Genomic DNA, 144,179 nt, shown 5'->3' with positions numbered 1-144,179 from the left:
CTGGCTCCTTCCCAACTGGCGCAGCTCCTCGCTGCCGCTGGGCCTTTTATAGGCCTCGCGCTGCTCCCCGACTGCCTGTTCTGCCATTGACTTCTTTGCATGTTCCTGAAAAACCAGAACACACAGAGTGACTCTGCCTTAATTCAATGAGAAACCACTGTGGTGGGAGCACTGATTTGTACTGAATATTAATTCAATTTAAGAACATATGAACATAAGAACAAAAGAAATAGGAGCAGGATCAGGCCATTTGGCCCCTTGAGCCTGCTCCGCCATTTAATAAGATCATGGCTGAACTGATCATGGACTCAGCTCCACTTCCTTGCCCGCTCCCCATAACCCTTTACTCCCTTATCGCTCAAACATCGGTCTATCTCCGCCTTAAATATATTCAATGACCCAGCCTCCACAGCTCTCTGGGGCAGAGAATTCCATAGATTTGCAACCCTCTGGGAGAAGAAATGGGCGGCCCCTTATTCTGAGACTATATCTCCTAGTTTTAGTTTCCCCTATGAGTGGAAATATCTTCTCTGCATCCACCTTGTCGAGCACCTCATTATCTTATATGTTTCGATAAGATCACCTCTCATTCTTCTGAACTCCAATGTGTATAGGCCCAACCTACTCAACCTATCTTCGTAAGTCAAGCCACTCATCTCCGGAATCAACCTAGTGAGCCTTCTCTGAACAGCCTCCAATGCAATTATATCCTTCCTTAAATACGGAGACAAAACTGTGCGCAGTACTCTAGGTGTGGCCTCGCCAATACCCTATACAGTTGTAGCAGGACTTCTCTGCTTTTATACTCTATCCCCCTTGTAATAAAGGCCAAAATTCCATTTGCCTTCCTGATTACTTGCTGTACCTGCATACTAACTTGTTGTGTTTCATGCACAAGAACCCCTAGATCTTTGTACTGCAGCATTTTGCAATTTTTCTCCATGCACAAGGATCCCCAGACCTTCTGTACTGCAGCACTTTGCAATTTTTCTCCATTTAAGTTATCATTTGCTTTTCTATTTTTTCTGCCATAGTAGATAACCTCACATTTTCCCACATCATACTGCATCTGCCAAATGTTTGCCCATTCACTTAGCCTGTCTATATCCCTTTACAGATTTTTTGTGTCCTCCTCACAATTTACTTTCCCACCCATCTTTGTATCATCAGCAAACTTAGCTACCTTACACTTGGTCCCTTCATTAATATAGATTATAAATTTGAGGACCCAGCACCCATCCCTGCAGCACCCCACTAGTTACTGTTTGCCAACCGGAAAATGACCCATTTATCCCGACTCTCTGTTTTCTGTTAGTTCACCAATCCTCTATCCATGCTAATATATTACCTCCAACCCTGTGAACTTTTATCTTTTGCCGCAACCTTTTATGTGGCACCTTATTAAATGCCTTCTGGAAATCCAAATACATTACACCCACTGGTTCCCCCTTATCCACCCTACTCGTTACATCCTCAAAGAGCCCCAGCAAATTTGTTAAACACGATTTCCCTTTCATAAAACCATGCTGACTCTGCTTGCTTGAATTATGCTTTTCCAAATATCCTGCTACTGCTTTCTTGATAATGGACTCCAGCATTTTCCCAATGACATATGTTAGGCTAACTGGTCTACAGTTTCCTGCTTTTTGTCTGCCTCCTTTTTTAAATAAGGGTGTTACATTTGCGGTCTTCCAATCCGCTTGGATCGCCCCAGAATCGAGGGAATTTTGGTAGGTTACAACCAATGCATCCACTATCTCTGCAGCCACTTCTTTTAAGACCCTAGGATGTAAGCCATCAGGTCCAGAGGACTTGCCGCCTTTAGTCCCATTATTTTACCGAGTACTATTTCATTAGTGATAGTGATTGTATTAAGTTCCTCCCTCCCTTTAGCCCCTTGATTATCCACTAAAGGGATGTTTTAATGTCTTCTACCATGAAGACCGATACAAAATATTTGTTCAATGTCTCTTACAGTTCCCTATTCTCCATTATTAATTCCCAGTCTCATCCTCTGGGGCCCCAACATTTACTTTAGCCACTCTTTTCCTTTTTATGTACCTGTAGAAACTCTTACTATGTGTTTTTATATTTCGTGCTAGTTTACTTTCATAATCTATCTTACCTCTCTTTACCATTTTTTTAGTCGTTCTTTGCTGGCTTTTAAAAGTTTCCCAATCCTCTGACCTCCCACTATTCTTGGCCACACTCTATGACCTTGTTTTCAATTTGATCCCTTATTTCCTTAGTTAGCCATGGATGGTTATCCTTTCTCATACAGTCTTTCCTTCTCATTGGGATATATTTTTGTTGAGAGTTATGAAATATCTCCTTAAATATCTGCCACTGCTCATCAACCGTTCCTTACTTTAATCTATTTTCCCAGTCTACTTTAGCCAATTCTGCCCTCATACCTTTGTAGTGTCCTTTATTTAAGCTTAGGACACTGGTTTGTGAACCAACTTTCTCATTCTCCAACTGAATTTGAAATTCAACCATGTTGTGGCCACTCATTCCTAGAGGATCCTTTGCAACGAGATCATTTATTAATCCTGTCTCATTACACAGCATCAGATCTAAGATAGCCTGCTCCCTGGTTGCTTCTGCAATGTTCTTTTCAAGGGAACTATCCCAGATACACTCTATGAACGCTTCCTTAAGGCTACCCAGGCCAATTTGCTTTGTCCAATCAATATGAAGGTTAAAATCGCCCATGATTATTGCCGTTCCTTTATTACAAGCCTCCATTATTTCTTGATTTTATACTCTGTCCAACAGTGTAGCAGGAGCTCTTACTTGTCTTGTTGTGAAAATTGAATTTTGCAATTTTGTCGATTTTCTCACGAAAGCCTCAGCCACAACTGGTGTTGGAGTGAGGTCTCTCCAAATTTTGCAATTCAGAGCCCATCCCACGATTGGCCTAAGCTCCCTGGGCATGAAAAACATACACAGGCTATCAGCTGATGCTGTACAGGACACAGGGCATCAGCACCCGACCACATTGCTGCCCGGGACACCAGAGATGGCCTCACCATGGCCAGATATACTTCACTTGACGCTGTACACCCTGGCTGCCACATGATATTGCCAGGTTGGCACCACCCCACACCAACACTATAAAGCATCCCTAAAATGCCCAAACCATTCCTTTCATACTCATCACCATTTGTGATGTACCCTTACATCTCACCATTCACTGCAACTCACTAAGCCACTTCTAAAGGTGCACACAAATCTGTCCAAGAACACAAAGTATTGAAAATAAAGATTTCAATGTTTGATAACAAATTAACAAAAACTCTACATGAACATTGGCTAAAACACCCAAATGCCTACCCTTGTGTGTTGTTAGTTAGTATGATTGGACTAGGGTGAGGGGAAGTGTGAGGGGTGGCTAGTGAGATGGGGAAGTGATAATGTAGAGAGGGATGGGTGGAGGTGCAAGGTAAGTTGATGCGAGTAAGGATGTGCAGGAGTAGGGTAGGGAAGGCAGAGTGATGGGAAAGTGATGAGAGGCACAGCAGTAACGTTTCGTGATCCATTAAAAGGTTTGCGCCACTGCAACCTGGTCTACCTGACGACATCACTGTTTGTGCCCTCCTGTGCAATGTGCAACTAGGCTGCGTTGGTCTCCTGGGGAGCTCTCTTCCACCCATTGGAAGCAAAGAGACCCTCCCTGCGTGCTGTGACTCCCTCCATAAGCATATGGAGAGAGTCATGGGAGAGCCTGGGTGCAGCCATGCACCTGTGTTCAGTGATTGTCAGTGTTTGCAGCACTTCAATGCTGTAGAACACTGATAGCACAACTGTAAATTTGCACATGGTCCCTTTAAGGAAATCAGCTGGTGATGTGCCATCAAATTACATCGTCAGATCTGCTTCCTTTAATTGGCGAGGAAATGCGCTGGGCGGGCTTAACAAGCCCAATCATGGGAAAGTCATGTCAGAGGCCAGGATGGAACCAGCAGCGAAACCGTGACCCACCACTGACCCCAGCCACACTGGACCCGCCGAGGTAGGGGAAATTGCGGCTTTGTTTTCAGACCGAACCACCATTTGGTATCTGGAAGAATTGCTGCAAACAGCAACATTGGTAAAACTGCCCATTTTGTGATGGAGGCCTGAAGATGAAGCAAAAGAGCAAGGCTCTTTTGAGGATGGAGTTGGGGGGAGCGCGCCCTCCTGTAAAGCAGGCAGCTCAAGCAGCATCAAAGGAGGCGGTGGAACAGCTGAACATGGTGTCTCAGACACAATGGAACTTGAGTAATGCATAAGAAGTGTTCAGCCAGCTGCTCAAGGTAAGTGGATACTCCTTTGCATATCTGTTGCCTCTTTCTCCACAAATGCTGACTAGAGTCCCTCTAATGTTCTTCAATGTGTTCTGCTTCCAGGCTAAGGCTGGAAAGAACCAGTTTTAATGGGGGTGGGGGCACACGGGGTGGCTCTATGATTGCAGCTTCGAACCTGCCATTCTGAAGCAGTTTACTCATTATGATAAGGCTGCCATCACTCTGCTCTTGATGGAAACTGTTGAAAGTATGGGCAAACCAAAATTTGGATTTGTGCTGCCACTACCCAGCAAACAACCTCCATTTTTTTCACTGTTTCCTTCAGTTCCTCGCTTCTCCCCTGGAGCTACTCATCATCATCATCATCTTAGGCAATCCCTCGGAATCGAGGAAGACTTGCTTCCACTCTAAGAATGAGTTCTGAGGTGGCTGAACATTGCAATACGAGAACCACAGTCTATGTCAAAGGTGGGACAGATAGTTGTTGAGGGAAGGGGTGGGTAGGACTGGTTTGCCGCATGCTCTTTCCGCAGCCTGCGCTTGATTTCTGCATGCTCTCGGTGACAAGACTCGAGGTGCTCAGCGTCCTCCCGGATGCACTTCCTCTACTTAGGGCAGTCTTTGGCCAGGGACCCTCAGGTGTCAATGGGGAAGTTGCACTTTATCAGGGAGGCTTTGAGGGTGTCCTTGTAATATTTCCACTGCCCACCTTTGGCTCGTTTGCCATGAAGGAGTTCCGAATAGAATGCTTACTTTGGGAATCTCGTGTCTGGCATGCGAACTATGTGGCTTGCCCAGCGGAGCTGATCAAGTGTGATCAGGAGTGTTCTCGGGAGTCTCCTATCAGCTGCAGTTACTAAGCAGCTGTATCACACACAAAATATCTTATACCTGTATTCTTATTTTGCGTTGAAGGCACTTTGTTTTGGGATGCACTGCAATTAGTTGTTCTTTTCTCTTTCTATAGGTTGGCTTTCAGTGGCTCCATGGTCTCTCTCACACATCACATCAAGTACTCCCCTTGCCGCCAACAGCAACTAGAGCAGACAATTGATGTATTTGAGGAAGAAGAACTGGGTAAAGGACTATTCACAAATGAGGACAAGCAAGTGAAGAAAGTGGTGAGGAAGATGACAGATCTGTGAGCCCATGCCCTGTCTCCAGTGCACAAGCAAAGGACGACTGGGCTTGCCTTCAGCTATGAGTTGATGCATGAACCCAAGTCATTTCCTTCATCCTTAACTCTCCCAAGAGCAACTTGTCGCAGAGCAAATGGCAAATGGCATATTTAAAGCCAACTGGAAGCAGGTGCAAGGATTTAGAAATTGACATATTTTGCTGGCTACTTTATCATTATGCCTTACTCAGTCAAATAGACCTAGATTAAAATTAAAAACAACTGCCAATGCATTAAGCGAGAAGACTAATGGAACTTGCAATATCATATCAAGGGGTCATCATCAGAAAGGAAATGCTCGTATCTGTGATTACCTGAAACAATAGGAAAAGCAGAACGGGTAAACAGATGACCTCTGATCACGTTAAACGTCTGGGTTGTGAGTGAGACATCTCATGTTCTTCTGATATGCCAAAAGGAAAGAAAGGTTAACTTGATCAAGTAGGCAAATCAGAAAGCAAACAGTATAAACACTGCCTGGTAAGGGAAGACAAAGCTAACCACAACAGTTTTGATAGTTCGGGGGTTGTGTGACTGAGAAAGATATAAGGATAAAGATGAAGCAGATTCTAGTTGTAGAGGTTGCCTCTGGAGAGAAGACCTCCTCCTGAGGTTCCCAATATCACAGTCTTCAGCCAATTCGATTCACTCCACGTGATATCAAGAAGCGGCTGAACGCGCTGGATAAAGCAAAGGCAACAACATCTCGGCAGTTGTGCTGAAGACTTGTGCTCTAGAACTATCTGCGCCCCCATCCAAGCTGTTCCTGTAAACCTACAATACTGGCATCTATTCGACAATGTGGAAAATTGCCGAGCTATGTCCTGTCCACAAAAATCAGACCAAGTCCAATCCGGCCAATTATTGCCCCATCAGTCTACTCTTAATCAACAGCTAACGAACAGTAAACAGAGAGTCGGGATAAATGGTTCATTCTTGAGTTGACAATCAGTAACTAGTGGAGTGCCGCAGGGATCGGTGCTGGGACCCCAACTATTTACAATCTATATTAACGACTTGGAAGAAGGGACCGTGTGTAACGTAGCCAAGTTTGCTGACGATAAAAAGGTGGGAGGAAAAGCAATGTGTGAGGAGGACACAAAAAATCTGCAAAAGGACATAGACAGGCTAAGTGAGTGGGCAAAAATTTGGCAGATAGAGTATAATGTTGGAAAGTGTGAGGTCATGCACTTTGGTAGAAAAAATCAAGGAGCAAGTTATTATTTAAATGGAGAAAGATTGCAAAGTGCTGCAGTATAGCGGGACCTGGGGGTACTTGTGCATGAAGCTCAGGGGGATGGTATGCAGGTACAGCAACAGATCAGGAAGGCCAATGGAATCTTGGCCTTTATTGCAAAGGGGATGGAGTATAAAAGCAGGGAAGTCTTGCTACAGTTATACAGGATATTGGTGAGGCCACACCTGGAATACTGCGTGCAGTTTTGGTTTCCATATTTAAGAAAAGATATACTTGCTTTGGAGGCAGTTCAGAGAAGGTTCACTAAGTTGATTCCGGAGATGAGGGGGTTGACTTATGAGGAAAGGTTGAGTAGGTTGGGCCTCTACTCATTGGAATGCAGAAGAATGAGAGATGATCTTATCGAAACGTATAAGATTATGAGGATGCTTGACAAGGTGGACCTGAGTCCATGATCGGATCGGCCATGATCATATTAAACGGCGGAGCAGGCTCGAGGGGCCTACTCCTGCTCCTATTTCTTATGTACATCAGAGGCTGGGTATTCTGCGGTGCACCCCTTTCACCACTTAAACGTTCATCTGTCCACTGTGGCTGCGGTGTGTACCATCTACAAGATGTACTGCAGCAACTCACCAAGGCTTCTTCGACAGCACCTTCCAAACCCACAGCCTCTACCACCTAAGGATAAGGGGTAAGCCATTTAGGACCGAGATGCGGAGGAACTTCTTCACCCAGAGAGTGGTGAACCTGTGGAATTCTCTACCACAGAAAGTTGTTGAGGCCAATTCACTAAATATATTCAAAAAGGAGTTAGATGAGGTCCTTACTACTAGGGGGATCAAGGGGTATGGCGAGAAAGCAGGAATGGGGTACTGAAGTTGAATGTTCAGCCATGAACTCATTGAATGGCGGTGCAGGCTAGAAGGGCCGAATGGCCTACTCCTGCACCTATTTTCTATGTTTCTATGTTTCTAGAAGGACAAGGGCAGCAGGTGCGTGGGAACACCATCACCCCCACGTTCCCTTCCAAGACACACACCATCCTGACTTGGAAACATATCACCGTTCCTTCATCGTCGCTGGGTCAAAATCCTGGAACTCCCTCCCTAACTGCACTGTGGGAGTCTCTCTCTCTCTCTCTTAGGCAGTCCCTTGGAATCGAGGATGACTTGCTTCCACGCTAAACTGAGTTTTCATGTGACTAATGAGTCCTATGCAGGACCTACATTCTCTGTCACAGGTGGGGCAGATGGTGGTAGAAGGAACGGGTGTGTGGGCTGCTTGAGTTACTGTGTGCTCCTTCCACTGTTGACGTTTCGTTTCAGCTTGCTCTCGGCATAGAGACTTGGGGTGTTCGGTGCCTTCCCAGATGTTTTTCTTGCACTTTGTGCGGTCTTGGTCCAGGGACTCCCAGGTGTCGGTGAGGATGTTCCACTTTTTCAAGGAGGCTTTGAGGGTGTCCTTGAAGCATTTCCTCTGCCCACCTCGGATTCGCTTGCGATGTCGGAGCTCTGAGTAAAGTGCTTGTTTTGGGAGTCTCGTATCAGGCATGTGGACGACGTGAGCTGATCGAGTGTGGTCAGTGCTTCGATGCTGGGGATGTTGGCCTGAGTGAGAATGCTGACATTGGTGCGCCTATCCTGCCAATGGATTTGCAAGATCTTGCAGAGGCAGCGTTGGTGGTATTTCTCCAGTGCTTTGAGGTGCCTGCTGTATATAGTCCATGTCTCTAAGGCTTATAGGAGGGTGGGTATCACTACTGCCCTGTAGACCGTAAGTTTGGTGTCGGGTTTGAGGTCCTGGTCTTCAAACACTCTCTTCCTCAACAACCGAAGGCTGCACTGGCACACTGAAGGCGGTGTTGGACCTCGTCGTCGATGTCTGCCCTTGTTAACATTAGGCTCCCGAGGTATGGAAAATGGTCCACTTTGTCCAAGGCTTTTGATAATCAGGGAGCAGTGCTGTGTGGCGAGGGCAGATTGGTAGAGCACCTTTGTCTTACAGATGTTTAGTGTAAGGCCCATGCACCCATATGCTTCGGTGAAGGTGTTGACGATGGCTTGGAGTTCGGCCTCTGAGTGTGCGCAGATGCAAGCATCGTCTGCATACTGTAATTAAATGACAGAGGATGGGACGAACTTGGATCTGGCCTGGAGGCAGCGGAGGTTGAATAGTTTTCCGTTTGTTCTGTAGATTAGCCCCACTCCAGCGGGGAGCTTATTGAGGGTGAGATTGCAGATCAAGAAGAGCGTTGGTCTTTGGGAGTACATTTATTGTACAAACTTCAGCGGTTCAAGAAGGCAGCTCACCACTGCTTTGTTCAGAAAAACTCCACAAGACTGTATGCTGTAAGCTCAAACTGGTGTGACCTTAGTCTCTTTAATCAAACTCAAGAGTGCAGAACTAGCATGGCAGACAACCTTTTAAACCTGCTTGCACGAGGTGTGCAGGTGACCCTTGGGTCTCCAACAGGTGCGCCCCCTGGTGGCAAGTCTTACACTATTATAAAGTTTACATACATAACAACCACCACCTTATCGAGGGAAATTCAGGATGGGCAATAAATGCTGACCCTGCCAGTGAAGCCCACATCCCATGAAAAGTAAAAAAAGGTTGAGCTGCCGCACTGGAATGGGCAGCTAGACTACACATCTATCCAGAGGAGGAACGGGGTAACATTGCTTTACTTCGCTGTAAACTACTGCTTAAATACTGAAATGTATGAATACTTGCTTGTGCTTGAAATAAAGACTGTTGTTGTACCAATTTGGTGTGACTTATGAATCCATTACTCAGCTCCTGAAGCACTGAGGGACTAACTGCAGTGCAACGTGGGGGCCAGCAATATGGAGGCTTTAAGCACTCTGTTCCATAAGTGAATCAGCATCAATTGGGAAAACTGAGAGATTGTTTGGAAAGAGCAGAGACAGCAGGCTTCTCTCACACTGGAGACAGCTAGCAGACAGTGCTCATGTTGTCTGTTAGGCCTCCAGCTCCAGTGTCCAGCATCAATGAGATGACTGCAGAAGTATTGGATGAAATGGCTGTAGCTCCAGGTGACCACACATTCGGACTCTGGGTAGGCCCCTCCAAGGATTGAACAAGAACCCGTGCTGGACAGATGCTGGCACCCACTGCCTTATTGCATGTGCCTCGAGTTGTTGCAAGGATCATGGCTGTGACAATCCCGGGCGACTCACAGCACCCACCTCCGCCCGCCAGCACAGTTACTCCATTCAATCGGCAAGTGCTTCAAGATTACGATTTAAATCAAGCACACCTTGTACCGTTAGCAACGGGAAGAACAGGTGTAGGAAAGAGGTAACCTGCTGTTCTATTGACATTGTGAAAAATCATGAAACTCTAGTTTCACCTTTTAGTGTGTTATACTTGTTTTATGGTGGAGTTGTGTAAAACTATCAGTATGAGTATGTTGAGCAAGGCGACAACTTGAGAACAAGAGAATATGCTGATTGTGGAGCCAACAATGCGTGAGATATCATAGGCTGATGGAAGATTGTAGGTGGTGTGATGTATTTGCTTCATGGGTTCTTTGCTTAAGAATTCATAGCAACACATATTAGCAACATGCTATTAAGAACTAGTTGGTTTATTAGCAAAAGATTTAACATTAACACTACACATTATCAGTGCATCCACCAGGCTCACAAACACCTGCTATATCATGGATTCCCCAAACCCGATTGGTTTGAAGGTTGTTGAGTCTTGTGAACATCACGTGACTGGCTAAGCCACTCCCACTCAACAGCTCTACAACTATTTTAATTAAATACTCAAGCCGAGTGTCTCTTTATTAAAAGGAGCACTAGAACTGACAAACTAACAAATCGAACTTTGTGAACCATAAACTGTCAAATTAAAATTTGGTTGCCGGGGGTGATGATGCACTCCAGTCCCTCTGGTGCCCACGTCTCGCGGAAGGTCGCGAGCATACTGGTGGACACCGCGTGCTCCATCTCCAGGGACATCCTCGCGCGAATATAGCCACGGAAGAGAGGCAGACAGTCCGGCTGAACAACCCCCTCGACCGCCCGCTGCCTGGACGGGTTGATGGCCACCTTGGCCAGGCCCAGGAGCAATACTATGAGGAGGCCTTCCAACCTGCCCGCACCCCTCCACACCATGTGCTCAAAGATCAGGAGCGTGGGACTGAAGTACAGCCAAAATTGAGGAGCAGCCCCTTCAAATAATGGAACACACTGTATGCACACATGAAACACCGACTCCACCAGACCGCAGAAATTGCAGGAGGCCTGGGAGTCCGTGCACTGACTTATAAACTTATTGCACAGGACTGCTCTGTGCAACACTCTCCAGGCCAACTCCCCAATAAATAACGGGAGGACTCTTGTATAGAGAGCCCTCCATTGGGGATCCCCGCCTCCTCCGGACGGCAAGATGGTGTGCCATGACGTGTCTGGATGGCAGACAAGGATGGCAAAATGGAGGGTGTGCAAGAGCAGCCCGCACAGGAATCCCCTCCGCACAGAACTGAATCAACAGCTCTACAACTATTTTGTTAAAACAATAAGCAAGTGCCCCTTGACTAAAGGGGTACTAACACAAGGGGATTAAACAAATTAAACTTTTAACAGTAAATGGATCAAATTAAAATTTGGTTGCCGGGGTGATGATGCACTCCAGTCCCTCTGGCGCCCATCTCTCATGGAAGGCCTCGAGCGTACAGGTGGCCACCACGTGCTCCATAGAAAAATAGAAACATAGAAAATAGGTGCAGGAGTGGGCCATTCGGCCCTTCAAGCCTGCACCACCATTCAATAAGATCATGGCTGACCATTCACCTCAGCACCCCTTTCCTGCTTTCTCTCCATACCCCTTGACCCCTTTAGCCGTAAGGGCCATATCTAACTCCCTCTTGAATATATCCAATGAACTGGCATCAACGACTCTCTGCAACAGGGAATTCCACAGGTTAACAACTCTCTGAGTGAAGAAGTTTCTCCTCATCTCAGTCCTAAATGACCTGCCCTTTATCCTAAGACTGTGTCCCCTGGTTCTGGACTTCCCCAACATCGGGAACATTCTTCCCGCATCTAACCTGTCTGAATCTTATACGTTTCTATGAGATCCCCTCTCATCCTTCTAAACTCCAGTGTATAAAGACCCAGTTGATCCAGTCTCTCCTCATATGTCAGTCCAGCAAGAACGTCCTTCCTCAGATTAGGAGACCAAAACTGTATTCCAAACACAATATTCCAGGTGAGGCCTCACCAAGGCCCTGTACAACTGCAGTAAGACCTCCCTGCTCCTATAGTCAAATCCCCTAGCTATGAAGGCCAACATACCATTTGCCTTCTTCACCGCCTGCAATACCTGCATGCCAACTTTTAATGACGGATGAACCATAACACCCAAGTCTCGTTGCACCTCCCCTTTTCCTAATCTACCACCATTCAGATAATATTCTGCCTTCATGTTTTTGCCACCAAAGTGGATAACCTCACATTTATCCACATTATACTGCATCTGCCATGCATTTGCCCACTCACCTAACCTGTCCCAATCACCCTGCAGCCTCCTAGCATCCTCCTCACAGCTCATACCGCCACCCAGTTTAGTGTCATCTGCAAACTTGGAGATATTACACTCAATTCCTTCCATCCAAATCATTAATGTATACTGTAAATAGCTGGGGTCCCAGCACTGAACCCTGCGGCACCCCACTAGTCACTACCTGCCATTCTGAAAAGGACCCATTTATCCTGACTCTCTGCTTCCTGCCTGCCAACCAATTCTCTATCCACGCCAGTACATTACCCCCAATGCCACGTGCCTTGATCTAGCACACCAATCTCTTATGTGGGACCTTGTCAAAGGCCTTTGAAAATCCAAATACTCCACATCCACTGGTTCTCCCTTGTCCACTCTACGAGTTACATCCTCAAAAAATTCCAGAGGATTGGTCAAGCATGACCTCCCTTTCATAAATCCTTGCTGACTTGGACCGATCCTGTCACTGCTTTCCAAATGCACTGCTATTTCATCCTTAATAATTGATTCCAACATTTTCCCCACTACTGGTGTCAGGCAAACCGGTCTATAATTACCGGTTTTCTCTCGTTAAAAAGTGGTGTTACATTAGCTACCCTCCAGTCCATAGGAACTGATCCAGAGTCGATAGACTGTTGGAAAATGATCACCAATGCATCCACTATTTCTAGGGCCACCTCCTTAAGTACTCTGGGATGCAGACAATCAGGTCCCGGGGATTTATCGGCCTTCAATTCCATCAATTTTCCCAACACAATTTCCCGCCTAATAAGGATATCCTTCAGTTCCTCCTTCTCACTAGATCCTCTGTTCCCTAATACATCCAGAAGGTCATTTGTGTCTTCCATCATGAAGACAGAACCAAAGTATTTGCTCAATTGGTCTGCCATTTCTTTGTTCCCCATTATTAATTCACCTGAGTCCGACTGCAAGGGACCTACGTTTGTCTTCACTAATCTTTTTCTCTTCACATATCTATAGAAGCTTTTGCAGTCAGTTTTTTTGTTCCCGGCAAGCTTCCTCTCGTACTCTATTTTCCCCCTCCTAATTAAACCCTTTGTCCTCCTCTGCTGAATTCTAAATTTCTCCCAGTCCTCAAGTTTGCTGCTTTTTCTGGCCAGTTTATATGCCTCTTCCTTGGATCTAACACTCTCCTTAATTTCCCTTGTTAGCCACTGTTGAGCCACCTTCTCTGTTTTATTGTTACTCCAGACAGGGATGTACAACTGTTGAAGTTCATCCATGTGATCTATAAATGTTTGCCATTGCCTATCCACCATCAACCCTTTAAGTATCATTTGCCAGTCTATTCTAGCCAATTCACGCCTCATGCCGTCGAAGTTAGCTTTCCTTAAGTTTAGGACCCTAGTTTCTGAATTAACTGTGTCACTCTCAATCTTAATAAAGAATTCTACCATATTATGGCCACTCTTCCCCAAGGGGCCTCACACAACAAGATTGCTAATTAGTCCCTTCTCATTACAATTCACCCAGTGTAGGATGGCCAGATCTCTAGTTGGTTCCTCAACATATTGGTCAAGAAAACCATCCCAAATATACTCCAGGAAATCCCATGATAACTGCTGTACCTTTATTGCACACATCCCTTCTTTCTTGTTTGATGCTGTCTCCAACCTCACAACTACTGTTTGGTGGCCTGTACACAACTCCCACCAGCGTTTTCTGCCCTTTGGTATTCCGCAGCTCCACCCATACATATTCCACATCATCCAAGCCAAGGTCCTTCCTTACTATTGCATTAATTTCCTCTTTAACCAGCAACGCCACCCCACCTCTTTTCCTCTCTGTCTATCCTTCCGAAATGTTGAATACCCCTGGATGTTGAGTTCCCAGCCTTGGTCACCCTGGAGCCATGTCTCTGTGATGCCAATTACATTGTATCCATTAACTGCTAAATGCGCAGTTAATTTGTCCACCTTATTCCGAATACTCCTCGCATTGAGGCACAGAGCCTTCAGGCTTGTCTTCTTAACACACCTTGCCCCTTTAGAATCTTGCTGTAATGTGGCCCTTTTTGTTTTTGGCCTTGGGATTCTCTGCCCTTCACTTTTACTATTCTCCTTTCTATCCTTTGCCTCTGTCTCCCTTTTATTTCAATCTGCCTCCCTGCATAGGTTCCCATCCCCCTGCCATATTAGTTTAACCCCTCCCCAACAGCACTAGCAAACACTCCCCCGACGACATTGGTTCCGGTCCTGCCCAGGTGCAGACCGTCCGGTTTGTATTGGTCCCACCTCCTCCAGAACTGGTTCCAATGTCCCAGGAATTTGAATCGCTGGCTTCTGCACCACTCCTCAAGCCACATATTCATCTGAGCTATCCTGCGACTCCTACTCTGACTAGCACGTGGCACTGGTAGCAATCCTGAGATTACTACTTTTGCGGTCCTACTTTTTAATTTAGCTCCTAACTCCCTAAATACGTCTCGTAGGACCTCATCCTGTTTTTTTACCTATATTGTTTGTACCTAAGTGCACCACGATAACTGGCTGTTCACCCTCCCTGCTCTGAGAAATCCTTGACCCTTGCACCAGGGAGGCAACATTCCATCCTGGAGTCTCAGTTGCGGCCGCAGAAACACCTATCTATTCCCCTTACAATCGAATCACCTATCACGATAGCTCTCCATTCTTTTTCCTGTCCTCCTGTGCAGCAGAGCCACCCACGGTGCCATGAACTTGGCTGCTGCTGCCCTATCCTGATGAGCCATCCCCCTCAACATTACCCAAAGCGGTGTATCTGTTTTGCAGGGGGATGACCGCAGGGGACCCCTGCACTACCTTCCTTGCACTGCTCTTCCTGTTGGTCACCCATTTACTATCTGGCTGTGTACCCTTTACCTGCGGTGAGACCAACTCACTAAAAGTGCTATTCACATCATTCTCAGCATCGTGCATGCTCCAGAGTGAATCCATCCGCAGCTCCAGGGCCGCAATGCGGTCTGTCAGGATCTGCAGGCGGATACACTTCCCGCACACGTAGTCGTCAGGGACACCGGAAGAGTCCCTGACTTCCCACCTAGTGCAGGAGGAACATAACATGTGTCCGAGCTCTCCTGCCATGATTTAACCTCTAGATAAACTTAATTTGGCAACAACAATGCTAAAGGTTACTTGCTGATAAAGAAAAGAAAAAGAAAAGCTACTTACCAATCACCAGCCAATCACTTACCCCCTTGGCTGTCACCTTTCGCTTTCTTTCTACTTCTTTATTGCCTTCGCCCTGCAGCTGCACAAGCATGCCTCCTCACCGAAGCTGCCCGACTCCTGATCTCGCGGCCTTTTTATTGGCCTCCAATCCAGGACTCTCGCCTCCTCACCGACGCTGCCCGACTCCTGATCTCGCGGCCTTTTTATTGGCCTCCGACCCCAGACTCTCGCCTCCTCACCAACGCTGCCCGACTCCTGATTTCGCGGCCTTTTTATAGGCCTCCGACCCCGGACTCTCTCCTCCTCACTGACGCTGCCCGACTCCTGGTTGCCGGGGGTGATGATGCCCTCGAGTCCCTCTGGCGCCCATCTCTCGCGGAAGGCCGCAAGTGTACTGGTGGATACCACGTGCTCCACCTCCAGGGACACCATGGCTCAGATGTAAGCGCGGAAAAGAGGCAGGCAGTCGGGCTGAATGACCCCAGGGACACCCTGGCTCGGAAGAGAGGCAAACAGTTGGGCTGAATGACCTCCTCGACCGCCCGCTGCCTGGACTGGTTGATGGCCACCTTGGTCATACCCAGGAGCAGTCCGACAAAGAGGCCCTCCGACCTGCCACTCCCCTCTGCCAAGGGTGCCCAAAGATCAGGAGCATGAGACTGAAGTGCAACCAGAATTTGAGGACCAGCCCATTGAAATAATGGAATAGGGGCTGCAACCTCACACACTGTACATATATGTGGAACACTGACTCCTCCAGACCGCAGAAATTGCAGGCGGCCTGGGAGTCCGTGACCCTACTTAAAAATCGATTGCACGGGATTGCCCCGTGCAACTCAACAGCTCTACAACTATTTAAGTTGTAATCAATTAAACAATTAAATCCAGTGCCCCCTGATTAAAGGTGGGGGGACACACCAAACATTTTCAAACCAAGTGCCCCCTTTTTTTCTTTTTTTTTGAGGGCACTGAAACACAAATTATACAAATGCCCCTGACTGAAAGGCGGGGGGGCGGGGGGGGGGGCACTAAAACCGGCAAATTAAAAAATTAAACTTTAAAACATATAAAATCAAATTAAAATTTGGTTGCCAGGGGTGATGATGCACTCCAGTCCCTCCGGCGCCCACCTCTCGCGGAAGGCCGCGAGCGTACCGGTGGACACACCGTGCTCCATCTCCAGGGACACCCTGGCCCGGATGTACGTACGGAAGAGAGGCAGGCAGTCAGGCTGAACAACCCCCTCGACCGCCCGCTGCCTGGACCAGCTGATGGCTCCATTGGCCGTGCCCAGGAGCAGTCCTACAAGGAGGCCCTCAGACCTACCCGCTCCCCTCCGCACAGGGTGCCCAAAGATCAGGAGTTTGGGACTAAAGTGCAACCAGAATTTGAGGAGCAGCCCCCTTAAATAATGGATGAGGGCTGCAACCTCGCACATTCCATAAAAACGTGGAACACGGACTCTTCCAGACCGCAGAAATTGCAGGCGGCCTGGAAGCCGGTGAACCGGCTTAAAAATTTGTTGCATGGGACTGCTCCGTGCACCACCCTCCAGGCCAAGTCCCCGATAAATAATGGGAGGACTCCCGCGTAGAGTGCACTCCATCGGGGACCCCCGCCTCCTCCGGATGGCAAGATGGTACGCCATGGCGTGTCCGGACGGCCGGCGAGGATGGCAAAGTTGAGGGTGTGCAGGAGCAGCCCGTACAGGAAACCCCTCCACGCAGAACTGAAAGGCACGGAGGGGATTTCCCCGAGGCGGCTCAAGTTGTGAGGTGCTGGCTCCCGAGGAAGGTTCCGGGGTTTGGCGCTGATGAGGAATTCCGTCCGGACGGGGGTCAGTTCGGACGGGATCTCCCCACGTGCTTGAGCCTCCTCGACACATCTAACGAGTCAGGGCCCAGAGCTGCTTTTAGCGACTCAATGGCATCGGCTGCGCAGCGGACGTCGGCCGAATTTAGGTGCCATGCCAGCATGTCTGGCGCCATCCAGCCTGCTCCTCCACCCTCGAGCAGGTCCCTGACCCTAGTCACCTCGCCAGCCGCAGCCCTCTCGTCCAATCGCCACCTAAAACCTCGGTCGTGGAGGTACGGATTCCTGAGCAGCAACTCCTGCAGGACAGCCGCCACTCCAGCCGGTGGAGAGCTGCGCTTGGTGGAGACTTTGTTCCGGACCCTGGTGAGTTCCTGGTAAAAGACAGGGAGCCCTGGACGGCGGTCCACCAACAACTCTACAACTCTTTTGGGGGGGACGACAAAATAAACATTAGATCGAGTGCCCCCCGATCTGGAGGACACTCCAGACACTTTTAACTGCCCTCTTTTTTTTATTTTTTTGTTTTTTGGGGGGTTTATTTGTGTTTTTTTGTGATTTTTTCGGGGGCATTAAAATCATATAATTTACAAGTGCCCCCTATAAAAGGGGAGGGGGACACTAAAACCCGGCAATTAAAACAAATTAAAATTTACAACAGCTCTACAACTCTTTTGGGGGGGAACAAAATAAACATTAACTCAAGTGCCCCCCCCCCCCGATCTGGGGGACACTCCAGACACTTTTAACTGCCCTCTTATTCTTAAATATTTTTTTTTTGTTTGTTTCTTTTTGTGATTTTTTTTGGGGACATTAACATTATATATTTTACAAGTGCCCCCTATAAAAGGGGAGAGGGTCACTAAAACCCGGCAATTAAAACAAATTCAACTTTACAACAGCTCTACAACTCTTTTGGAGTGAACAATATTAACATTAAATCTTAAACATTAAATCATGCCCCCCTGATCTGGGGGACACTCCAAACATTCCCAAGGCCCTTTTTTTGTAGTTTTCTTTTTGTGTTTTTTTTTTGGGCTTTAAAACCATAATTTACAAGTGCCTCCTATAAAAGGGGAGGGGGACACTAAAAACCCGGCAATTAAAACAAATAAAACTTTAAAACATATAAAATCAAATTAACATTTGGTTGCTGGGGGTGGCAATGCACTCCAGTCCCTCCAGCGCCCACCTCTCGCGGAAGGCCGCGAGCGTACCGGTGGACACCGCGTGCTCCATCTCTAAGGACACCCTGGCCTGGATGTAGGCGCGGAAGAGAGGCAGGCAGTCAGACTGAACAACCCCCTCGACCGCCTGCTGCCTGGACCGGCTGATGGCACCCTCGGACCTACCCGCTCCCCTCCGCACAGGGTGCCCAAAGATCAGGAGTGTGGGACTGAAGTGCAACCAGAAATTGAGGAGCAGCCCCTTTAAATAATGGAACAGGGGCTGCAACCTCGTACATTCAACAAAAACGTTGAACACGGACTCTTCCAGACCGCAGAAATTGCAGGCGGCCTGGGAGCCCATGAACCGACTTAAAAATTTATTGCACGGGACTGCTCCGTGCACCACCCTCCAGGCCAAATCCCCGATAAATAGTGGGAGGACTCCCGCGTAGAGTGCCCTCCATCGGAGACCCCCGCCTCCTCCGGACGGCAAGATGGTGCGCCATGGCGTGTCCGGACGGCAGACGAGGATGGCAAAGTTGAGGGTGTGCAGGAGCAGCCCGTACAGGAAACCCCTCCGCGCAGAACTGAAAGGCACGGAGGGGATTTCCCCGAGGCGGCTCAAGTTATGAGGCTCCGGCTCCCGAGGGAGGTTCCGGGGTTTTGCGCCGATGAGGAATTCCGTCCGGACGGGGGTCAGTTCGGACGGGATCTCCCCACGTGCTTGAGCCTCCTCAACACACCTAACAGAGTCAGGGCCCAGCACTGTTTTTAGCGACTCGATGGCATCGGCCGCGCGGCGGACGTCGGACGAATTTAGGCGCTGTGCCAGCATGTCTTGCGCCATCCAGCCCGCTCCTCCGCCATCGAGCAGGTCCCTGACTCTGGTCACCTCGCCAGCCACAGCCCTCTCGTCCGACCGCCACCTAAAACCTCGGTCGTGGAGGTACGGATTCCTGAGCAGCGGCTCCTGCAGGACAGCCGCCACTCCAGCCGGTGGAGAGCTGCGCTTGGTGGAGATTTTGTTCCGGACCCTGATGAGTTCCTGGTAAAAGACAGGGAGCCCTGGACGGCGGTCCACCAACAGCTCTACAACTCTTTTGGGGGGGACGACAAAATAAACATTAGATCGAGTGCTCCCCGATCTGCGGGACACTCCAGACACTTTTAACTGCCCTCTTTTTTTTGTATTTTTGTAGATTTTTTTTGTGTTTTTTTGGGGCATTAAAATCATATAATTTACAAGTGCCCCCTATAAAAGGGGAGGGGGACACTAAAACCCAGCAATTAAAACAAATTAAAATTTACAACAGCTCTACAAACCTGTGAACCTCCTCACAGGTGCATACATTAGAGGTGGGATCAGGTATCACTTATTGGTAGTCATTCTCTATGACAGAGATTCAGACTACTCTTTGTGCCTGAATATCATGGCCCTCCCTCCTCCTCATCCTCCCCTTCCTCGTATTGGTGTGCCGCCCTTTTGCATTCCTCAATCTTCAGTTCATTCAGCTTTGAATGACAAATATGGTCAACATACAGCAGTCATTGATGATTTTGCAGCCTTGCACAGGCTGTACATCAGTAACTTGCCTGAGGAGTCCAAGGGGCTGAAATTGCCCTCTTGTATAAGAGCCACGGGTCAAAAGAACATAGAACATAAGAACATAAGAATTAGGAACAGGAGTAGGCCATCTAGCCCCTCGAGCCTGCTCCGCCACTCAACAAGATCATGGTCGATCTGGCCGTGGACTCAGCTCCACTTACCCGCCCGCTCCCCATAACCCTTAATTCCCTTATTGGTTAAAAATCTATCTATCTGTGATTTGAATACATTCAATGAGCTAGCCTCAACTGTTTCCTTGGGCAGAGAATTCCACAGATTCACAACCCTCTGGGAGAAGAAATTCCTTCTCAACTCGGTTTTAAATTGGCTCCCCCGTATTTTGAGGCTGTGCCCCCTAGTTCTAGTCTCCCCGACCAGTGGAAACAACCTCTCCGCCTCTATCTTGTCTATCCCTTTCATTATTTTAAATGTTTCTATAAGATCACCCTCATCCTTCTGAACCCCAACGAGTAAAGACCTAGTGAATCGTCTCTGTACCCCCTCCAAGGCTAGTATATCCTTCCTTAAGTAAGGTGACCAAAACTGCACGCAGTACTCCAGGTGCGGCCTCACCAATACCCTGTACAGTTGCAGCAGGACCTCCCTGCTTTTGTACTCCATCCCTCTCGCAATGAAGGCGGGAGTCGACAGAGGCAGCGGCCTATAAAAGGCTCAGCAGTCTGGGTACCGGTGCAGCTCCAGCTGAGAGAGAAGGCAAAAAAGAAGTAGAAAGAAATCAAAAGGTGACGTCACAGCCAACGTGGTAAGTGATTGGCTGCTGATTGGTGAGTAGTTTTTCTTTTTCTTTATTAGTCAGTAACTTTTAACATTTTTGTCGCCAATTTAAGTGTATCTAAGGGTTAAGTCATGGCAGGACAGCTCGGTCACGTGATATACTCCTCCTGTACCATGTGGGAACACGGGGACAACACCAGTGTCCCTGACGACTACATGTGCGGGAAGTGTGTCCACCTCCGGCTCCTGACGGTCCGCGTTGCAGAGTTGGAGCTGAGGGTGGATTCACTCTGGAGCATCCACGATGCTGAGAATGACGTGAGTATCACGTGTAGCGAGTTGGTCTTACCGCAGGAGAAGGGTCCACAGCCAGCGAGGGAATGGAAGACCAGCAGGAAGAGTAGTGCAAGGAAGGTAGTGCAGGGGTCCCCTGTGGTCATCCCACTGCAAAACAGATAAACTGCTTTTAGTGCTGTTGAGGGGGATGACTCATCAGGAGAGGGCAGCAGCAGCCAAGTTCATAGCACCGTGGCTGGCTCTGTTGCACAGGAGGGCAGGAAAAAGAGTGGGCAAGCGATAGTGATAGGGGATTCAATTGTAAGGGGAATAGATAGGCGCTTCTGCGGCCGCAACCGAGACTCCAGGATGGTATGTTGCCTCCCTGGTGCAAGGGTCAAGGATGTCTCGGAGCGGGTGCAGGACATTCTAAAAAGGGAGGGAGAACAGCCAGTTGTCGTGGTGCACGTTGGTACCAACGACATAGGTAAAAAAAAGGGATGAGGTCCTACGAAATGAATTTAAGGAGCTAGGAGCTAAATTAAAAAGTAGGACCTCAAAAATAGTAATCTCGGGATTGCTACCAGTGCCACGTGCTAGTCAGAGTAGGAATCGCAGGATAGCGCAGATGAATACGTGGCTTGAGCAATGGTGCAGCAGGGAGGGATTCAAATTCCTGGGGCATTGGAACCGGTTCTGGGATGGTGGGACCAGTACAATCCGGACGGTCTGCACCTGGGCAGAATCGGAACCAATGTCCTCGGGGGAGTGTTTGCTAGTGCTGTTGGGGAGGAGTTAAACTAATATGGCAGGGGGATGGGAACCAATGCAGGGAGATAGAGGGAAACAAAAAGGAGGCAAAAGCAAAAGACAGAAAGGGGATGAGGAAAAGTGGAGGGCAGAGAAACCCAAGGCAAAGAACAAAAAGGGCCATTGTACAGCAAAATTCTAAAAGGACAGAGGGTGTTAAAAAAACAAGCCTGAAGGCGTTGTGCCTTAATGCAAGGAGTATCCGCAATAAGGTGGATGAATTAACTGTGCAAATAGATGTTAACAAATATGATGTGATTGGGATTACGGAGACGTGGCTCCAGGATGATCAGGGCTGGGAACTCAACATCCAGGGGTATTCAACATTCAGGAAGGATAGAATAAAAGGAAAAGGAGGTGGGGTAGCATTGCTGGTTAAGGAGGAGATTAAGGCAATAGTTAGGAAGGACATTAGCTTGGATGATGTGGAATCTATATGGGTAGAGCTGCAGAACACCAAAGGGCAAAAAACGTTAGTGGGAGTTGTGTACAGACCTCCAAACAGTGATGTTGGGGAGGGCATCAAACATGAAATTAGGGGTGCGTGCAATAAAGGTGCAGCAGTTATAATGGGTGACTTTAATATGCACATAGATTGGGCTAACCAAACTGGAAGCAATACGGTGGAGGAGGATTTCCTGGAGTGCATAAGGGATGGTTTTTTAGACCAATATGTCGAGGAACCAACTAGGGGGGAGGCCATCTTAGACTGGGTGTTATGTAATGAGAGAGGATTAATTAGCAATCTCGTTGTGCGAGGCCCCTTGGGGAAGAGTGACCATAATATGGTGGAATTCTGCATTGGGATGGAGAATGAAACAGTTAATTCAGAGACCATGGTCCAGAACTTAAAGAAGGGTAACTTTGAAGGTATGAGGCGTGAATTAGCTGGGATGGATTGGCGAATGATACTTAAGGGGTTGACTGTGGATGGGCAATGGCAGACATTTAGAGACCGCATGGATGAACTACAACAATTGTACATTCCTGTCTGGCATAAAAATAAAAAAGGGAAGGTGGCTCAACCGTGGCTATCAAGGGAAATCAGAGAAAAGTATTAAAGCCAAGGAAGTGGCATACAAATTGGCCAGAAATAGCAGTGAACCTGGGGACTGGGAGAAATTTAGAACTCAGCAGAGGAGGACAAAGGGTTTGATTAGGGCAGGGAAAATGGAGTATGAGAAGAAGCTTGCAGGGAACATTAAGACGGATTGCAAAAGTTTCTATAGATATGTAAAGAGAAAAAGGTTAGTAAAGACAAACGTAGGTCCCCTGCAGTCAGAATCAGGGGAAGTCATAACGGGGAACAAAGAAATGGCGGACCAATTGAACAAGTACTTTGGTTCGGTATTCACGAAGGAGGACACGAACAACCTTCCGGTTATAAAAGGGGTCGGGGGGTCTAGTAAGGAGGAGGAACTGAGGGAAATCCTTATTAGCCGGGAAATTGTGTTGAGGAAATTGATGGGATTGAAGGCCGATAAATCCCCAGGGCCTGATGGACTGCATCCCAGAGTACTTAAGGAGGTGGCCTTGGAAATAGTGGATGCGTTGACAGTCATTTTCCAACATTCCATTGACTCTGGATCAGTTCCTATAGAGTGGAGGGTAGCCAATGTAACCCCACTTTTTAAAAAAGGAGGGAGAGAGAAAACAGGGAATTATAGACCGGTCAGCCTGACATCGGTAGTGGGTAAAATGATGGAATCAATTATTAAGGATGTCATAGCAGTGCTTTTGGAAAGAGGTGACATGATAGGTCCAAGTCAGCATGGATTTGTGAAAGGGAAATCATGCTTGACAAATCTTCTGGAATTTTTTGAGGATGTTTCCAGTAGACTGGACAAGGGAGAACCAGTTGATGTGGTATATTTGGACTTTCAGAAGGCGTTCGACAAGGTCCCACACAAGAGATTGATGTGCAAAGTTAGAGCACATGGGATTGGGGGTAGTGTACTGACATGGATTGAGAACTGGTTGTCAGACAGGAAGTAAAGAGTAGGAGTAAATGGGTACTTTTCAGAATGGCAGGCAGTGACTAGTGGGGTACCGCAAGGTTCTGTGCTGGGGCTCCAGCTGTTTACACTGTACATTAATGATTTAGATGAGGGGATTAAATGTAGTATCTCCAAATTTGCGGATGACACTAAGTTGGGTGGCAGTGTGAGCTGCGAGGAGGATGCTGTGAGGCTGCAGAGCGACTTGGATAGGTTAGGTGAGTGGGCAAATGCATGGCAGATGAAGTATAATGTGGATAAATGTGAGGTTATCCACTTTGGTGGTAAAAACAGAGAGACAGACTATTATCTGAATGGTGACAGATTAGGAAAAGGGGAGGTGCAAAGAGACCTGGGTGTCATGGTACATCAGTCATTGAAGGTTGGCATGCAGGTGCAGCAGGCGGTTAAGAAAGCAAATGGCATGTTGGCCTTCATAGCAAGGGGATTTGAGTACAGGGGCAGGGAGGTGTTGCTACAGTTGTACAGGGCATTGGTGAGGCCACACCTGGAGTATTGTGTACAGTTTTGGTCTCCTAACCTGAGGAAGGACATTCTTGCTATTGAGGGAGTGCAGCGAAGGTTCACCAGACTGATTCCCGGGATGGCGGGACTGACCTATCAAGAAAGACTGGATCAACTGGGCTTGTATTCACTGGAGTTCAGAAGAATGAGAGGAGACCTCATAGAAACATTTAAAATTCTGACGGGGTTAGACAGGTTAGATGCAGGAAGAATGTTCCCAATGTTGGGGAAGTCCAGAACCAGAGGTCACAGTGTAAGGATAAGGGGTATGCCATTTAGGACCGAGATGCGGAGGAACTTCTTCACCCAGAGAATGGTGAACCTGTGGAATTCTCTACCACAGAAAGTTGTTGAGGCCAATTCACTAAATATATTCAAAAAGGAGTTAGATGAGGTCCTTACTACTAGGGGGATCAAGGGGTATGGCGAGAAAGCAGGAATGGGGTACTGAAGTTGAATGTTCAGCCATGAACTCATTGAATGGCGGTGCAGGCTAGAAGGGCCGAATGGCCTACTCCTGCACCTATTTTCTATGTTTCTATGTTTCTATGTTTCTATTCCATTTGCCTTCCTGATTACCTGCTGCATCTGCAAACCTCTGCATCGCAGCATGTTATAATTTCTCCCCATTCAAATAATATTCCCTTTTACTGTTTTTTTTTCCAAGGTGAATGACCTCACATTTTCTGACATTGTATTCCAACTGCCAAACCTTAGCCCATTCGCTTAACCTATCTAAATCTCTTTTCAGCCTCTCTGTGTCCGCTACACAATACGCTTTCCCACTAATCTTTGTGTCGTCTGCAAATTTTGTTACACTACACTCTGTCCCCTCTTCCAGGTCATCTATGTATATTGTAAACAGTTGTGGTCCCAGCACCGATCCCTGTGGCACACCACTAACCACCGATTTCCAACCCGAAAACGACCCATTTATCCCGACTTTCTGCTTTCTGTTAGCCAGCCAATTCTCTATCCATTTCCTCTGACTCCGCGTACCTTTATCTTCTGCAGTAACCTTTTGTGTGGCACCTTATCGAATGCCTTTTAGAAATCTAAATACACCACATCCATTGGTACACCTCTATCCACCATGCTCGTTATATCCTCAAAGAATTCCAGTAAATTAGTTAAACATGGTTTCCCCTTCATGAATCCATGTTGCGTCTGCTTGATTGCACTATTCCTATCTAGATGTCCCGCTATGTCTTCTTTAATGATAGCTTCAAGCATTTTCCCCACTACAGATGTTAAACTAACCGGCCTATAGTTACCTGCCTTTTGTCTGCCCCCTTTTTTAAACAGAGGCGTTACATTAGCTGCTTTCCAATCCACTGGTACCGCCGCAGAGACCAGAGAATTTTGGTAGATTATAACGAATGCATCTGCTATAACTTCCGCCATCTCTTTTAATACCCTGGGATGCATTTCATCAGGACCAGGGGACTTGGCTACCTTGAGGTCCATTAGCCTGTCCAGCACTACCCCCCTCGTGATAGTGATTGTCTCAAGGTCCTCCCTTCCCACATTCCCGTGATCAGCAATTTTAGCATGGTTTTTGTGTCTTCCACTGTGAAGACCGAAGCAAAATAATTGTTTAAGGTCTCAGCCATTTCCATATTTCCCATTATTAAATCCCCCTTCTCATCTTCTAAGGGACCAACATTTACTTTAGTCACTCTTTTCCGTTTTATGTTTCGGTAAAAGCTTTTACTATCTGTTTTTATGTTTTGCGCAAGTTTACTTTTGTAATCTATCTTTTCTTTCTTTTTTGCTTTCTTAGTCATTCTTTGCTGTCGTTTAAAATGTTCCCAATCTTCTAGTTTCCCACTAACCTTGGCCACCTTATACGCATTGGTTTTTAATTTGATACTCTCCTTTATTTCCTTGGTTATCCACGGCTGGTTATCCCTTCTCTTACCGCCCTTCTTTTTCACTGGAATATATTTTTGTTGAGCACTATGAAAGAGCTCCTTAAAAGTCCTCCACTGTTCATCAATTGTGCCACCATTTAGTCTGTGTTCCCAGTCTACTTTAGCCAACTCTGCCAGTAGTCCCCTTTTTTTAAGCATAGTACGCTCATTTGAGACACTACTTCCTCACCCTCAATCTGTATTACAAATTCAACCATACTATGATCACTCATTCTGAGAGGATCTTTTAGTCGGAGATCGTTTATTATTCCTGTCTCATTACACAGGACCAGTTCTAAGATAGCTTGCTCCCTTGTAGGTTCTGTAACATACTGTTCTAAGTACCAATCCCCTATGCATTCTATGAATTCCTCCTCAAGGCTACCCCATGCGATTTGATTTGACCAATCGATATATTGGTTAAAATCCCCCATGATTACTGCTGTTCCTTTTTCACATGCCTCCATTATTCCCTTGATTATTGTCCGCCCCACCGTGAAGTTATTATTTGGGGGCCTATAAACTCCGCCCATCAGTGATTTTTTCCCCTTACTATCTCTAAACTCCACCCACAATGATTTAACATTTTGTTCATTAGAGCCAATATCGTCTCTCATAACTGCTCTGATATCATCCTTTATTAACCGAGCTACCCCACCTCCTTTCCCTTCTTGTCTATCTTTCCGAATTGTCAGATACCCCTGTATGTTTAATTCCCAGTCTTGGCCACCCTGCAACCACGTTTCTGTAATGGCCACCAAATCATACCCATTTGTAATGATTTGTGCCGTCAACTCATTTACTTTGTTTCGAATGCTACGTGCGTTTAGGTGAAGTGTTTTAATACTAGTTTTTAAACCATGATTTTTAGTTTTGACCCCTCCTGCAGCCCCTTTATATTCATACATATTGTCCCTTCCTATCACCTTGTGGTTTACACTTACCCCAGTGTTACTCTGCTCTGTTGCCTCCTGCCTTTTGTTTCCTTTCTTGGGGTTCTGTTCATCTGAGCTCTCACCCACTCTAACTAGCTCAGAGCCCTCTCCTGGGTTCCCATCCCCCTGCCAAGCTAGTTTAAAGCCCTCCCAACCGCACTATCAAAACCACCCGCGAGAACATTGGTCTCGTCTCTGTTGAGGTGCAAACTGTCCGACTTGTACAGGTCCCACCTACCCCAGAAGCGGTCTCAATTGTTCAGGAAACTAAAGCCCTCCCTCCTACACCAATGCCCCAGCCACGTATTTATCTGACTAGCCTTCCTATTTCTACCCTCACTGGTACATGGCACTGGCAGTCATCCCGAGATTACCACCTTTGAGGTCCTGGCTTTCAATCTTACTCCTAGCTCCCTAAACTCAGCTTTCAGGACCTCACCCCTCTTTCTACCTACGTCGTTGGTACCAATGTGGACCACAACCACTGGCTGTTCCCCTTCCCTCCCCAGAATGCCCTGCAGTTGCTCAGTGACATCATTGACCCTTGCACCAGGTCGGTAAGGACTCACCGCTCAGTCGGCGTGGAGGGGCCGCCATTTTGAAAATTGCCCTCCATTATTTTTGGAGCGGTGTACGGGATCGCCCCATCCGTCTTCCCGCCCTGTCGGCCATGCGCCGACCTCTTACCGACCGGCGGCGACCCGCTTTTCGCCTCGCGCGGGAAATTTCCCCACAGGAGTGGATTGACTGTCGTTCGGTGCCCCCGGCAGCTTTTCCCGGCGGGAAGCTTCTTGTGGCTGGGTGACGCATTCGCCTTTAAAGGGGCGAGCGCACTGCCGCAGCCGCAATTTTATTTTAATTGTCGGCCTTCCCTGGTGGCCCAGTGTTTGCCACTAAAGTGGCTGCGGAGTTCGCAGCGGCCCTCCCCTTTAATTGAAGGGAGGGATGTTGTGCTGCGTCAGCGCGACACTGATGACTGGCCGCGGCCGCCAACCCGACAGAACGGCACTTCCACCCTGCACCCGCCAGGAACACCACCCCACTGCAAAAACAATCAAGAGCTGGATATCGCCGGGTTCTCCGCCCCCGGAGAACACCTAAAAACAGTAAGTGCGACTCGTTTGAGGCGAAGGGAAATTTTGGCGCCTGAGTATCAGAATCATTGCTTCAGTATCTGGTTGTTGTGCTGCACAGGGGCTTGGTGCTGGCATGGGCCTCCTTGCATCAGCGTTCTGCCGATGTGTGGCAGTTGCTAATTGGAGTCATAAGCTCTGGTAATAAAGGATAGCACCTTCGTCTCCCAAGGGCCATCAGTCCCTCATGCCTTCAAACAAAATGGAATGCTGCAGAACAAAAAGCGTTGTGTGTGCTGACTGGATAACGGGCATTAATATACAGGATGACTTTGCTGGGGTCGGAAACTATTTACACGATAATGGACTGTCATTTCTTTCTGTTCATGTACGCATTATGGTTGTTGTGATGAGGTCTGATTGCCACGTGTATTCCATTTATAATCCCCTGCACTTATGAGGAATCCTGCAAGCTGAAAAAGTCCTGTGCCCTCTCTATTTCACTTGAGAAAGTGATAACCGTTTTTCAACGGGCGTACGTGGCATCAGTCACTTGCTTTCGACATGACTGAACTGCAGACTGGCTTATCTAACAGATGTCCTTTGCACAGAAGCTTAAAATATTCTTGACAGCAAAAGGAAGAGCTGCCCCAGTCCTTGAAGTCGTCTGTAAGTCATACTGTAGTAAATGGATCGATCACTGCTTCTGCAGTGAAATGGAGGCACCGAGCACACTTCTTTCCGGGCACGCCAAGGTAAGAATAATGTGGCCTGTAAATATGGATCCTGGGATAATGGTGGATACAAGCATCGGCCAGAGGTTTTTTTGACACCTGCAGTTGATTTCTCATCATGAAGTTCTCCTTCACATCCAAATCACGTAACAGTATGTTAGTTGACCCTGACAATCCCAATCTCCCACATTTCTTCAGTAATACTCATTCTGCAGCAGGAATTTAGCACCGTAAAAGCAAGTGTTGCACAGGAAAATCAACATTTGAGCTAAAAGACATCACTCGGGGAATGAATAAAACACTTGACAAGATGTTCAATGCACAAGAACCAAGACACATCCACCGCAAAAATTGTGACTTGAAATGCAGCTTGAAAATCCGCAAACTCAGTTTAAGCAGCTTTGCAAAGCAGCCTCGCCTATTCAGCACACACATGCCCAGTTCCTCAAGGTGAGGCTGAGGCTTTTGGCACAGCCTCTGCCTGAACTTGTGAAACCGGTACCAGACCTGTTCAGCACACTTTCTTAGTATGTGCCAGAAACATGACCTCCTCCTGTCCCACAAAATCACTTGTCACATAATCAGGTGGGGGGGAAAATCAAGCATGTGAGGTCGAACGCTAAATTTTTCAACCAACGCCCACTGCCTGCGATGGCTCACACAAATTTAAAGGCTGAGGGGTGACTTAATTGATGGTCTTTAAAATTATGAAGAGGTTAGAAAAGGTAGACGTAGAGAAGATGTTTCAACTTGTGGGGAATCCAAAACTAGGGGTTATAAAGATAAGATAGCCATTAATAAATCCAATAAAGATTTCAAGAGAAACTTCTTTACCTCGAGAGTGGTTAGAATATGGAAATTACTACCACACGGAGAAGTTGAGGTGAATTGCATAGATGCATTTAAGGGGAAGCTAGAAACATAGAAACATAGAAAATAGGTGCAGGAGTAGGCCATTCGGCTCTTCAAGCCTACACCACCATTCAATAAGATCATGGCTGATCATTCACCTCAGTACCCCTTTCCTGCTTTCTCTCCATACCACTTGATCCCTTTAGCCATAAGGGCCACATCTAACTCCCTCTTGAATATATCTAACGAACTGGCCTCAACAGCTTTCTGTGGTAGAGAATTCCACATGCTCACAACTCTCTGAGTGAAGAAGTTTCTCCTCATCTCGGTCCTAAATGGCTTACCCCTTATCCTTAGACTGTGACCCCTGGTTCTGGACTTCCTCAGTATCGGGGACATTCTTCCTGCCTCTAACCTATCCAATCCCGTCAGAATTTTATATGTTTCTATGAGATCCCCTCTCATTCTTTTAAACTCCAGTGAATATAAGCCTAGTCGATCCAGTCTTTCTTCATATGTCAGTCCTGTCATCCCGGGAATCAGTCTGGTGAACCTTCGCTGCACTCCCTCAATAGCAAGAACGTCCTTCCTCAGATTAGGAGAGCAAATCTGAACACAATATTCCAGGTGAGGCCTCTCCAAGGCCCTGTACAACTGCAGTAAGACCTCCCTGTTCCTATATTCAAATCCCCTAGCTATGAAGGCCAACATGCCATTTGCCTTCTTTACCGCCTGCTGTACCTGCATACCAACTTTCAATGACTGATATACCATGACACCCAGGTCTCGTTGCACCTCCCTTTTTCCTAATCTGTCGCCTTTCTGATAATATTCTGCCTTTCTGTTTTTGCCACCAAAGTGGATAACCTCACATTTATCCACATTATACTGCATCTGCCATGCATTTGCCCACTCACCTAGCCCATCCAAGTCACCCTGCAGCCTCTTAGCATCCTCCTCACAGCTCACACTGCCACCCAGCTTAGTGTCACCTGCAAACTTGGAGATATTACACTCAATTCCTTCATCTAAATCATTGCTGTATATTGTAAATAGCTGGGGTCCCAGCACTAAACCCTGCGTCACCCCACTAGTCACTGCCTGCCATTCTGAAAAGGACCCATTTGTGGAATAAGGAATAGAGGTTATGCTGGTTAGATGAAGTAGGGTGGGAGGAGGCTCATGTGGACCTTGGACCTGTTGGGCAGAATGTCCTGTTTCTGTGCTGTAAATATTATGGGCTAGATTTTCCATTATTTTTGCATGCATAACGCCCACTTAACGTCGATTTTAATGCTGAAATGAGGCGTAACGCCCAGATATCGCCCATTTAGCCACAAAATGGAAACTGATGCCCTTTCTCGGTCACTTATCGCTGAGCGTTACTTTCCACATGTGCATAACGCCGAGAAAAAATAATACTACCCGCCCACTTTTTTTGAGCGGAATCATCAGAATGGGCGAAACCAATGCCCATAATATCGGCCAGTGTTACTTTCGGTACGTAATTAACACCGAGATTTAATAATACCCGGCTACTGTTTTTTGTCGCAAAGATCACATTTGCCGAAACTAACACCCAGTATATCGCCGATCCTTACTTTCAACACCTTGCACACATCTCGCCCACAATATCGCTCACCGAAAAAAACGCTGGGAAAAAATGGAACTAACTGGAACTACTCACAGCGGTATGGATGCCATGTTCTAAATCACATGTCGTATCATTTAAAAGACTGCTCTGCTTCAACCTCGGGGGAGGTCAGATGTACTCTAGAGGTCTTTGGAGGTGATGTGAACATCTGAACAAACATCTTATCATACTGTGGACGATTGGAATTTATAAGTGTCTTAGTGGCGTCATTCATACTTTGTGACCAATCGGTGGGAAACAGATAGCTATTGGAATAGGGCCTGTCCTTTCTCACCCTTTCTTGGTGACCACTTACATGCTGCAGACTCGAGATGGCAGAAGGTACGCTCAACAGCGTCATGTGCCCAATGAGGAGGACAAGACTTTACACCCCCCGCAAGTACAGGGAGAAGCAGTCTTACCTCAACTTGTCCGGCACTGCGCTTCCACAAAGAGGTTATCAGTGAGGTATACCAGCTCATCAGGGGAGATCTGCAGCCTGCCAGCACCATCAGAACTGCACTGTCCATCAAGGTCAAGGTCACCGTGGCACTGTCGTTCTACGCATCGGGTTCTTTTCAGGCCACAGCTGGCGACATTTGCAGTATGTCTCAGCATGCCACACATTGCTGCATTAGACAGGTAATTGAAGCTCTGTACGCACGCAGGGTGGACTTTATTAGCTTCCCTATGACCAGGGAGGCTCAGACTGAGGGGGCTTTAGGATTCTATCGAATTGCCAACTTCCCTAAGGTGCAGGGAGCAATAGACTGTATGCACATCGTGATGCGGGCACCTTTTTCAGGCTGCAGAGGTTTTCAGGAACCGCAAGGGATGCCACTCCCTGAATGTTCAACTCGTTGTCGACCACCAGCAAATTAGTATGGCAATGAATGCTACATTTCTGGGCAGCATCCATGATGCTTACATTCTGCGTGAGAGCACTATATCTGACTTGGTTAACAATCAGCCACAAGGTCAATGCTGGATGCTTGGTGACAAAGGATATGGCCTCGCCACCTGGCTGATGACCCCCTGTGTGACACCCACACCGAAGCCGAGAGGCGATACAACGAGAGCCACAGAGCCACTCGCAATATCATGGAGAAAACCATTGGAGTACTTAAGCAGCGCTTTAGATGCCTGGACCACTCAGGAGCCGAGCTCCAATACCACCCTGAGCAGGTACCTCAATTCGTGGTGGTGTGTTGCATGCTACACAACTTGGCTATCAGGAAGGGACAAGAATTGCCAGAAGGGTGTGACGGTCCACCTCAGGAGAGAGAGGAAGAGGAGGACGAGGAGGTGGACACTGACCTCGGGCCAATCAGGCTGATGCTGAAGCCATGCCCCCACCCCCCTGTAGACTGCCCGAAAGGGCCTGTGGTGGCATCATACCTGCAAGAGCCTTACGTCAGGAGCTCATAATTGAGCGCTTTGCCTGACAGAACTTTGGTGGTATTTACAAGGCTGACACACTGCTGGGTGTGCAGGTCATACATCAATGGTGTGCATCACCTTGGTGACAGTTAAAGTTTAAGTTGATTGAAGTTAAGTGTAATCATACCCTTTGATGTTAAGGAATCACCAGTGTGTAACGGTGCAGTTATGTGAGTCAATGCGCAACAAGGTTATGTTAAATAAAACGCATTTAAACCGACCATTTGTCTGAAATCAGAAGTATATCTGTAAAAACCAACCCTTCCCCCCCCCACCCCCCAGCTTCTCCTCTCCACCTCTACCCCTTCCCCTTCCCCTCCTGACTCCAAGCAACCTGGCCAAGGAGCTCCTTAGGCGATGCTTCATTGGGGGGGGGGGGGCGGGGATGACGGCCGAACCGCTGCTTGGACAGATATAGGAGAGGACAGTCCCGAGGTGGGAACGTGCTCCGAGCCAGAAGCAAGATGTTGCTCCTGGCTCTCATGTGTCATTGGCAATGGGGGTGCAGCACCTTGGGGTGCAGTGCCATGCTCCAGGACCACTGAGAGCCCTCTGCCACCAGTGTTCCTAGTGAGCAGCTCCAGGGCCTCCAACATCCCTTCCATGTTATGTATTATTTGTTGGACAAAAACTCAGTGCCACCTATGTTCTTGGTGCTTAGTAGGCTTTTTGGTGCGGGAGAATCTCCTTCGTGCCTCCCACAACAGCCAAACAAGCACACACCACACCCACACACACTTTCAGTCCCTCTCTGCTCCCTCTCTCTCTTCTTCTGCACATGTAGTGATGACCCCTGACCTCCTGAATCACGGGAAACGAGCGTTGCCATGCCGTTGCTAAGGACGGCGACACTTTACGGCAGAAGGTCAAAGAGATTTAACGCTACCGCCCATTTCAGATTGCTCGTGGTAATGCCCAATTTCAAAACTGGAGACTAGGAGCTTTGAGAATGGGCAACAAGCCGGCGATCTGAAAACCCATTTTTACCGCCCACGCCAGAAACAACACCCATTTTGGGGTGATCTTCACAAAAGTGTAAAATCTAACCCTATGTAATTCTATGTGAGGCTTCACTGCAAAGTACAATTTTCCAATGCAGTCAACCCCAGTTTAATTTGTGGTCAATTGTGTCAGAAAAGAGCCCAAAGATTTACCCAAACTTGTCACTTGTATGTGTAAATATGTCTCTGTGTAGGCAGAAACAGCAGTGCATTGCTCACTCTTTGCTTTGGATTCATTTTTACACAGAAAGTGACTGAAAGACTGGAATTCTCGAGCCAATATTGGCAGAAACAGTGCAGAAGATATTGTTCCCATCTCCAATTACTGGAATTACTGCTTCCACCTCGGCCTTTTTCTACTGGGGGACCACCAGACACTCCTTCTTATCCCCTTGGTCCAACTGGCACCAATTTGACTCTCACCTGCTCTGTGAGCAGAAGTAGTAGATGGTGATGTCTAGATGAGAATTAAACTTTTCATGAGCCTCTTCATTTTCATTTCCTTTACCTTCTCCTTTAATTGCTTCAATTTACCTGCTCTTCTTTGCTGCAGTGCACCTCCAAATGTCCTCCCCCCACTCCCATATCATTGCTTTAAAGATATCCTGTTTGAAAACCGCAGGGAGGATTAACGCACGGACCTATGGCCAGGGTCCCTCTGCAAATATGGGGTCACCACCAGGGTGCAGTTACATTTAAGCATAGTCTATTGTGATAATGATTTGCTTTATTATTAATGCAGTGTGCATTTACTGGCCTATTTCTTCATGTATTTTACTACATCTTTAGGTGAATCAGGAAGTGGGGGTGTGAAGGAGGTGTGGAGGAGTCTCAAATGCCTTTGGTTCCCAAGGCTCCAAGGGGCCGAAATTGCCCCCCGCCGAAAACGCGGCGCCCCTAAGGTGTTTCGACTGTTTTCGCTGCTGCGGTAGATATGGTGGCCTCTTGCGCGAAATTCCGCACTTTGGCTTTTTTTTCGAGCGGCCCGGAAGTCGGTCGTAATAGGGGCGGAAGTGTGGCGGAGAGCGGAAGTTCGGTAAGTAGAGGGGAAGAAGTGGGAGGCAGGCGGACTGTCCGCCGCTGTCACTCATCAGCGTAGTGCTGATGACGTCACTTAAAAGGGCGAGCAGGTGAGCGCTCTGCGATTCTTTAACTTCGGTCTACTAGGCCACCAGGGAAGGTTTTGGCGGCCGTTCCACTCTGCTGCATGGCCGCCCATTTCCAACGGTAATATGCCTTAAGGGAAGGGGCAATTTTGGCCCCCAAGGATTCTTAATCGGGCTCACCCCTGACCTGAAAGAACGGCAATTAATTGCAAGGGAATTGACTAGCCCAGGGGTGGCCAACCTGAGCCTGACAAGGAGCCAGAATTTACAAATGTACCTTGCCAAAGAGCCACAGAAATATGCAATGATTATATTATATATAATGGGCCTAAGGGACCTCGCGTCGGCCCGCTTCTATCCCGGACCGAAAGGACCTCGCACGACCTGTAGCTCCTGTTCGAGGCTTGCAACCCGAGCCATCTAGAAAGGTTCCACGCTGTGAGGAGGGGCACCCCGCCGGAGACCGAACCCGGCACCGCCAGGGAAACACAGCGGGGAACTGGAACCGCCTGGGGAACCGGGCTTGGCCTGGCACTGCCCGGGACACACAGCAGGCCCCCGAGCCCGGGACACACACACCAAGGAAAATGGACAACAAGCCAAGGAGAGTGAGGGTAGCAGCCCCGACCGGCTCGGTGTCGCTCGGTGCCAGAAAACCCACGGCGCTGTCTTCGGCCTGGTATGCTCGGGCGAGCACACCAGGCTGAAGACAGCTCCGTGGCCGAAGAGACCACTGCACCGACCCGTTTCTACCTCGGCTCAGAGGGACACCTGCACCTTAAACTTTTTAACTAACTTTCAATTTGTCTTTTAAAAAAAAACTTGTAATCAATCTTAACTTTTAAACAATTGGGGAAACTTTTATAACTTATTATTGATCTACATCTTAGACTTTTTAACAACTCTTAAAAACTTTTTAAACAAATTGGGAATTTTCATCAACTTTTAACTTTTAAAATAACTTTGGAAGTCACCTTCCTAATGCCTGCCCCCCAGCCAAGCCTCTGGCCATCCACCATCAATGGCGCTACTCGCGCCGAGCTTGCGGCCAACACTTCGCCGTAGGCAATTAGGCTTATACAGCTGTGCCTGGTCTCCAGTTGTCTTGGACCCCCTTGACACTGGACCAAGACCTTGCTCAGCTAAGCCCGTGTGATTGCCGGTGTGCAACGGCCACCCCACGTTAAAAGAACTCACGCACAGACATCTTCCACTTCGTCAGTATGAAGTTCGGGACCTGGAACGTCAGGACCCTCATGGACAATTCCAACAGCAACAGGCCGGAACGCTGCACCACCATAGTTGCCCGGGAACTCAGACGTTTTGACATTGACATCGCCGCCCTAAGCGAGACCCGGCAGGCAGGGGAAGGCCAGTTGAAGGAACATGGTGGAGGTTACACCTTCTTCTGGAAAGGGAAACCAGAGGCAGAACGCCGCCTTCATGGAGTCGGCTTTGCCGTCAAGAATGAGCTGGTCGGCTGCCTCAAAGACTCCCCCTGTGGGGTTAACGAACGCCTCATGACTCTTCATCTTACCCTATCCCAGAACCAATGCGCCACAGTCATCAGTGCATACACCCCTACACTCGATACAATGTATGAGGCTAAAGAGGGTTTTTATTCCAATCTCGAGACATCCTTGTCCCGCATCCCCACGGGCGACAAATTGATCTTCCTGGGTGACTTTAATGCCAGGGTCGGCAAAGACACAGCCCTCTGGGGAGGCGTGATTGGCAGAGAGGGGGTAGGGAAAGCCAACTCCAGTGGTACCCTACTCCTGACAAAATGTCCAGAACATGAACTTCTCATCAACAACACCCTGTTCTGCCAGAGGGACAAATACAAGGCATTGTGACAACACCCTCACTCCAAACACGGGACCTGCTCAACTATGTCATTGTCCGAGCCAGGGATCGCAAGGATGTGCGCATCACCCGCGCCATGACAGGAGCCGACGACTGCTGGACGAACCATCGCCTAATCCGATCCATCATCAACATTAACATTGCCCCAAAGCAGAGGGGACAGCAGAAGCAGTTCCGTAAAAAAGTTAATGCCGGGGCACTTAGCCTCACAGCCAATCTGGCGTGTCTTGATGACCCTGAGATGCTGAATGCCCACAGCACTTGGTCTGCCCTCCAGACCTCTATAACCAGTGCCTGTGAAGAGACACTTGGTCACTCAACCAGAAAACATCAGGACTGGTTTGATGAAAATGATCAGGAGATCGAAGAACTAATAGATCGCAAGCGCAAAGCATTTCTGAGCCTCAAGCAACAACCCAACTCGGGAGCTGCATTACAGACGGCTCAAGGCTCAGGTCCAACAAAAAATCCGGGACCTAAAGAACAGGTGGTGGATGGAGAAAGCACAAGAGATAGAACAACTGGCCGACAGCCACCATATGCGACGATTCTTCATTGCAGTCAAGGCCACCTACGTTCCAAATGCCCAAGGCCCCACCCCACTCGTGGCCTAGAACGGGGAAACACTCATCAAGGACACCAAGACTGTCAGGGCCCAATGGAAGGAGCACTTTGAAGATCTCCTCAATGGAGATTCTGCCTTTGACTTGAGTGTTCTCGACTCCATCCCGCAGCATGCGACCCGCCACCAACTCAGTGAAACTCCAACGTTGCACGAGGTAGGCAAAGCCATAAAACAGCTCAAGAATAACAAGTCTACGGAAGCGGATGGAATCCCTGCTGAGGCGCTAAAGTATGGCGGGGAGGCGCTGTTGGCGCGGATACATGACCTCATCTCTCTCAGTTGGAGGGAGGAGAGCATGCCGGGAGATCTGAGAGATGCAGTGATCGTGACCATTCTTTAAAAAGGGGGACAAGTCCGACTGCAGCAACTACAGGGGAATCTCCCTGCTATCAGCCACTGGGAAAGTTGTCGCTAGATTCTCCTCAACCGTCTTCTTCCTATGGCCGAGGAGCTCCTCCCGGAATCACAATGCGGATTTCGCCCCCTACAGGGCACAACGGACATGATCTTTGCAGCGCGACAGCTGCAGGAAAACTGCAGGGAGCAGCGCCAGCCCTTATACATGGCCTTCTTCGATCTTACAAAGGCCTTTGACACTGTCAACCGTGAGGGTCTATGAAGCGTCCTCCACCGTTTTGGATGCCCCCAAAAGTTTGTCAACATCCTTCGTCTGCTTCACGATGATATGCAGGCCGTGATCCTTACCAACGGATCCATTACAGACCCAATCCATGTCCGGACCGGGGTCAAACAGGGCTGCGTCATCGCTCCAACCCTCTTCTCAATCTTCCTCGCCGCCATGCTCCACCTCACAATAAACAAGCTCCCCGCTGGAGTGGAACTAAACTACAGAACCAGTGGGAAGTTGTTTAACCTTCGCCGCCTCCAGACCAGGTCCAAGATTACCCCAACCTCTGTCGTTGAGCTGCAGTATGCGGACGATGCCTGCGTCTGCGCACATTCTGAGGCTGAGCTCCAGGATATAGTCGATGTATTCATGGGTATTCAATGAAAGCATGGGCCTTACGTTTAACATCCGGAAGACAAAGGTCTTCCACCAGCCTGTCCCCGCCGCACAGCACTGCCCTCCAATCATCAAGATTCATGGCGCGGCCCTCGACAACGTGGACCTTTTCCCATATTTCGGGAGCCTCTTATCAACAAAGGCAGACATTGATGAGGAGATTCAACATCGCCTCCAGTGCACCAGTGCAGCTTTCGGCCGTCTGAGGAAAAGAATGTTTGAAGACCAGGCCTTCAAATCTACCACCAAGCTCATGGTCTACAGGGCTGTAGTAATACCCACCCTCCTGTATGGATCTGAGGCATGGACGATGTATAGAAGGCACCTCAAGTCACTGGAGATATATCATCAACGATGTCTCCGCAAGATCCTACAATTCCCCTGGGAGGACAGACGCACCAACATCAGTGTCCTCGTCCAGGCTAGCATCCCCAGTATTGAAGCACTGACCACACTCGATCAGCTTCGCTGGGCAGGCCACATAGTTCGCATGCCAGATACGAGACTCCCTAAGCAAATGCTTTATGCGGAGCTCCTTCATGGTAAACGAGCCAAAGGTGGGCAGCGGAAACGTTACAAGGACACCCTCAAAGCCTCCCTGGTAAAGTGCGACATCACCACTGACACCTGGGAGACCCTGGCCGCAGACCGCCCGAGGTGAAGAAAGTGCATCCGGGAGGGCGCTGAGCTCTTCGAGTCTCAACGCAAAGAGCGTGAAGAGGTCAAGCGCAGGCAGTGAAAGGAGCGCGCGGCAAACCAGCCCCACTGACCCCTTCCCTTGACGAATGTGTGTCCCACCTGTAACAGGATCTGTGGCTCTCGTATCAGACAATTCAGCCATCAAAGGACTCACTTTGGGAGTGGAAGCAAGTCTTCCTCGATTCCGAGGGACTGCCTATGATGATGATTATATATATATTTATAGGTATAATGACAATATATATTTATACATTTATAATCTATATTATATATACTATAATAATATTAATATATTATACATATCATAATGAACTATGATGATAATGAAAACTTACTTTTTTACTTAGTGGGACTTCTGACAATCCTTGCTTGCAACAATTCCCTTGAAGTTTGGTTGGTATTCAGTTGTGCTCACACTCAGCAGTTCTACATGGGTGTCCATCAAAGCTGATCGCTGCTTGGTTTTCACAAGTTTGAGTGTTGAGCAAAAAGACTCACAAAGATAGGTCGTGGCAAACATGGAGATTAATTTTAGGGCTGCACCACTGATGTTGGGATATTTATCCTTTGGTACAGATTTCCAGCAAGTAAGGGTCCCCTCTGTCTTCTGAATAGATTTCAATCTCTCATTTCCAAAAGTTCTATTATTTCTAACTGGGATGTTGCTTTGTCAGTGACTAAAGGGGGTATCAGACGATGGACTTCAGCACTAAATCAGAAATCTGGTTTGAAGTCTTTTCCGCTGCAAATCTTGGAATCTTTCCTCAAAATTGTCCTCAAGATCTTTAATCAAGCTTGCATATCTAGTTGTGCTCCATGTTAGGGGCTCTGCTTCATCTTCTTTTGATCTGGTTTGAAGTTGTGACATTGAGGGAAAGTATGTCAACACTCCCTTCACTATTTATCTATGAAACTATTGCAGTTTGTTTATGAACGCAAATACGCTTTGCAGTAGATCACACAGCAACTTGAATTTCCCCTGTAATTCCACATTGAGTTTATCCGAATGCGGCAGCATGTTTGCAAGAAATGCCAAATCTAGAACCTACCCAGGATCTGTAAGCTTGTTCTGTATTCTGTGCTTCTCTTCCATAAACAATTTCACTTGTTCCAGCAGCTCGAAACAACAGGAAATAACTTTACCTCTTGAGAGCTATCGAACTGAGCAGTGAAGTGACAAATCGGCAGGGGAGTTGTCTTCATCCAGTTCTTTAATTAGATTTTGGAATTATCTGTGATTGAGTGCATTTGTGCAAATGAAATTCACAACGTCAAAGACAGGTTTCATGACTTGATCTAATTTGAGATATTTAGACAGCAGTTGCTCACGATGAATAATACTGTTAAATGTCCAAAATTCAGGAACGCTCTCATCAGATTTACAAAGCCCTACTGATCCATTCACAGATCCCCACGTGGCAGAGCCCCGTCCATTGCAATGGAAGTGAAATTCTGAAAAGGCAACTTGATTTTTGCAACTACCAACATCAACGCCTCTTTTAGATCTCGTCCACAAGTTCTGTCCTTTAGTAGCATGAAATCGAGGAGTTCTTCCCTTACAACACAGACGTCAGAAATGGTGCAGACAAATATTGATAACTGAGGTTTATCTTGTACATCACGTGGCTCATCTGAAATGATGCTCAAATACACTGCTGAAGGTGTGAGTGCAGTTGCGACTCAATGTCATTGTTCAGGTCGGAGATTCTGCGTTCTTTGGGTGGCGTGAGAGTTGCAGGCCAGAAATTTTCTTCTGCAGATTCTCGGTCACTGGTGATAGGATTGAAATCACATCAGTGAGGCAGCTTTTTATAAACTCACCTTCAGAGTAGAGCTTTGTCGCACGGACTATGTGACAGGTCGCATAGTAGGAGGCTAACATTACAGTCTGAGATTGGTTGGCAAATCTGCTGAAGACCTGGGCTTGTACATCTGTTTGTTGTTTCAACATTTTTAGTTTTAAAGTGCGGAGTTCAGAATGTTGTGGGAATTTTTGATCCAAATGTGCATGGCTCGAAGCGAAATGACGATTTGTACTGAGAGATACACATCTGGCAAAGAAGGCACATGGCCTTACCATTATGTTCAACAAAAAAGTACTTATTCTCCCACTCCAGTTGGAAACCACAATTTTTTTCGGTATATTTTCGTTTCCGTTTGCACTTGCCTTCCATTATTAGATGGGGTAAGAATTTGTTTAATTAAATTTCCACAGGCACACAAACAATGTTTACAGTCCCACTTTAGAGTCCGGACTGAGGGCCGAGCTACCTCCAAGCTCAGGCGCCAGTTGCTCGCCGTGAGCCATCACATGACATCACAGGCGGGACTTGGCCAATGGCTATGGAAGTGAGTCACCATAAAGCCTATACTTGTTCAAAGATTTCAGGAGCCGCATATTGACTCCTGAAGAGCTGCATGTGACTCTATAGTGGCCTGTTGGCCACCCCTGATCTAGCCCCTTATCTATTTACCTGCTTGCACTCAGAGCTGTAACATATTGGGCCACAAACATATTGGGCTTTAATTTGCTGTAGGAGTGAATCTAACAGCGTCTATCATTCGTTAGATTTGCCTTTGCACGTTTAGGTTTTTAATTTTTTTTGCGTGGCAAGTTGCTGAAAGTGCGAGCTGATGACATCACAGCGAGGGGAACAGGGCACCTGGGACATGACTGAACAGGGCAAGCAACTGTGTATATCCTTAACCAATCAGATTGAAGGATTGCGTAATTAACAGCGCAAGCACTGAGAAACAAATGTAAATTGGGGCGGGTGAATTCAATGTCAAACCAGGCGTAGAAAGAGAAATAGAGAGAGGGAAATAAAGATTGGATTAAGAGAGAGAGAGAAAAGAGACAGAAAGAAAGTTAAAATAAAAACAATTAAATTTAAAATTTAATGTTTATAAACTCTTCAGCAACAATTAATACCTGAAGGAATGAGTCTCCACGCTTGTAATAGTTAATTTTCAGTGTTAGAGAGGTTGACTGGCAGTAACTAACATTAATCACATAGTTAAAAACATACTTAGACTGAAATGGACAGGACTTAACTTTCTGTGGCGAGTTTAGTTCCTATCTACCGCACAAATACAGCAACTTCACGCCATTCAATGCCTGTCAATGATGAAGCAGACAACAAGATGTCATTGTCACAAAGCTAATGGTGTTGCGGCGCATCTGACAGCAACCTTTGAATTTCCGCATTTAATCATGCATCTGCCCTTGTCTGAAGTTGCTGGAATAATTGCACGTAAATAACAGCCTCACCATTATTTTGACAGCAAATTATGAGCCATTGTTTCACCTTGCCCTGGGATTATTTTTTCAATCTCCTCTCATGGTTTATGTCTAGGTTACCTCATGTTCCAATTTAACAATAGATTCCACAGTTGTGAATTCAGCTACTTCAATTGTTTCCCAGTAATTCAGGCAACATTGAACCTTAATAAAAAAACATGGCAAGGGGATAGTATGTATGTATGTTCCTCTAAGTCAGCTAACGAAAATCTGCTGAATATCACTCAATCTCACTGCTCAAAGCTCAAATCGACTTTCACAGGTCTCAGGATCTATCCAGCAATGGGTAAAAAACTAAATTAAATCCTGTCTACTAAAGATAAATGACAGTGTTTGAGAGGAAATATGAAGCTCAACATTTCCTGAAGTATTACTTGAGTATTCTGAAGGATCCTTTCATTTGACCTACCCTCCTGTCAGGGACCTGCTTCTCCATCAGAAAGGGTGCAATTTGTTGACTGAGGATTGTGCACAAACATTTTTTATAAACAATACTGGCCCGAGTCATGACCTCGCTAGTTTCTTTGTAGACACCACCTCATTCATGTTTCCCTGATTAATGGTCACCCAACATCTAATACGCTCAATGTGCCGAAGAACCTTGAATTTATTTCCTGATAACTGAATTTGCTTCGCATTCTAAAAGCTTATTCTCATTTTACTTAAATGACTTGAAATCACCTTTTTTGATCTAAATTACAAACTTAAGGCCAAGACTGAAGAACGCTTTGTGCTTTTTGTTTATAAAATATGCATATGCAAATAGGAGGCCAAGCATCCGTTTGAGGCCGAAACAGCAAGATTAGTTTGCCCTGCTACACCTAGGAAAACCAGCTCGACATGCAGTCGAACAGACTGATCTTAAAGGGACCGCCCATTAGGCCGTAACAAGCAATGTCAGTTTTTAAAAATAATTGATATACTTAGATATAAGGAGCACGTATACTTAAAATAAGTGCTCCTCCTAACACCATATTAAAAAATGTAGGCTGCTGCAGCCCCCCTTCCCCCATGCCAACTGCTGTAGCTGCCACACTGGCCACCCTCCCCGAATCACCACCACTCACTCACGCTCCACCCACCACCCACCATGCCCTAAAGGGATTGCACCCTGTGCTTCTGCGCGCTCAAAAATGGGCATGCCTGAAAATCTAGGCTGTAATCTAGGGGGTTAATTCATTTTGTATTTGTCTAGTCTGGCAAAATGACATTTTTCATAATGGTCAAAATGATATGTTTGTACAAATACCATGATATTCATATAAGTGAGAAACAATAAAGTGCATTGAATCAATTGTAACATTTTCTTTTGAAGATCTAATTCTTTTGGGCATCATTATTGTAACATTTTACATAATACATGGTGCTTTATTGCTTTTATGAGTAACAACATTTTGCAGAATTATACCATGTAATTAACACCACAGGGCAGAATCCCATTGAGTAACAACAGTGGATAGTGTTCTAGCAGGGAATATTAAAAGAAATGTCAAGCATCGCTTTAAATATTTTCATGGCAAGCAGATGAAAAAAAGAAAGGATAAAATCATTGAAAGTTCCCAAAGGCGACATGAATCAAGTGACCAAGGAGCGGCAAATATACTGATTGAATTTATCTTTCCTGCGTTCATAAAATAGATTATTGGCAGTCTCCCCAATGCAGGTGTTGCATTTTTGCAGGAATGGAGGAAGTATAAAAGAAATTGAAATTTCAGGTTGGGCAGACACTGATAGGCTGAGGAAGCACAAAGCATCAGGCTCAGATGGATTTTATACAAAGCAACTTAAAGGGCCCAATTTTCCCCAAAGCTGTTTTTCGGCATATTGCCAGAGTTACGCCCGTTTTTCTAGGTCCCAACTACTCCAAAAATAAATGTGGCAAGTTTCCCCGTTCTATATTTTGAAATTGGCGCCGAGCAGCCTGTCTTGTAACCTTTGTCTGCACCGAAAAAACGATGCCGCCCCTTCTGCGCTTGCGTGAAAAAAAGGATGTTTTTGACATGATTCCTATGGGCGCGCATGCGCAGTATAGCTCCCGATCTGCAATCGGCCATTTTTAAAGAGCCAGTTGTGTGTGTGAGAACTTTGAGAGCTGTGTGAGAACTTTAATTATTATTGGAAAAATCGGAGCTGCAATACAAGATGCAACATGTTGCAAGGACCAAGAATTTCTCACAAGATGAAGTGGAGGCATTAGTTACTATGATTGAGAACAGGTGGCAGGAGCTGAACACCAGCAGAGGTCACATAAAAGATTCACCAAAAGAAATGAAGAAACACTGGAACCAACTTGCAGAAGATTACTGTGCAATGGTGACCACCCCGTGGTCTGGAGGCCAGTGCAAAAAGAAGTGGCAAGACCTTGGTCAAGTATGTAGTGAATTATAATCAGCAACGCTGTACTCTTGGCAATATTTTATTGCAAGTGGATCTGCAGCCCCTGATTGTTTAAAACAGTCGAGGCTATGTCATTTGCAATTGCACATTGCTGTCAAATGTACTTGAATCACTGAATTCAGGAACTGAACACAGAACTCTTTCTTAAAACACACTTTTTTGGAATGAACAGGTAATGAGTTGAAGCTTTTGATGTACAAGAACGACAATCTGTAGTCTAGCCCAATGGCAGGAAGAGCATATTGTGCTGCCGTTAATGTTGCAAATGGGATGCAATAATATGCTTTTTAACTTTAATCATGTTTACATTTACATCAGAATTGCTTTCTGTACATAGCTGGTGTCATGCAGAAGTTATTTGAAATTAATGTAGGAATGTCTTTGATTTGTTAGCACCTGTGTCTTTTGTTCTTGCGAATGTATGTTTGTTATGTTGTATTATTGAAGCTGAAAACATTAATTATGGCATAAATATGTTATCACCTCAGTCCCTAAAACATTAATACAGTAATAAAATATGGTATTGCTTATCAGAAGAAGTACTTTTAACTGGTGAGATTCATAGACACCTGTTTCTTATAAGTCCTTTGATCAGTGCGGCGCACCCTCAGTATTGCACTGAATTGAGGCCAATTCACTAAATATATTTAAAAAGGAGTTAGATATAGTCCTTACTACTAGGGGGATCAAGGGGTATGGCGAGAAAGCAGGAATGGGGTACTGAAGTTGCATGTTCAGCCATGAACTCATTGAATGGCGGTGCAGGCTCGAAGGGCCGAATGGCCTACTTCTGCACCTATTTTCTATGTTCTATGTTCTATGTTCTAAGTAATATTTTAATTTATTCAATGGAATTGCAATTGTAAATATGACCAGCTGTATATGTCCCATCCAATAGAAAGACACCCTCTCTAAAAAGTTATATTTTCATCTTTGCAGAGGAAAGTGGCACATGACAACGTGAAAGCACTTGAACAGGAGGTGGCCCAGCAAATCTGCACCCACTGACACCCTTGGAAGAGAGGGTCGCTGCTTTGATGGGTCCTGCCTGGAGAAAAGCAACTACCACTGCACAAGCTGGGCCCACACTCGAGGGAGAGGGTAAGTCCTGCAAATTCCACAGTCTGGCTTTGCTAAATGTTAAGTACTGTGCGGGCTAGCTATGCTTCGGTTCACGGGGATGTCTCCGTCAGCTACGTTTTGGTTGATGCAATGTGCTAGCATTCACCGTGGTCCTTCAAATCAGCCTGCTGCCTGCGCTGTGTGAGCCTACTCATGCCACCCACCATGCCCCCTCCTCTGCTGCTAACCATTTGTCTGTTCTGTTATATTTTGCAGAACTTGAGGCCAACCCTGACGATGCAGAAGAAGTCATACGAGGACGAGCCTGAAGAGGAGAACATCTTCCAAGCCTACTCTCCAGACCAAGAGCATGGGGTGAAAGTGAGAGGGAGGAGATGGATGAAGTCCCCACTGTTGTACTCAATTTGGAGGAGATAGAGGTGCCACCCATAGAGGTGCTAACCTCTTCCCTGAGTAGTGGTTTGAGTGTTGGTGGGACATTCCATGGTTTCCCACTATCTGAGGCTGGGGATTCCAGTGGGGTGCAGCGAGGCACATCCAGGGCCCCACCATCCCAGGCTGTGGGTCCAAGTGAGATGCAGCAAGGCACACCCAGGGCCCCACCGTCCCAGGCTGCAGGTCCCACTGGGATACTGCGAGCCACACTCAGGATGAGCAGGGGAAGGATAACTCGATCGCGCTCTCCTGAGGTGCAGGATCTAACAGATGTGGTTCAGATGATGGTAATGAGTGCGGAGAGCATTGACCTTACCCGATCACTCCTGGACACCATAAGTGGGGTGGGTGTTGAGGTATCGGGACTGCCGGGAGAAGTAAGAACACTCTCACGAGAAATGGGAACACTGTCCGGGAACATGAGGGAGGCAATATCTCAGTCAGCTGAAACAATGTCGGTGCACATGAGGGAGGGAATGTCGCAGGTAGTTGACACACTTTTGCTCAACATGAGGGAGAGCATGTCACAGGTAGCTGAGACACTGTCGGCGAACATGAGGGAGGGAATGTTGTAGGTAGTTGACACACTGTCAGGGCACATGAGGGAGGGAATGTCGGAGTTAGCTGCTGCAATAAGGGAACACGCCCAGACCACGCGCCCATTGACAGAATCAACAGCCACTCCCACTCCAATCCCAAGACTAGCCTCTGAAGAGGCTCAAGCCAGGCCTTCCAGTTGCCACCACACCCACCTCCATCAAAATGTTCAAAAGAATAAGCTTGGTACCAACCTGAGAAAGGCTGCACCACCGCCTGCGGGCAGGGATGGAGTCAACAAGACCAAGCGCAGCAGGGGTCCTTCGAATAAGGTGGAGGAGAGATGGGTGCAGCCTTTCTTTGCTGCTGTTGTTGTTGTTGTTATTATTGTTGTTTCTGTTGTAACTGTTCTCAAATTAAAAGTTTTTTGTAAGTTATGTAAATTTACAAGTTTAAAAGTTTGTAAGTGATCTTAAACTTTGTATGTGATCTTAAGTGAAAACTTTAAAGTTTGATGCAAGAATATTTTTATTAAAGTTAAGTTAAGTACAAACAAGTGTTTGTTAAACTTTTGAATAAAATATATTTTAAATTATAACTGAATCATTTCCATTATTTGTTCCATTATTAACACAACTTTTGAAGTAAACACAAATCATTTCCATCATTTGTTCCTATTGTGTTCCTAACACAGATGAGGCTGCACACAGGGAGGTTAAAGTAACAGTGACCTCAGTCTTTAATAAGACACTCCAGAGTGAGGAACAGGCCTTAGGGGCCGGCTTATATACAGTGCTCCCAAGGGATGCTGGGATCCCTTGGGACTTCAGGGGATGAGCTCCCTGGTGGTGGAACATGGGAGGGCATGCTTTACAGATACACAACAGTTCCAGTAACTCAACACAACATACGGAACAGGTCCAAACAGTAAACATGGTCCATGTGGAATAGTTGCCGCTGAGCCTTCAGGCAGCAAAGTGTTCATAGATGAGCTGCTGGCGCAAGGCTCGAGTAATCGTTAAAGAGGCATGATGGCTCGCCTCCTCCGCCGACGTGCTCCGGATTCAGGTCGTTGCATGTCTTCCTCATCCTCCTCCTCCTCCTCATCATCATCTGCAGCTTCCACATCATCAGCCACTCTCACCTCAGGTGGGTCTTCTACTACCAGCTGCTGCTGCCTCATGATGGCTAAGTTATGCAGCACGCAGCACACAACAGTGAACTGGCCGACAAGTAGCTTCCGGAATGCTTCAAGCATCAGAAATGCTGTTTCAAGATGCCAATGGTCCTCTCTATTATGCTGCGCATCACAATATGCGACATGTTGTATTCTCAGTGAGCTTTCGTCCAGGTTATGCATAGGGGCATCATGAGCCAGGTGGTGAGAGTACGGACCCTTTGTCTCCCAGTAGTCAGCTCTGGCCTTCTGCCTGCTGCTGAAATATGACAGATATAATGCTCTTGCGTAGGATGAACGCACCATGGGTGCTCCCAGGGTATCTTGCATCAACTGACATGATGCGATGCATGTCGCCACACACGAGCTACACATTAATGGAGTGGAAGCCTTTTCTGTTCCTGTACATCTCGGAATCCTCCAAAGATGCTCGCCAGGCGATGTGAGTACAATCAATGCTGCCCTGTACCTTGGGGAAGCCAGCAATCCTGGAGAAGCCCACAGTCCTGTCACACATTGCCTGGGCGGTCATGGGGAACTTTATGCAGTCATTCCTCTGGGCATATAGTGCAGCAGTCACCTGCCGAATGCAGACATGTGTTGCATGTTGAGAAATGGCGCACACATCCCCAGTTGCAGCTTGGAATGATCCAGATTCATAAAATGAAAGTGCAGCTGTAACCTTCACTTCAACTGACAAAGCAGTTCTCCTGACGCTTCTAGGTTGCAGGTTTGCTTTTACTAACTCACAGATCTCAGTTACAACTTGTTTGTGGAAACGCAGCCTTCTGACACAGTCTGCATCACTCAGGTGCGGGTACGAATGCCTGTCTCGATATACCCAACATGGGTAAGGCCTCCTGCCCATCATCCTACGTGCTATGATGTTCCTCATGCGATGACGTTGAATCAATTGTCTCCTCCATAGCACCATCATGCAAAAGGCTTGCACAAGGTATTGCATTATCAGTATTGCCCCCGTGATTAAATTTTACCTTTGCAAGAAGCTCAAAATGCAGGCAGGCAGGACAAGGTTTTTTGTTTTCTCTCTCTCCACAAAGTCTTAATGGACCACACCCAGATCTGAGCAGGGGCAGTGATGGGAACACCCCCACCACCCTAACCCCCAAACCCCAGGGCTTCATTTGATGGGTATTGCAGGCATCTGATGCCTTCCGGAAGCCTTCCACAGCCCTCAACCCCCACCCCGGGCTTCTTTTGAAGCTGAGCCCCGAGCCCGTGTCCGGGCAAGCATCAGATTCTGCCGGCTGACACTCCGATCCTCGAGCCCTGTTTGCAGACGTTCGGTGGTGGATTGTCAGTTTAAAAAAATGAAAACATAAAGAATTCCATTAAACTTCCATTTCTTGTATTTTAAGGTAAAAAAATTGAAGCTTTATTATGCATTTTTAAGTGTTCTTCACTCCCTCCAAAACGTTGCATAAATACGATGGCATCTAACTGCACCAATTTTTTGATGTGCACTGGTTTTTCTTAAGTCACCAGAAGGTTTTTCAGGAGTGATCACATACGTCGACCGAGGAGAAATTTAAATTGGCCAAACCCATATAATTGAGAAAAGCTGCCGCAGACATAGTATGACGCTAAAAAAAAACTACCCTAAAAAAATCGTAACTAACTGAGTTACGCTGGCGCACATTGATTGGGGAAACTTGGATTTAAAAAAAAACTTAGGCCAAAAAAAGCGGCGCATGCCAAAAAACGGCACAAATCATTGGGGAAAATTGAGCCCAAAGAGCTGGCTAGCAAAATCAGTCACACCCTTGCCAATATACTTTAGAGAAATGAGAATGGTGCCAGGGAAATGATAGAATTATAGAATCATAGAATGATACAGCACAAAAAGGGCTCAATTTTCCCAAAAACTGTTTTTTGGCGTATTAGAAGAGTTACGCCCGTTTTTTTGGGGCCCTAAGTACGCCAAAAAAAATCATCCAAGTTTCCCCGTTTGATTTCTTCATTTTGGCGCCGCCAAGCCTGTCGTTTAATTTTGGGGGTGGAGCCCAAGATCTGCACCAAAAAGATCGGCTTCCCACGGTAACCAGGGACACAATGCGGGCTGAAGGTGGGAAGTGAAACATACAGCCAGCCCACAGCAACCTGCACAAGCACATTACACATTGCATCAACTTACCTCCATTGTGTTCCTAACACAGATGAGGCTGCACACAGGGAGGTTAAAGTAACAGTGACCTCAGTCTTTAATAAGATACTCCAGAGTGAGGAACAGGCCTTAGGGGCCGGCTTATATGCAGTGCTCCCAAGGGATGCCGGGATCCCTTGGGACTTCAGGGGATGAGCTCCCTGGTGGCGGAACATGGGAGTGCATGCTTTACAGATGCACAACATCACTCCCCCCCCAAAGTCAAAGTGAAAACTATTTACAAGGTGAGGCGGTCGGGAGCCTTTCTTTCCCTGGTGGACTGCCTCGGTACAAATGTCTGTTCTGGTGTGTTGGCTGTGCCCTCGCTGGGCTGGCGTGTTGTTGGCCCTGCAGGGCTGCTAGGTGAGCTTGGCCTTGCTGAGCTGTTGGGCATGATGGGTTCGATTTCCTGGTCCGACGTGGTTTCATCAATCCTTTGGGTGTGTGAGGTGGTGTCTGCTGTCAGTTGTTCAGGGCAGTCTGTGAACCGCAGCCTCATTTGGTCTAGGTGCTTTCTGCAAATTTGTCCATTGTCTAGTTTGACTACAAACACCCTATTCCCTTCTTTAGCTATCATCGTGCCCACGATCCACTTGGGACCATGTCCATAGTTTAGCACATACACAGGGTCATTCAAATCAATTTCCCTTGACACAGTGGCGCGACCATCGTTTACATTTTGTTGCTGCCGCCTGCTCTCTACCTGATCATGGAGGTTGGGGTGAACCAGCGAGAGTCTGGTTTTAAGTGTCCTTTTCATGAGTAGCTCAGCCGAGGGCACCCCTGTGAGCGAGTGGGGTCTTGTGCGGTAGCTAAGCAGTACTCGGGACAGGCGGGTTTGGAGTGAGCCTTCTGTGACTTGTTTAAGGCTCTGCTTGATTGTTTGTACTGCCCGCTCTGCCTACCCATTGGAGGCTGGTTTAAACGGGGCCGAGGTGACATGTTTGATCCCATTGCGGGTCATGAATTCTTTAAATTCGACACTGGTGAAACATGGCCCATTGTCACTGACCAGTATGTCAGGCAGGCTGTGGGTGGCAAACATGGCCCTCAGGCTTTCAATGGTGGTAGTGGCGGTGCTTCCCGACATTATTTCACATTCAATCCATTTTGAAAAAGCATCCACCACCACCAGGAACATTTTACCGAGAACCGGGCCCACATAGTCGACATAGATCCTCGACCATGGTCTGGAGGGCCAGGACCACAGACTTAGTGGTGCCTCTCTGGGCACGTTGCTCAACTGAGCACACACGCTGCATTGCCGTACACAGGACTCTAAGTCAGAGTCGATACCGGGCCACCACATGTGGGATCTGGCTATCGCTTTCATCATTACTATACCCGGGTGTGTGTGCTGTGGAAATCCGAGATGAATGTCTCCCTGCCTTTTTTTGGTAGCACTACACGGTTACCCCACAACACGCAGTCTGCCTGAATGGACAGCTCGTCCTTTCGCTGTTGGAACGGCTTGATTGGCTCTTGCATTTCAACGGGGATGCTGGCCCAGCTCCCATGCAGTACACAGTTTTTTACTAGGGACAGCAGAGGATCTTGGCTGGTCCAAGTCCTAATCTGGCTGGCCGTGACAGGTGATTTATCATTTTCAAACGCTTCCATGACCATCAACAAGTCTGCGGGCTGTGCCACCATCAACAAGTTTGTAGGCTGCGCCATTTCCACCCCCGTGGTGGGCAATGCTAGCCGACTGAGAGCATCAGCACAGTTCTCGGCGCCTGGCCTGTGGCGGATGGTATAGTTATACGCTGATAGCGCGAGTGCCCACCTTTGTATGTGGGCTGAGGCATTAGTATTTATCCCCTTGTTTTCAGCGAACAGGGATGTGAGGGGCTTGTGATCGGTTTCCAGCTCAAATTAGAGGTCAAACAGGTACTGATGCATTTTCTTGACCCCGAACACACACGTTAATGCCTCTTTCTCAATCATGCTGTAGGCCCTCTTGGCCTTAGACAAGCTCCTGGAAGCATAGGCGACAGGTTGCAACTTCCCCGCAACGTTAGCTTGTTGTAATACACACCCGACTCCGTACGATGACACGTCACATGCTAGTACAAGTCTTTTACACGGGTTATACAATACAAGCAGCTTGTTGGAGCATAAAATGTTTCTGGCTTTCTCAAAAGCAATTACTTGTTTTTTTTCCCCATACCCAGTTCTCACCTTTGCGCAATAACACATGTAGGGGTTCTAAAAGGGTGCTTAACCCCGGTAGGAAGTTACCAAAATAGTTGAGGAGTCCCAGGAACGACTGCAGCTCCGTGATGTTCTGTGGCCTGGGTGCATTCTGTCTTGGCGTCTGTGGGCGAATGCCGTCCGCCGCGATCTTTTTCCCCAAAAACTCCACTTCTGTTGCCATGAAGACGCATTTCGACCTCTTCAGCCACAGCCCTAAGCGATCCAGTCACTGGAGGATCTCCTCCAGGTTTTATAGGTTCTCGGCAGTGTCCCGACCCGTGACCAATATGTCGTCGGTGTCTCTACAGTCAAAAGTTTTCGTAGGATGGTCTCGTGGCCAATGCCCAGTACAAAAGGTCTCTGAGCATTTGCATGGGAGTGCATGCTTTACAGATACACAACAACCTCCATTAAATTATTAAAGTTTCCCCCACCCCCCTCCCGATGCCAGTGCCGGTCCCCGCTCCTATCCCTGGCTGAATGGCCTCTCTCCCGGTCCCCGCATCTAACTATACCCAAAAGGCTTTCCCCCCTGCCATTCTCTCCTACCTCTCCTGCTGCTGCTGTCCGGGCATCTGCTGCGCAGATTTACTTACCTGCACTGCTTTCCTTAACTCACCAGAAGTGTTTTCTGCAGAGGCCACATACGCTAGCCTAAGAAGAACTGGAGTAACTCTCAGCTGGCCAAACTTGCCTAAATGACCAGAATTGGCACGGGTGACAGGTTATGTCCCCTTTGACTGAAAAAAAACTAACCTAAAAAAATTGTAACTAACTGAGTTACGCTGGTGCAAATTGATTGGGGAAACTTGTATCTTTTTAAACTTAGGTCAAAAAAAGCGGCCTGCGCCAAACAAATAGCGCAAATCACTGGAGAAAATTGAGCCCATTAGGAAACCATTTTTCCCAGTGTGCCTGTGCTGGCTCTGTGAAAGAGCTCTCTAATTAATCCACTCCCCTGCTCTTTTCCCACAGCTCTGCAATTTCCCCCCTCCCACCTTTTTAGGACGTAGCTAACATAACACCGACCTTTAGAAAGAGGCATAAGAACAATGCAGGAAATTAAGGGCCAGTAAATCTAGCATCTGTTGTAAGGTCTTAGAAGAAATCCTGAAAGGGAGCAGAATGAAACACCTAATAGGAATGGTGTGGTACAGCATGGATTTAAGTAAAGAAGTTCTTCCCGAACAAATTTACTGCCGTTTACTCGGTTAAGCCTGATGGATTGTGTACAATTCTGGCCAACATACTAAAACAATTGCAGGTATTACAGTGAAGGGAAAAGGTCAGTGTGAGCAGCGTATATGTTTGCACAATGCTGATGCTACGCTCCTCTGTGAATTATTGTGTACCACAGTTGTTGTGAAAAGTTATGCTAAATTCGATCAACAAAACTAAGCTGTCGGTATCAGAGAGCTACATTAGCACTCTTTACACCCTTCTTTTTGTTATGTATGTAATAACTCGATAGACTGAATACTGTAAGCTCACTCAGGTGCAAATCTGGCTCAACTTTATTTGGGCCCAAAGTGCCCACATTACATGGTGGCTTCCTTTATATACCTGGCCCGCACACACGTGCATACAGCCCAATGACTTCCGACAGTGGTGCCCCCTGGTGGCTAGTAACCCCAAGCATACATACGTGACACTTTTGTAGCACATGCTGTTGATGTAAAGCAGCAAAGGAGGAGGGGTTAATTTAATTACGTCACAAAATTCAAAACCACAAAGATTAAAAATCTCTCCATTACTTATTTGTCATCAGTCAAAATGAAGACCCAGAGCTATCAAAGTGGATAAATATTTGCAAAAGAAACATTTACAAGGCAGGGAAATGGAACTAAGTGGATTGTGTTTTCAGAGCTCCAACACAGGCAGTGTGTTGTTAAGTCCTGTGTACACCAGAGAAATGAATACAAAATCACGCAGAATCATGATCATGCATACAACTTAGGATGATGGTTTTTCTTGGATTGCTTTTCTTTTGTATTTTTTTCTGCTATTTAGTTCCTTACCTCATAGACATGTTCAAGGATGGACTCTTAAATATTCCTTTTGGATGGATCACATCCAATGTTAATTGCTTCTTCTCCTTTGATCTGATTGATGTGCATAGTGAAATCTTTGCTCATTTTATGCATGCTTTATATTGAATGCCCTCTCTTCGAGGAAGTTTATGTTTTACCGAGTGTTTCCAATCATTGTGCAACCCAAACTGTAACATATACAAAGAAGTACAGATCTAATCATTGGTATGGAACAGCTACATGCAGTGCTAATCACTGTTTGACCTTTCCAAAAGCACACAACTGGAGTTCAGTACAAGACAAATCTGGAGTGGATTCCACTCAGAATTTGAGGTCCAATATTGCATCACCGGTATGTTGCGTACTCTAAATAGAAGTTAGGAAAGCTACCAAAGAAGCAAATGTAGAAATGAACAATGTTTGCTTTCAACCAAAAGAATGAAGTAGCTTCAGTATCCAATCCAAAGTACACTCAACGACTTGCAAACACAGCATGTCATAAGTACACAGAATGAGATTCTGGTGCCAGTCGGACAAAACCCACGTACTCCCAAAGGCTAGACTATGTTTGGCAAACATTATAGCAAACTTCCTATTCTTCAACAAAAAGTGAAAACCTTTAAAGATAATCCAATCTCAATTAAAGAGTTTCTGTTTACTCAAACCCAATAGCAACTATGCGCAAACAGACAATTGAATGAATAATCAGGCATACAAAGAAAGAAAACTTTGGCAATACTTTCTTGTACTGATGACGCACAAGGCAATGTATGCAATAGCCCACTGCCAGCAACTACTCTTTGGACAAAGAGGTAATAAATCTCATTGTTCTTTCATTCAAGGGTCAAAACCTGACACAGGGTAGTCTTGTAATATTCAGACATGTTTAAATTTGTCTTTTTGCCATGACAACCTATGGCAAACAAAAGTTAATGAAGGTATTGGGAGCTGGGGAAGAACAGATTGGTTATAAACCAATACACATCAATTGCTATGTTACATAAGCATAGAAAAATTAGCATGAGTTAATAAAACATAGCAACTCAAAAACATGAGGCATTTTTGTCAATGTTTTCCGGCAATACCGTTGCGAAATTATTTTTGATTGTTCTTTGTTGGTGTATTAATAACGTGCTCTAGAGGTCTCCCAGTTGCTAAGTGCATTTATCTATTGACTAGCTAAGACATACCAAACAACAATTTGCATTTATATATCACCTTTAATGTAGTAAAGTAGTCCCAAGGCACTTCACAGGAGGGTAATGAGACAATAATTGATACCGAGTTAAAGAAGGAGATATTCGGATGGGTGTCTAAAAGCTTGGTCAGGGAGGTAGGTTTAAAGGAGCAGAGAGAGGTGGAGAGGCTTAGAAGTTTTGGGAGGGAATTCTAGAGCTTAGGGCCTAGGCAGCTGAAGGCACGGCTGCTGGGACTTAGAAAGTAGGGAATGCACAATAGGCAATAGGAAAAATGCAGAGTTTTTAGAGGGTTGTATGGCTGGAAAAAGTTAGAGAGATGGGGAGGGGTACTGTCCATGGATGAAACCTTGGATCTTTCTTTGTGAATGTCACAAACTCCATCCCCTTCCTTGGCTACTGCCTCAGGCTGTTCGTAACCTTGGCGTCCTACTTGACCCTGAGTGGAGCTTCCTATTTGACCCTGAGTGGAGCTTCCTATTTGACCCTGAGCTTACCTTCTCCATCTCCACCTATGTACCATCGCCTGTCTCCACCCCTACCTCAGCTTATCTGCTGCTGAAGCCCTCATTCATGCTTTTATTACCTCAAGATTTGACTATTCCAATGCTCTCCTGACCGGCCTCCCATCTTCCACCCTCCATAAACTGGAGCTCATTCAAAACTCTGCTGCCCGTATCCTAACTCGCACCAAGTTCCATTCACCCATCACTTCTGTGCCTGCTGAACTACATTGGGTTCTGATCCACCAGCGCCTCAATTTTAAAATTCTTATCCTCGTGTTGAAATCCCTCCCTATCTTTGTAACCTGAGCCAGTGGGTGTCAGCAAGGGTACTACAGCTAGGTTAAAGGGGGGGGGGGAAATATCAGCAGGGTTCCCAATTTTTGGCAGCTTTTGGAAATGCATCTGTGTGGACCGTGAGTGAGGACAGGAACATGCTTGACTGTGATGATCCTTGCAGTCAAAAACCTTGCTGACACTCACACCTAGAGATTGCTATGGGGTTTCTGGAGGGAGGTCAGCGGAACCCCTGCCGAAATGGTGTAAATGGCTAAAACAATCAATTCTCTACGGAGGTTGTCACCTCCTGCACCAAGGCCTGCAGATCATTGCCACAGTTGACACAGCATTGCCTGTTGCAGTCAAAGCCTCCAAAGGCCCGAACTTCTTTGCTATTTCCAGGCTGCAGTAGGGGTTATCAGCAAGTTCACGATACCATGTTTGCGAATACAAACACTTCTATTGCACTTCGGAAGCGGCAGGTTAAAGGATCATGCAGATTGCAGGCTTCATCCAAGTTCAGACCCTCTTTGACTGCATCTATGTCACCCTGCGGACTCCTTCATACGAGTTAATTGCTTTCATGAATTGCAAAGGCGTGCACTCCATTAATGTGCAACTGGTGTGTACATCATATAGTTGTGTGCCTGTGTATTTGGCAGCTGCCATAATGTATTTATATTACAGCAATTCTTATTGCCTCCGCCCCCGCCCCCGACTCTGACCCAGCACAGCAAGTGAGAGGTTGGCTGCTTGGAGACAAGGGGCTAGATTTTACACTTTTGTGCAGATCGCCCAAAAATGGACGTTATTTCCAGCGTGGGCAGTAAAAATGGGTTTTCAGATCGCCGGCTTGTCGCCCATTCTTAAAGCCCCTAGTCTCCATTTTTGAAATTGTCCGTTACCGCGAGTGATATGAAATGGGTGGTAACGTTAAATCTCTCTGCCTTCTGCTGTAAAGTGCCACCGTCCTTAGCAACGGCATGGCAACGCTCAATTCCCGTGATTCAAGAGGTCAAGGGTCATCATGACATGTGCATAAGAGGAGACAGAGAGAGAGGGAGCTGAGAGGGAGTGAAGGCATGTGTGGGTGTGGTGTGGCTGCTTTGGGAGGAAGGAAGGAGAGTTTAAAGCTTTAGAGCAAATTGTGAGAAAAAAATTAGCTGTTACCAGCCAGATATTTGCCTGAATTTGGTGCCTATAATAGAGGGAGAGGAGGAGGCGACACAGCACGCTGTGGAGACTGATGCTGGCGAGAGTAGTGAGCTGGGAGAGGAGCACATTGGAGGACGCAAAAGAGCCAGGAGGTTCTCGGACGAGGCAAAAGCATCCCTCTTGCAGGAAGTCGAGTTACGCTGGAGCGATTTGACCCAGGGAGGTCGTGGGAAGCCCACCCCAAAGGCCTACCAGAGGATATGGACCGAGATAGCAGAGGTGGTCTCGTTGGTGACCAACGAGGAGCGTGAGGGCAACCAATGCCGCAAACGATGGAACGACCTTGTCGGATTCGCAAAAGTATTACATTTATTTACATATACTTATGTATTATATAATTTGATTTGTAAGAGTCATGAGTGACTATCATCAGATGTGAGGCCTTTCACTTTTATTGAGAATGTTTTACTCAAAGCCTGTGGTTACGGTGTACATCTTTAGGTAAAGAATGATAATAAGCATAATAATCATGATTACATCTGTCGGTTATGTGTTGTATCAGTCTCTGTGACAGTACCTAGCAATGATATCACGCAATGATCTCATGCCATGTCGTCCTGTCACCTTTTACAGAAGAAGCTATCAACGATGAGGTCCGTGCAGAGGCGAACGGGTGAGGGGCCACCAATCACCAACGACATCACTGACATGGAGGAGCGGGTGCTCGCACTCGTGGGGAAGCACACCCAGATGGCCACGCAAGGAGCTGCAGACCCTAAAGTGATGCCACGTGAGTAAACGTAGAAACATAGAAGAAAATAGGTGCAGGAGTAGGCCATTCGGCCCTTCGAGCCTGCACCACCATTCAATATGATCATGGCTGATCATGCAACTTCAGTACCCCACTCACGTCTTCTCTCCACACCTCCTGATCCGCTTAGCCGTAAGGGCCACATCTAACTCCCTCTTGAATATACCCAACGAACTGGACTCAACAACTTTCTGTGGTCGGGAATTCCACAGGTTCACCACTCTCTGGGTGAAAAAGTTTCTCCTTATCTCAGTCCTATATGGCTTACCCATTATCCTTAGACTTACCCCTGGTTCTGGACTTCCCCAACATCGGGAACATTCCTCCTGCATCTAACATGTCCAATCCCGTCATAATTTTATATATTTCTATGAGATCACTTCTCATTCTTCTAAATTCCAGTGTGTATAAGCCTAGCCGATCTAGTCTTTCTTCATATGTCAGTCCTGCCATCCCGGGAATGAGTCTGGTGAACCTTCGCTGCACTCCCTCAATAGCAAGCATGTCCTTCCTCAGATTAGGAGACCAAAACTGCACACAATGCTCAAGCTGAGGTCTCACCAAGGCCCTGTACAACTGCAGTAAGACCTCTCTGCTCCTATATTCAAATCCTCTCACGATGAAGGCCAGCATGCCATTTGCTTTCTTTACTGCCTGCGTGATGTAAAGTCAATATATGCCACACCCACTCATATCCGAACAATAATATATGATAGATGATTTCTAAAATTGTCCTATAAATAATGCAGGCCTAATGAAAATCATTGCAATGCAGAATGTGCTGATGGTCATGAAATGTGATGTCTGTGATGATTTTGATAGCGGTAGTGCTTTTGTCGTGTATATGCTGTGTATAGCGCTGGATTCACCTTGTAATCTAGCATCCCCTTCTCCTCCAATAACCTGATTTGTGTTTTGCAGCTCAGCCAACAGCGTGTCCCAAGGCAAGACCACAGAGGCCAGATGATGGGATCGCGGGGCCGGACTCGGCGGACGATCCTACATCTGGTGCTGAGGAGCTCCGATTCTCGCCCGTCAATCTGTTGGGGCTGTTCTGCTGGGGCTGTTCTCTGCAGATGAGAGCGCGGACTTCGAGGAACCTGCATTGCCAGGCTCCAGAAGGCATTCCACCCCAAGGCCATCTAGTGCTCCTCCGGTCATTCCCGCCTCCACTCTGGAGGTACCGGGACCAAGCACCTCGCCGCAGGGCATCCCATTTGTCCCCAGGACGGCGCCGACCTGCGGAGGCTTTGTGGACGCGGCAGGTCTGGTCCACAAGCACCACATTAGAGCAGAGAAATGGTACAGTTGTCCAGGAGGACTGTAGACATTGGTGGCCAGATCCTCGATGCATTGGGGGGCATATCCCGACAGCTGGCCACCATCTTCGGCACCATGACACATTCTGCGGATGACGGTGGCCATGGAGGCGATAGCCAGGAACACTACTAGTACATGCCTCCCAGTGGTCCCGGAGCACGGCACTCCACTCCACACCACCAGTGTCAATGACAGATGAGAGGCGGAACCAAGATCCTGCTTTGGATCCGGAAATGTTCCCACCTCAGCAGCCCTCGCTCCCGTACCCATGCAACCACCGTCTCTGCCTTTATCCCCCTGCAAAGAGGCACCACCTGAGGAGCTCTTTGGCCAGGCGGCATAGAGCGAGGAGGGGAAGGGGTAGAGGTGGGGAGAAGAAGAGGAGGGGGAAGGAAAGTGAGGTGCATGTCCGCAGGTGATGGCTGTGTTATATCTCCATCTGAGTGTATGCAATTTGTTGTAATGTATGGGGGGAGGGGGGTGCCAGCCTCCTGCTTTGCCTTTGTATTCTGTGTTGCTGGACATGTTGAACATTTGATTGATGTCAATGGTCAAAAAAGTGGGGTGTGGGTGGGGTGTTTTTGCCCGTGATATGATTTCAGACCAATGGTCGTATAAAATGTTTTTTATTCAACATAACCTTGTTGCGCATTGTCTCAGATAACTGGACCGTTACGCACTGGTGATTCCTTAACATGAAAGGGTTAAATAAAACTTTATTTGAATCAACTTAAACTTTGACTAATACCAAACTGATGCCCACCATTGATGTGTGAGCTGCACACTCACAGCAGTGTGTCAGCTTTGTCAATCACAGCAATGTTCTTTCAGGCAAATCGCTCATTTATGAGCTCCTGACGTAAAAGTCTTGCAGCTGTGTAGCCTGCGGTCTGAAGGGGGAATGGGCATGGTTGCATAGTCAGCCTGATTGTCTGGCCCTAGTTTAGCGTCCAGCCCCTCATCCTCCTCTTCCTCTCTCTCCTGAGGTGGACCATCAGTCCTTTCTGGCAATTCTTGTCCCCTCCTGATAGCCAGGTTGTGCAGCATGGAGTACATGACCACAAATTTAGCTACTTGCTCAGGGTTGTATTGTTACTCCCCTCCTGAGTGGTCCAGGCATCTAAAGCACTGCTTAAGCACACTAATTGTTTTCTGGACCACATTGCATGTATCTCTGTGGTTGTATCGCTTCTTGGCCTCGGTATGGGCGTCATGCAGGGGGGTCATCAGCCAGGTGGCTAAGCCATATCGGTTGTCACCATGCATCCAGCATTGTCCTTGTGGCCTCATCGAAGCTTCCCGGACATTTGGCATTCACTGCCATTATGATCTGGTTGTGGTCAACAACTAGTTGGACCTTCAGGGAGTGAAATCCTTTTCTATTCTGGTTCCTGAGAAGGTGCCCGCATGGCAATGTGAGTGCGCTATATTGCTCCCTGCACCCTGGGGAACTTAACAATGTGGTCGAATGCTCTAGCCCTGTCAGTCTGAGCCTCCATGGTCATGGGGAAGCTGATCAACTCCATCTTACGTGCATACAAGGCCTCCGTGACCTGTCTAATGCAATGATGTGTGGCATGGTGAGACAGGGGAAATCTCGACTGCGGAGGCCTGAAAGGAACCGGATGCGTAGAAAGACAGTGCCACGGTGACCTTGACCAACAGTGATGTCCTGATGGCAGACTACATATCTGGCCTGATGAGCTAGCATATTTCAGTGATCACCACCTTGTGGAAGTGCAGTCTCCGAAGGCAGGTGTGCTCGGACACATCAAGGTAAGACCTCTTCTCCCTCTAAGTGCGGGGTGTGTATGGTCTGGATGTCCTCCTCATTCTTGCACGTCTTAGATTGGGCACATAATGCTGTGGATTAGACGTTGTGCCATTTGCACTCGGCAGCGTCTGCGTAGTAATCGATGCAGGCTGAGAAATGGCTGGCCCCATTGCAATGAAAGTATAATAGCGATTGATCAGAAGCAATAATTTCCACACTAACAGACACCTACAGTAAAACCCAATCATCCAGAGTCTGAAAAGATGTCTGTTAAGATGGTCACTTCATCTGAGAAGAACTCCAGAGTCAATCCAAATTCCCCCGAAGTTGGAGCAGCCTTTTCAATGAAGCAACTTGCGATTTGAAAAATGGCGCCCACACTGCTGTGATTAGTTCAGAACAGTTCCCCTTTTTCAGAGCCGTGTTTTGGGTGAGCGATATTGTGGGCGAGATGTGTGCGAGGTGGTGAAAGTGACGCTGGGCGATCTCCTGGGCGTTAGTTTCGGCAAATGTGATCTATACAACAAAAAAAAATGGACGGTCGGTATTATTGAATCTCGGCATTAATTATGTTTAGAAAGTAACGCTGAGCGATATTATGACCGTTGGTTTCGCCCATTCTGATGATTCTGCCGGAAAAAAGTGGACGGGCGGTATTATTTTTTCCCGGCGTTACGTACATGGCAAATGTAACGCTTGCCGATAAGTGTCCGAAAAATGGGTGTCAGTTTCCATTTTGTGGCTAAATGGGTAACGTCTGGGCGTTATACCTCATTTCAGTGTTAAAATTGATGTTAAGTGGGCATTATGCATGCAAAAATAATGGAAAATCTAGCCCAAGGTCTACCCACTGCGCACTTGCTCCAAAACTCCTCTCAGGAACCCACGCTCGCCCACAAACAATGCTCCAATCAAATCCCTGGCTTGACTTTCAAATCCAGATGGAGGGTGAGAAAGTTGGATCTCTAAACAATGTACTAAGCTTAAATAAAGGAGATTATGAAAGTATGAGGGCAGAGTTGGGTAAAGTGGATTGGGAAAATAGATTAATGTGTAGAACGGTTGATGAACAGTGGTGTACATTTAAGGAGATATTTCACAACTCTCAAGAAAATTATATTCCAGTGAAGAGGAAAGGGTGTAAAAGAAAAGATAGCCATCCGTGGCTAACTGAAGAAATTAAAGACGGTATCCAATAGTGGGAGGACAAAAGACTGGGAAGCTTTTAAAAGCCAGCAAAGAACGAATAAAAATGATTAAGAAATGGAAGATAGACTATGAAAGTAAACTAGCACAAAATATAAAAACAGATAGCAAGAGTTTCTATCGGTATATTAAAAGGAAAAGAGTGGCTAAAGTAAATGTTGGTGCCTTAGAAGACGAGACTGGGGAATTAGTAATGGGGAACATGGAGATGGCAGAAACTCTGAACAAATATTTTGTATCAGTCTTTACGGCAGAGGACACTAACAATATTCAGACAGTGGATAGTCAAGGGGATATAGTGGGGGAGGAACTTAACACAATCACAATCACTAAGGAGGTGCTATTCAGTAAGATAATGGGACTAAAGGCAGATAAATCCCCTGGACCTGATGGCTTTCATCCTCGGGTCTTAAGAGAAGTAGGACAGGGATTGTGGATGCATTGGTTGTAATTTACCAAAATTCCCTGGATTCTGGGGAGGTCCCAGCAGATTGGAAAACTGCAAATGTAATGCCCCTATTTAAAAAAGGAGGCAGACAAAGAGCGGGAAACTATAGACCAGTTAGCCTAACATCTGTGGTTGGGAAAATGTTGGAGTCCATTATTAAAGAAGCAGTAGCAGGACATTTGGAAAAGCAGAATTCAGTCAGGCAGAGTTAGCATGGATTTATGAAGGGGAAGTCATGTTTGACAAATTTGCTGGAGTTCTTCGAGGATGTAACGAACAGGGTGGATAAAGGGGAACCAGTGGATGTGGTGTATTTGGACTTCCAGAAGGCATTTGACAAGGTGCCACATAAAGGGTTATTGCACAAGATAAAAGTTTATGGGGTTGGGGGTTATATATTACCATGGATAGAGGATTGGCTAACTAACAAAAAACAGAGAGTTGGGATAAATGGTTCTCTGGTTGGCAAACAGTAACTAATGGGGTGCCACAGGGATCAGTGCTGGGACCCCAATTATTTACAATCTATATCAACGACTTGGAAGAAGGGACTGAGTGTAACGTAGCTAAGTTTGCTGGTGATACAAAGATGGGAAGAAAAGCAATGTGTGAGGAGGACACAAAAAATCTGCAAAAGGACATAGACAGGCTCAGTGAGTGGGCAAAAATTTGACAGATGGAGTATAATGTTGGAAAGTGTGAGGTCATGCACTTTGGCAGAAAAAAATGAAAGAGCAAGTTATTATTTAAATGGAGAAAGATTGCAAAGTGCCGCAGTACAGCGGGACCTGAAACACAAAAGAATAGTATGCAGGTACAGCAAGTGATCAGGAAGGCCAATGGTATCTTGGCCTTTATTGCAAAGGGGATGGAGTATAAAAGCAGGGAGGTCTTGCAACATCTATATAAAGTATTGGTGAGGCCACATCTGAAATATTGCGTGCAGTTTTGGTTTCCATACTTGCTTTGGAGGCAGTTCAGAGAAGGTTCACTAAGTTGATTCCAGGGATGAGGGGGTTGACTTATGAGGAAAGGTTGAGTAGTTTGGGCCTCTACTCATTGGAATTCAGAAGAATGAGAGGTGATCTTATCAAAACGTATAAGATTATGAGGGGGCTTGACAAGGTGGATGCAGAGAGGATGTTTCCACTGATGGGGGTGACTAGAACTAGAGGGCATGATCTTAGAATAAGGGGCCGCCCATTTGAAACAGAGATGAGGAGAAATTTCTTCTCTCAGAGGGTTGTAAATCTGTGGAATTCGCTGCCTCAGAGAGCTGTGGAAGCTGGGACATTGAATAAATTTAAGACAGAAATAGACAGTTTCTTGAACAATAAGGGGATAAGGGGTTATGGAGAGCGGACGGGGAAGTGGAGCTCAGTCCATGATCAGATCAGCCATGATCTTATTGAATGGCGGAGCAGGCTCGAGGGGCCGTATGGCCTACTCCTGTTCCTATTTCTTACGTTCATATGACTGGAGCCCTCAATGAATAGACTATTGGAATGGTCAAGTAACACTGTCACTGTCCAGACAGGTCTGATTGTTTCCTCCAATACAGGCCAGAAAATGATTTACTGTACACTCGATAACTTTGTTCTGCAGCAGGGACCACATATGCAGCCCCCCTTGAATGACAACCTTCAGAAAGTTGAGGGAGATAACAATGAAGACTTTGAGGCAAAGAAGTCGAAGGGTTCCAAAATGAGCCCACAACAAGAGCTGTCCGGCAGCCACTCACTGAATAGTGCTTCAGCTGAACCATCCCTGCCCACTTGCCTGAACAGACATGTTCAACATCTCCCCCTGTCCTTCCACCCTTCAATAAACTGCATCTACCCAAAGACCAAGATTGATATTCAGGACATTGCAGGGGCACAGCTACTACAGTAACAGTTCTCCTGGCTTACATATGTGTCTACAAACTACTTATCATAGAATTATAGAAATTTACAGTATGGAAGGAGGCCATTTCAGCCCATTGTGTCCGCACAGGCCAACAAAGAGCTATTCAGTCTAATCCCACTTTCCAGCTCTTGATCCATAGCCCTGCAGGTTATGGCACTTTAAATGCACATCCAAGTATTTTTTTTAAATGTGGTGAGGGTTTCTGCCTCTACCACCCTTCCAGCCATGAGTTCCAGATCCCGCCATCCTCTGGGTGAAGAAATTTCACCTCATATCTCCTGTATACCTCCGCCCAATTATTGTAAATCTATGCCCCCTGGTTGTTGATCCATCTGCGAAGGGAAATAGATCTGTCCTATCCATTCTTTATAGGCCCCTCATAATTTTATACCCCTCAATAAAGTCTCCCCTCAGCCCCCTCTGTTCCACAGCAGCTGTGAGGCCATTGGCCCTTTCTTAAGTGATCTTCTTCCTACTCTACTCCTATGAGGTTCTTCCCAGTGGCTTCAGCGTGGGAAGTGGAAAGCTGACTGTGTCTCAGATGACGGCTCTTGAGATGCTTATGGTTAGCAACCTCCAGGAGCTCAGGCTTGAGAGGGTCCGGCTGCAGACTGCATCTCTTAACGGCTGCTAGGCCAGTCTGGCTCAGTTGGCTTTCTGGAACCAGGGCAGGTAACAGTTGGGAAGGTGGCAAAGATGCTTAAATGCTGAGAGAGCGCAATACTTCCACTCCCATTGCAAGTCATCCCTGTTATGAGACTGCGGTTCAGAGATAGCGAGCAAGCAGGCCATAGGAGATCCATGATCTGATTAAAACCCCGATACATTCGGTCTCCCAGCCTGTCCAAAATGGAGGAGATGCTGGAGCTCATAGCCTGCATGGACCCAGTATGAATATCCCTGAGAGATGCTACTACTGGTGCCACAGATCTGTGCAAGGAGCGCAGTGACCATTGAGGTGATGCTCCATGGATGACTGCAGAGAATCCATGCCATGTGCCAAAACCCCACACAAGTTGATAGTGGCCCCCGCCACCATCTCTACATGTTACACTAACTCCCTGGCAGGCAATCAATACTTTCAGCAATTGCTGGTGCACAGAAAGTATTGTTCTTCAACTGAAGCAGGCAAAGATGGAGGGGGGGGGGTGGGGCAGGATGAAATTTCCCCTTTTTATAGCCCCTTTAGTGCCTTTGAGGGGTGCTCATGGGAACAGTGGCATTTTCACCCTGGGAGGGGGACACTAGCGCATCGAGGGAAATTGCCCTGGAGTGTACCGATGGATGTGGTGTATTTAGATTTCCAAAAGGCATTCGATAAGGTGCCACACAAAAGGTTACTGCAGAAGATAAAGGTACGCGGGGTCAGTGGAAATGTATTAGCATGGATCAAGAATTGGCTGGCTAACAGAAAGCAGAGAGTCGGGATAAATGGGTCGTTTTCGGGTTGGAAATCGGTGGTTAGTGGCGTGCCACAGGGATCGGTGCTGGGACCACAACTGTTTACAATATACATAGATGACCTGGAAGAGGGGACAGAGTGTAGTGTAACAAAATTTGCAGATGACACAAAGATTAATGGGAAAGTGGGTTGTGTAGAGGACACAGAGAGGCAGCAAAGAGATTTACTTAGGTTTAGCGAATGGGCTAAGGTTTGACAGATGGAATACAATGTCGGAAAATGTGAGGTCATCCACCTTGGAAAAAAAAACAGTCAAAGGGAATATTATTTGAATGGGGAGAAATTACAATATGCTGCGGTGCAGAGGGACCTGGGGGTCCTTGTGCATGAATCACAAAAAGTTAGTTTGCAGGTGCAGCAGGTAATCAGGAAGGAGAATGGAATGTTGGCCTTCATTGCGAGAGGGATGAAGTACAAAAGCAGGGAGGTCCTGCTGCAACTGTACAGGGTATTGGTGAGGCCGCACCTGGAGTACTGCGTGCAGTTTTGATCACCTTACTTAAGGAAGGATATACTAGCTTTGGAGGGGATACAGAGACGATTCACTAGGCTGATTCCGGAGATGAGGGGGTTACCTTATGATGATAGATTGAGTAGACTGGGTCTTTACTCGTTGGAGTTCAGAAGGATGAGGGGTGATCTTATAGAAACATTTAAAATAATGAAAGGGATAGACAAGATAAAGGCAGAGAGGTTGTTTCCACTGGTCGGGGAGACTAGAACTAGGGGGCACAGCCTCAAAATACAGGGGAGCCAATTTAAAACCGAGTTGAGAAAGAATTTCTTCTCCCAGAGGGTTGTGACTCTGTGGAATTCTCTGCCCAAGGAAGCAGTTGAGGCTAGCTCATTGAATGTATTCAAATCACAGATAGATAGATTTTTAACCAATAAGGGAATTAAGGGTTATGGGGAGCAGGCGGGTAAGTGGAGCTGAGTCTACGGCCAGATCAGCCATGATCTTGTTGAGTGGTGGAGCAGGCTCGAGGGGCTAGATGGCCTACTCCTGTTCCTAATTCTTATGTTCTTATATTCTTATGTTTGGCAGGTGCTGTCCTGGCAGCACCGTGCCCCACGATTAGTGCCTCAGGTCAGCGCACAACCGCCGCTGACATCGTCACTGTGCACACCGACCCCTCACCGACCCCTTTCCGCCCCACAGGGAAAATTGCCCCGCGGGCCATAAGGCTGGTGCCGCTGGATGTCAACGCCAGCTTCACGGGTCGCGGTTCGCGAAGCTGCCGAACATCCGCCGTTGTAGCACCTCTTAAAAGATGAGGCCTTTAGCACCCCGGGTCTCCATCTTGATTTGTCGGCCGCCTCTAGGGTTGGCCCGAAAATGGCGGCTGTAATGTATGTACATAAGGTCTGCCCATCACCAGGGGGCACTACCATCGGAGGTCCTAGGGTCATAGGTACACTCGTGCTGGGCCCAGTATATAACCTGAACTTCACCTTTGTATTTTCACTTCCGAAGCCATTAAAGACTGACCAGGTTACACCATTCACTGGCTCACAGTACGGAGTGCATCGTAGCATTTCATACACTACAACTGGCGACGAGGCAAATACGAACCCACGCAAAAGTATGGCGAGCATAGCATGATCGAGTCCTGTTGGAATTCTCGAGAGATTCAATGAGGGAGAGGATTGGGGAGATTTCACGGATCATCTTGACCAGTATTTCGTGGCAAACGGCCTAGACAAAGACGAGGATGCAGAAAAGCGCAGGGCAGTTCTTTTCACCGTCTGTGGCCCCACGAGCTATGCACTCATCAAGAATCTGCTCTCACCCATTCTTCCTACAGAAAAGGATTACAAAGAACTGTGTGCTCTAGTTCGGGAACACCTGAAACCCATGGAAGCAATACTCATATCCAGATATCACTTCTATACACACATTCATCCAGAAGGCCAGGACGTAGCGGCATTTGTTGCTGACCTGAGACGTCTTGCAGGGCCTTGCAAATTTGGGCCTGTGTTGGAAGACATGCTGTGTGTCTTTTTCGTGATCGGGGTCAACCACGAGGCAATCTTAAGTAAGCTGCTTGCTGCGGAGACGCCGGACCTCAGCAAGGTCTTCACGATCGCCTAGGTTTGCATGTCTACGCAGAAAAGCACGAAGCAGATATTGCGACAAAACAGGAACTCCACGGCAAGTACTGTATACAAAATTGTATCGAAGGCCGGCAGAGCTGCACATGGCAGGGCCTACTCAACTGCGTCTGCAAGACCTGGAGCTGCTCAAAGTTCGCCATCGAGGAACTACTCGACTGCGTATGCGAGAACGGGAGCCGCTCAAAGCCCGCCATTGGGCGCAAATCTGAGCTCAACGTGTTGGCGTTGCGGAGGCAATCACCGACCCATCAGTGCCGCTTCAGGCAGTATGTATGCAGAGGGTGTGTGAAAATGGGGCATCTTCAGCGGACGTGTCCACAGCAGAGCAAGCGAGCTGCGACACATCACGTGGATGATGATCAATTCAGCGTGGATCTGGCGATGCAGCCCAAGACATTTGAGAGCTCCGACGCGAAAGTGTATAGCGTAAGTGCGTTCCTAACAAAGAGCCAACCGATAATGATGGAGGTAAAATTAAACGGCGTACCGGTATCCATGGAATTAGACACGGGTGCGAGTCAATCGATAATGAGCCAAAGGACTTTCAAAAAGCTGTGGGACACCAAGGCAGAGAGACCCAAGCTGAGTCCGATAAATGCGAAGTTGCGTACCTACAACAAAGAGCTCATACCAGTGATCGGTAGTGCAGCAGTAAGAGTGTCATACGAGGGAGCGGTTCATGATCTACCGTTATGGATTATCCCGGCAACGGCCCATCGTTATTCAGCAGGAGTTGGCTCAAAAAAATTAAATGGAAATGGTATAATATCAAAGCTTTGTCATCAGCGGATGATGATTTGTGCGCTCAAGTGCTGAGAAAGTTTCCCTCAATGTTTGAACCGGGAATTGGCAGCTTCAAGGTAGCCAAGATGCAGATTCACCTCGGCCCAGACGCAAGGCCCATCCATCACAAAGCCAAGGCAGCAAAGGTTGAGCTCGAATTGGACAGACTACAAAGTGAGGGGGTCATCTCACCAGTCGAATTTAATGAATGGGCCAGCCCCATTGATTCGGTGTTAAAGAGCGACGGCACGGTCAGGATTTGTGGAGACGACAAGGTCACGATCAACCGAGTTTCGAAACAAGATCAGTATCCGCTACCAAAAGCTGATGACCTGTTTGCAATGCTAGCCGGGGGAAAATCGTTCACCAAATTGGATCTAATGTTGGCCTACATGACACAGGAACTGGTTGAATCATCAAAGAAACTTACGTGCATCAACACGCACAAAGGACTGTTTATTTACAATAGCTGTCCTTTTGGCATTCGTTCGGTGGCAGCCATATTTCAGAGAAACATGGAGAACCTATTGAAATCCGTCCCCAGGACCATGGTATTCCAAGACGACATCCTAGTCACATGTTGTGACACCGCCGAGCACCTGCACAATCTGGAAGAGGTTCTGCATCGTCTGGACAAATTGGGACTCAGGCTGAAACGTTCGAAGTGCATTTCTGTGGCATTAGAGGTCGAATTCCTTGGATGAAAGATTGCTGCAGATGGAATCAGGCCTACAGACACGAAAACAGAGACCATCAAAAATGTGCCCAGGTCCCAGAATGTGACGGATCTGCGTTCGTTCCTAGGTCTTCTCAACTACTTCGGTAACTTCTTACCCAAATTGAGCACAGTATTAGAGCCTTTGCACAAGCTGCTCAGGAAAGGAGACGACTGGGTGTGGGATGAACTTCAAGACAGAGCCTTTGAGAAGGCTAGAAATCTGTTGTGTTCCCACAAGCTATTGGTACTGTATGATCCATGCAAGCGTCTAGTTTTGACCTGTGATGCATCGTCCTATGGGGTCGGCTGCGTACTCCAGCAAGCCAATGAGTCAGGCAAACTACAACCAGTTGCATACGTGTCTCAAAGCCTGTCCAAGGCAGAAAGAGCCGACGACATGGTAGAGAAAGAGGCTTTAGCATGTGTTTATGGGGTAAAAGAAATGCACCTGTACCTGTTTGAGCTTCGCTTTGAGCTGAAACCGATCACAGTCCGCTTCTATCGTTGTTCTCGGAACATAAAAGTATCAATACCAACGCGTCGTCCCGCATCCAGAGGTGGGCGCTGACATTATCTGCCTATGATTATGTCATTCGCCATAAACCAGGCACCAACAACTGCGCTGATGCATTGAGCCGGTTACCGTTGCCCACACCGGAGGTGGAAACGCCAATGCCCGCAGAGCTATTCATGGTCCTGGATGCCTTTAAGAGTGAAGGGTCGCCTGTCACTGCTCAACAAGTTAAGACCTGGATCCAACCCTATCAGTTGTAAAATGTTCTGTTCTTAACGGGGACTGGTCAACCGTCCCCAAGGAATTGGGTGATGAAACCAAACCATACAGCCATCGCAAAGAGGAGCTGTCCATCCAGTCCGACTGTTTACTGTGGGGTAATTGGGTTGTAATGCCCAAGAAAGGCAAGGCGAGATTTATACGGGAGTTACATAGTACGCATCCCGGTATTGTCATGATGAAGGCCATCGCCAGGTCCCATGTTTGGTGGCCTGGCATTGACTCGGACTTAGAGTCATTCGTGCATCAATGCAGCACTTGCATGCAGTTAAGCAATGCCCCAAAGGAAGCTCCGCTCAGTCTGTGGTTATGGCCATCCAAACCATTGTTTATAATCCACATCGACTTTGCGGGCCCCTTCCTTGGTAAAATGTTTTTTGTGGTGGTGGATGCATACTCCAAATAGATAGAATGTGTGATCATGTCATCCAGCACTTCCACTGCCATCATTGAGAACATGAGAGCCATGTTTTGCACACATGGTCTGCCAGACATTGTTGTCAGCGACAACGGACCGTGTTTCACGAGCCTGGAGTTTCAAAAGTTCATGAAACGCAACAGCATAAAACACATGAGATCAGCCCCATTCAAACCCATGTCCAATGGTCAAGCGGAGCGGGCAGTTCAAACCATCAAGCAGAGCCTGAAACGCGTAACTCACAGTTCCTTGCAGACACACCTGTCATGCATACTGCTCAGTTACAGGACAAGGCCACACATGGAACTATTGATGAAGAGAGGCCTCAAAACCAGGCTATCTCTAGTCCATCCTGACCTTAACGATCATGTCGAAACCCGACGTCAACGCCAGCAGTGGTATCACGACTGCGCCGCAGTGTCACGTGACATATTTGTAAATGACCCAGTGTATGTACTTAACCATGGTCAAGGGCCCAAGTGGCTCCTGGGTAATGTTACGGATAAGGAGGGCAACCGGGTATATATGGTTAAGCTCAAAAATGGGCAGATGTGCAGGAAACACATTGATCAAATCAAGCTAAGACACACTGACGAACTGGAACAGTTGAAAAAAGCACCGCGAGCTTAGACGACCAACCAACTCACGTCCAGTGATCAGAAGAACCCACTGTGATCAACGCCTAGCCCCAAGTCATGAGAGACTCGGAAAGTACTGGGATTGTACTGAGACAGTCAACCAGGGAGCCAAGGGTTCCGGACCGTCTGATATGGACTTGTGCCAAGAACTGGCCAGGGGGGGGAATGATGTAATGTCTGTGTTATATATGTAAACTTCTATATACCTTGTACAGCCACCAGAGGGCTCATTCCCTGGAGTCCCAAGGGATCCCATAACCCCTTGGGAGCACAGGTACTTAAGAAAGCTTCACAGGCTGGAGAGGCAATCTGGTGACCTGCAATAAAAGACTAAGATCACACTTTACTTTTGAGCTCATAGTATCCAGTCAGACTCTTTATTCATACATAACAACTGGCGACAGGATACAGATGACAAACCCAATGATGCAGAGAACAGTGGAGAAATTCACAGAGGGAGATGATTGTGAAATCTTTGTGGAGTGACTCGACCAATACTTCGTGGCCAATGAGCTGGAAGGAGAAGCGAACGCTGCCAAACAAAGGACGATTCTCCCCACCGTCTGCGGGGCACCAACGTATGGCCTCATGAAAAATCTGCTTGCTCCAGCGAAACCCACAGAGAAATCATACGATGATTTGTGCACACTGGTCCGGGAGCATCTGAACCCGATGGAAAGAGTTTTGATGACGAGGTACTGGATCTACACCTACAAATGGTCCGAAGGCCAGGAATTGGCGAGTTATGTCGCCGAGCTAAGACGCCTTGTCGGACATTGAGAATTTGAAGGACGTTTGGAGCACATGCTCAGAGACTTTTTTGTACTTGGCATTGGCCATGAAGTGATACTTCACAAACTTTTGACGATAGAGACCCCAACCTTGAGTAAGGCCATAGCGATAGCCCAGACGTTCATTGCCACCAGTGACAATACTAAGCAAATCTCTCAGCACACGAGTGCTGCTACTAGTACAATGAACAAAGTGATGTTGTTTTCGAATCGCAACGTACAGGGCAGGCCTCACATGCATGCAGCTGCCCTTCCGCAGATGTCTCAGAGTCCACCATCAAGGGTGATGACGACAAGGCCATTAACACCTTGTTGGCGCTGCGGGGGTGATCATCGTTTCCATTCATGCCGCTTCAAAGGGTACATTTGTAAGGGTTGTGGAACAATGGGACACCTCCAACGTATGTGCAGGAGAGCTGCAAACCCTGTTAATCCTGCAAACCACTATGTTGCAGAGGAGGACAGATCCACGGCGGATCACGATGAACCAGAGCCTCAGACCGAGGAGGCAGAGGTATATGGAGTGCACACATTTACTACAAAGTGTCCCCCGATAATGCTGAAGGTTGAATTAAATGGACTCCTGGTGTCAATGGAGTTGGACACGGGCGCGAGCCAGTCCATTATGAGCAAAAAGACTTTCAAAAAATTGTGGTTCAGCAAGGCCTCAAGGCCAGTCTTGACTCCCATTCGCACGAAACTGAGAACTTACACAAAGGAACTGATTCGCGTAATCGGCAGTGCTACTGTAAAGGTCTCTTACGATGGAGTGGTGCACAAGCTACCACTCTGGGTGGTACCGGGCGATGGTCCCACGCTGCTCGGCAGGAGCTGGCTGGGAAAGAAACACTGGAACTGGGACGACATCAGAGCTCTCTCATCCGCTGACGACACTTTGTGTGCCCAGGTCTTAAATAAGTTCCCTTCGCTGTCTGAATCAGGTATCGGGAAGGTCCAAGAAGCACAAGTGTAGATCCACCTAATTCCGGGAGCGCGACCCATTCATCACAAGGCGAGAGCAGTACCATACATGATGAGAGTGTTAGCGCGAATGTACCTTCCAAGAATCACTCGTCACTCAGGGTTGGTCCATACATCAAAACGGTTTATTACGCCGGCAGGGAGATGAAGCAACTGGTGGGTCCAGGTACCTCTCTCCACCAAACAAAGGATTTCATGGATTTTTATATGTTTTACAACAGTTTACTACAGTTACATCAGCCCATTTCAGCCGGACACTATCCAATCATATTGATTATAGATTACATATAGATTCAATTAGATCAATAGAGTTAGTCTCTAAACGTTAGGTGGCTCATGTGTTGCCAAGAGCTGTGTTGCTAAGAGATGTGTTGCTAAGAGTTACTCATGATCTTGTGACATGGTCCAGGCCCCCCTTTATCTTACTGTCCTTGTGTGCTGTTCTTTGGGTAGTCTCCTTATCTTAGTCCCTGTTACAGAGTTGTATTGTTCTATCATGGACCAGGACGTCTCATCTGGGGAACATCTGCAGAGCTGTAGTGTGTTTCTGCGTGAGAACACAGCCGTTATCAGTAACTAAGAATGCAGTCTCTTGGCTAACATCCCTTGGGGCTTTGCTAAACCACGAGCAGCCATCTTTTTACATTTTACACACGCATTTAATACTACAGTTACATATTTAGTTCTAACATTATGCTACAGGTGCCGTTGCCCTAGGGGAAAATCTTTTCTCTATAACAATCCCCCCTTTCGGTCAAGGGGCTAGCCCTAGCCCCCTGAAACCGACACTAAGTTATATTATATTATGTTTGTGTACCACCCGGTACTCCCTGCTTCAATGTGCTGGCCAGTCACGCAATTTTGGGAGTCGCAGTTGTTTTAGATCAAATTAATATTGTTCGAATCGCCCCTTTCACCTGTCACACCGACTTTCTTGCTTATCTGAGTTTTGGTGCTAAACCTTCGTTGTTGTGCATAATGTCTGCAAGACCAGCGAGCCATGACACCCCATGTCAATGCTAAAACTAGCTGTACTCCGACCAGTATGTGTGATATAATTCGAATCCAGAGGTGGATGTTGACATTCATCCCCCAGTTCCAAACCCATCTCCACCAACTGTCATCCTGCAGCTCTGTATCGGTGTCTTTCTCCAGTATCTCAATCTTTGTCTGTAATTGGTGGTAGAGTTTAACAGACTGTCCAACTCTGAGTCTTAGTTCCCTTAGTACTTCTGCTAAATGGGGAATAGGGGCCTGTTCTGGCTCGTCATAGTCCTGCAGGTGATCGTGGAGCTGATCGGTAGCGTCAATGATTTCGGTACGTCGCCATCTAACTTGGATAATGCGGGCTTGCCCTATAGTAACGGTTCGTAGGGGTGTAAAGCAGAAGTTTGGTTGCGGGATCTGGCATTGCAAGCCATTATACTGATATGAGTGTTCCGTGGTGGAGACACAGTATCTCCCTTTGCCTCAGTACCCGGCCCGAGCAAAATGTGTAGGGGCAGGTACTATTTCCAAAACGCATCCATCGGTTCGATTAAAACCACACTCATCTAATTCTCCCTGTCCCACCAGGTGGGGGCACACTGTGATCTCGCCCCTTTGTTTGCACCCTGTCAGGGAGACACCGTATTGCGTGTTATCTCTACGGATAGCGGAGTCTGCAGTTAAGTAGTAATGGAGGGAGGCATTGTCCCGTACAACCCCAATATTCTCCAGTTGATAAAGGGGAAATGGACCTGAGTTTTGTGTGACTATAGGGATCATCAAGACAATCCCCACCCCCACGGCTGTGCCCATCTGGCAGTTTGGGATCGCTGGATATACTCTGGTTAGTCCCTTTAGAGTGCAGTTATCCAGTGTCCCCTTCAGCGTGGCTAGCTGAGCCAGATGTAAGCTGTCTATCCAGTCTGGTACCTCCCACTTTGGATCTGATTGAGGTTGTGTTGTATCTGTCCTACCATCCACAAACCATAAGCCTGACAGAGTTGCCCTTGTCGGAGATTTCCGGCATCTTCCTTTTCTCTGTCAATTAGACGGTTAATTGTTTTGGCATGTGTCTCGATTACTGAAATTCCATCTAATTGTATCTCCATGCCTTCCCTTCCTAGGTCGGCTTGGTCTTTCTGATCCTGCTCTGCCCGCTCTAACAGCTCCCTCATCACCTCTTTAAGTTGTTCCACCTTTTCATTCAGCCCTTGTATATGAGTTTACTATGGAGGTCCCAGTATTAAAGCCGGTAGCAGCGTCATTAATTATTCCCCTCTTATGCCTATGCATCCGCTTTTGTCCTCGGAACCAACTGGCACCCATGGCATCGGCAGCCTGCTGCATTACAACCTTACTTAATACATTATACATCTTCCTTGCCTGTTTGGTACAATACTCCGGCATTTATATGCCTGAAATATTGAACAGAACAGGCTCAATTTCAGTTCACCTTCGTAAAGTAATACAATCCCGTTCTGCGGTCCCGTTGTCGTTAATGGACATGGCAAGACTTTGGGTGAAGTGGAGGTCACTATGGGGCGCGGTGTCGAGGGTGGTAAGAAACAAACGTACAAAGACATGGCTGCTCCCACCTCTTCAAAATATCTACATATTCCCACCCCTTTTCGGTACATGTCCGCCAGTTGGGGATAGGGTTTAACAGGGAGCATGCATATTATCCCGAAAGTACACTTATCAGGTCCCCGGGCCTCTTCCCTTCTGATGCAGTTGACCCTGGTATCCGTGGAGCAGTGTACGCATACTGTATTCTTGATCGAGTGTACCTGCAGCCAGGCAGGCATTAAAATAAGTTCTGTCTTTGCTCCAGTCTTTGGCTGCTGGGATGCATATCCCATCAGTTAAGTTAAACAAAATCCCATAGTTGGGGTAAATGTTCTGTGTTTGCTGTATTTCTCGTAATCCATCCGAGTTATCTGATGCTTGTATGAGTATCGAGATCCCTAGCATCATGCTGCAGAGCTGAAGTGGCCACTGTGATTCCATCTCAGTGGGTGTTTTATCTGAAAACTTTAAACAGACTGCCTGGTCGTCACCAGGTATTAGGTACTGATTTGCTCGCACCGACGTTATTCTGGAAGATTAGAAGTAAAGGTTAGGTTATCCACGTTTTTATAGTTATACCATCTCTATCTCTATCTGTCCTGGTCTGTACAGTCGATGGTTCTGGACTATTGCGGGTCTAGCTTGGGCTTATTCAGTAACCCATTTAAATATTATCCATACTCCTACCAATATTAGGACCACCATTATGCCTGCAAACATTCCGTCCTTGAAGGTGTTTTGCCATTCCTGGTATTTAGCAGCATACCAGGCGGTCTCCCTGAAAGGTACTATCTCGGGGTCTTAGTTGTATCTTTTTAACTGGGACCAGTGCTTCCACCGGCCCTTCCCTTTCATATCAATACAGGCGCATGTGTCGCTGGTTAAAATTATATCATAGGATCCTATCCACCTTGGGGCAAATCCCGTGCGCTCAGGGGTGACTTGTACCAGGACTTTATCCCCTACCTGTGGCAGGTGAGGTTCGGTCGTGCCCTGGTCTTGGCTCTCTAGATCTCGTATGGTCTGCTGGTCCCTCACCTCCTGTCGCAATTCTTTTAACTGTGAATCTAATTGTTTAACATATTGTTTCATACGATCCTGTAAGGCCCCCATATCTTCCCCTCCCACAAGTTGGCTCAAAGTCTCATTAATATACAGGGTAAAATGTCCACCCATCCTTTTCCTGTCTCCGCTATTGCCTTTGCAATTGCCGTTTTAAGAGTACGGTTCATGCGTTCTACCATTCCCGAACTTTGGGGGTGATAGGGGATGTGGAACCATTGCCGAATCCCGAATAATCCGCAGGCTCGCTTCATGACCTGTCCTGTGAAATGTGTGCCCTGGTCGGAATTGATCTGAAGGGGTACCCCCCAGCGTGGGATAATGTCGAAGGCGAGGATACGGGCCACAGTGATTCTGTAACAAGAGAAAGGGTAGTGATCGAGCTAGACCGGCTAGAAAGAGAGGGCATCATTTCGCCGATCGAATTCAACGAGTGGGCCAGTCCGATTGTTCCAGTCCTCAAGGGAGACGGCACCATCAAAATCTGTGATGATTACAAAGTAACTATCAATCCTTTCTCCCTGCAGGATCAATACCCACGACCAAAGACAGACGACCTTTTTGCAATGCTAGCAGGAGGAAAGAGGTTCACGAAGCTGGACTTAACCTCGGCACACATAACGCAGGAGCTGGAGGAATCATCGAAGGGCCTCACCTGCATCAACACGCACAAAGGTCTCTTCATTTATAACAGATGCCCATTTGGAATTCGATCAGCCATGGTGATATTCCAGAGAAACATGGAAAGCTTACTGAAGTCGGTCCCACGCACGGTGGTCTTCCAGGGCGACATCTTGGTTACAGGTAGGGACACAGTCGAGCATCTGCAGAACCTGGTGAAGGTTCTTAGTCGATTCAACCATGTGGGGCTCAGGTTAAAACGCATGTGTTTTCCTGGCACCTGAAGTGGAGTTCCTGGGGAGAAGAATCGCAGCGGACAGCGTCAGGCCCACCGATTCGAAGATGGAGGCAATCGAGAATGCACCGAGGCCACAGATGGAGCTGCAGTCGTTTCTAGGACTCCTGAACTACTTTGGTAACTTCTTACCAGGTCTCAGCACACTTCTAGAACCACTACATGTCTTACTGTGTAAAGGGAACGAATGGATTTGGGGCAAAAGCCAAGAAAATGCCTTTTTAAAAGCTAGAAAATTGTTATGTTCAAACAAATTGCTTCTGTTGTAAGATCCATGTAAGCGTTTGGTACTAGCATGTGATGCGTCGTCATATGGCGTCGGGTATGTACTGCAACAAGCTAATGATTTCAGGAAACTGCAACAGGTTGCTTATGCATCCAGAAATCTGTCTAAGGCTGAGAGAGCCTACAGCATGATTGAAAAAGAAGCGTTAGCGTGTGTCTATGGGGTAATGAAAATGCATCAATATCTGTTTAGGCTAAAATTTGAATTGGAAACTGACCATAAGCCATTAATATCCATTTTCCGAGAGTAAGGAGATAAATATGAATGCATCGGCCCGCATCCAGAGATGGGCGCTCACGTTGTCCGCGTACAACTACGCCATCTGCCACAGAAAACTGCGCCAATGCTCTCAGTAGGCTGCCGTTGCCCACCACAGGGGTGGAAATGGTGCAGCCCGCAGATTTAGTCATGGTTATGGAAGCATTCAAGATTGAGCAATCATCCATCAGAGCCCAACAGATTAGAACCTGGACGAGCCAGGACCCCTTACTGTCCCTTGTAAAAAATTGTGTGCTTCACGGGAGCTGATCCAGTGGAAATGCAAGAAGCGATAAAGCCGTACCAGTGGCGCAAAGATGAAATGTCTATACAGGCAGACTGCCTTCTGTGGGGCAATCGGGTAGTGGTCCCCAAGGAGGGCAGAGACACTTTCATCAGTGACCTCCACAGTAACCACCCAGGCAACGTAATGATGAAAGCGACAGCCAGATCCCACATGTGGTGGCCCGATATCGATGCGGACTTAGAGTCCTGCGTGCACAGATGTAACACATGCTCGCAGTTAAGTAATGTACCCAGGGAGGCGCCACTAAAGTTTATGGTCTTGGCCCTCCAAACCGTGGTGCAGGGTCCATGTCGACTATGCAGGCCCGTTTTTGGGTAAAATGTTCCTTGTGGTTGTAGATGCGTACTCCAAATGGATTGAATGTGAGATAATGTCGGCAAGCACGCCCGCTGCCACCACTGAAAACCTATGGGCCATGTTTGGCACTCACGGACTACCTGATGTCCTTGTGAGCGACAACGGGCCATGTTTTACCAATGCCAAGAGCCGTAACGGGATTAAACATGTTACATCCGCCCCGTTAAAACCAGCAGAGAGAGCAGTGCAAACTATCAAGCAGGATTTGAAGAGGGTAACTGAAGGCTCACTGCAGACTCGCCTATTCAGAGTCCTGCTTAGCTACCGCACGAGACCCCACTCGCTCACTGGGATCCCACCTGCTGAACTGCTCATGAAAAGGGCACTTAAGACAAGGCTCTCATTAGTTCTCCCTTATCTACATGAACAGGTAGAGAGCAGGTGGCTTCAACAAAGTGCATACCATGATGGCCCAAATGTGTCATGCGAAATTGAAATCAATGATCCTGTATCTGTATTGAATTATGGACAAGGTCCCAAGTGGCTTCATGGCACTATTGTGGCCAAAGATGGGAGCAGGGTGTTTCGGGTCAAACTTTCAAATGGACTCATTCACTGGAAACACTTGAACCAAATCAAACTTAGATTCATGGACTATCCTGAGCAACCCACTTTGGACCCCCCAACATACACACCAGTGGCAACCGACATCGCGGTTGGTCACGAAGCAGAACCCATCACCCGCAGCAGCCCAGCGGGACTCACCACACCAGGCAGCCCAGCAAGGCCAGCTGCACAGCAGCCCAGCGAGGGCCCAACAAACGTTTCACCAAAACCAGCATTTGCACCGAGACGATCAACCAGGGAAAGAAAGGCCCCAGATCGACTCTCCTTATAAATAGTTACACTGTTGACTTTGGTGGGGGTGGGGGGGGGGATTGTTGTTATATATGTAAACTTGTATATACCTTGTACAGCCACCTGAGGGCTCATTCCCTGGAGTCCCAAGGGATCTCACAATCCCTTGGGAGCACAGGTACTTAAGGAGGCCTCACAGGCTGTAGAGGCACTCTAGAGACCGGCAATAAAAGAATAAGGTCACACTTTACTTTGAGCTCACAGTATCCAGTCAGACTCTTTCTTCACACATAACAGTATGTACTTAAGGTCTGCCCACCAACAGGGGGCACTACTGTCGGAGGTCCTATGGGTATAGGTACCCTCGTGCTGGGCCCGGTATATAACCTGAACTTCACCTTTGTATCTTCACTTCTGGAAACCATTACAGACTGAACAGGTTATACCTAGTCACTGGCTCACAGTACGGAGTTCATTGTATCATTTCATACATTATACTCGCGTCGACCGGGCCGCTAGCGTGCAGTGTGGCACTCCGTTTTGGTTGCCGGGCTGCTGGCCCTGTCGATCGCATCCCTGGTGGCCCAGTGGCGGCCACCAAGGGGCCCGTAGAGTGCGCAGCGGCCCTCCCCTTTAATGGAAGTGGAGGAACGTTGTAGCACCTCTCAAAGAAAGCAGCGCGTAGGAGACAGCGCTCCTTTTCATTTGGCGGGAATATAGCATCGGGGGCTGGACTTCCGAGCCGGGCGCAGGGAGTCCCGGCCCCGGAAGGTTACTGCCTCCAATCGGGGCAAAGGACAATTTCTAGCCCTGGGCTGCTAAAGTTGTCACCTTCTCTGTCATCTTCAGCAGAGTAGGACCTGAGCTTGCTCATCAGCGAGTTCTTTTCTGGACTGTCCTTTCTCTTTGGCCTTGGTCCCTTGTGCTCTGTGAATCATCCTATACAAACCCCTCTAATTCAATATCTACACCACTCAGGGTGGCTGGTGCCTGAAAGGGTAAAAGCGAGTGATGGTGCTTCGTTGGAAAGGTTGTCCTCTCCATCTGCGCAGCTGCAGCTCGTGAGTCATCTGATGAGTCTAGAAAAAGGGCAGAGTGAGAAGTGCTACCCTGTAATGATAAGAGTAAGTAGTAGCAGCTGAGTGACATTGCAATCCAGCCCCAGGCTGTCATGCTGTGTATGTGAGTTTGTGAGAGTTCATTAAAAGAGAAAAAGGAAGGGAGAATACCCAAACGCCCTGCTGTGCGTGGCCTCCAGCCTTTCCATCGTTAATGCTGCATGCTCTCTCTCTGTCATTGATATCAATGGTAGCATTCTACGTTGGAATCAAAGTTTGCAATTGATAGGACCTTCTCCTCCCTCTGATTGTGTGCCAGTTTCTCTGGGTTCATGTGTGTCCTGTTGCAGGGTTATGAAGATGTGGAAGGGAGCTCAGCCTAGTGTACTTGCTGAGAGGAATAAACAGCAGGCATGGGCAAGACAGGGAGGTATGTGTTGTGTGGGGGAGTTTCAAGCAGCGGGAGATGTAGTTAACTTCCCCATTGTCGTTGAAGGAGAGGCTTGTGAAATGGGGAAGAAGGATTGCTGGCGCTGGGACTAGAATCTGCTGTTGCAAGGCTGTGTAGAAACTAAGAGAGACGTGGAGGAATCTTGCCTTGGAAATGCCAGTAAGGTAATTTATGGAACTTTGCTGCTGGCATTGATCTGTCCAACCACCTGTCTCCACCGTTGCTGGCTAACTTGCCAGAACACCCTATGATCATTTGCAGGACAGAGGACCTCCTTGCTGGACCACATTTGTTCCACAAGAACCTCCATAACAGTATCTGACAATCGGGGTGCCTTGGCTGTCGTCATTCTGCCTCAGTAAAGTGCACCACTGAAAACACCACCTCCTCTTTAAGAGCCAAAACAGGTTTCCCCTTGTCCTCACCTTCCACCCCACCAGCCTCCACATTGAACGGATCATCATCCGCCATTTCCCCCACCTCCAGAGCGATGCCATCCCCAAACACACCTTCCCCTCCCCTCCCCTCTCAGCGTTCCAAAGGGACCGTTCCCTCCACAATACCCTGGTCTACTCTTCCGTCTCCTCCAACACCTGCTCTCCTTCCTCTGGCAACTTCCCGTTCCTGCGCAGGAAATGCAACACCTGCTCTTTCACTATATCCCGTCACACCTTCCAGGGCCCAAAATACTTCTTCCCAATGAAACAGTGATTTCGACTTTGTATACTGTATTCGCTGCTCACGATGCAGTCTCCTCTACATTGGGGAAACCAAACGCAGATTAGGTGGTTACTTTGCAGTCTGCGAGTGTGACCCTGTGCTTCCGGTCACTTGCCTATTTGATTCACCGTTCCACTCTCACTCTGACCTCTCTGTCTTTGGCCTCCTACACTGTTCCAATGATACTCAATGGAAGATTGAGGAACAGCATCTCATCTTTCGATTACAGCCTTCCGAACTTAACACTGAGTTCAACAATTTCAGATCTAAATACTGCTCCCATTTTTTCCGGACAGCAGCTGCTAATAATGGTTCTGCTGTTGCCATTTACAGCTCCTCTAGACCCATCCATTGGGGAAGAAATTCACTATCACCCCATTTGGGGCACTAATTTTTAAAAGATTGAAAAGTTAGCGCCAGGCACTAACAATTTCAAACTTTAAAAAAAAATCACCATTTGCGTTCCAAGAAGAAATGCAGCACTAAATCAAGCGCTCCACTTCCTTTTTGGAGCGCAATCACCAGCAGGCGGGGCGGTGACACTGGGTCTTGCAGCCCTGCCGCATTGAAAGGCTCCTTCCCTCCCTTCAAGGGAAGGTCCATCGCTGCAGGTTCTTCAAAATAAAAGCACTTACCTAGACCACCACGACAGCCGCGATCGCACGCAATCAGCTTGGCACTCAAGCAGAGTCATCTTCATCATAGGAAGTCCCTCGTATCGAGGATGACTTAGTGCCAGGCTGATCGATCGCGGGAAAGATCTCGGGGAGAAAAAAAAAGAAGAAAAAAGGTACTTTTTTTTTTACCCAGCCACCTCGCCTGTAAGCATCGCTCCCGAAGTGGCCTGCCGCCCGATGCACGCCTACTGCAGGACGGAAGTCAATTTCGGGTTCGGGGCACTAACGAGGCGATGCGCACGGTGATGATGTCATGATTTTCGTGTGAAGGAGTTCGGGCGCAACACTGTAGCGCTGCTGCAAAACTCCTGTCGAATATGGCGGGAGTCAATGTTATCATTGCACCCGGTCACAGAGCCCGGGGCACTAAAGGGAGGTGCAAAGCCACCCAATTTCACCCCCTTTGTTTCTTTACTAGTCCCATTACCCTTTTGCCTTGCACCATCATCCCTTTTTTCCTTTAAATCACTCGTGTCTTTCACCCTATCACAGACCTTCCCTTTTGTTCTTTCCTCCTCCCCCTTTCCCCTTCCTCTGTACTTGCTTAAAACCGGTTACATTTCTAAGATCTCCAGTTCTGAAAAAAGGTCACCTGAAACATTAACTCTGTTTCTTTCATCACAAATGCTGCCAGACCTGCTGAGCATTTCCAACATTTTGTGTTTATATTTCAGATTTCCAGCATCTGCAATATTTTGCCTTTTGGAAAGACTATTTCTCTGGATGAGGAGTCAGTGATAAGAGGGCATCAAAAAAAATTGTCAATAAGAGAGTGAGAGGAAAGAGGTTAGAAGGAATGTCTTTACCCAGAGGATTGTTGGAGCATGGAATTATTTGCCATTGGGAGTGGTTGAGGCAGAAGTGATTGCAACTTTTAAGGGAGAATTGGATAAATATTTCAGGCAGATGAAGTTATCGGACTGAGGGGACGGAGTGGGATATTTAAATTAGTCTGGGATTGCTCGAGCAAAGATCTGGCAGAGACATGATTGTCTGAATGTCCCCCTTCTGTGCTGTAAACTTCTATGGTTCAACAGTTCTATTACAGCCAGTAATCAACAGCTTGGACAAGAACCAAATTCATCTTTTGCCCCCCGGTACCAAAAAGATCATTTTGTTTCTCATGCATGCTGGCAAGGAGAATACTGAGATCGCATTCAGAAAATTGGGTCTTCAAATGTAGCATGAGCTGTAATAAATATTTCTAAAGTGGCAAAATATAAACCAAAAGTGACATCAGGAACAATGTAAAAGAAAACAAAAATAACCTCACATCTATACAGCATCTTAGCGCACTATCGCAATGTCTCAAATTAATTACTTTTGGAATGTCGTGACTATTGTGCTGAAAACATAGCAAAACAAATCACTTTATTTTCTTGGCTAAACATTACAAAGTTGTTACCAGCAAAATCTTACTAACACGACCAATAGACTGTTCTCGGAAACGACTGTAATTCAAGCTGCGTGAAATTAGTTGGTCAAAGCATTTATTATGGGCCAGATTTCATTGATAAAGTAATGGTGTGTGAATGATACACTCCATTATTAATGCGTACATCGGTCAGCAACTTGTAGCAAGGAAGAGATACCCTGGTAATTGTGAATCGCTACAAGCTGCAGGCCAATTTGCTCCTCCTCTGTTAGCTTCGCGAAAACAGCATTTTGCCCTTAACCTAACCATGATTTTCATGAAGTTCCTGCATTTGCACGTTAATTGCCCATTAAACATCGCCACAGAAAGTTAAGTCCAGTAAGTAACAGCACGCGTACCCTTTTAATAGTGTGATCATTGTTAATGATTGCCTATCAACCTCTCTTGCTCGGAAAGTAAACAATTATAAGTGTGGAGGTTCATGCCTTCAGGTTGTGAACTGTTGTAGATTTTTTTTAAAGTCAAATTTTAAAACTTACATTTATCTTTTTTTATTTTTCCTTTGTCTCTTTTTTTCTCTCCATTAATCCAATATTTCTTTCCTTCTCTTTATTTCTCTTTTTGTACCTGATTTGATATTGAATCACACAACTAATTCACGCTCCTACTCATGCCTTGTGCTGTTTATTTCTCAATTCTTTCATCTCATTGGTCTACATATCGATTGGTCAAATCAAATCACACGGGGTAGCCTTGAGGAGGAATTCATAGAATGCATATGGGATTGTTTCTTAGAACAGTATGTTGCAGAAACTACAAGGGAGCAAGCTATCTTAGATCTGGTCCTGTGTAATGAGACAGGAATAATAAACGATCTCCTAGTAAAAGATCCTCTCATCATGAGTGATCACAGTATGGTTGAATACAGATTGAGGGTGAGGAAGTAGTGTCTCAAACAAGCGTACTATGCTTAAAACAAAGGGGACTACAGTGGGATGAGGGCAGAGTTGGCTAAAGTAGACTGGAAACACAGACTAAACGGTGGCACAATTGAGAAACTGTGGAGGACTTTTAAGGAGCTCTTTCATAGTGCTCAACAAAAATATATTCCAGTGAAAAAGAAGGGCGGTAAGAGAAGGGATAACCAGCCGTGGATAACCAAGGAAATAAAGGAGAGTATCAAATTAAAAACCAATGTGTGTAAGGTGGCCAAGGTTAGTGGGAAACTAGAAGATTGGGAAAATTTTAAACGACAGCAAAGAATGACTAAGAAAGTAATAAAGAAAGGAAAGATAGATTACGAAAGTAAACTTGCGCAAAACATAAAAACATAGAAACATAGAAACATAGAAAATAGGTGCAGGAGCAGGCCATTCAGCCCTTCTAGCCTGCACCGCCATTCAACGAGTTCATGGCTGAACATGAAACTTCAGTACCCACTTCCTGCTTTCACGCCATACCCCTTGATCCCCCGAGTAGTAAGGACTTCATCTAACTCCCTTTTGAATATATTTAGTGAATTGGCCTCAACTACTTCCTGTGGTAGAGAATTCCACAGGTTCACCACTCTCTGGGTGAAGAAGTTTCTCCTTATCTCGGTCCTAAATGGCTTACCCCTTATCCTTAGACTGTGACCCCTGGTTCTGGACTTCCCCAACATTGGGAACATTCTTCCTGCATCCAACCTGTCCAAACCCGTCAGAATTTTAAACGTTTCTATGAGGTCCCCTCTCACTCTTCTGAACTCCAGTGAATACAAGCCCATTTGATTCAGTCTTTCTTGATAGGTCAGTCCCACCATCCCGGGAATCAGTCTGGTGAATCTTCGCTGCACTCCCTCAACAGCAAGTATGTCCTTCCTCAAGTTAGGAGACCAAAACTGTACACAATACTCCAGGTGTGGCCTCACCAAGGCCCTGTACAACTGTAGCAACACCTCCCTGCCCCTGTACTCAAATCCCCTCGCTATGAAGGCCAACATGCCATTTGCTTTCTTAACCGCCTGCTGTACCTGCATGCCAACCTTCAATGACTGATGTACCATGACACCCAGGTCTCGTTGCACCTTCCCTTTTCCTAATCTGTCACCATTCAGATAATAGTCTGTCTCTCTGTTTTTACCACCAAAGTGGATAACCTCACATTTATCCACATTATACTTCATCTGCCACGCATTTGCCCACTCACCTAACCTATCCAAGTCACTCTGTAGCCTCATAGCATCCTCCTCGCAGCTCACACTGCCACCCAACTTAGTGTCATCCGCAAATTTGGAGATACTACATTTAATCCCTTCGTCTAAATCATTAATGTATAATGTAAACAGCTGGGGCCCCAGCACAGAACCCTGCGGTACCCCACTAGTCACTGCCTGCCATTCCGAAAAGTACCCATTTACTCCTACTCTTTGCTTCCTGTCTGACAACCAGTTCTCAATCCACGTCAGCACACTACCCCCAATCCCATGTGCTTTAACTTTGCACATTAATCTCCTGTGTGGGACCTTGTCGAAAGCCTTCTGAAAGTCCAAATATACCACATCAACTGGTACTCCTTTGTCCACTTTATTGGAAACATCCTCAAAAAATTCCAGAAGATTTGTCAAGCATGATCTCCCTTTTACAAATCCATGCTGACTTGGACCTATCATGTCACCATTTTCCAAATGCGCTGCTATGACATCCTTAATAATTGATTCCATCATTTTACCCACTACTGAGGTCAGGCTGACCGGTCTATAATTCCCTGCTTTCTCTCTCCCTCCTTTTTTAAAAAGTGGGGTTACATTGGCTACCCTCCACTCGATAGGAACTGATCCAGAGTCAATGGAATGTTGGAAAATGACTGTCAATGCATCCGCTATTTCCAAGGCCACCTCCTTAAGTACTCTGGGATGCAGTCCATCAGGCCCTGGGGATTTATCGGCCTTCAATCCCATCAATTTCCCCAACACAATTTCCCGACTAATAAAGATTTCCCTCAGTTCCTCCTCCTTAATAGACCCTCTAACCACTTTTATATCCGGAAGGTTGTTTGTGTCCTCCTTAGTGAATACTGAACCAAAGTACTTGTTCAATTGGTCTGCCATTTCTTTATTCCCCGTTATGACTTCCCCTGATTCTGACTGCAGGGGACCTACGTTTGTCTTTACTAACCTCTTTCTCTTTACATACCTATAGAAACTTTTGCAATCCGCCTTAATGTTCCCTGCAAGCTTCTTCTCGTACTCCATTTTCCCTACCCTAATCAAACCCTTTGTCCTCCTCTGCTGAGTTCTAAATTTCTCCCAGTCCCCAGGTTCGCTGCTATTTCTGGCCAATTTGTATGCCACTTCCTTGGCTTTAATACTATCCCTGATTTCCCTAGATAGCCACGGTTGAGCCACCTTCCCTTTTTTATTTTTACGCCAGACAGGAATGTACAATTGTTGTAATTCATCCATGCGTTCTCTAAATGTCTGCCATTGCTCATCCACAGTCAACCCCTTAAGTATCATTAGCCAATCTATCTTAGCCAATTCATGCCTCATACCTTCAAAGTTACCCTTCTTTAAGTTCTGGACCATGGTCTCTGAATTAACTGTTTCATTCTCCATCCTAATGCAGAATTCCACCATATTATGGTCACTCTTCCCCAAGGGGCCTCGCACAATGAGATTGCTAATTAATCCTCTCTCATTACACAACACCCAGTCTAAGATGGCCTCCCCCCTAGTTGGTTCCTCGACATATTGGTCTAGAAAACCATCCCTTATGCATTCCAGGAAATCCTCCTCCACCGTATTGCTTCCAGTTTGGCTAGCCCAATCTATGTGCATATTAAAGTCACCCATTATAACTGCTGCACCTTTATTGCATGCACTCCTAATTTCCTGTTTGATGCCCTCCCCAACATCACTACTACTGTTTGGAGGTCTGTACACAACTCCCACTAACGATTTTTGCCCTTTAGTGTTCTGCAGCTCTACCCATATAGATTCCACATCATCCAAGCTAATGTCTTTCCTAACTATTGCATTAATCTCCTCTTTAACCAGCAATGCTACCCCACCTCCTTTTCCTTTTATTCTATCCTTCCTGAATGTTGAATACCCCTGGATGTTGAGTTCCCAGCCCTGATCATCCTGGAGCCACGTCTCCGTAATCCCAATCACATCATAATTGTTAACATCTATTTGCACAATTAATTCATCCACCTTATTGCGGATACTCCTTGCATTAAGACACAAAGCCTTCAGGCTTGTTTTTTTAACACCCTTTGTCCTTTTAGAATTTTGCTGTACAGTGGCCCTTTTTGTTCTTTGCCTTGGGTTTCTCTGCCCTCCACTTTTCCTCATCTCCTTTCTGTCTTTTGCTTTTGCCTCCTTTTTGTCTCCCTCTGTCTCCCTGTATAGGTTCCCATCCCCCTGCAATATTAGTTTAACTCCTCCCCAACAGCACTAGCAAACACTCCCCCTAGGACATTGGTTCCGGACCTGCCCAGGTGCAGACCGTCCGGTTTGTACTGGTCCCACCTCCCCCAGAACCGGTTCCAATGCCCCAAGAATTTGAATCCCTCCCTGCTGCACCACTGCTCAAGCCATGTATTCATCTGCGCTATCCTGCGATTCCTACTCTGACTAGCACGTGGCACTGGTAGCAATCCCGAGATTACTACTTTTGAGGTCCTACTTTTTAATTTAGCTCCTAAAACAGATAGTAAAAGCTTTTACTGATATATAAAACGGAAAAGAGTGACTAAAATAAATGTTGGTCCCTTAGAAGATGAGAAGGGGGATTTAATAATGGGAAATGTGGAAATGGCTGAGACCTTAAACAATTATTTTGCTTCAGTCTTCACAGTGGAAGACACAAAAAGCATGCTAAAATTGCTGGTCACGGGAATGTGGGAAGGGAGGACCTTGAGATAATCACTATCACTAGGGAGGTAGTGCTGGACAGGCTAATGGGACTCAAGGTAGACAAGTCCCCTGGTCCTGATGAAATGCATCCCAGGTTATTAAAAGAGATGGCGGAAGTTATAGCAGATGCATTCGTTATAATCTACCAAAATTCTCTGGACTCTGGGGAGGTACCAGCAGATTGGAAAGCAGCTAACGTAATGCCTCTGTTTAAAAAATGGGGCAGACAAAAGGCAGGTAACTATAGGCCGGTTAGTTTAACATCTGTAGTGGGGAAAATGCTTGATGCTATCATTAAGGAAGAAATAGCGGGACATCTCGATAGGAATAGTGCAATCAAGCAGACGCAACATGGATTCATGAAGGGGAAATCACGTTTAACTAATTTACTGGAATTCTTTGAGGATATAACGAGCATGGTGGATAGAGGTGTACCGATGGATGTGGTGTATTTAGATTTCCAAAAGGCATTCGATAAGGTGCCACACAAAAGGTTACTGCAGAAGATAAAGGTACGCGGAGTCAGAGGAATTGTATTAGCATGGATAGAGAATTGGCTGGCTAACAGAAAGCAGAAAGTTGGGATAAATGGGTCGTTTTCGGGTTGGAAATCGGTGGTTAGTGGTGTGCCACAGGGATCGGTGCTGGGACCACAACTGTTTACAATATACATAGATGACCTGGAAGAGGGGACAGAGTGTAGTGTAACAAAATTTGCAGATGACACAAAGATTAGTGGGAAAGCGGGTTGTGTAGAGGACACAGAGAGGCTGCAAAGATATTTAGATAGGTTAAGCGAATGGGCTAAGGTTTGGCAGATGGAATACAATGTCAGAAAATGTGAGGTCATCCACCTTGGAACAAAAAACAGTAAAAGGGAATATTATTTGAATGGGGAGAAATTATAACATGCTGCGGTGCAGAGGGACCTAGGGGTCCTTGTGCATGAATCCCAAAAAGTTAGTTTACAGGTGCAGCAGGTAATCAGGAAGGCGAATGGAATGTTGGCCTTCATTGCGAGAAGGATGGAGTACAAAAGCAAGGGAGGTCCTGCTGCAACTGTACAGGGTATTGGTGAGGCCACACCTGGAGTATTGCGTGCAGTTTTGGTCACCTTACTTAAGGAAGGATATACTAGCTTTGGAGGGGGTACAGAGACAATTCACTAGGCTGATTCCGGAGATGAGGGGGTTACCTTATGATGATAGATTGAGCGGACTGGGTCTTTACTCGTTGGAGTTCAGAAGGATGAGGGGTGATCTTATAGAAACATTTAAAATAATGAAAGGTATAGACAAGATAGAGGCAGAGAGGTTGTTTCCACTGGTCGGGGAGACTAGAACTAGGGGGCACAGCCTCAAAATACGGGGGAGCCAATTTAAAATTGAGTTGAGAAGGAATTTCTTGTGAATCTGTGGAATTCTCTGCCAAAGGAAGCAGTTGAGGCTAGCTCATTGAATGTATTCAAATCACAGATAGATAGATTTTTAACCAATAAGGGAATTAAGGGTTACGGGGAGCGGGCGGGTAAGTGGAGCTGAGTCCACGGCCAGATCAGCCATGATCTTGTTGAATGGCGGAGCAGGCTCGAGGGGCTAGATGGCCTACTCCTGTTCCTAATTCTTATGTTCTTATGTTCTTATGTATTAAGCTGATACACTTTCCCAATGGTCACTCACGTCCCAGATGCACTGTTGCCCTCTCTGCCTGTTATAAACTCGCATTTCCAGAAACTTTGTGGGCACAAAAATGTGAAGCCTAAAACTGCCCACCAAGTCTAATTAATGGGGTACACCGTGAGATGCTCCCCTCCACCAAAATCTGGCCCATACTATATTTGGCCTTTATTAGTTTTCCTTCGATAATTTTGGAGCTGAGTGGCCCGCGGACGTTTCACACACTAGAATTATTAGTTGAAAGACAAAATAATCCGCGGTGCTCCACCTTTCCTCGTACATCACAGGCCTGACATTCCTCAGGTCATAAAAAAACAAGTGTGAAGCATGTTTTTCAAACCATTCATGGATCCGTTAACAAAATTGCTGTGCATAACATTCCTACTTGGAGACTGTCAGGAAAGCAAATTCTGTGTCAAGTGTACACTTCCAACATGTGTAGATTGTTGTCGCAGGGCATTTCCACTCTGCAATCCAGCATTGGGCAAAGGGCTCAGATTAATTAGTTGTCATGTCCTTCCAAAATTCCATCACTCTGTGTACATCTACTTTTTCATACGGATGAAGAGTTGTGAGCTCTCAAGCAGACGTCGGTTGCTTATTCTTTGTATAAATTCCAGATATTTTAAGTCCTATGGTGCTTCACTGGTATTTTCGCATAACAGCCACCGGGAGAGCAGCCATATGCTTCCGGCTGAATGAAGTATCTTGCTAGATCCATAAATCAAATGTCACAGCCAAAGTGATTGATGACTTGCAAAGCAACAACTTTGCTTATCAGCTAAAAATGAAATAGGGCCACTTGACTGCAGAAAATGTTTTTTGTGTTATGAGACATCGTAACTACATGAGCCTCGAGTACTTGATAAATTCAAGGAAACTGCGATGAGATCATTTGTATTCGCCAATAACCTAGGTTTACTGCAGTGCTGTGTAGCCTTTTAATTGAAACAAATGGAAGCTTAGTCAGCTTTTTTTTCCAAATGGGATGCAAATAAGGGGCCATATCAAGACTTTGGTTGATGTTAAATATCACATACATATCAAAGAAAATCACCTTTGAATAGATTACAAAAATATTGCCAACAGTTGCCACTGTATAGAAAGCTGGAATTAAAAAGAAAAGGAGAAATAATGTGCATTAAAAATATGTCTTACAGCAAACAAGAAAGGCAGTCTTGGGCAGATAGATATTTGTCAGAGATTCTGCACAGTTCATTCCAGCAGCCCTTCAAAAATTCCATACAAGTGTCGGGTGGGAACTAGCCAGGTAACCTAGCAAGAAAATTGGCCAAATCTGAGCACTGCACAGCACAGGGGAATAACACAAGCTGAGTAAAGGTTTAAACAAGGAAACTCAATAAATTCACTACAACAATACACTGAGCAGCACTGGAGAATAAAATATCCAACATCAATCAGAGCATTTAATGATGCAAAGTGGAAATTTCACTACTGTGTTTCATATTCCAATAAATGCTGGCAGTAATATATATTCTAGTCTGGCCACATTATACTCCATCTGCTCATTATATTGTAGCCAAACACTTTAATTTGTAGATAACACAGTAAGTTTAACAGAAAATATTTTCTGAGATTTTCTGCTCAGCATTATTTTACAGTCAGCAGTAAAATAAATGGGTTACCGCTGGCATTAAAATAACAGCAATGAGAAAATCTATGTGTTAAAGGAAAATGTTTTATTACTGGAAGTTTTATGAGGCCAATGGAAGAAAATGTGTAATTTACTCTAATTACAGCTAAACTTTAAATTCTGATGTAACTTCTGCCGTTTAAGTAAAATTTAAAATTTAAATCAAGCCCCTGCAGAAAAAGGAAATGGAGCTGTAGGTAATGGTTTGTATGTAGTGTGATATTCATGCAGTCGGCTCAGCAGAGGAATTAGTCAAGACGATCATTGTAATGTTTACTAGTTAAGGGGGTGAGGAACTGCATAATGAAATTGTGTATTCCATTGAGTATAGAAGATTGAGGGGTGATAGGATCGAAGTGTTTAAAATTGTGAAAGGATTCGACAGGATAGCTACTAGAGAAACTATTTCCTTTGGTGGGGAGGTCAAGAACTTCAGGGCATAATCTTAAAATAAGAGCAAGGCCATTTAGAAGGGAAATCAGGAAGCACTTTTTCACACAAAGGATGGTAGAAATCTGGAATTCTCACCCCCAAAAAGCTATGGATGCTGGGTCAATTGGAATTTAAAAGATATATTTTTGTTGGGTAAGGTTACCAAGGGATATGTAACTAAGACAGGTAAATGGAGTTGAGGTACAGATCAGCCATGATCTAATTGAATGGCTAAAAGACGTACTCCTGTTCTTCTGTTCCTAATTGAAGAGGTTCAGTTCCATTATGCTCAAAGGGATTGGTGGTATTTGAAGTTGATAGATAATAAGGGGCAGGCACAGGACTGAGAAAGATAAACAGATGAATAGGGATCCTAGATGGGGCGTGAGTCCGGGGTCGGTGAGAGGCCTATAAAGGCCGCGAGTTCAGCAGCCGGGAGGTGCGTCGCTGAGGCGTGAGTCCGGGGTCGGCGAGAGGCCTATAAAGGCCGCGAGTTCAGCAGCCGGGAGGTGCGTCGCTGAGGCGTGAGTCCGGGGTCGGCGAGAGGCCTATAAAGGCCGCGAGTTCAGCAGCCGGGAGGTGCGTCGCTGAGGCGTGAGTCCGGGGTCGGCGAGAGGCCTATAAAGGCCGCGAGTTCAGCAGCCGGGAGGTGCGTCGCTGAGGCGTGAGTCCGGGGTCGGCGAGAGGCCTATAAAGGCCGCGAGTTCAGCAGTCGGGAGGTGCGTCGCTGAGGCGTGAGTCCGGGGTCGGCGAGAGGCCGATACAGGCCGCGAGTTCAGCAGCCGGGAGGTGCGTCGCTGAGGCGTGAGTCCGGGGTCGGCGAGAGGCCTATAAAGGCCGCGAGTTCAGCAGTCGGGAGGTGCGTCGCTGAGGCGTGAGTCCGGGGTCGGCGAGAGGCCGATAAAGGCCGCGAGTTCAGCAGCCGGGAGGTGCGTCGCTGAGGCGTGAGTCCGGGGTCGGCGAGAGGCCTATAAAGGCCGCGAGTTCAGCAGCCGGGAGGTGCGTCGCTGAGGCGTGAGTCCGGGGTCGGCGTGAGGCCTATAAAGGCTGCGAGTTCAGGAGTTGGGAGGTGCGTCGCTGAGGCGTGAGTCCGGGGTTGGCGAGAGGCCTACAAAAGGCTGCGAGAGGCGTCGGGAGGTACATCGGAGAGACGTAAGTCCGGGGTCGGCGAGAGGCGGGGCTTGTGCAGCTACAGGGAGAAGGCAAAAAAGAAGTAGAAAGAAACAGAAAGGTGACATCACAGCCAAGGGGGTAAGTGATTGGCTGGTGATTGGTGAGTAGTTTTTCTTTTTTCTCTTCTATAACAGTGAGTAAACTTTAGCATTGCTATTGCCAATTTAAGTGTATCTAAGGGTTAAATCATGGCAGGAGAGCTCGGTCACGTGATATGCTCCTCCTGTACCATGTGGGAACTCGGGGACACTTCCGGAGTCCCTGACGACTACGTGTGCGGGAAGCCTATCCACCTCCGGCTCCTGACGGTCCGCGTTGCGGAATTGGAACTGAAGGTGGATTCACTCTGGAGCATCCACGATGCTGAGAATGACATGAATAGCCAGTGTAGCAAGTTGGTCTTACCGCAGGTGAAGGGTCCACAGCCAGATGGAATGGAAGACCAGCAGGAAGAGCAGTACAAGGAAGGTAGTGCAGGTGTCCCCTGCGGTCATCCCCCTGCAAAACAGATATACCGCTTTGAGTACTGTTGAGGGGGATGACTCATCAGGGGAGGGCAGCAGCAGCCAAGTTTATGGCACCGTGGCTGGCTCTGCTGCACAGGAGGGCAGGAAAAAGAGTGGTAGAGCGATAGTGATAGGGGATTCAATTGTAAGGGGAATAGATAGGCGTTTCTGCGGCCGCAACCGAGACTCCAGGATGGTATGTTGCCTCCCTGGTGCAAGGGTCAAGGATGTCTCGGAGCGGGTGCAGGACATTCTGAAAAGGGAGGGTGAACAGCCAGTTGTCGTGGTGCACATTGGTACCAACGATATAGGTTAAAAAAAAAGGGATGAGGTCCTACGAGACGAATTTAGGGAGCTAGGAGCTAAATTAAAATGTAGGACCTCAAAAGTAGTAATCTCGGGATTGCTACCAGTGCCACTTGCTAGTCAGAGTAGGAATCGCAGGATAGCTCAGATGAATACGTGGCTTGAGCAGCGGTGCAGCAGGGAGGGATTCAAATTCCTGGGGCATTGGAACCAGTTCTGGGGGAGGTGGGACCAGTACAAACCGGACGGTCTGCACCTGGTTAGGACGGGAACCAATGTCCTAGGGGGTGTTTGCTAGTGCTGTTGGAGAGGAGTTAAACTAATATGGCAGGGGGATGGGAACCAATGCAGAGAGACAGAGGGAAACAAAATGGAGACAGAAGCAAAAGACAGAAAGGAGATGAGTAAAAATGGAGGGCAGAGAAACCCAAGGCAAAAAACAAAAAGGGCCACTGTACTGCAAAATTGTAAAGGGTCAAAGTGTAATAAAAAGGCAAGCATGAAAGCTCTGTGTCTCAATGCGAGGAGTATTCGGAACCCAGGAGAGGGCTCTGAGCTAGTTAGAGTGGGTGAGAGCTCAGATGAACAGGACCTCAAGAAAGAATGCAAAAGGCAGGAGGCAACAGAGCAGAGTAGCACTGGGGTAAATGTAAACCACAAGGTGATAGGAAGGGACAATATATATGAATATAAAGGGGCTGCAGGAGGGGTCAAAACTAAAAATCATGGTTTAAAAACTAGTATTCAAACACTCTATCTAAACACACGCAGCATTCGAAATAAAGTAAATAAGTTAACGGCACAAATCATTACAAATGGGTATGATTTGGTGGCCATTACTGAAACATGGTTGCAAGGTGGCCAAGACTGGGAATTAAATATACAGGGGTATCTGACAATTCGGAAAGATAGACAAGAAGGGAAAGGAGGTGGGGTAGCTCTGTTAATAAAGGATGATATCAGGGCAGTTGTGAGAGACAATATTGGCTCTAATGAACAAAATGTTGAATCATTGTGGGTGGAGATTAGAGATAGTAAGGGGAAAAAGTCACTGTTGGGCGTAGTTTATAAGCCCCCAAATAATAACTTCACGGTGGGGCGGACAATAATCAAGGGAATAATGGAGGCATGTGAAAAAGGAACGGCAGTAATCATGGGGGATTTTAACCTACATATCGATTGGTCAAATCAAATCGCACGGGGTAGTCTTGAGGAGCAATTCATAGAATGCATACGGGATTGTTTCTTAGAACAGTATGTTACAGAACCTACAAGGGAGCAAGCTATCTTAGAACTGGTCCTGTGTAATGAGACAGGAATAATAAACGATCTCCTAGTAAAAGATCCTCTCGGAATGAGTGATCACAGTATGGTTGAATTTGTAATACAGATTGAGGGTGAGGAAGTAGTGTCTCAAACGAGCGTACTATGCTTAAACAAAGGGGACTACAGTGGGATGAGGGCAGAGTTAGCTAAAGTAGACTGGAAACACAGACTAAACGGTGGCACAATTGAGGAACAGTGGAGGACTTTTAAGGAGCTCTTTCATAGTGCTCAACAAAAATATATTCCAGTGAAAAAGAAGGGCGGTAAGAGAAGGGATAACCAGCCGTGGATAACCAAGGAAATAAAGGAGAGTATCAAATTAAAAACCAATGCGTATAAGGTGGCCAAGGTTAGTGGGAAACTAGAAGATTGGGAAAATTTTAAATGACAGCAAAGAATGACTAAGAAAGCAATAAAGAAAGGAAAGATAGATTACGAAAGTAAACTTGCGCAAAACATAAAAACAGATAGTAAAAGCTTTTACCGATATATAAAACGGAAAAGAGTGACTAAAGTAAATGTTGGTCCCTTAGAAGATGAGAAGGGGGATTTAATAATGGGAAATGTGGAAATGGCTGAGACCTTAAACAATTATTTTGCTTCGATCTTCACAGTGGAAGACACAAAAACCATGCCAAAAATTGCTGGTCACGGGAATGTGGGAAGGGAGGACCTTGAGACAATCACTATCACTAGGGGGCTAGTGCTGGACAGGCTAATGGGACTCAAGGTAGACAAGTCCCCTGGTCCTGATGAAATGCATCCCAGGGTATTAAAAGAGATGGTGGAAGTTATAGCAGATGCATTTGTTATAATTTACCAAAATTCTCTGGACCCTGGGGAGGTACCAGCGGATTGGAAAGCAGCTAATGTAACGCCTCTGTTTAAAAAAGGGGGCAGACAAAAGGCAGGTAACTATAGGCTGGTTAGTTTAACATTTGTAGTGGGGAAAATGCTTGAAGCTATCATTATGGAAGAAATAGCGTGACAGCTAGATAGGAATAGTGCAATCAAGCAGATGCAACATGGATTCATGAAGGGGAAATCATGTTGAACTTATTTACTGGAATTCTTTGAGGATATAACGAGCATGGTGGATAGAGGTGTACCGATGGATGTGGTGTATTTAGATTTCCAAAAGGCATTCGATAAGGTGCCACACAAAAGGTTACTGCAGAAGATAAAGGTACGCGGAGTCAGAGGAAATGGATAGAGAATTGGCTGGCTAACAGAAAGCAGAAAGTTGGGATAAATGGGTCGTTTTCGGGTTGGAAATCGGTGGTTAGTGGTGTGCCACAGGGATCGGTGCTGGGACCACAACTGTTTACAATATACATAGATGACCTGGAAGAGGGGACAGAGTGTAGTGTAACAAAATTTGCAGATGACACAAAGATTAGTGGGAAAGCGGGTTGTGTAGAGGACACAGAGAGGCTGCAAAGATATTTAGATAGGTTAAGCGAATGGGCTAAGGTTTGGCAGATGGAATACAATGTCAGAAAATGTGAGGTCATCCACCTTGGAACAAAAAACAGTAAAAGGGAATATTATTTGAATGGGGAGAAATTATAACATGCTGCGGTGCAGAGGGACCTAGGGGTCCTTGTGCATGAATCCCAAAAAGTTAGTTTACTTGAACTAGGGGGCACAGCCTCAAAATATGGGGGAGCCAATTTAAAACCGAGTTGAGAAGGAATTTCTTCTCCCAGAGGGTTGTGAATCTGTGGAATTCTCTGCCCAAGGAAGCAGTTGAGGCTAGCTCATTGAATGTATTCAAATCACAGATAGATAGATTTTTAACCAATAAGGGAATTAAGGGTTATGGGGAGCTGGCGGGTAAGTGGAGCTGAGTCCACGGCCAAATTAGCCATGATCTTGTTGAATGGCGGAGCAGGCTCGAGGGGCTAGATGGCCTACTCCTGTTCCTAATTCTTATGTTCTTATGTTCTTATGAGAAGCTAAGTAAGAAACTAGGTGACGTGGTGATGGATAATGGAGCTGGAGGAGGTTGCACTAAAGAACAAGATGAAAACCAGAGAAGTAAAAGAGAAAAAACAGCAAATAAATAGGTTTCAAGCACAAGAACACAAGAAATAGGAGCAGAAGTCGGCCATTTGACCCCTGGAGCCTGCTTCGCCATTTAATAAGGTCATGGCTGATCTGATCATGGACTCCGTTCCACTTCCCTGGTCGCTCCCCTTAACCCTTTATTCCCTTATCGCTCGACAATCTGTCTATCTCCGCCTTAAATATCTCCGCCTAATGACCCAGCCTCCACAGCTATCTGGGGCAGAGAATTCCACAGATTTACAACCCTCTGAGAGAAGAAGTTCCTCCTCATCTCAGTTTTAAATGGGCAGCCTGTTATTCTGAGACTATGTCCCCTAGTTTTAGTTTCCCCTATGTGGAAATATACTCTGCATCCAACTTGTTGAGCCCCCTCATCATCTTATATGTTTCAATAAGATCATCTCTCATTCTTCTGAACTCCAATAAGTACAGTCCCAACCTACTCAACCTATCTTCATAAGTCAATCCCCTCATCTCCGGAATCAACCTAGTGAACCTTCTCTGAATAGCCTCCAATGCAAGTATATCTTTCCTTAAATACGGAGATCAAAACTGCACGCAATACTCCAGGTATGGCCTCACCAATACCCTGTAAGGACTTCTCTGCTTTTATACTCTATTCCCTTTGCAATAAAGGCCAACATTCCGTTTGCCTTCCTGATTACTTGCTGTACCTGCATAATTTTTTGTGTTTCATGCACAAGGACCTCCAGGTCCCTCTCTACTGAAGCACTTTGCAATTTTTCTCCATTTAAATTATAATTTTCTGTTCTATTTTTCCTGTCAAAAAGGATAACCTCACACTTTCCTACATTATACTCCATCTGCCAAATGTTTGCCCACTCACGTAGTCTGTCTATATCCCTTTGCAGATTTTTTGTGTCCTCCTCACAATTTGCTTTTCCATCCGTCTTTGTATCATCAGCAAACTTGAATACATTACACCCGGTCCCTTCATTCAAGTCATTAAAATAGATTGTAAATAGTTGAGACCCCAACACCGATTCCTGTGGCACCTCACTAGTTACTGTTTGCCAACCGGAAAATGACCCATTTATCCCGACTCTCTGTTTTCTGTTAGTTAGCCAATCCTCAATCCATGCTAATATATTACGTGAACCCCGTGAACTTTTATCTTGTGCAGTAACCTTTTATGTGGCGCCTTATCGAATGCCTTATGGAACTCCAAATACACCACATCCACTGATTCCCCCTTTTCTGCCCTCCTTGTTACATCCTCAAAGAACTCCAGTACATTTGTCAAACACGATTTCCCTTTCATAAAACCATGCTGACTCTGCTTGATTGAATTATGCCTTTCCAAATATCCTGCTTCTGCTTCCTTAATAATGGACTTAAGCATTTTCCCAATGACAGGTGTTCGGCTAACTGGTCTATAGTTTCCTGCTTTCTGTCTGGCTCCTTTTTTAAATAGGGGCGTTACATTTGCAGTTTTCCATTCTGCTGGGACTGCCCCAGAATCCAGGGAATTTTGGAAGATTATAACCAATGCATCCACTGTCTCTGCAATCACTTCTTTTAGGACCCTAGGATGCAAGCCATTCGGTCCAGCGGACTTGTCCGCCTTTAGTCCCATTATTTTATCGAGTACTACTTCATTAGTGATCGTGATTGTATTAAGTTCCTACCTCCCTATAGCCCCTTGATTATTCACTATTAAGATGTTTTTAGTGTCTTCTACCATGAAGACCGATACAAAATATTTATTCAAAGTCTCTGCCATTTCCCTGTTCCCCATTATTAATTCCCCAGCCTCATCCTCTTGGGGACCAACATTTACTTTAGCCACTCTTTTCCTTTTTATGTACCTGTAGAAACTCTTACTATCTGTTTTTATATTTCATGCTCATTTACTTTCATAATCTATCTTCCCTCTCTTTAATTTTTTTTTGTCGTTCTTTGCTGGCTTTTAAAAATGTCCCAATCCTCCGGCCTCCCATTAGTCTTGGCCACATTGTATGCCCTTGTTTTCAATTTGCTACCATCCCTTATTTCCTTAGTTAGCCATGGATGGTTATCCCTTCTCTTACAGTCTTTCCTTCTTATTGGGATATATTTTTTTGAGAGTTATGAAATATCTCCTTATATTTCTGCCACTGCTCATCAACTGTCCCACTTTGTAATCTATTTTCCCAGTCCACTTTAGCCAACTCTGCCTTCATAACTTTGTAGTCTCCTTTATTTAAGCTTAGGACACTTGTTTGAGATCCAACTTTCTCACCCTCCAACTGAATTTGAAATTCAACCATGTTATTGTCACTCATTCCTAGAGGATCCTTTACTCGGAGATCATTTATTAATCCTGTCTCATTACTAAGATAGTCTGCTCCCTGGTTGGTTCTGCACTGAATAACAGTTGAAGTAGAAATTGAAGAGACAAGTGTCATAGAGCAAGGATAAGAGATAAAAAGGGAGGTTCGGTGGGTAGTTTTCGTGTGGGATAGATAAATTACATAAGGTAATTAGTCTTATGGATAGATGAGTGCAGGGTGCAGGACAGAATCTAGTAGTCCAAACAAAAATAAATGAAAACAAGAGGGAAGAGTAAAATGTGCTCAAAATCGCAGTTCGGCATATTGGCTGGAAGTTGAAAGATAAGGCCTGAAAAGTTGTGTTTTCAGAGTTACTTACAGTCCTTGGTGGAAGTAATGAATTCATGATCTGAATGTTAAAAAGGTCAATGAATGGCTAGCGAATTGGCTCAGATAAAATGCTCTTGTATCTATAAGTAACTAGGACTGCTTCTGGGATTAACCAAGTTGTTGCAGGAGAGATGGGTTACATCTAAATAGCATGCTGCAAATTTAGAGGAAAGAGTGAAGTTTCCTTTAAACAGGTATGGACAGGGGAAGGAGTCAGACTTTTTTTAATGGAAAAGGATGGTCAAAGGATGGTATCTTATGGGTTATGGGGAGAGGGCAGGGAAGTGAACCTGGGTCCATGATTGGATCAGCCATGATCGTATTAAATGGTGGAGCAGGCTCGAGGGGCCGTATGGCCTACTCCTGCTCCGATTTCTCATGCTCTTATGTTCTTAAAGGGGAGAAAGTATGATTCACAAAAATAAATGTGGCACATATGAGAAGATTTTAAAATCTATGATAAACCGAAAGAACATGTTTAAGTGTCTTGACCTAAATGCCAGAAGCACTTGATATAAACTGCTGGTATTGGAAACATATGCAGCAGAAGGAAGTTCTATAGCGATGGTGGAAACATGGCTGACCCAAAAGGAGGGGAGTCAATTCAATATGCAGGGGAAGGCTGTTCAGCAAAGACAGAACTGGCAGGAGATATTAGCGGGCCAAAATTCAGGGTCCCGATAAGGCCTGTTACTGTCGGAATGAGGCAGTGGAATCCAATGGCTGACAATTTCTGGTCGAATGGCTTCGCCAGCCAAATGCAGCAGGAGGAAGGTTTTCTGGCAGTGCCCACTTCCGCCCCACTGCCGCTGAGCGGCCGTAAGTGCATCATCTGTGTGCGCACCGCCGGGACACCCCACCACCGTCGATATTCAGGCCGAAAATCTAATGCCTGCCGAGCAGTGCCCCCGACAGCTTTTTTTGTCGGTGTACCTTTCATTCCCTCTATCAGCTCTGGCTGTGCGGCGGTCATTCGAGGCAAGGGCCCAATGCCACCGCCGCCATTTTTTTTTTTGCCGGCCGACTTCCATGTCGGCCCAGCTAATGTGCCCCCTGGTTCGGCTGGGCCGCCAACAGGAAGCCTGGCATCCGCTCTTGGGTGCCAGGCTGAAATCCTCCCTGGTGGCCCAATGGCCGATCCTAAAGATTTGTCGATTCTCTCCCCTTTAAAGGAGGGGAGAGACGTGGTGACGCAGACGCACAATCACGTCACCACCACTCCACTGCTGAGTGACAGTGGCGGAGAATCCGACCCGCCTCCACTTCCGCCCCTCACCAGCACTTACTGCCGCACTTCCTCCCCCATTATGACCAACTTCCTGGCCGCTTAAAAAAAAGACAAAGACCTGACTATCCATCAAGAGTCAACCTCATCCGAGATGGCAGTAAAAGCACCGAAAAAATGGTAAATGTGCCAGATTTCTGGCAGGCCTGAATTTCAGCCCCTAGGTCTCTTAAATCTCAGTGGACGAGTAAGCTAAAATATATATTCACATGGGCTCTCCCAATGATTCAGCAAGTTAATCCAGAGAGTAGCTGAACTATGTAGACCAAGAAGGTCCCAAGTTCGATCGCCAGTCTCTGTTGAGTTAGCAATTTTAGTCAAGTGGCAGCATAACACTACAAGTGACAGCAGCATTCCTGGGGTCGGAGTGAGAGCAATCATCCTGTTTCTCCTTCCTGATCTTCATCCAATCGAACCGTTTCTCTGCCACTGCAATTGCATACATGTAGACATGAGGTGAGGACAGAACTGAACTTAGAATCTGACAGCACAAACAGGAGGCCATTCAGTGCATCGTGAATGCCGGCTCATTGAAAGAGCTATCCAATTAGTCCCACTCCCCTGCTCTTTCTCCATAGGCCTGCAAGTTTTTCCTATTCAAGTATATATCCAACTCCCTTTTGTAAGTTACTATTGAATCTGCTTCCATCACCCTTTCAGGCAGTGCAATCCAGATCATAAAAACTCGCTGTATAAAAAAAACTCTCCTTATCTCCCCAGGGTTCTTTTGCCAATTATCTTCAATCCGTGTCCTCTGGTTACTGACCCTGCTGCCAGTGGAAACAGTTTTTCTCTGTATACTCTATCAAAGCCCTCATAATTTTGAGCACCTCGGTTAAATCTACCCTTAATCTTCTCTTCATAATTGATTTTCATAACACTTACCATAATGAGGCTCACATGTGAATAATGGTCACTTGGATGAGATATCAGAGAGCAGTTAGAACCCTTAAAACTCTAGCCCGAGTAAGTAATCGATGTCTGGAAGAGGCACAAGAGAAAACAGGCAAGAAAAAGAGAAAAAAAGTCATTATTGAAAAATGACTCCCATGGGGCAGGATACCTTTGAACACGAAATTAAATGTGCCTATTTATTATTTTACATAATTGCACAGCAGTGGAGAACACAGACGTACAGGTATAAACAAAGAATATGCTGTGATCAGCTATAAAATATGAATCTGTAAGCAGGGTTGACAGTATGATTATAATCAGTCTCATAAGTCAAACATCATACACTGCAGATGACTACTACTTCATATTTTATTTGCACTGCTGTTTTATTTCTCGCTAAGCATTTGTCATTCTATTTGACATGTTTTTTCAGGGCTAACAATCATTTTAATATTCTCCATTAAGTCACGTGAACTGTCTGTCCTGTCTCTAATCAGTGGTGAACAGCTGCTGTCTTGATAATTCCTTGATTGTTAAGTGGTTAATAATGAATCGCAATTCAGAACCAGCATGCTGTGCCTTGCTAGCCCACAATTTGACAGGACAAATCCATGAACCTGCTACCACTGACAAGCTTGCTGCTGCTGATGAGCTGCTGTGTGACAGAAAGGGGATTGGCATGGAGTTTGTTACCAGAGTAACCAATCAGGACATCAGCACAATGAAGCAGCAAGAGAAAGACTGACAGGAATTTTTTGCAGCTTATTATTCTGCAATATACAGCAGGCGGTGAAGAAGGCAAATGGTATGTTGGCCTTCATAGCTAGAGGATTTGAGTATAGGAGCAGGGAGGTCTTACTGCAGTTGTACAGAGCCTTGGTGAGGCCACACCTCGAATATTGTGTTCAGTTTTGGTCTCCTAATCTGAGGAAGGATGTTCTTGCTATTGAGGGAGTACAGCGTAGGTGCATCAGACTCATTCCCGGGATGGCATGACTGACATATGAGGAGAGACTGGATCAACTGGGTTTGTATCCACTGGCGTTTTGAAGAATGAGAGGGGATCTCATAGAAACATATAAATTTCTGACAGGATTGGACAGGTTAGAGGCAGGAAGAATGTTCCCGATGTTGGGGAAGTCCAGAACCAGGGGTCACAGTCTAAGGATAAGGGTAAAGCCATTTAGGACTGAGATGAGGAGAAACTTCTTCACTCAGAGAGTTGTTAACCTGTGGAATTCTCTACTGCAGAAAGTTGTTGAGGCCAGTTCGTTAGATATATTCAAAAAGGAGTTAGATATGGTCTTTATGGCCAGAGGAATCAAGGGGTATGGAGAGAAAGCAGGAAAGGGGTACTGAGGTGAACAATCAGCCATGATCTTATTGAATGGCGGTGCAGGCTCGAAGGGCCGAATGGCCTACTCCTGCATTTATTTTTATGTTTCTAAAAGAAATGCTCACTGCATAAACCCTTCGTAGTGTATGAACACCACGAGGATGAAATTTGTATGTTTGCATCCATTTCTTGGGCATAAAACGTGTGCAAAGCAGTTGGACGGCTTGCACCCAATCTACTCCAGTGTTGATCACACTGCTAAATTTTAGGTGGCTCCCAGGTGTTAAACCCCTTAAATATGTTAAAGGAGCCCTCTACAAAAATCGGGCCAGCCAGCTCAGGATTCTTCATTCGCTGCCCTCCACCCCGCAGCCACCAATGAAAGATAAGTCTTGGGGGATCAAGGGGTATGGCGAGAAAGCAGGAATGGGGTACTGAAGTTGCATGTTCAGCCATGAACTCATTGAATGGCGGTGCAGGCTAGAAGGGCCGAATGGCCTACTCCTGCACCTATTTTCTATGTTTCTATGTTTTTAAAAAATATATTCTTAAAACCTCTGTGCAACCAGGTGCACTCCGCATTCTTCACAGTCCTGGTGACGGCTTCCTCATTGCCTGATCCAATTCCACCCCACCCTCCCCAATATGTACCTGGCTGGTGGCTGCTGCAGCTCACCTGAAGATGTAGATGTGATCTAATTTTGGGACGGCATTGGGGTTCTTGGTTTGCAGCGCTTTGTTTAGGCCCATCTTGGGCCTAGACTAATCCCTTGACCCCGAGGGACTGCCTATGATGATGGTCCCTGTAACTCCTAATCTGAACGCTGAAGTAAGTAAGTTGTGAGGAGTACGCAAAGGCCGGAAATTTGCCGGTGCTCAGATGACAGAATCTGTGGCGGATCAGCTGTTAAATTTAAAATGATTGATAACGAGTCAACCCGCCGCCACGATACTTTCTTAGATGTCGGGTCTGTCAACGCTGAATAGACCCGACATGCAACGGCAGGACAGACAATTTAGGTCATTAGACCATATTAAGAGGCTACTAAATACAGTGTTGAACTGAACTTACCATTTTTCCAGGTTTTCCACGAGGTTCCCACTGCTCGGGGATCACGCCAGGTTAGGACGTCGGGAGTTGTGTGACAGTTGCAAATATGCTATAAAAGCTCCCATCTCACAGCTGTTTATTTTCCAAGATCAGAAGCTCTTGCTTACTGCATTTAGAAGATAGATTGAGTTTTATGCAGCTTGCAAGTCTTTGGTGCAAACTCTCTATCCAGTGTTACCTCATTGGACCAATCTCGCTCACCATTGACAGATCGCTTCTGTTATCTTTACTTCACCTGCCATCTATTACATTAGCATTGGTGCTCTTGAAACTGTCTCACCTTGGTCCTTAGAATCCCACCACAATCAGCCCCAACACCAACAACACTGGGCACACCAGTAGCACCAACACCAACCTTCTCCGCAATCAACTGATGCTGCACAGGACAGCGGGTATCAATACCCGCCCACATTGCTGCCTGGGATGCCAGGGACACATTTACTTCACTTGACACTGCACAACCTGGCTGCCACATGATGTGCCAGGTTGGCACCACCCTACACCAACACTATAATGCATTGCTACAAAGCCCAAGCCATTCCTTTACCATTGCAGGGTTACCCTTATGTCTCACCATTCACTGTAACTCACTAAACCACTTCCAAAGGTGCACACAAATCTGTCCAAGAATACAAAGTGTTGAAAATAAAGATTTCAATGTTTGACAACACATTAACAGAAACATTATAGAAACATTGGCAAAAACAGCCAAGTGCCTACCCTTGTGTGTTGTTAGTTGGAATGTTGCACAAGGATGAGGGTGAGTGTGAGGTGCGGCGAGTGAGATGAGGAAGTGTTAATGTAGGGAGAGAGAGGGATAGATGGAGGTGCAAGGTAAATTGGTGTGAGTAAGGATGTGCAGGAGTAGGGTAGGGAAGGCAGAGTGATGGCGATGTGATCAGTGGTTGGGGTTGGGTGTGGCTTTGCAGTAACTTGATCTACTGAGATAATTGAAAGGTTTGCACCAGTGCAGCCTGGTGCTCCTGACAACATCCCTGCTTGAGTCCTCCTGTGCAATGTGCAACCAGGCTGCGTTGATCTCCTGGGGAGGTCTCTTCTGCCCATTGGAAGAGAAGATAACTTCTCTGCGTGGCAGATGGAGTATAATGTGCAGAAATGTGAGGTTATTCACTTTGGTAGGAAGAATAGGAAAACAGAATTTAAAAAAATGGTCAGAAGCTACTAAATGTTGGTGTTCAGAGAGATTTAGGTGTCCTCGTACAAGAAACACAGAGTTAACATGCAGGTACAGCAAACAATTAGGAAGGCAAATGGCATGTTGGCATTTATTGCAAGGGAGTTGGAATACAAGAGTAAGGAAGTCTTGCTACAATTATACAGGGCATGGTGAGACCACACCTGGAGTGCTGTGTACAGTTTTGGTCTCCTTATTTAAGGAAGGATATCCTTGCCTTCGAGGCGGTGCAATGAAGGTTCAGTAGATTGATTCCTGGGATGAGAGGGTTGTCCTATGAGGACAGATTGAGTAGATTGGGCTTATACTCCCTGGAGTTTAGAAGAATGAGAGGTGATCTCATTGAAACATATCAGATTCTGAGGGGGATTGACAGGGTAGAAACTGAGAGATTGCTTCCCCTGGCTGGAGAGTCTAGAACTGCGGGGGCACAGTCTCAGGATAAAGGGCCGTCCATCTAAGACTGAGATGAGGAGGAATTTCTTCACTCAAAACATTGTGAATCTTTGGAATTCTTTACCCCAAAGGGCTGTGGATGCTGAATCATTGAAGGCTGAAATAGATAGATTTTTCAACTCTAGGGGAATCAAGGGATATGGAGATAGGCAGGAAATTGGAGTTGAGGTCGATGATCAACCATGATCTTATTGAATGGCGGAGCAGACTCGAGGGGCCGTATGGCCCAGTCCTGCTTCTATTTCTTATGTTCTTATGTTTTTTCATCAATCAGATAGGATAATTTGCATACCCACAAAATTCCAGATACACTTCATTAGCCAAGTTGATTTGTGTAATTGTAAGAATACCTTTCCCTCAAAATTATAATTGCATCTTTCTTCAAAAGAAGCTGCTTAATTTGGTAGGTTTAGGCCATTTTCCCTCCTTCAGGATAATAAATTACAATGTTAAACACTTGAACATGACACTGGAAGCCATACCGGCATAATCTTTTACAGTGTTTCGTACATTCATTTGTACAACACCTGTGAGAATGGAGACAGATCTGTTTTGTTGTCGCCTGTGTCAACACAAATGTATCACAGGGTCCATTATTTCCGTTGATTTTTACATACCCCAAGGTCATATGCACGGATTTTTTTTCCTGATTACAAGCTAAGTCATAAATATGGACAATCTTTCAGTGCTTCTAAGATCTTCAGTTCTCTGCAAAGCAGAATATTGAGGAGGAAAAGAACACATTGATAATCAAGTAAGAATATTGCTTATAGTTTTGCAGTTTTGAACGTTTAACTGTAATAGATGCTGTTTCGTGCCACAATGATTATATTTTTCAAATGTTCAAATATTCTACATTAATGGTCAGCACTGTACATTATTTTACTGCTTTCTATAGTGAACTATATTGTGCTTCTTTGAGTTTGGATCTTTATCGTATCTGAAAATATTTCACACAGATTTTTTTTAAGCATTGTTATTTATCGATACTGTGTTACATTTATTGACACTTCAGAGTTAAAGACAAATTCCAGTCTCAAAATGTCCAGATCACTGAGGTTTTATGCGAAGCAACATTAAACCACTAATAACCAGTGAGAACAGGAAGAGGATGTAAAAGGTGACAATCCCGTGACTCAGAGAAAAATGTTTTTCCACCTTTTTTTTAAACTGAATGGTTACAGCACAGAAGAAGGACATTCGGCCCGTCGAGCCCGTGCTGACTCTCTGTAAGAGCACCTCAGTTAGTCCCATTCCCCTGCCCGTTCCCCATAGCCCTGCAATTTTTTTTCTTTCAGGTACTTATACAAATTGATTTTGAAAGCCGTGATTGAGTCTGCCTCCACCACCCTTTCAGGTCGTGAATTCCAGATCCTAACCACTTCCTGCTGAAAAAGTTTTTTCTTACGTTGCCTTTGATTCTTTTGCCAATCACCTTAAATCGGTGTCCTCTGATTCTCGACCTTTCTGCCAATGGGAACAGTTTTTCTCTATCTACTCTGTCCAAACCTCCCATGATTTTGAACACCTCTATCAAATCTCCTCTCAACCTCTCTGCTTCAAGAAGAACAACCCCAGCTCCTCCAGTCTATCCACGTAACTGGTCCCTCATCCTTGCAATCATTCTCGCAAATCCTTACTGCACCCACTCTGAGGCCTTCACATCCTTCCTTAAGTACGATGCCCAGAATTGAAGCTGAACCAGTGTTTTATACAGGTTCATCATAATTTCCACGCTTTTGTACTCTGTACCTCTATTCATGAAGCCCAGGATCCCGTAAGCTTCTTTAACTGCTTTCTCAACCTCCCCTGCCACCTTCAATGATTTGTGCACATATACCCCTAGGTCACTCTGTTCACATACTCCCTTTCGGATTATATCCTTTAGTTTGTATTTCCTCTTCTCATTCTTTGTACCAAAATATATCACTTTGCACTTTTCTGCGTTAAATTTCATCTGCCACGTGTCCATCCATTCCACCACCCTGTCTATGTCCTCTTGAAGTCTATCACTATCCTCCTCACTGTTCACTATACTTCCAAGTTTTGTGTTATAGTATCTTGTAATGTTCTCAAGATATCTCATAATGCTTCATGTCAAATAAATTAGTTTTTCAAGTGTACTTACTGGCATTATGTAGGCAAGCATGGCAGCTAGATTGCACGGCAAATGAAATAAATGGCAAGCATATCTTTTTTGGTGGCATTGTTTGAGCATGGTATGTTGGCCTGAACACCAGGAGAATTCCCTGCTCATCCTCAAATTGTGCCTTGGCATCTTTTATGTACACCATAATAGGCAAACTTGGCTTTGGCTTAATATCACATTTGAAACAATGCAGCTCTCCCTCAGTACTGCACTGAAGTGTGCCCTTGATTATGTGCTCAAGTCCTAAAATGGGGCTTGAACCCAAGACCTTCTGAGTCAGAGGTGAGAGTGCTACCACCTGAAGAAAACTGGTGCTAAAGAGCACCAATTCTGTCCTGAGTATCATATCTGGATGAATGTAGAACATAAACCATGTTCAATAAAACACATTTCACATGCACGTAGCATGTCACTGCAAATTCCACAACCATATGCAATGCATATCTCACAGCTAATTCCTTAATGATATTTGATGTGTGTGTGTTTCCTTGTGCTTGGCCATTTATATTCCCATAAATGGACTACATTGAAATATTATATAACACCATAGATATCTCAGTAACATCATATGGGATTCGTAATAAAGGTAGATAAAAGGCATTACTGAACCATATTTGGCAGCAATACAAGCTGTCCATAAAACATGCCAGAAAAAATAAAACCTTCTGAACTGGGTAATTTCCAATACTCCACTAGGGTGTTGTTTTGCTGCAAAGCTTTGAAGCAAATTGGAGCACTCACAGAGGCAACTGATTTGTACTACATCACAAAGAACTTAAAGGCGGAAGCTGTAAGGAAAGGATTTCAAAAAACAGTATCTTATAAAAGAACCATGAGAAATCAAGAACCGGTCTGTACTTTGAGAAGGTTGGGGTTGGGTAATATGGCGAAGGTTATTAGTTGGGTTATAGGAGAAATTGGTTTACTTAAAATTAGGTTTCTGTAGCAAAATGCAAAGCACGGTGGATCAGGGTTGATAATGTAGCACAGTTGTGGAATTTGTTTTGCCAAATAGGACATGACTGACAATGAACCTAGAACAAGAAATACCTGCAATACTTATGTTATTTTATGACAACAATACTATTAATATTCATAATTCAAAGCATTATCTGGTTGGTAAGTCTTTTCTGACAATATTAATGTATATTCTAATTAACATATTATAAATAAGGGGGCGATTTTCAGTTTCAGTGAATTCAGGCAGGTAGTGGGCGGAGTGCCAGGCAGCTGTCTGATTCACTGGCTGGAGACCCAATCAGTTATCATGGTCAGGCCTCATTACCATACATTGACAAGCTGCTCATGCATTTCGAGCAGCTAGCCAATTGGAGGGGTCAGAAAATTTGGGTAGCTCCAATGTGGAGGCAGCCAGTGCAGGTAGGTTAAAGGTTAAAACCTTAATGCTCCTCGTGATCCTACAAAAATCAGTTTAACCATAAGCTTACCTTTTTCTGAGCGACCTGCAGTGATCACTTTAAGGACCATTGGTTAGGTCGCTTAACGCCAAGTACCAATGGGTGAAACATGTCCAAAAATTGCATCGAGGTCCCATTGAAGGTCATAGGGCTGCGATTTACATGGGCTAAGCTGATGCTCGCCTGGTTCCAGCAGGCACCTGGACCACCCATATCAAAGACCCCACCAAAATGGCGGCAGCTGGGGCATCGGTGAGAACAAGTGCTGTGCTGCGACTTTCAGCACGTTACCGCCCTCTTCCCGCCTGGTGGAGGGGATGCAAATAAACCTCAATAATGTCAGTGTGCACTTCCCGTCATGTGTCTGTTACACTTCTGGCATCACACTTTGTAAATTGGCTCAAAGGAAAACAGAAACAAATGAAAACTAAGGAGATCGGGAGTATACAAATCAAAGGGGAGGAAAGGACCTGGAAAACTACAGATAACAGACAATGAATAGGTTATGAAAGCAGCCAATAACTAGTTAGGAAACTCGTCAATAAGAAAAAGAGAAGGGTGAAGCAATTCAGTTGCTCAAAATAATATTTGAAAATGTTTTTGTAATTTTTTCCCTTAGCCAATCCACTGCAGATGTAAAATAAGTTTTCTAACATAACATTAAAAAGTACACGTTTCACAATAACAGGGCCATTGATAAATATTTTTAGTTGAACCCTCTTTCAAAGGATTCCCGATTTTCCTCCAGTGCCTTGAGAAGGCAGATTCCTACAGTCTAGGCATCTCCAGTGTACGCAATCTCTCTGATGCACCAGGAGCCCGATGAAACAATGGCACAGATCTTGCTGGAGCGGGACATCTCGTGGCGTGCATCAAAAGTTAGACTTTTTCCAGCATCCTCCAGCTCAAAAATGCTTTGCCCTGTAAGCTGCTGGAAGTGAGAGCTGATAACGGGGACAGGGCAATGGGGCATCTGGGACCTTGGTGAACAACAGGGTCTACAGTCAATCTCCTTAACCAATGAGATTTAAAGATTGAGAAAGAAACAGAGAAATGATTGGGAAGGAAGGTGAATTTAGAGTCAAATCAGGTACAGAAAAAGAAATAAAGAGAGTGAGAGAAAGATTGGATTAGGATAGAGAAAAACACGAGACCGAAAGGAAAAGTAATAATTATTTTAAAAAATTAAATGTAAAATTATGAGATTTTAAATCTCTAATAAGAATTTACTACATGCAGGAATAAGATGCAACAGTTTAATTTGTTTCCTTTCTGGGCCGGAGAGGTTGCTTGGCAGTGCATCAACATTGTTAAAAGAATACATACGCTGTTAAACACGATCCCTAACTTTCTGCGGCGAGTTTAATGAGAAATAAATGTGCAAATCCAACAAGTTATTCAAAATAATGGGAGGCTAAAGGTGAGATGCCATGTGTGTGAAGCAAAGACAGAGCGACATAAATTGACCGGCAAGCCATGGTGATGTACAACTCACGACATGTCGTTCTTCGCTGTAACTTGCGGGCGGATTTGCGCATTTATAATGGCGACCATGGTAACTCGCCGTTATTTTCCCAGCAAGATTTGGGCCATTGTTTCCCTTGAGTCTCGAGCAATATCTGGGAGGTTTCTGAGATGAATTGAAGAAAAGCCAAAGGATGAATTTCAAGACATTCATTCAGGCAAGCTGCCGTTGAGTATTTGATTTTTGTCGTCGAGATACTATGGGGGTCATTTTCACCAAATGGGGGAGCAGCTCTCTCGCCCATTATACCACATCTGGATTTTTATTTCTATTGAAATCGATGGAAATGAAAATCGTGTGTGTTCTGCAATGGGTAGGGAATCTGCACCACCCGTTTACTGCCAGATTGTGAAGAGGGAGTGAGAGAGAAACAGGTGGAGAGCACTTCAAACATGACATATGGTGCTGATTGCATACCCCGGGTTGCTTATATTTTCAACTTCCAAAACAATCCATTATTACTTTTTTGCTGTGAAAATGTCAAATTAATACTTCCGGCCTATAATCTTCAGGCCCAGCTTTTCAGCTTAAAGGCAGGGATTCGTCTGAATGGGATCCTGTTGTGCTGACCCTGCAAATTTTGGTTGAGGTCAGCGTAAGGTTCTGTGCCACTAGCAGTGGGTGCCACCTGCACTGAGAGGACAAACTGTGGTAAAAGTTTGCTGGGCTGGTTGGCATCCCCCTCATTGCTGGAAAGCAGCCAACATTATCCTCTTGACCTGCATTGTAAGGGGGCCAGTAACAAAAAGAAACATACCTGCTGTCTTCAGGTTCAAGGCCAAATGAGCGGCCAGTACACATGGCCTCACTTGATATGCCAGCCCAAGTGGTCCACCTGTACTATCTGCTAAGCCAGTTGGGAAATTTTAACCCCCAAAAATGGGTGGCTTTGGGTCAGGTGGAAGTAAAAATGAAACAAAACTCTCCTCAACCTGCCTCAAACCCGCCCACTTCAGGTTTTAACAAAGGCAGGACAGGGGATGGGGGACCAACCCAATCCACTGAGGCGGGTCCCTCATGTAACTATTTGAATGAGGCTGTATGCCTCAGATTTATTTTTCTGTTTCAGCTTTAACGCTGGTCGGCTGGGTTTCCCGGGCTTCAGGAAACTTGGCAGCTAAAGGGAGGCGAGGACTGCTGCATGGAACAAGTAAGTGCTTTTATAGCACTGCTTGTGTGCCAGGAGAAGCAGAAGTGCTTCCCTCCGGCCTACCAAGCACACCTGTTAACCTTCCCCCTCCCCGTGATCCCATGCGCTCATGATGTCCTCCACGGCCCCCAGTAATCTTTTCCCCTCTTCCCCAGTTCTCTCCGGCCCCTTCCACAATCCTCTCCCCAGTCTTCCCCCGATTGCTCTTTCCCTCCTCTCTGCTCTGCTCCCCAGCTGTGGACTGGAGCCACAGGTCTATCCGCCCGACAGCCAGCCAGCCTCTCAATCTGATGGGATGCAGCTGGGAAACGGATTTCAAAAATGATAATCAGGTCCGGCCATTAAATTAGTCAGCACCTGAGGGAAACCCATTCTTCTGGGTTTCCCGTCTGCAAATCTGCCCCAGCCCCCCATTCCCTCTCTGCCTCCTCATATATATCGGGGCTCATGTCCAAATCTGGAGATCCCAGTCTCTCCTCCAGCATCCATGCTGCGGACCTTGTACAGATGCTGAACAAGAACTCTGTCAGCATCAATATGATTTGTGGCCCATCCACTCCGGCACAGTGGGAATGCACTGGAAGGGCCACAGACCTTTGGCCCCTCTCTATGGGCCCAAATTTGGCCCACCCATTTGTTTGGCGCACTCACGTGAGATGCACCGACTTCCGAGGCTCAAAACGGCACCAAAAAGATGTCCGCGGGATTCTGGCTGCTCTGTTGGCTTGGCGCGGCATAGCGATTCCATTGGGTGGGGGGGGGAGCGGTGCGCGTGAAAGAGTGCCAGCAGCTGTCCGCATGCGCATTAGAGCGTTCGTGCATGCGCAGTAGCTCCTGCTGATGATGCGTGCTGCAACGTGAGACCCGATGCGTCCCGCCTCTATCCCGGGCCGAGTGGCCTGCCGCACAGGCCGACCCGCTGCATTCGCGGGCTAAGGCTACAAACAGGTTGGTGCGAGTTTTGATCCGGGGGGTGGGCGCCGGGAGGAGGAGGAGAGTTTTGATGGCGGGGGCGAGGGGAGTGTGGGGGGAGTGATAACTGTGTAGCCAGTAATTTTAATGAGCTTACTCAGGATGTTTCTTAACCCTGTTGATGAAAATACTTTCCAACATAAGAACATAAGAATTATGAGCAGGAGGCACTTCTATTTTTTATTTGGATATTTTGAAAAAATTATGTAAATATGTTTTGTCTCTTGAGTTCTTTTATTTTTGTAGTTTAAGCTTCCATGAATGCTTCTGTTGTATAGTAAATTAACTTTGCGAAGTTTGTCGTATGATGTCCTGTATAGCGGTTTGATCCTATTCACATTCTTTAGTCAAGCCATTAGTACCTACCTGCGCTGATTTCTTAACTCTCTGCAAGGTCATTTTCCAACATTCTATAGACTCTGGATCAGTTCCTATGGATTGGAGGGTAACTAATGTAACCCCACTTTTTAAAAAAGGAGGGAGAGAGAAAACAGTGAATTATAGACTGGTTAGCCTGACATCGGTAGTGGGGAAAATGTTGGAATCAATTATTAAAGAGGTAATAGCAGCGCATTTGGAAAGCAGTGACAGGACCGGTCCAAGCCAGTATGAATTTATAAAAGGGAAATCATGCTTGACAAATCTTCTAGAATTTTTTGAGGATGTAACTGGTACAGTGGACAAGGGAGAACCAGTGGATGTGGTGTATTTGGACTTTCAAAAGGCTTTTGACAAGGTCCCACACAAGAGATTAGTGTGCATAATTAAAGCATAAGGTATTGGGGGGTAATGTATTGATGTGGATGGAGAACTCGTTGGCAGACACGAAGCAAAGAGTAGGAATAAATGGGTCCTTTTCAGAATGGCAGGCAGTGACTAATGGAGTACCGCAAGGTTCAGTGCTGGGACCCCAGCTATTTACAATATACAGTAATGATTTAGACAAAGGAATTGAATGTAATATCTCCAAGTTTGCAGATGACACTAAGCTGGGTGGCAGTGTGAGCTGTGAGGAGGATGCTAAGAGGCTGCAGGGTGATTTGGACAGGTTAGGTGAGTGGGCAAATGCATGGCAGATGCAGTATAATGTGGATAAGTGTGAGGTTATCCACTTTGCTGGCAAAAACAGGAAGACAGATTATTATCTGAATGGTGACAGATTAGTAAAAGGGGAGGTGCAACGTGACCTGGGTGTCATGGTACATCAGTCATTGAAGGTAGGCATGCAGGTACAGCAGGCAGTGAAGAAAGCAAATGGCATGCTGGTCTTCATAGCTAGGGGATTTGAGTATAGGAGCAGGGAGTTGTACAGGGCCTTGGTGAGACCACACCTTGAGTATTGTGTGCAGTTTTGGTCTCCTGATCTGAGGAAGGACATTCTTTCTATAAAGGGAGTGCAGCGAAGGTTCACCGGACTGATTCCTGGGATGGCAGGACTGACATATGAAGAAAAACTGGATCAACTAGGCTTATATTCACTGGCATTTAGAAGAATGAGAGGGGATCTCATAGAAACATATAAAATTCTGACGGGATTGGACAGGTTAGATGCAGGAAGAATGTTCCCGATGTTGGGGAAGTCCAGAACCAGCGGTCAGAGACTAAGGATAAGGGGTAAGCCATTTTGGCCCGAGATGAGGAGAAACTTCTTCACTCAGAGAATTGTGAACCTGTGGAATTCTCTACCGCAGAAAGTTGTTGAGGCCAGTTCGTTAGATATATTCAAAAGGGAATTAGATGTGGCCCTTATGGCTAAAGGGATCAAGGGGTAGGGAGAGAAAGCAGGAATGGGGTACTGAAGTTGCAAAAATGATCAGCCATGATCATATTGAATGGTTGTGCAGGCTCGAAGGGCCGAATTGCCTACTCCTGCACCTATTTTCTATGTTTCTATGTTTTTCTGTGCAGCCACAAGTGGCCACATACGCTGGTCTAAGTTAGTTTGGAGTAACTATTAGCTGGCCAAAGTGGCCTAAATAGCCAAAACGGGCGTAGGTGGCTGGTACCGCCCCCTTTTGAAAAAAACTAAACTAAAAAAAATCCTAACTAATTCACTAACACTGGCGCAAATTGAATATGCAAAATGAGGATTTTTAAGATACTCTAGAAAAATCAAGTTGCTCCAAAAAAAAACGGAGCAACCCCTGGGCAATTTTGAGCCCTATATAACAGCATTTTAGCTCCAAGATGAATGATCAACAGGGAGGTACTGTTGCAACTCAAATGCAAAGTCCAAATGCCTGATTTCATACTGAAAATCGGAAGTGCATTTTTCCAGTAACACGTGCACAGATTAGGTTGCACTACTGTGGTATGTGAAAGGAGTGGATTATTAATTATTTAACTGCAGTGGTTTAGGAAAGCATTATTTGATTATTTTCTGGGAATCAATCAAAAAAGCACTTGCTTCTTTATTTCTGAGCAGATCTCTCAGCAACTTGTTTCAAAATGTGTTCAGTGCAGATGTGACCCACTGCCCTCTGACTTACTGTGAGGAATGACAGCACAATTATTATTTTTTTCATCAGGTTGTGTAATTATATTTTTAGTGAAATGATGCACTTAATCAAGGATCATATTTCCCTCTGGTACCAAGTTTAATGAAAAGGTAGATGCAGTAAAGGCAGAAGAATACGACCTGTATGAAGTGGTAATGGACTTTTGTCCCTATCGCTCTGAATTATTCTTACTTAATTGGTGTGAAAATTAACCAAAACATTTCACACTAAGGACTGTTCAGACCTTGTTATGGGCTAATCAAGGTAATCTTGTGTATAGCTGCACAAGGGAAATAAAAAAACTTATATGACCTTAATTTCCATACAAGACAGTTGATATGCTTTTGTTACATTGGTGCTTTCTCTTACGTCCTGATACTACTATCACTTATCGTGGTCACCTAGAGGTAACTCAGTCTGTCCTGTATTGTCGTGATTTTTGTGTCCTGTGCAAACTGGTGGATTATCCACATTCCAAAAAGTTCATCATTGTCATGTATGCACCTGTGAGTATGCTCACAGGTTTGTCGAGCTGGCTAAAAAAAACACAAAAAAAGGGCACTTGAAAACTGTTTGGAATGTTTCCCCCCCCCCCCCTTTAATAAGGGGGCACTTGATTTAATGTTTATTTTTGTTTTGCAACAAAAGAGTTGTAGACCTGGCTGAAATCCCTGTTAGCCAGGGGGCTCATATAATTTGTGCTTTTAGTGCCCCCCCCGCAAATAAAACAAGGGGGCACTTGTTTGAAAGTTTTTGGAGTGTTCCCCAGCCCCTCCCCCTTTAATCAGGGGGCACGCGATTTAATTGTTTAAATTGTCTTCAACCCAAAAGAGCTGTAGAGCTGGCTGAGATCCCTTTTAGCCAGGGGACACTTGTATAATTTGTGCTGTTAGTGCCCCCTCAAAAAAAAAACAAGGGGGCACTTGTTTGAAAGTTTTTGGAGTGTCCCCCCCCTTTAATCAGGGGGCAGTCGATTTTATTGTTTAATTGTCTTCAACCCAAAAGAGGTGTAGAGCTGGCTGAGATACAGAAGAAGCGGGTGGACTTCTTCTGGAACAACAGGAAGCACTGGGTCTCTGCAGCAGTTTTGAGTCTCCCGCTTAGGGAGGGCGGTCAGGCGTTGGTGTGCGTCAGCACCCAGCATGCAACTTTCCGTCTTCAGACCCTGCAGAGATACCTTTACGTCGAGCCCCCTCCTAGCTGGCGTGCGCTGGCGACGTATTTCTTCTGCCAGCAGTACAGCCTCAATTACGACACGCAGCTCCTGTTTGTGAGCCTGAGGGGCATCAGGACCGTCATGCGGGGGCTGCCTGTCTTTTACCAGGAACTCATCAGGATCTGGGACAGAGTCACCACCAAGCACAGCTCTCCACCGTCTGGAGTGGCGGCTGTCCTGCAGGAGCCGCTGCTCAGGAATCCGTACCTCTACGACTGTGGTTTTAGGTAGCAGGCGACGAGAGGGCTGTGGCTGGTGAGGTGACCAGGGTCAGGGACCTGCTCGATGGCGGAGGAGCGGGCTGGATGGCGCCAGACGTCCGGTACGCAGCCGATGCCATCGAGTCGCTAAAAATAGCACTGAGCCCTGATTCCGTTAGGTGTGTCAAGCACGTGGGGAGATCCCGTCCAAACTGACCCCCGTCCGGACGGAATTCCTCATCGGCGCCAAGCCCCGAAACCTCCCTCGGGAGCCGGTGCCTCACAACTTGAGCCGCCTCGGGGAAATCCCCTCCATGCCTTTCAGTTCTGCGCAGAAAGATTTCCTGTATGGGCTGCTCCTGCACATTCTCCACCTTGCCATCCTCGTCTGCCGTCCGGACACGCCGTGGTGCATTGTCTTGCCGTCCGGAGCAGGCGGGGTTCCCCAATGGAGTGCACTCTACGCGGGAGTCCTCCCCCTATTTATTGGGGACATGGCCTGGAGAGTTGTGCATGGAGCAGTTCCATGCAATAAATTTTTAAGTCGGTTCACGGGCTCCCAGGTCGCCTGCAATTTCTGCGGTCTGGAGGAGTCCGTTTTCCACCTTTTTACTGAGTGTGTGAGGTTGCAGCCCCTCTTTCAATATTTGAAGGGGCTGTTCCTCAAATTCTGGTTGCAATTCAGTCCCACACTCCTGATCTTTGGGCACCCTGTGCAGAGGGGAGCAGGCAGGTCCGAAGGCCTCCTCGTAGGACTGCTCCTGGGCATGGCCAAGGGGTCCATCAGCCGGTCCAGGCAGTGGGCGGTCGAGGGGGTCGTTCAGCCCGACTGCCTGCCTCTCTTCCGTGCTTACATCCGGGCCAGGGTGTCCCTGGAGATGGAGCACGCGGTGTCCACCGGTACACTCGCGGCCTTCTGCGAGAGGTGGGCGCCGGAGGGACTGGAGTGCATCACCACCCCCGGCAACCAAATTTTAATTTTATTTTATATGTTTAACGTTTAATTTTTTTATTGTGCCAGTTTTTAGTGCCCCCCCTCCCCTTTTAGCGAGGAGGCACTTGTATAATTTGTGTTTCAGTGCCCTCAACAAAAAAAAAACAAGGGGGCACTTGTTTGAAAATGTTTAGTGTCCCCCCCCTTTAATCAGGGGGCACTTGATTTTCTGTTTTTCAACTAAAATAGTTGTAGAGCTGGCTGAGCCACTCATAATGCAACAGTTCTACACATCTGCGAGTATACATTACAATCATGTTCTACCAATTTAAAAAAAAAAGTATTTGGGCTTCCACGTCCCATTTAGTGAATCAGACATAAAATTTAACTGTGCCATTTTACAATAGTTTTGCACACTCAACAGCTGGATAAACGCATCAATTCTGGCAGCTGCTTGAGAAGTGTGAAGGGAACATTATTACAGCTGCTTCGCAATTCACCAGTTTTCTTTTGAATTCTTACTTTACAAAATCTTCTGTGGAGAAATTGTGGTTATCCGCCATTTTGATTGACAGTCATTAAATTCTACGAAATAAGATCATTTAACTTTAAAAAAAATCAGGATGAGAAGAAAATATAGCATTACATTTGGCGGAAGTGGTGCAGCATTAGGTCTCCTGTTGTTACAATTCGTCTAATAATTCTACATCTGGTAAGCATCTGATCCTTGCTACTTTTTCATTATTAACATTACTAAAAATAACAAGTGATACCTCGGGTAAAGAAATATAGTCCCACCACATATCACTGTGTTGCAATAGAAATGAAAACCAGAAATTTACTGGCCTCAATAACCATATTCATCACTATAACAAATAGCAAGGGATGTGGTACAAGGCAATACACAGAAGAGCTCATATGGGATTATAAATCATGAGAGCAAAACTTCAAGGAATTATCATGTGAATACTTGAAATGTTTTCTTGCCTGAAGTACATTACTGCAGCTGTTACACTTGGTAATATAAATGAAAGTAGAGAAACATAGCAACATGAAAGATCACTGGCTGATCCTAGTGTCTAGGGAATATATTTTATGATACCTATTAAACCCCATTACCAATTTTTTTGTTCTAGTTATCTATCTAACTCTCTACAGAATTTGAGCAGTTCAGTGCCCCTCCATGCCGTGCCCTCAGAACATCTCATCGAAGAGCCCGTCACTTAACTCAGCCCTCCCATCCTCAATACACCAACAGTCCCACAATCAATACCACTGTCCTTACTTCAGTTCAGATTTATGGATCTTGCCCACACTTCATTTGAAAGATAAATACCAACACCAAATCCAGAACAAAAAACAAATTTATCAAACAAATATTCTCACAGTATGTCAGCAGTGACAAAATAAAATCATGAATCAACCTTTGTGCAAACCCTTAGTGCCTTGTGTAGGCGTTTTCCTATCCTGGTGCTCCTATGAAGTGTTTCCTCAGTGGCTACAGAGCAGGAGGTGAAAGGTCACTGAGCTTCCATTGCGGTCACTTCACATGGCTGTAAGTAAGATCTCGAGCAGCTCCGGACCTTGAAATCCCAGCTGCAGCCTACGGTATCTCAGCGTAGGCCAGGGCAGTCCAGCCCAGCTGGCTATGTGGCACTAACAAGGGTTGACGGAGGAGCAAGCATACTGTCTTCCTGAAAGTCAACAGCAGGTGCATTCCCCATGGAGGCAAGGCCACTTTGCTCAGCAAACCTCTGATAGTGGAGGTGTGAGCAGAGAGCAACAGAGCAGCATCCTTACTTTGACAACTGTAGTGAGGTCATTGAACTTTTTAAGGCATTGCAACCATGTCCTGGGTGCTAAGCTGCTGGCTCCGTGACCTCCTTCCTCTGTTGCCAGAGTCGATGTCTGGAAGGCTTCCTGTCCCCTGAGTGGGAAGATGTCCCACCTCTTGTCCACAGGCCAAACCGGTGTCTCCAATGCAGCGTTGTTTTCTAGTTTTAATATTTACAATTTCTGCAGCTTTTCTCGCAAAGCTCAGATGCTTGAACCCAATGGTCAATCTAGTTGCCTTTCCCTCCCTGTTCTCCAATTCTTAGATGTCTTTGTCACAATACGGTGACCTGAAGTGTCCACAGAACTCCAGGTGGGGCTGGATCAACGGTCTGTACAAATTCAGAATAATTTCCTGAGATTTTTGTTCTATTCCGCTGGTTAAACAGACAGAGGTCCTATCAGCTCTCTTTACAGCTGCTGCACATTGTGCTAAGTGCTTCAGAGATTTGCCAGGACCCCTAAATGCCTCTCTTGTGTGGAGCCCAAGAGAGTAGTACCTTTTAGCTTCAACTGCCACTGCTCATTATCTTTTCCAAAATCTCATGACTTTCCATTTGTCTCCTTCCCCTTCTTTGTCTCTTCTGAAAGAAATGTTTTCTCAGTCAAATTCTAAAGTTGACTACTGTAGATGATGATGTGGTCACTCATAACGATACAATTGCACCACAAAGCTGTAATGATATTTAATGACATGCTGTGAGAGCAGTGCTCTAGTCTATACAGATCTCCAAACTAGTGCAACTGCCAGCAAGTTGGCTTGTAATCTCTGCTAATGATGACCAAGCCCAATTCAGTTGAACATTCTTGAATATTAGGGCCATAAAATTCGGCTCCTTAGTGCCTGGTGTTCAGCGCTACGAGTGCTGTTTTGGCTACAAAATTACTTCCACAACGCATGCGCACACCTCTGGTCCAAGCACGCCAGGCACCATCTTTAGAATGTAATTAGCGTGCACACCCGGAACATCTGGCGGAAGTATGAAGATGGTGCCGTCAATCAACGTGCAATGCTGATTTGATGATAGCATTGTCATTTTCGAGCTCAACACTCCGGCTAACAGTCTCTCTTAACCTTGCACAGCTGAACATGCGTTCAGCAGCATGAAGGACCCCCAACCAGCACTATTTAAAGGGATCACCATCTTACAGGTTAGTTGCTGATTGATTTCTACTGGCTGTTGCTTTGACTGTACAGTGTTTGGTGCTTTCTAGAGTTCTTTAAAGCTGCTAAAGTCTACCGGGAGTGCTGTGAGAGGTGCTGACGGACTTTGTCCTGACTTCAAGGCTTCTGCCAGAAATGGGTGCATAACTAGGAATTCCCCTTGACCTGGGAACATGAACTGGAGAATGAACAGAGGGCAGGCAGAGCAGGACAAACTGCTGGAAGAGGGAGGAGGAGGGGAAGAAGGGCTCTCCGCAGGAGGCCATATACGCCCACAGGGTACAGGGAGCAATTCACCTAACTGAACCTAAGCGAGGAACAGTGTGTGCGCTGTCTGTGATTCACCAAAGATGTCCTCACTGAAATCTGCTGCAGCCACATCTGCAACCTCGGAGCAGGCTGAGGATCACATTGCCAGTGGCTGTGAAGGTAACTGTGGCGATGAACTTTTATGCATCTGGGCTCCTTCCAGACTGGAGCAGGTGATATTTTCAGCATCTCCCAGTTTAAAAAACTAATTGTTCTGGGATGTAGGTGTCACTGACAAGGCCGGCATTTATTGCCCATCCCCAATTGCCCTGTGGTGAGCCGCCTTCTTGAACCGCTGCAGTCCATGTGGTGAAGGTACTCCCACAGTGCTGTTATAGAGGGAGTTTCAGGATTTTGACCCAGTGACGATGAAGAAACGGCGAAATATTTCCAAGTCAGGATGGTGTGTAACTTGGAGGGGAACTTGCAGGTGATGGTGCTCCTGTAGGTGATGTTTACCATCCACTGTTGCATAAAGGAGGTCACTGACATTCTGTATTCCACGAGAGCGGACTACATTTCATTCTCTCTTGCCAGAGAGCAGCAGGCAGAGCCAGCACCTGGCTTCGTGAGAATTGCAGGCTTCCCCATGGAGCAGGGTGACATTGATTGCACGCATGTTGCTTTGCGGGTGACACATGTCAACTCTGAGATGTACTACAACTGAAAGTGATTCCACTCCCTCAGCTGGAGTGTCATCATATGTAGCAAAGCATGCAGGTTAATGCCCAGTATCCTAGCAGCAGTCATGATGTCTTCATTCTGCTGCAGTCCGCTGTGCCATCTGCATTTGAGCCACCACAATAAGACTCTGGTGCGCAACCCATGCACATGTGGGCCTCATGCATACAACAAAAGCCATGCTACCACATGGAATGTGATAGAGCAGACCATTGGCGTGCAGAAACAAAAATTCCGCTGGCTCGACCACTCTGGAGGAGCCCGGCAGTACTCGGCAGAGCGGGTGTCAAGAATCACATTGTCTGCAGCATGCTGCACAACCTTGCCATCATGAGGGCACAGCCCATACCACCAGCTATAAGGTGAGCAGCTGAGGAGCAGGAGGAGGAAGCAGAAGGGAGGAGGCAATCTCGACAGCTCCTTTCTGGCCGGGCTGTCCATGAACAACTCATTCAACTGCGATACCAGTAAACGCAATCCCACTTCCCCATTCACCAACAGTCCCACACCTTACCTTCCCTCTGTTACTGACCATCATAGCATTCACTTGGCCGTAATGCAATAATAAAAGCCACCACAATACAAAAGTCAACTAATCACCCTTAGTGCCTGCCTTCCGTGTGCTGTTGCCTGTTCTGCTTCTGCTCAGTGCTACCCCAGTGGCTGCAGCATGGCTGGTGGAAGGCTGATGACTTTCAATGGCAGAGAGTTCAGCTGGCCTTGGAAGATAAACTCGAGCTGCTCTGGGCCTAGACATGAAAACAGAAAATACTGGAAATACTCAGCAGGTCAGGCAGCATCTGTGGAGAGTTCTGACGAAGGGTCATCGACCTGAAACATTAACTCTGTTTCTCTCTCCACAGATGCTGCCTGACTTGCTGAGTATTTCCAGCATTTTCTGTTTTTATTTCAGCTTTCCAGCATCCCCAGTATTTTGCTTTTGTCCTGGCCTAGAAGGCCCAGCTCGGACTGCACTATCTCAGCATGGGCGGCAGCAGTCTGGCTGGCTGGCTGACAGGCAACAGCACGGGCAATGGCGGAGGGGCAGCGGTGTGAGGATGAAAGCTGTCATCCTGAGAGAGGACAGCAGGTTCATGCTCCACGGAGCCACTGCCACTCCCCTGGGGTGGCGCCTCATCAATCCTAGTAACCCGTTGAGGACAGATTGCTGGACTGCAGTGATGCCCTTCCAGCCTCTTTGAATACTGGTGTCTATAGCCGTGATAGCAGCAAGCTGAGCTTGCATGAGATCAGTCTGAGCTTCCACTGCAGCACCCAGACACTGGGTGGCTTTTGTTTGTGCTGCAATGGAATCTGAGAAATGACCATCAGGCGCTGCATCATGGTTGGGTCCACAAGTGTGCGACTGGAGTTGGCCACCACTTCCATGCTGGATGGGCTCCAATATCTGCGCAAAGCCCTGTGCCAAGTTGGTGCTAGACTCCTCCCTGCTCCTTGACATTGCACGCATGCTTTCTGGCAGGCCTGACAATGCTCCAAGCATAATCATCATCATCATAGGCAGTCCCTCGGAATCAAGGAAGACTTGCTTCCACTCTAAAAGTGAGTTCTCAGGTGACTGAACAGTCCAATACGGGAATTACAGTCTCTGTCACAGGTGGGGCAGACAATTGTTGAAGGAAAGGGTGGGTGGGGAGTCTGGTTTGCCGCACGCTCCTTCCGCTGCCTGTGCTTGATTTCTGCATGCTCTTGGCAACGAGAAGAGGTTCTCAGCGCCCTCCCCGATGCTCTTCCTCCACTTAGGGCAGTCTTTGGCCAGGGATTCCCAGGTGCCGGTGGGGATGTTGCAATTTATCAAGGGGGCTTTGAGGGTGTCCTTGAAACTGTCATGTATGTAACCATCATGCAACGGTAACCTTCATGTAACTGTAACCTTCCTGCAACTCCTGTACACTGTACTTATACCCTAGAAATGCACACTCTGACCACAGGGGGTGAACTTGTGGGAGACACTCCTCACCTGGGTTTCCAGGTATAAAAGGGGAGGTCCCACCCAGGGTCAGCACTCCTTGGTCCTGGGAATAAAGGTTACTGTGTCTGCAGTACATGCCTCGTGTGATTTTGTGGTAAGGTGCAGGGACACCACAGAAACATTTCCTCCGCCCACCTTGGGCTCACTTGCCGTGTTGGAACTCCGAGTAGAGTGCTTGCTTAGGGAGCCTTGTGTCGGGAATGCGGACGATGTGGCCCGCCCAACGGAGTGGGTCGAGCGTGAATGATGATGATGATGATGAAATGATGTTTAGTATCAGAATCTGAGCTGGTGAAACTCGAGTGACGGTGTTTCCTCCTCATCACTGTCATCTTCCTCTTCCACCTGTTGCTCTTCCAACACTGGCTGGCCAGGTTACAGTTTTTGGCTATCTGAAAGGAGAAAGGCACAAGGGTACAGTTGCGATGAGGGGAGTTGGGAGGGAATGTAAGAGGTGCATGTGTATGTCATCTGCTGCTTGTAAATCAGAAGAGATTGTGGGATGAGGGGAAAGTGGGATGCGAGAAGGAGGATTAGGTATGAGGATACCATCATAGAATCATAGAATGGTTACAGCGTAAAAGGAGGCCCATCCACCCATCGAACCCGTGCCAGATCTCTGCAAGAGCACTTCAGCTAATCCCACTCACCCGTCCTTTCCCTGTAGCCATGCAATTTTTTTTCCCTTCAGGTACTTATCCAATTCCATTTTAAAAGTCATGATTGAATCTCCCTCCACCACACTCTCAGGCAGTGTATTCCAGATCCCAACCACTCACTGAATAAAGCTTTTCCTCAGGTCACCTTTGCTTCTTCTGCCAATCTTAAATCTGTGTCCTCTGGTTCTCGACCCTTCCGCCAATGGGAACAAATTCTCTCTATCTACTCTGTCCAGACCCACCATGATTTTCAACAACTCTGTCAAATCTCCTCTCAGCCTTCTGTGTTCTAAGGAGAACAAGCCTAGCTTCTCCAGTCTATCCATGTAACTGAAGTCCCTCATCCCTGGAACTATTCTTGTAAATCTGCTCTGCACTCTCTCTAAAGGCTTCACATCCATCCTAAATTGCGGTGCCCAGAATTGGACACAATACTCTAGTTGAGGTTGGACCAGTGTTTTATAAAGGCTCATGATAACTTCTTTGCTTTTGTACTCTATGGGGCCGAAATTGAGTTTCGCTTTAAACGGGGCACACCGACTGGATTTGAAAGTTTTTCTCCGCCCCAGTCCATGGGGTGAAGATACCGGAGAAATTCAGGACTCTGAAATGTTTTTGCCTTGGTGCGCTGTTCCGGTTGGGTGCGGGGCGAAAGTGCCCTTGCAGGTCTGCCGCCCCGACCAGTCATCAATGCGACGCGGACGTGCTGCGTCGTGCCGACGCGTCACAACGTCCCTCCCCTTCAGTTAAAGGGGAGAGCCGCTGCGAGCTCTGCATACTTTTAAGTTAGGTCCACTGGTCCACCAGGGAGTTTCGGTTGGGCCAGCGGCCTGGTACCCAAGAGGGGGTGCCAGGCTGCCTGTTGGTGGCCCGGCCGAACCCGGGGATATAATTGTCGGGCTGACCTGGCAGTCGGCCAACAAAAAAATTAACATGGCAGCCGCAGCAGAGCGCCCTCCCCTTTAAGGGCGGCCAGGCTGCCGTGCTACAGAGTGTGTACTGATAGCAAAAGCTGTTGGGGGCACCAACCTGCAATTTTGGAAAGGGGCAATTTCATGAAGGGGCCCCCGCTAGTCGGAAAGGGGTCGGCGCGTGCACGCCGCGGTGGAAAAATGGGCGGAGCGGCCCCGGACACCGCTCCAAACACGAGGTAGGGCTATTTACAAATTGGCAGCCCCTCCGCGGAGAGTCGGCGGCCATTTCGCGCCACCCCGTGGCCACTGCTTTCAGACGGCCAGAGGCCTTATCGGGTGTGGCAATTTCGGGCCCTATTTCTTCATTTATGAAGCCAGGAATCTATATGTTTTTTTAACCACTATCTCAAACTGCCCTACCACCTTCAACGATTTGTGCACGTACCCCAGGTCTCTCTGTTCCTGCACCCCCTTTAGAATTGTACCCTTTAATTTATATTGCTTCTCCTCGTTCTTCCTAACAAAATGTATCACTTCACACTTTTCTGCATTAAATGTCATCTGCCACATGTCTGCCCATTCCATCAGCCTGTCTATGTCCTCTTGAAGTCTATCACTATCGTTCTCACTGTTCCAACTTTTGTGTCATCTGCAAATTTTGAAATTGTGCCCTATACACCCAAGTCCAAGTCATTAATATATATCAAGAAAAGCAGTGGTCCTCGTACCGACCTCTTAAATCTCATCTGTCATTATTCTCCTTGCTTACATATTTTATCCAACTTAGTTTGTAACTTCTGGCTTGCCTCCTCAGAGTGCACTGCCTGCCCAAGTTTGGCATCATCTGAAAATTTGATTAATATGCAAATGTATTCAATTTGGATTGAGTTTCTAAATCCAAATCATTGATTTAAATGAGGAATAGAAATTAAAAATGAGTGGTCCCAACACAGATCCCAGTGGCATCCTATTCAGTACAGCCACCCCAATGGAACTCCTCAAATAATATCTGTTGTTTTCTATATTTCAGCCAGTCTCTTATCCATTTCCAAGATTATCCATTCCTTAGAGGTTCAAATATCAGCACTTTGTATTGACATTTCTACCAATGAAAAGTTTATTTACCAATAACTAACACAGAACAGTTGGGATAAATGGTTCATTCTTTGGTTGGCAACTAGTAGCTAGTGGGGTGCCGCAGTGATCGGTGCTGGGACCCCAACTATTTACAATCTATATTAACAACTTGGAAGAAGGGGCTGAATGTAACGTCACTAAGTTTGCTGACGATACAAAGATGGGAGGAAAAGCAATGTGTGAGGAGGACACAAAAAATCTGTAAAAGGACATAGACAGGCTAAGTGAGTGGGCAAAAATTTGGCAGATGGAGTATAATGTCGGAAGGTGTGAGGTCATGCACTTTGGCAGAAAAAATCAAAGAGCAAGTTATTATTTAAATGGAGAAAAATTGCAAAGTGCCACTGTACAGTGGGACCTGGGGATACTTGTGCGTGAAACACAAAAGGATAGTATGCAGGTACAGCAAGTGATCAGGAAGGCCAATGGTATCTTGGCCTTTATTACAAAGGGGTTGGAGAATAAAAGCAGGGAAGTCTTGCTACAGCTATATAAGGTATTGGTGAGTCCACACCTGGAATACTGCGTGCAGTTTTGGTTTCCATATTTATGAAAGGATATGCTTGCTTTGGAAGCAGTTCAGAGAAGGTTCACTAGGTTGATTCCTGGGATTAAGGGGGTTGACTTATGAGGAAAGGTTGAGTAGATTGGGTCTCTACTCATTGGAATTCAGAAGAATGAGAGGTGATCTTATCAAAATGTATAAGTTTATGAGGGGGCTTGACAAGGTGGATGCAGTGAGGATGTTTCCACTGATGGGGGAGACTAGAACTAGAGGGCATGATCTTAGAATAAGGGGTCGCCCATTTAAAACAGAGATGAGGAGAAATGTCTTCTCTGAGGGTTGTTAATCTGTGGAATTCGCTGCCTCAGAGAGCTGTGGAAGCTGGGACATTGAATAAATTTAAGACAGAAATAAACAGTTTCTGAAATGATAAGGGGATAAGGAGTTATGGGGAACGGGCAGGGAAGTGGAGCTGAGTCCATGCGTCAGATCAGCCATGATCTTATTGAATGGCGGAGCAGGCTCGAGGGACTGTATAGCCTACTCCTGTTCCTATTTCTTATGTTCTTATGTAACAACTTGCATTTATACAGCGCTTTTAATGTAGCAAAATGCCCCACGGTGCTTTACAGGAGCATTATCAAACAAAATTGGACATGAGCCATATAAGGAGATATTAAGGCAGATGACCAAAAGCTTGATTAAAGAGGTAGATTTTAAGGGGTGTCTTATAGGAGATGGAGAGAGATAGAGAGGCAGAGAGGTTTAGGGACGGAATTCCAGAGGTTACAGCCTAGGCAGCTGAAGGCATGGCGCTGAGGGTGGAGTGATTAAAATCGGGATGCGCAAGAATTAGAGGAGTGCAGAGATCTCAAAGACTTGTAGGGCCAGAGAAGACATCAGAGATAAGGAGGAGCTTCATCTTTGATGGTTTCAGCCCCGCTGCTGGCCATGACCTCAGCAATGGCTGCTCAATGATAGCGAGCACCGTCTCCTCCATGGGGGTAAGGACATAGCTCCTGTTGCCTCCGGTTATGCGCCAACATGTCCTGCAAGAGAGAGGGAAGTGCATCAGTGAGTGTGCTGCAATCTGTTTGGGTGATGCGGCTGTCATGTTTTAATAGCTGGTAGAGTGTGAGATATGGGTATGAGGCTTGCAGCAGTGCTAAGTGTGTGAGGGTGGTGAAGCTATGAAATATTAGGTATGAGTCATGATTGATACAGATTGTTGTTAGGTTGTGGGGGGGGTGGGGTGTTGCATTGAGCAGCATGTGAGACTAATGGTGCAGTTGGTGGGATATGGCATTTGAACTGTGGTGCAGTTGGTGGGATATGGCACTGACCTTGACCACTCGTGTGAGGTCACTGAACTTCTTGTGGCACTGCATCCAGGTCCTCAAGCCTTGACTCCTGGCATTGACCACCATGGCTATGTAGTCCCACTGCCTTCGCAAAGTTTGTCTGGAGGACCTCCTGGCCCCGTGTGGATATAGCCCATCTCTCCTCCTCCCCACCTCCTCCACCAAGGCCTCCAGTGCAGCGCCGGAAAAATCTTGGAGCCCGCTCCCTCCCCTGTTGTGCCATTAGTACATCTACTTCCAGGGCAGAATGTCTTCCACTGCGACTTACAGCAGCTGCTCCAGCCACAATGCATTTCTCCTTTAAGAGATGCAGGCTGGCTTTTTTTGCAGGCTAGCTTTATGTGGTTCTAGACTATCACAATTTTGGGACCACTGTTGAAGTGTGCAGCCACTCAATACTGCGTTAAGCGCTGGCTGCACGCAGCAAACATGTAAGGTAGCAAGCGGTACAAAGTTGCCGTGCTGCCTGCATTGGGAGCAACAGGCACGGGTTAATCACGCATCACGATCCCTGTGCCTGTTTTCAGGGGGCTATAGAATTTAGCCCACCAGTACTCCTTCTCAAAATTGAAGTTCAAAGGAACTATTATGTTAAAGATTTTTGTTTTCTTGTTTTATTTTTCTATTTTGTGTGATTGATGAAGACCGATGAAATCATGTGCAGAACTGGCTAAGATAAATAACTGAAGCCGACAATGTGAAGAAGCTGAATTTACTTCAATCTATCCAAACATTAAAGCAGGGTTCCTCAGCAATCTGGTCATCTCAGTTTTCTATTTAATTCAGCTTGCTCACACCAGCAGCCTGAGTATCGCCTCCAAATCTGTCCCACAATTGATTGCTAGCTCGCAATGTTCAAATTAATATATGAATAACTACAAAAGAAGACAGGGCAAGAAAGAAAACAAAATACATTAAAGTCAGTGTCATTTTAATTGATGATAAGACTGTCTCTTCATATGTGCAGTAAATCTGCTCATCTGAATGAATGGGTCTTATTCCCTAGTGAGGCCCAATTCTTCATAGTGGAGACAAGGACAAGGACAGAATTATTGATGAAATTTTCATAATCAAATATAATTGTAGTTTCCTGGACAAACAAAGGGAGTTATCCATCTGAGATTGGGTGGTGCTATGGTACTAAGAAAATGAAAATGGGGTGGAGGGGCCTTCTCTTCAAATCCAGTCCCTAAAATTGCCCCTCCACGTCAAATATCAACACCATCCCATTGGCCACCCTATTGTGCGTAAATGCAGGCTTCCTTCACTGCTCCATTTTCTTTCAGCACTCTCCCTTTCCCACGCCCAGGAGATAATATTGCTATAAAGGTGGGCTGGTCAATTTCAGTATGGTGTCTCAGAAGCAGGAGGGAAGTCTGGAAGGTATAACTGCAGAGATTTGTATATCTGCAGGTGTGTGTGTATTTTATAAGCATTTGTACAAGAGAAGAGGATAAGCCTTTCCTGTAAATTAAATAAGGAACATTGTAGTGCCAAATTTAATAATCCGAGAGCTATATTAGAGATGTTCAAGAACTATGGAGTGTCCACTTTGAAATTCTCCTGTTCATCTACTACAAGGATGTGGAGGAGGATTGGATGGAGGCCAGGCTAACCTGGCACAATAGATGCAGCTTAGCCCCTAGACAAAGAGTCTCAGGCCAGAGAGTGTCAAGGTCTTCCGAAGAGGTTTGCTTTGGAGCATGTGTTGTCATCTTTTCTGGACAAACTGTCTTTTGTCGGATTTGTCCGCGAGGCAGTGTCTGAAATTCCGAGGAAGGCTTCCCAGTGGTAAATCCTGAAAAAATAGAAATAAACTGCGCATTTACCTGGAGCTGCTGCGCACGTTGGGACTTCTGATGCACAGGCCTCCTCTCCCAACAACGCATAGCACGTGCACGTGAGGACGTCCGCAGGAGTCACGTGTGCCTGGACACCTAATCACAGGTAAGTATTTTCTCATTCATAGTAATAGGAGATTCATAAGTTATAAATCTCCTATACTATGAATGAGAAAAACCCCAAACGCACAAACACCACACAAAACATTTAAAAAACACCTCACACAATAAACTAATAGAAATTAAAAATGTTACACATGCTTTTTAAATTAAAAAAATTCCCGATTTTTAAAAAAAAAGTTAGGGTTAGGGTTTAAAATAACATTATCTGAGTGGGCAGGGTTTTAACATAAATGTGTTTTTAAAATTTTTATTTTAATCATGCTTTTTCTATGTTTTTAAACTCTTACGCCTGTAAAAGTAGGCTCCACGCCTGCTTTTTCAGGCACAAGATTTTAAAGGACATTTACAGGGCAAGATATTTGTAAATATCAGAAATCTTGTCCTGCAATGTCCTCGCTACCGAGATACGGAGGATCTGTGAAGCCAGAAACTTGACAGATCGGAAATGCCGGTTTTCAACGCATGTGCATTGCACGCTGAAAACCGGCTTTTCCGATACCTTCCCAGGTCCGTAGAAACTTCGTACGGACCCGGGACATCGGAATTTCAGGGCCAATATCTGAGTTATGCCACCTGTTGGTCCCTGAATTGTAGCCCATTTCAACCGGGAGTACAGCTTAGCATAATGGCTGTAAAAGTTACAACTCCTTTGAAGTCTAATGCCACTGGATCTTGCCAGACTGCTTCAGGGGACGTAAGTCACTCTGCATTGCATGGCAGTTCATTCAGTTTGCTATCAATCCAGCAAAATAGAGGCAGTTTGCAATTAGCCTTTACAGAGTGGCTGGCTTTCCCCAGGCTCAGGGTCATGCACAGAATGTTATTTTGCCTGGGCAGGATTATCAGTTTGCCCAGAAATGATGACACACATGCACTCTTAAGTTGATTTCCTAAGATGCCTTGACATTCCACTTCAGTCGTCCTCTTCATGACCTATATAATATAGCAGGTGATGTTCACAACACACAAAGCAGCGTTGCACTCATGAGCCTATGGTGAAAGATTAATACTAATATCAAAATGTATACATGGGCTTCCACCACTATGTATGGAGGCACGGGCAGTCCATGAGGCCACAATAGTGGCTTCAAAGCAAAATTCCAGCCTGTTCCTGGAACTGGGCCCTCCCACAATCTCTGAAAAAGTAGCAATGCCTGCGTAAAGGACAAAATGTATGCGGCCTTTTCAGTATTTATTGGATTAAAATATGTTAAACGCAACCAAATTACTTTAGCTACCACATTATGCAAAGAATTTATAATGCACTATAATTACCAACCATGTTTGGCCACAGATTGAGCAAAGTGAATTTTTAAATTGGTATTTAAATTGCAAATTTTATATTACTGGTTGATATCAATAATAAAAAATGAACACATTACTGTGAGTAAGTTCTGCCAGTGCTATCACTGCAGTGTAGTCAGTATGTGTGTGTTTTTTTTCTTTTTCAGAACATGAGGAAGTCTGATTACTTAATTAACAAGTAGCACCAACCAATGTTTGTATGCTTCATTACCATTCTCAGAGGTTTACTATGCGCAATTGCTTTGCAGTAACGAGTTAGCGTTATCTTCTTCATTATTGGAACTGGTTGCACAACTTCAAGCAATAAATTATCTTTTATCTTATGATAAGGTCATTCATACAATTTGTTTCAGATGTTCAGCAATATTAATTAGATATGTATTTTTTTTTAAAGTCAGACATAGCTGAAACTGAACAGTTATTTAAGTATAGAATCTACTTGTTACTTTGAGTGTGTGAGTGTGCGTGTATGCATGAACATGCATGTGTGGGTAATAAGAGAGACAAGGATCAGATTAGTGAGGTGTTGCTGGTTGTTATGAGGGAGTTGATGGATGCTGGTGAGATCCCCCGAGACTGGAAACAAGCTGATATGGTAGATATTTTCAAAAACAGTAGCAAAAAAGACACGGGCAACGACAGATCATTCAGGCTCACATCAATACTGGGCAAAATAACAGAATCAATTATTACGAGTAATCTCAATGATTATTTGATGACTATCATAAAGATAAACAGATGACAGCATAGATTCAGAGAGGGAGCGCCTGCTTGACCAACCTCCCTGACATTTTGAGCAAGTGACATCCTAAGTGGGCTGAGAAAAGCTCTACCATGTGGTGCACCAGGACTTCCAAAAAACCCGTGACAGAATTCCACATAAGGTTGTTGTTTGAGCTTAAGTAACAGCCTTTCAAATGAAAATTTGTCAAAGGCTTTTTTGGAACCAGATCATCCGTAATCCTGAAGTCTTGTTTGACTCTGAATTGAGCTTCAAACCTCAATTTCTATGCATGAGCAAGACCACGGGGTGGAAATTTGGTCGCGCATCTGTTGCAGCGTTAACCCATGCAGAGCGGTAATTTTAGCGTCTTGAAAAGTTTTGCACCTCCCGCCGAGAAATGTGTCGGAATCAGACGAAGAGCTGAAGGTGGCACAAAATCAGCCGTTACACACTTGACCTGGGCGGGGGGGCACTAATGAAAATGCTGGCGCTAAATTTTTTGGAACCATTGCGCATGCTCCGATCTCCACTTCCGATCCCGGGAAAAGCCGAGTCTTAAAGGCACGGCAAGGTAAGCATGCGCAGCTCCACCTCCTGACTGACCTGAGCGTGGGAAAATGAAGGAAGGCAGAGAGCGCACCGCTTCTTGGCCACGGCTCTTGAGGCCTTGCTTGAGGCTGTAGAGAGGCGCAACAATGCGCTACATCCTGGAGGGGGACGAAGGTCATCACCAAGGGTGTTCAGGAGACTGTGGAGGGAGGTGGTCCAGCACGTCTCTGCCCGTAATATGGTGGCCAGGACAGCGACTCACTGTCTCAAGAAATACAATGACCTCACTAGGGTCATCCGGGTGAGTACGCTTTACATTAACCTTGCAATGTTCATCTGAGCCTCAGTGTCTTACACAATGTAAAGCCTTTGCCGTGTACATCCCTTCTCTATGTGTACCAGGCCATGCTCCTCATTGCGGGAGACACCCTAAAAGCTCAGCAGACATGCGCCGTCCTTCCAAGCTTCTCTCACCTTCTAGCTCCTAACTCAACCTGAAGACACCCACCAAGACCTTTTGAGCTGGATTTTCGGTCTTCTGCTGCCCATTAGCGCCCCGGAGGGGCAGCAATGGCGGCGGTAAGCACTTCCGGGTGGGCGGCCAGTTTCCAGCACCATTCGATGCCGGTTTGAGGGGGTGCAGAGCATTACCGCCCGGAAGAGGCGAGCCGGTGTGCCAATATTTGGTGGGCATCCGATTCGTAGCCCGTAGCATGTCATAGAACTATAGAAACATAGAAAATATGTGCAGGAGTAGGCCATTTGGCCCTTCGAGACTGCACCATTCAATATGATCATGGCTATTCATTTCTGCAACTTTAGTACTCCATTCCTGCTTTCTCTCCATACCCCTTGATTCCTTTAGCCTTAAGGGCCACATCTAACTCCCTTTTAAATATATCTAATGAATTGGTCTCAACAACTTTCTGTGGTAGAGAATTCCACAGGTTCACAATTCTCTGAGTGAAGAAGTTTTTCCACATCTCGGTCCTAAATGGTTTACCCCTTACCCTTAGACTGTGACCCCTGGTTCTGGACTTCTCCAACATCGGGAACATTCTTCCTGCATCTAATCTGTCCAATCCCGTCAGAATTTTATATGTTTCTATGAGATCCCCTCTCATTCATCTAAATTCCAGTGAATATAAGTCTAGTCGATCCAGTCTTTCTTCATATGTCAGTCCTGCCATCCCGGGAATCAGTTTGGCGAACCTTCGCTGCACTCTCTCAATAGCAAGAATGTCCTTCCTCAGATAAGGAGACCAAAACTGTACACAATATTCAAGGTGTGGCCTCACCAAGGCCCTGTACAACTGCAGTAAGACTTCCCTGCTCCTATACTCAAATCCTCTCGCTATGAAGGCTGATATAAGCTGAGTGGACCTAGTGAAATACAAGGTCGACGCTTAGCCTTGATACCCCTCTGGACGGACTAAGTGAAATACAAAGTCGACGCCCCGACTAGTAGAGATGACAGACTTCAATTGGGGGCTCAAAACGGTCTTTATTGACAGACCTGGGGAGAACTTTCTGAGACCGCTCTCAGATCCAACTCCACCGAGATGTTAGCGAATTTCATATTTTATGATAATGTTTTATAATTTCCTTTGTTTCCTGCTGTAATTCCTTCCACTTCTCCTGTTCGTATAATGCCGCAATTGCCTTGGGCTCTGGTATGACATAAGTTTCAATTTCCCTATTAAGTCCTGTATCATTAAGGGAAAAACTTTTCTCTTCTTGCGGTCTTTGTGGGTGTACATATTGGTGTCCTATCTGTGTAGGTATCTTTGAGTAAAAACAAAAGTTTGGCTGGGAAATGGGACAAGTCAGATCCTGGTATTCATATTTCTGTTCAGCTGTGGTGACACAAAATGTCCCGGTGTTCCTAGGTGCTACCCTCGTTTGGTATGTTCCCCTTGGGCGTATTTCGAGGGTGCAATTAATGGTTCTCGTAAATCCGCACTCGGCTGTGTCTCCCTCAGTGGGGGGGTGTGTGCACACCCATGCCCTTCCTTGGCGGTGGCACCCGTCCATCACCACCCCCATTAAGGTTCCATTTTTCTGGTTATTATCTTCATCCCCTCCCCATATGGCCTTGGCAGGGACACCATGATATTTAACCCAACTCTTCCTTTGTACCTCTCCTATATTAATCACATAATATAGGGTCTGGCCCTCTTCTGGGAGTTGTGGGATGGCCAATACAAAGCCAATCACCTTAGTCCATGGGGCAGACAATTGCCTGCCCTGTATACTTGTGCCATTTTACGTCCCTTATTTGTGTCGATTCAAGGTTCCAGATCCTTATTCGTAATCCAGTCGGGGATCTATCCATTATTTATTTGCTTCACATTATGCTGGCCGTTGGACAGTAGCCATGAGCCATACATGATGCATACCAATTCCTTATGGGTTTGACGAGATGTGTTGCTGACCCGATCAATAATCGTGTTAATTGTTTCCGCATGGGGGGCTACTATCCTTTCCACCCCCAACAATTGCTTCGCCGTTTGTCCTCCTGTCACTGTCATTTGTTGGCCAATTTTAGTGGCTTGCTTTAGTAGCTTCTTTATTTTTGCTTGTAGTTCTTCTACTTCTTCCCTCACTCCTTCTATGTCAAAGCTATTAACTGTTGCCAACCCGGCCGCAAATCCTACTCCGGTCATTTCCAATACTCCCCACTTCTTACGTCTCTATAAGATAGATTTTCCCTGTGGATCCTCTAATTGTTTCATCCACAGGGAGTCTCATAATTGTTGGTTTAATTATTACACATTGCGGGCATAGCAAAAGTACTCATATCGATAGCAAGTTTAATGATTCTATATCCCTCTTGGGGCCGTTAATATACCTTTGGCACAGGTTGCTCTGCTGCTTGTGCTGAAAATTATGGTGGGTGTCATGTCCCCTTTCCTTACCACCGTGCTCAAACCTATCCCTAGAATCGTGATAGTGATGCTCCACTTCATCTTCTTACGAGTTCGCTATTCCTGCAAGGAAAACAAAGGGCCAGTCGTCATCAGCCGGTTAGAATCATTCTATTCTTATCTGCCCCTCTAAACTGTACCAAGATAGATTTTCCCCTTTCGCGTTGTTCCTCAATCTACTCATCAGCATTCTTATATACCTTTAGCTGAGTCCAGTGTTTCCACCTTCCTTTACCCGTTCTGGACTCATTTATACATGCACTGTTCATTAATACTTCATAGGGTCCTGACACTTGGGTGCTAGCCCTGGTTTGACTGGTATTATTTTTGCCATCACTTTGCTACCTATCACTGAGGCCTCCTTCTTGTCATCTCTGTTCTAGGTCCCATATAATCTGTTGGTCTTTGGCCTCATGTCTGAGAGCGTGTAATTGCGTACACAATTGTTTAATAAACCTCCTGATTCTGTCCTCCAGGGGTCCTATACCCTCTCCTCCGGTGACGACTCCTTCTGGCAGTGTCATTGCTCGTCTGGTCATTAGTTCAACTGGTATCAGTCTTGTCATTCTATTCGGAGTTGCCCTAAGTCTCATTAATATACTTGGAAGTAATTCTGCCCATTACTTCCCTGTGTCTTCTATTGCTTTAGCTAACGATAATTTCAATGTTCCGTTCATCCTTTCTACCATCCCTGAACTCTGAGGGTGGTATGGTATGTGAAACCTCTGTCTAATACCCAATAGGGCACATGTCTCCTTTATGACCTTTCCCGTAAAGTGCGTTCCCTGGTCTGAATCAATCTGTACCAGGATTCTCCATTGTAGTACTACCTCCTCTGCCATTATTCGTGCCATTGTTGTAGCTGTACAATCTCTACTAGCAAATGCTTCAACCCGTCTGGTAAACTGATCTATTATTCCCAAACAATAAGTCTTTCCTTTTGATTTTGGTAAGGGTCCAGTGAAATCTATCTGCAACTTCTCCCATGGGCCTCTTGGTCTCGGCTGATGCCCACACTTTACCTTGACAGGTTTCCCTGTGTTATATTGTGCACATATGTGGCAATGTCTGCAGAATCTGTCCACAGCTTGTTTCATTCCGAGCCACCACCAGCATCGCTGGAGGTTGTTCAACATATTGGATATACCTGTGTGTTGTCTACCTTGGTATAATTCTATTACCCCTTGTTGTATACAGCTGGGTGTACATATTAGTTGATCGTTCCTCCATATTCCCCCCGCCCTTTCTCTTCGTTCCCATAACTGCTTCTCCTCCTGGGATACTTCCTATGTAATTTGGATATGTCTATATCTTCTGGCAATGCCGTAATAGTAGCTGTGTCTAGCTACGTCTTTGGTTCTGTTCCGATCTCGTTCACCGCCGCAACCTGTTGCTCTACCACCTTTCTGTTTGCTCGATCTGCGGTTCTATTTCCCTTTTCTGTGGAGGGAATTCCCCCACTGATGGGCTTTTACCTTTACTACCGCGGTTTCAGTGGGGAATCCTGAGGTGGCTACTAATTTTTTTACTAAGTCCTCATGCTGTATGTGTTTGCCTCCCGAGGAGATGTACCCTTCTACTCCAAGCTGCCATATAATCGTGTACGATGCCAAAAGCATAGCAGCTATCGGTATAGATATTCACCCGTTTTCCTTCTGCCAATTTCAATGCCTCTATCAATGCCGTTAGCTCTGCAACTTATGCTGAATTATCCCCTGGTAATCTTCCTTCCCTCTGGACGGTGCCGTCTCCCGCTACCATAGCCCAGCCTGTCCGTGGTGTTCCGTTAACATATTTACGGGACCTGTCCATATATAACTCTAAGTCTGGTTCCGTCAAAGGTAACTCCCTGATCATATCTACATACTCTAATTCCTCGTCACTAGTGCAGCAGTGTTCCTCTCCTTCCATTCCCATCATAGATGCGGGGTTTTGGCTCATACACTATGTCCCGTACTGCTGCTTTGGCTTCCTCCTTTAAAGGTTATTGTTTATGTGGGCGATGCATTGGTCCCAGTATTTTTACCAGGGGGGGTTTGGACTAATCCACAATCTTGCTTATGCGTTGCCCACACCCCAATATGCTCTCTGCATGGGATCACCCATGGTCCCTTATTATCCCATTCTCGGTCGATAATCTTAATTGCTCCTACCTGATTTGTTCTGTTTCCCGTGGCTACTTGTTTGTTTAACTTATGATCTGGTGGCCAGATCACTTTATTCGCTTTAGGGTCGATTAAAGCTCCCACTTCCCGCAGTAAATCTATCCCTAGGATTGTTCCTTCAGTATTCTCGCATACCCACAAATGAGTAGGTATCATTATATATCCAATTTCTAATAGAATTGTTTCGCTCTTATAAGCCTTAAGTCTTTTTCCACCTATTCCCGCTACATTGATCGAAAGTTTGGTTTGGGGCTAGGGCAAATCTGTCAGTGAGATTGAGGCTCCCGTGTCTATTAACATTTTGCACTGCTGTCCCCCTATTAATGCGTCAACAAACATCCTTGGGTCTTCCTCATCATTTACCCCGAGGGCCGTTACCTGTCATTTAGTATTCAACTTCTTCATCATGTCTCTCATTTGTCTCATGGTGCCTACATCGTCTCTTTCTCCATCATCTGAGTTACACCCGTATCGCCTCTCATCTCGGGCATTGCTCCTGTTCCTATATTCTCCATCCTCCCTTTCTTCCCTGTCCCGTTGCCGCTGTCTCTCCCTATCCCTATTCTCCTGCTCTTCTCTCTCTTCCCTCATCCACCTTTTGAAATCTTCCTTTGATAGCCCACCTTCTCTGGGCTGTCCCCTGCGGGGGCCTCCTCTCTGTTTCGGCCCTAGTCCCTCTCTTCCTCCTCCTTTGTTCCAACAATCTATCTTCTTATGTCCTGGCTTGTTACAATTATGGCAAGTGGGTCTTGAATCTGATGCTAGCCGGACATTCCCCCTCTATTTCTGTTTGCATTCCTTGGTGAAATGTCCTTCCCCCCCTCCGCAAGCATAACAGCTTGTTATTCCTAGGGCTTCTTCCTGTCCCCTCAACTCTTCAGCGGCAGCTATCTTAGCCTTTTGCATGTAATCCACCTTGGTTGCCCACCTAATTAAATCATCATAGTTGTTCATTGCAACAATTCCTAATTGTATGGCTGCCTGATGTGTGGGACCTAACCCGGCCTTAAATGATTGTAGAAAACATTGATTATCCCTAGTGGGGTTTAGAACACCGGAGCAGCCCACAAATCTTCCCCATCTCTGTTTGCTATAATCTACAGCAGATTCTCCTTTGTCTTGAGTTATATTGGTTATAGCTGCCCAGTTTACCAGAGCTGGTCCCATCACCCACTCTACTGCAAATTTAAAGGCGTTATAGTCATTGTCCGCCTGTTGTTGTGGGATATTTTAACGTCTGACACCAGGTTCCGTCCCTAAAATTCTGGCCGAATCGGTCCCAGTGGTCGTCCGGGATTTTTGCTCGCACTCCTTTTGATCACAGTCCTTATTGTGCAAATTATGGCTAATCCTTAATTCCCTCATTTTTTGCCAAAACATGTAGTTATTTTCTCACGGCTGTAGTTGGGGTAATTTATCCACCAACATTTGTCTCTCTAAGTGGTTTAAAAGGTTGGTACGTGGTTCGGATTACCGGGGGCCCTTGCGGAACTGGTGGGACCGGGGGGGTTTGCTTGTTGGTCGCCCGGGATTGCGGGTGTTCCGGGGATCACCTGGGTCTTATATCGGGTCCGCTTTTACCTCGCGGGGCACTGGATTGTAGGATGGTGAGAGATTATTTTCTTCTGGCCAGGACGGTGGCTCCGGCCAGTCTTTTTCTCTGTTGTACTCGAATGCTTCCTTTCGCAACCTATCCCAATCCACAGTATCGTCCCTGGGTATTTTCGGATACAAAGGCGTACTGCTAAGGGTGGCGGTTGCTATCAGGTTTCCCTTCTCTCCCGCTTTGGGAGGCCTGCTCCCTTCCTTGTCCGTTCCTCCTGTTCCCTTACACTGTTTCCGGTAGCACGCTAAGATTACCATTCCCCCTTTTCCTTCCACTAAGCCCTTTGTTTCTTTGCACTGTCTTTGAGATCCCACCCTTTCTTTTTCATGATTTTGCCGCTTCCCCGGCTTAGAGGATTTTGCTGCCTTCCCGGCTTACCAGACCGCACCTCTTCCTCGAGTCTGTCTCCCCTGGTTCTTTTAGTCGCAGCCTTACCGGTTCTCACAGTACGTTCTGAGCTTTCTAATTTATGGGTGGTAATTTAAAATGTACTAACCCTCTCTAGCTCAACGTTCCAGTGAACCGGCAAGAGCCTACGATCCAGCCGACTGCGCCAAATGATGTAAGCTGAGTGGACCTAGTGAAATACAAGGTCGACGCTTAGCCTTGATATCCCTCTGGACGGACTAAGTGAAATACAAAGTCGACGCCCCGACTAGTAGAGATGACAGACTTCGACTGGAGGTTCAAAATGGTCTTTATTCACAGGCCTGGGGAGAACCTTCTGAGACCGCTCTCCGATCCGACTTCACCGAGATCTTAGCGAATTTCATATTTATACATTTAACAGTCCATCACTTCCTTAGCCTATCCCGCATGACATCTTATGCTATTCCCTATATTTGCGGTTAATCTTGTTTCTTCTTGTAAGCTTATTTTCCGCTCCTTCTGTCATTGGGGCCTTCCTCTTATCTATTCTTGCAACTTCGTTGCTGTAATAATCACCCTTTCTTTTTGCCAGATGGCCTTGTCCTATAGCATGTTTTCTTAAGGTAACATGCTCATGTTAATTTTGGAACATAACATAAGAATATAAGAACATAAGAATTAGGAACAGGAGTAGGCCTGATCTGGCCGTGGACTCAGCTCCACTTACCCGCCCGCTCCAGTGGCCCTCAATTCTCTTATTGGTTAAAAATCTATCTATCTGTGATTTGAATACATTTAATGAGCTAGCCTCAACTGCTTCCTTGGGCAGAGAATTCCACAGATTCACAACCCTCTGGGAGAAGAAATTCCTTCTCAACTCGGTTTTAAATTGGCTCCCCCATATTTTGAGGCTGTGTCCCCTAGTTCTAGTCTCCCCGACCAGTGGAAACAACCTCTCTGCCTCTATCGTGTCTATCCCTTTCATTATTTTAAATGTTTCCATAAGATCACCCCTCATCCTTCTGAATTCCAACGAGTAAAGACCCAGTCTACTCAATCTATCATCATAAAGTAATCCCCTCAGCTCCGGAATCAGCCTAGTGAATCGTTTCTGTACCCCCTCCAAAGCTAGTATATCCTTCCTTAAGTAAGGTGACCAAAACTGCACGCAGTACTCCAGGTGCGGCCTCACTAATACCCTAAACAGTTGCAGCAGGACCTCCCTGCTTTAGTACTCCATCCCTCTCGCAATGAAGGCCAATATTCCATTCGCCTTCCTGATTATCTGCTGCACCTGCAAACTAAGTTTTTTGGGATTCATGCACAAGGACCCCCAGGTCCCTCTGCACCGCAGCATGTTGTAATTTCTCCCCATTCAAATAATATTCCCTATTACTGTTTTATTTCCAAAGTGGATGACCTCACATTTTCCGACATTGTATTCCATCTGCCAAACCTTAGCCCATTCGCTTAACCTATCTAAATATCTTTGCAGCCTCTCTGTGTCCTCTACACAACCCGCTTTCCCACTATTCTTTGTGTCATCCGGAAATTTTGTTACACTACACTCTGTCCCCTCTTCCAGGTCATCTATGTATATTATAAACAGTTGTGGTCCCAGCACCGATCCCTGTGGCACACTACTAACCACCGATTTCCAACCCGAAAAGGACCCATTTATCCCGACTCTCTGCTTTCTGTTAGCTAGCCAATTCTCTATCCATGCTAATACATTTCCTCTGACTCCGCATACCTTTATCTTCTGCAGTAACCTTTTGTGTGGCACCTTATCGAATGCCTTTTGGAAATCTAAATACACCACATCCATCGGTACACCTCTATCCACCATGCTCGTTATATCCTCAAAGAATTCCAGTAAATTAGTTAAACGTGATTTCCCTTCATGAATCCATGTTGCGTCTGCTTGATTGCGCTATTCCTACCTAGATGTCCCGCTATTTCTTCCTTAATGATAGCTTCAAGCATTTTCCCCACTACAGATGTTAAACTAACCGGCCTATAGTTACCTGCCTTTTGTCTGGCCCCTTTTTTAAACAGAGGCGTTACATTAGCTGCTTTCCAATCCGCTGGTACCTCCCCAGAGTCCAGAGAATTTTGGTAGATTATAACGAATGCATCTGCTATAACTTCCGCCATCTCTTTTAATACCCTGGGATGCATTTCATCTGGACCAGGGGACTTATCTACCTTGAGTCCCATTAGCCTGTCCAGCACTACCCCACTAGTGATAGTGATTATCTCAAGGTCCTCCCTTCCCACATTCCCGTGACCAGCAATTTTTGGCATGGTTTTTGTGTCTTCCACTGTGAA

This window comes from Pristiophorus japonicus, chromosome 4 (assembly GCF_044704955.1).
Source record: "Pristiophorus japonicus isolate sPriJap1 chromosome 4, sPriJap1.hap1, whole genome shotgun sequence".
Lineage (NCBI taxonomy): Eukaryota > Metazoa > Chordata > Chondrichthyes > Pristiophoridae > Pristiophorus > Pristiophorus japonicus.
This window is presented reverse-complemented; position numbering follows the sequence as displayed.